The 143331-nt window shown below is 47.5% G+C and overlaps 8 protein-coding genes and 1 non-coding gene across 11 annotated transcripts in view; 6 read left to right on the forward strand and 3 right to left on the reverse strand.

The window, feature by feature from the left end:
- Nucleotides 1-8410, forward strand: part of LOC135823667 (uncharacterized) — a 22172-nt gene extending 13762 nt beyond the window's left edge. The window contains exon 2 of the mRNA XM_065336515.1: nt 8323-8410. Within this exon, the coding sequence (XP_065192587.1) occupies nt 8323-8410 (88 nt within the window). The remainder of the gene's footprint in view (nt 1-8322) is intronic.
- A 17475-nt stretch (nt 8411-25885) lies between these two features.
- On the reverse strand, nt 25886-35255 carry LOC135822517 (SH3 domain-binding protein 5-like). Its single transcript, XM_065335301.1, has 8 exons — nt 34837-35255; nt 32386-32448; nt 31871-31999; nt 30624-30812; nt 30281-30411; nt 29763-29805; nt 28360-28674; nt 25886-27233 (listed from the first exon to the last, which is right to left on the reverse strand). Exons 1-8 carry the CDS (start codon nt 34963-34965, stop codon nt 26793-26795), a joined length of 1440 nt encoding a protein of 479 aa, XP_065191373.1. The 5' UTR covers nt 34966-35255; the 3' UTR covers nt 25886-26792.
- Nucleotides 35256-36151: 896 nt separating this feature from the next.
- Nucleotides 36152-69760, forward strand: LOC135822518 (DNA mismatch repair protein Msh6-like). Its single transcript, XM_065335302.1, has 39 exons — nt 36152-36692; nt 37322-37523; nt 37967-38080; nt 38701-38791; nt 39012-39133; nt 39546-39672; nt 40054-40169; nt 40856-40956; nt 41190-41244; nt 42526-42618; nt 43207-43281; nt 44062-44138; nt 44544-44602; nt 45390-45526; nt 45906-45966; nt 50699-50781; nt 51266-51356; nt 52069-52214; nt 52919-52952; nt 53404-53473; nt 54215-54269; nt 58063-58288; nt 58565-58628; nt 59110-59208; nt 59309-59392; nt 59568-59666; nt 59989-60070; nt 60272-60326; nt 60941-61041; nt 62138-62245; nt 62443-62567; nt 62970-63041; nt 63986-64292; nt 64432-64519; nt 65009-65098; nt 65835-65989; nt 67452-67586; nt 68992-69059; nt 69401-69760. The coding sequence occupies exons 1-39, from the start codon at nt 36286-36288 to the stop codon at nt 69504-69506; spliced, it is 4380 nt and encodes a 1459-aa protein (XP_065191374.1). The 5' UTR covers nt 36152-36285; the 3' UTR covers nt 69507-69760.
- Trnar-ucg (transfer RNA arginine (anticodon UCG)) lies at nt 52366-52438 on the forward strand. Its single transcript has one exon. It is a non-coding gene; the product is annotated as a tRNA-Arg (tRNA).
- LOC135822521 (uncharacterized) lies at nt 54465-57912 on the forward strand. 2 transcript variants are annotated; one of them, XM_065335305.1, is made up of 3 exons: nt 54465-55955; nt 56151-57313; nt 57412-57912. In XM_065335305.1, exons 1-3 carry the CDS (start codon nt 55841-55843, stop codon nt 57412-57414), a joined length of 1281 nt encoding a protein of 426 aa, XP_065191377.1. In that variant the 5' UTR covers nt 54465-55840; the 3' UTR covers nt 57415-57912. The 2 variants fall into 2 exon arrangements, with proteins under 2 accessions (XP_065191377.1, XP_065191376.1); XM_065335304.1 differs by having other exon boundaries at nt 56151-57912.
- Nucleotides 69761-69927: 167 nt separating the features above from the next.
- On the reverse strand, nt 69928-93278 carry LOC135822520 (uncharacterized). The gene is made up of 23 exons (XM_065335303.1): nt 93017-93278; nt 85561-85608; nt 84348-84513; nt 83429-83522; nt 82645-82693; nt 81993-82076; nt 81149-81244; nt 80660-80812; nt 80210-80317; nt 79545-79606; nt 78787-78863; nt 78257-78334; nt 77713-77830; nt 76323-76386; nt 75857-75922; nt 75262-75320; nt 74415-74601; nt 73870-73977; nt 73327-73393; nt 72826-72942; nt 72179-72254; nt 71523-71598; nt 69928-70262 (listed from the first exon to the last, which is right to left on the reverse strand). The coding sequence occupies exons 1-23, from the start codon at nt 93045-93047 to the stop codon at nt 70186-70188; spliced, it is 2061 nt and encodes a 686-aa protein (XP_065191375.1). The 5' UTR covers nt 93048-93278; the 3' UTR covers nt 69928-70185.
- Nucleotides 93279-106474: 13196 nt separating this feature from the next.
- On the forward strand, nt 106475-110711 carry LOC135822522 (cGMP-dependent protein kinase 1-like). Its single transcript, XM_065335307.1, has 4 exons — nt 106475-108049; nt 108348-108537; nt 108822-108974; nt 109231-110711. Exons 1-4 carry the CDS (start codon nt 106801-106803, stop codon nt 109811-109813), a joined length of 2175 nt encoding a protein of 724 aa, XP_065191379.1. The 5' UTR covers nt 106475-106800; the 3' UTR covers nt 109814-110711.
- An 18893-nt stretch (nt 110712-129604) lies between these two features.
- LOC135822524 (cGMP-dependent protein kinase 1-like) lies at nt 129605-136424 on the forward strand. The gene is given in 5 exon segments (XM_065335308.1): nt 129605-132183; nt 133857-134043; nt 134647-134799; nt 135218-135533; nt 135536-136424. Coding segments are annotated over 5 exon segments (2328 nt in total). The 5' UTR covers nt 129605-130778; the 3' UTR covers nt 135803-136424.
- Nucleotides 136425-138362: 1938 nt separating this feature from the next.
- Nucleotides 138363-143331, reverse strand: part of LOC135822525 (phosphatidate phosphatase LPIN3-like) — a 19975-nt gene continuing 15006 nt past the window's right edge. For both annotated transcript variants that reach the window (XM_065335310.1, XM_065335309.1), the window contains exons 18-26: nt 143216-143257; nt 142963-143031; nt 142135-142667; nt 141213-141273; nt 140945-141016; nt 140586-140692; nt 140148-140268; nt 139717-139820; nt 138363-139413 (exon numbers count right to left, since the gene is read on the reverse strand). In XM_065335310.1, coding sequence (XP_065191382.1) covers nt 139272-139413; nt 139717-139820; nt 140148-140268; nt 140586-140692; nt 140945-141016; nt 141213-141273; nt 142135-142667; nt 142963-143031; nt 143216-143257 — 1251 coding nt within the window. In that variant the 3' untranslated portion in view covers nt 138363-139271. The remainder of the gene's footprint in view (nt 139414-139716; nt 139821-140147; nt 140269-140585; nt 140693-140944; nt 141017-141212; nt 141274-142134; nt 142668-142962; nt 143032-143215; nt 143258-143331) is intronic.

Consider the following 143331-nt stretch of genomic DNA (forward strand, 5'->3'; position numbering starts at 1 on the left):
TGTAACATGATACTATATACAGTCAGAAAGTGCAATAACTAGGCACAAAACTGACAGAGTACTGAGACATTCGACGTCCTGACACCTAACTTTAACACATCTCCGTAGCGCTAACCGACATACGTCCTTTTCTCTTTTACATTTATTTATGGCTCAACATCCGAGTTTCAAATAATAATAATAATAATAATAATAATAATATTAACTGGTTTTGAGGGAAAGAGACAAACGGGAAAAGTCCGAAGAAAAAATTGACTGTCACCACCAGGACTCGAACCAGGGACCCTCGCTTGTAGCCAGCGATGCTCTAACCACTGAGCTATGGTGTAGTCGTCATCCAAGCAGAGACCGTTCAACGTTTTCTTCAGACTTCGTAACTCACACTTCCTGTGAATCCACACAGGCGGGTGGGACGCAGCCCTCACTGTACCCACACACTTCACGTACAAACTAGCACGCGGGGAGCCCCAAGTCATAAAATATTAACTGGTTTTGAGGGAAAGAATAATAATAATAATAATAATAATAATAATAATAATTTTTTTTTTTTTTTTTTTTGAAGTGCAAGCCTCTTTTATAATAATAATAATAATAATAATAATAATAATAATAATAATAATAATAATAATAATAATAATAATAATAATAATAATAATAATCTCTTTCCCTCAAACCAGTTAAAATAATAATAATAATAATAATTTTCCCGTTTGTCTCTTTCCCTCAAACCAGTCAATATTTTATGACTTGGGGCTCCCCGCGTGCTAGTTTGTACGTGAAGTGTGTGGGTTACAGTGAGGGCTGCGTCCCACCCGCCTGTGTGGATTCACAGGAAGTGTGAGTTACGAAGTCTGAAGAAAAAAAAATGTTGAACGGCCTCTGCTGGGATGACGACTACACCATAGCTCAGTGGTTAGAGCATCGCTGGCTACAAGCGAAGGTCCCTGGTTCGAGTCCTGGTGGTGACAGTCAATTTTTTCTTCAGACTTTTCCCGTTTGTCTCTTTCCCTCAAACCAGTCAATATTTTATGACTTGGGGCTCCCCGCGTGCTAGTTTGTACGTGAAGTGTGTGGGTTACAGTGAGGGCTGCGTCCCACCCGCCTGTGTGGATTCACAGGAAGTGTGAGTTACGAAGTCTGAAGAAAATGTTGAACGGCCTCTGCTGGGATGACGACTACACCATAGCTCAGTGGTTAGAGCATCGCTGGCTACAAGCGAAGGTCCCTGGTTCGAGTCCTGGTGGTGACAGTCAATTTTTTCTTCAGACTTTTCCCGTTTGTCTCTTTCCCTCAAACCAGTCAATATTTTATGACTTGGGGCTCCCCGCGTGCTAGTTTGTACGTGAAGTGTGTGGGTTACAGTGAGGGCTGCGTCCCACCCGCCTGTGTGGATTCACAGGAAGTGTGAGTTACGAAGTCTGAAGAAAATGTTGAACGGCCTCTGCTGGGATGACGACTACACCATAGCTCAGTGGTTAGAGCATCGCTGGCTACAAGCGAAGGTCCCTGGTTCGAGTCCTGGTGGTGACAGTCAATTTTTTCTTCAGACTTTTCCCGTTTGTCTCTTTCCCTCAAACCAGTCAATATTTTATGACTTGGGGCTCACCGCGTGCTAGTTTGTACGTGAAGTGTGTGGGTTACAGTGAGGGCTGCGTCCCACCCGCCTGTGTGGATTCACAGGAAGTGTGAGTTACGAAGTCTGAAGAAAATGTTGAACGGCCTCTGCTGGGATGACGACTACACCATAGCTCAGTGGTTAGAGCATCGCTGGCTACAAGCGAAGGTCCCTGGTTCGAGTCCTGGTGGTGACAGTCAATTTTTTCTTCAGACTTTTCCCGTTTGTCTCTTTCCCTCAAACCAGTCAATATTTTATGACTTGGGGCTCCCCGCGTGCTAGTTTGTACGTGAAGTGTGTGGGTTACAGTGAGGGCTGCGTCCCACCCGCCTGTGTGGATTCACAGGAAGTGTGAGTTACGAAGTCTGAAGAAAATGTTGAACGGCCTCTGCTGGGATGACGACTACACCATAGCTCAGTGGTTAGAGCATCGCTGGCTACAAGCGAAGGTCCCTGGTTCGAGTCCTGGTGGTGACAGTCAATTTTTTCTTCAGACTTTTCCCGTTTGTCTCTTTCCCTCAAACCAGTCAATATTTTATGACTTGGGGCTCCCCGCGTGCTAGTTTGTACGTGAAGTGTGTGGGTTACAGTGAGGGCTGCGTCCCACCCGCCTGTGTGGATTCACAGGAAGTGTGAGTTACGAAGTCTGAAGAAAATGTTGAACGGCCTCTGCTGGGATGACGACTACACCATAGCTCAGTGGTTAGAGCATCGCTGGCTACAAGCGAAGGTCCCTGGTTCGAGTCCTGGTGGTGACAGTCAATTTTTTCTTCAGACTTTTCCCGTTTGTCTCTTTCCCTCAAACCAGTCAATAATAATAATAATAATAATAATAATAATTTTACAAGAAGTCGGAGGCGGATAATACTTTAATAACGAAGGTACGTGTTAGGTCGTAAGTATCCACGCAAACACACATCCAGTCAAAATAAGGCACTTGTCAAAGTATCCGAACGTTTTCGGTCCCTTCTCATCAAGGATTATACAGGGAATGGCTCAAGTTGAAAAGACTAAAACTTATATAGCGTAAAGATATGAGATAACAACACTCGTGACAAAGTGAAAAAAGTATCAAGTTCAGCACGACACAAAACTCGAAGGACATAATAATAGCGACAAGAACATAGTGAGCAAATTAAGTTACATTGTTAACACCTCGACGAGGAGTAACACCAAACAATTGTAGCGACAACACATTTTCTTTTTGTACGCAAAGTTCAGGATCTAACTTACGGATATACAAAGCTTCTAACACAGCCAGATGCAACGCACATCTACCACGTGACAATATTGAGAACACATTATCACTGTACAACTCACGACAATTGGTACGGGCTGACAGATGTTGCTTGATGGACGAAGTGCGATTCTTAGCTCCGTTGGGTGTAGTCTCCTCCAATGTCCCGTCATCTCGCCTCTTCGCGGCATCACCACTATCCGTCTCTTTGCTTTTCCGCGGCCTTCCACGTTTTCTGACACTAGCCGTTGTGTGCGCGATGCCCAGTGTCCTTTCAGCTACGTCTCCTCCATTGCGGATTTCTATTGATCTTCTTACTCCAACTTGTCCGGTGTTCGATATTGAGGTTCGTTTTCGCGGTCTACCACGTTTTCGAATATTGACTGTTGTTGTCACTTCCGTTGTCGTTGTACGTGCGTCCTCACCAGTCCGTATTTTTACTTGGCTTCGCGTAACCCTTCCCGACGCAGACAGATCCTTTGTCAATTTCGGTGGTTTACGTGTCGGTCTTTCACCATCTTTCACGCTGTTCTCAGCTGGACCCTGCGCTATACACGCGGAGGAGGACGGGCATGCAGTGATATCTTCACAGGAAGAGGAAGATCCACCGATGGACTGGACAGCACATTTTGGAGGACGACCACGGCGAGGACGACACTCACGCGCATCAAGCGGAACAAAACTTAACGGCACATGTTGACGAATGCGCGCGCCCAGGTGCTGAAGGGTTCTACCTACATACCGATCTTCACATTGTCGGCATTGAAAGAAATAGATAAGGTTACTTTTACTAAGGGTAGGTAGAACATCCTTCTTCACACTGAACGCACGCACTGTCCCAAATATGACGTACAGCTTGACGCACGGATAAGATGGACATACGATACCACGAACATCCTTCTCCACGCGCGCAGAACCGGCGCCAACCCAGGGTAAACGGAGCACCACTGGGCAAAGGTCAGGTCCAAATTGGATCGGCTTGTCTGTCGCCGGTTTTTCGTTGATAAGCTTGGCCAGAAATTCCTTTGGATAGCCGTTGTTCGTAAATATTGATGTCAGTCTGTCTAATTCGTCCTGCAATAGATGAGGGGAACATATTCTATGCGCACGATAAACTAGCGCTTTCACAAGATGTTTCTTCGATTTCGTTGGAGTATAGCTCCCCCACGGAATGTAGAGGCCGGTGAAAGTTGGCTTCCTATAGATAGTGGTGTCCAAACTCTTAGTGTTAATGTTGCGTGAAATTTGTACATCCAAGAAGGATAATCTGCCGTTTTGTTCCGCTTCCGACGTGAATCTCAACGCCGGATGGAGGCTATTCAGAGTTAGTAGAAAAGTCCCACAGACATCCTCATCCTCATCGTGACAGTACACATCGTCTACAAAACGACAGTACATAGAGGGCCACAATGATGGACTAATGGACGCTTCACAGAACCCTACAAATATATTAGCCAATACAGGACCAAGTGGCGAGCCCATGGCAACGCCATCTATTTGTTTATACATAACGTTGCCAAATGAAAACTCAACGCCAGATGTAACCATTAACATGAGTTTCACAAACTCCGTTTCGTTCAAGGACGGCGGAGTAATGGACTTATTGTGGTACAGTGTTGTTGCGCAGATGTCAATGGTCTCCCGTAGTGGCACGTTAGTAAATAAGCTGACCACGTCATACGAACACATGAATCCGCTCGATTCAAAGTTTGCGTCCCTTAGCTTTTCCACACGTAAACCACCGAAATTGACAAAGGATCTGTCTGCGTCGGGAAGGGTTACGCGAAGCCAAGTAAAAATACGGACTGGTGAGGACGCACGTACAACGACAACGGAAGTGACAACAACAGTCAATATTCGAAAACGTGGTAGACCGCGAAAACGAACCTCAATATCGAACACCGGACAAGTTGGAGTAAGAAGATCAATAGAAATCCGCAATGGAGGAGACGTAGCTGAAAGGACACTGGGCATCGCGCACACAACGGCTAGTGTCAGAAAACGTGGAAGGCCGCGGAAAAGCAAAGAGACGGATAGTGGTGATGCCGCGAAGAGGCGAGATGACGGGACATTGGAGGAGACTACACCCAACGGAGCTAAGAATCGCACTTCGTCCATCAAGCAACATCTGTCAGCCCGTACCAATTGTCGTGAGTTGTACAGTGATAATGTGTTCTCAATATTGTCACGTGGTAGATGTGCGTTGCATCTGGCTGTGTTAGAAGCTTTGTATATCCGTAAGTTAGATCCTGAACTTTGCGTACAAAAAGAAAATGTGTTGTCGCTACAATTGTTTGGTGTTACTCCTCGTCGAGGTGTTAACAATGTAACTTAATTTGCTCACTATGTTCTTGTCGCTATTATTATGTCCTTCGAGTTTTGTGTCGTGCTGAACTTGATACTTTTTTCACTTTGTCACGAGTGTTGTTATCTCATATCTTTACGCTATATAAGTTTTAGTCTTTTCAACTTGAGCCATTCCCTGTATAATCCTTGATGAGAAGGGACCGAAAACGTTCGGATACTTTGACAAGTGCCTTATTTTGACTGGATGTGTGTTTGCGTGGATACTTACGACCTAACACGTACCTTCGTTATTAAAATAATAATAATAATAATAATAATAATAATAATAATAATAATAATAATAATAATAATAATAATAATAATAATAATAATAATAATAATAATAATAATAATAATAATAATAATAATAATAATAATAATAATAATAATAATAATAATAATAATAATAATAATAATAATATTGACTGGTTTGAGGGAAAGAGACAAACGGGAAAAGTCTGAAGAAAAAAATGACTGTCACCACCAGGACTCGAACCAGGGACCCTCGCTTGTAGCCAGCGATGCTCTAACCACTGAGCTATGGTGTAGTCGTCATCCCAGCAGAGGCCGTTCAACATTTTCTTCAGACTTCGTAACTCACACTTCCTGTGAATCCACACAGGCGGGTGGGACGCAGCCCTCACTGTAACCCACACACTTCACGTACAAACTAGCACGCGGGGAGCCCCAAGTCATAAAATATTGACTGGTTTGAGGGAAAGAGACAAACGGGAAAAGTCTGAAATAATAATAATAATAATAATAATAATAATAATAATAATAATAATAATAATTGTTTATTTTTTACATAATTGTTTATTTTATTTTATTCGTGTTCGATATTGAATTTTAATTTTAATTTATTTATTTTTTACAAATATTGTTTTTATTCCATTTCACATTTTTCATTCGTGTTGGGTTTAACTACTCACTATAATAATAATAATAATAATTAGTTAGTATTTTATGACTTGGGGCTCCCCGCGTGCTAGTTTGTACGTGAAGTGTGTGGGTACAGTGAGGGCTGCGTCCCACCCGCCTGTGTGGATTCACAGGAAGTGTGAGTTACGAAGTCTGAAGAAAACATTGAACGGTCTCTGCTTGGATGACGACTACACCATAGCTCAGTGGTTAGAGCATCGCTGGCTACAAGCGAGGGTCCCTGGTTCGAGTCCTGGTGGTGACAGTCAATTGTTTCTTCAGACTTTTCCCGTTTGTCTCTTTCCCTCAAACCAGTTAATAATAATAATAATAATAATAATAATAATAATAATAAGCTCAAGACGCAACTCACTGCAGAATACAAAAAGAGATTGTATTTGCTTCTTAACAGTGGATTGAATGCGCGAAACATGATCAAGGCCATCAATACGTATGCTCTGCCGGTTATGACATATAGTTATGGAATCGTAAATTGGACCGAGGCTGAAATCAAGACCACAGATCGAGTGACAAGATCAGCCTTGACTGCGTCTGGATTTCACCACCCCAAAGCCTCAGTCAACAGGCTCTACATGAAGAGGGGAGATGGAGGCCGGGGCTTGGTCTCTTGTGAGGATATGCACGGCCGGAGCATGTGTGGCCTGGCCCGCTACATGAGTACCAGCCCAATAGACAGAATAAGCCTGCTTTATCAGTATCATCAACAAAAACCTACAACAAAAAGCCACTCAATAACTGCAAAGGCCGCTAAGTTCCTGTCGAGTTTGGATCTGCCAGCAGCTGGACCAGCTTTACCCAATAAGCATACCATTAAACAAGCGTGCGCTGAGCGAAAATCCAAAACACTTTCCACTATGCCGCTGCATGGGAGGTATTGGAGCCGATTGGAGGAGAATCGCCTAGATAAGGAGCTTACCTTCATGTGGTTGAAATCAAGGACACTGAAACCTTCAACTGAAGGCATGATTATGGCAGCACAAGACCAATCCCTCAAAACGAAAAATTACCAATACGCCATAATGAAGTCAATTCCTCGAACTGATGCCAATTGCAGGCTTTGCAAGGGCAGCTTAGAAACAATTGACCACATTGTCAGTGCCTGCCCAGTTCTGGCTCGGACCAGTTACATTGAACGACATAACCGGATAGTAAAGTATGTGCACTTCGAAATGTGTAAAGCACGAGATCTACCTACTGGTGCTTCACGATTCGACCACCAGCTCAAGGCATTGGTCAAGAGTAATCAGTATCGCCTCTATTGGGAGTATTCGGTCCCAACTGACCTGAAACTATCAGCAAACAGGCCCGATCTGCTCCTTGTTGATGACAAGGAGCGCATCGCCTACATTATAGACATCAGCGTTCCTGGTGAGAACAACATCAATAAGAAAATGGCTGAAAAGCGCTCGAAATATTATGATTTGAAGCGGGAGATTTCGAGGATTTGGTCCCTCAACCAGGTTGACGTGGTCCCTGTGGTTTTCGGTGCCCTGGGAGGCTTGGTGGGGGAGACTCCTCAATGCCTTCGGACTGTGCAGGGAGGAGACCTGGCTATTGTGCAACAGGAGGCTATACAAGGTTCGATTAAAATACTGAGAACTATCCTTAACATGTAGATGCACCTCTGCTGCGTTTGCATGTTCAATAGCTAAGAGACTTGACTAACGACTGATAAAGACTGATATTTCCTTTGTTACTACTCCCTTCATTGGTTGATGTATTTTGCCTGTCGCTGCAAATTCTTTATTATTGTTTTGATGTTGGAGTTCGGATTGAGTTTCTTTCCTTTCTTCCTCTTCCTTCAACTAGTTCTTGTCCCTTTGGTTTTTAGGTTTTATTTATTTATTTATTTTTGTTTTTGTTTTTTCACTTTCTTTTTGCTGTCCCACCCATGGAAATATTTCCCGGTGGGTCTGGCTTATCGCCTTCGAAAGAAGTGAATAAAGGAGAAATAATAAAGGGTTTGCTCCCCACACTGGAGCTAGCGCTATTCCGCCGACTTTACTTGACACTTGACTGACTCACGACTGCCATGCAGAGCACACGAGAAGTCCATCGAACCTTCGACTCGGCAAACCTGCAAGAAAGCACCACTCCCTGCTCAATACACAGTGTTTCGGGGAATAATAATAATAATAATAATAATACATAAGTACTCGTGCTGCGCCCCCACAACCGATAGAGGATGCCCAGGAGTGGTGCAGCGCAAGAAGAGCGTGGGCTGTAACCAGGTTCCGTCTGAAACCAAACTGATTCGCTGCAAGCAGTGAGTTGCCCTCGAGGTAGTTCGTAATTTGCATGTTGATAATGGTCTCCATTAACTTGGATATCACACCAAGGAGAGACACGGGGCGGTAGTTCTTGAGCTGTGAGCGAGATGAGCGTTTATACTTTGAAGTACACAAGAACAACATGGCGAGCGTCCAGGCCTGAGGTTGGTATCCATGCCGGAAGCACAATGAGAAAAGCTTGGTCTGGACCGGTGCGAGCACCGAAGCGCATTTTTCAGGACAGGGGGGGGGGGGGGGGATGCTGTCCGGCCCATTGGCTTTCGACTATGTAGTCGAGATGGCGCAGGAGGCGGTGAACATTCTGGATGAGGAAGTGGACGTGGGTGAGTGGTGGAAGTGGGTGAGCAAGCGCTGGGGTTCCAAGGGAGACCCTAGCCCGTATGTCCAGGCGTGCCTCTGGCTGACGATTAGCCCAGGCGGCAGAGATGACCTCAACGTGCAGTGGGAGCAAACGTGGCTCAATCTCCAAATCGGGCAGTACCTCCTGCAGTCCGCCGGCCAGGGGGTCCCGAAGCTCGTTATGGCGAGCCGACGGATAGCCGCCGGTCGGGCACTTGAGGGCGTGGTGGGTAGTCATGGACTTCCCACAGACCCAATGATCACATACACTATCCATTGGCAGACCATACTATGGCCTATGCATAGCACGTCTCTGAAATCCGACTTCTTCAGCACAGTGGGGTTTTTCCAGGACGGTTGGGTTGTGCTGTTAACCACGTTGACATGCCCTTCTCGTCTGCTACTGCGAGCAGCTGCCACTGGACCGGTGAAAGCTCCGCGGCAAGCTCTGTCTGCTGCTGCAGGCACCCACCGACTTTCTCCTAGCGCTTTTGTCGGGCGATGCCTCGTGCCTCGCTAACGGCTTCTAGAACAGGATTGGCCATACCCTCCACGATACTCAAGACGCTTTGCGAGTTTTTGGTCCGGACTGGTGGCTGGGGCGTCTTGGACGCTCTCGCTACGGTGGGCGTCGATCAAGTTCACGATTGGCGCCGTTATAGCAAGTGATGCCTGATGCTCTGCCTCTGCAGACTTTGCTGCCGTAGGGATTGGCAAGCCCCCGAATCGTGTCTGGAGGGACAGAAGCTGTCTCTGCAAACTTACTAGTAGTAGTACATTGATGCTCTGTTTCCAGTGCGACAAACACCTCGCGAACTCCAGACAGCAGCGTGACAAGTACATGATTTCGAAGTGAGATTATAAGAGCATGGTTGACGCAGCACAGAACCAATGAAGCGATGACGAAGCGCTGGGCGTAGGGATCATATCCACAAACAGCAACATGACTCTGTACTAACGGTTAAAACTCCGAGTGAGCATGAGGTGGGCATTATCTGCGTGGTCTACATGATTGATTGTACATCGCGCCTAGACAGCTAGTACAGAAGCAATGTGTGAAGCTGAGCGCACCCTTCATTTTTAGTTGGAATAAACGCACACTTCAACCAGTACTGGCAGTAGCAGTGAACGCGCACTTCAAGGAAGAAGGAGAAGACGTAGACTCTCCTTTGTAAGAGACATACCGGTAGATCCCCATATCGCCATGGCAGGCTGGGTACAGGTATATGCACCACGAACCATACGTGATGTACTCTCCGTTACGCCAATGCGCCAGCCTATTATCCTGTGTTTGCTAATTCTGCTATTGCTCGTCTTCGAAGCCAACGCAGCGACTCAAACTCAAAGCAAGGGCTCGCAATCCTCAGACTCTGGTACTTTGTCAATGTCTACTGATTGTATGCGAGCGTTCTTCCAACAGGCTGGAGTACGCAGTTCACATGTCACTCAGTACGTTTCTGCTTTCCGACAAAATGGCGTTGGACCAGAGGTTCTGTTCAGCTTGAGTTTTGTGGACTTGGTCAACCTTCTACGAGACACGTTCAACATATCTTACGCAGGGGACGCTTTTCGCATCCATACGTGCACCAATGGTCGAGGTCAGTGACAGTGTGTTGCCCAGCCCTTCTGCCATAACGAGGGTACATGCGTCTACAGTGACGTCACTAGACAACACCATTGCAAGTGCAAGCACAAGTATACCGGACCAAGATGTTCCAAGAAAGTCGAGAATCCCGTGGAGGAGCTGAGACGGAAGGTAAAACAAATGTCTGTTGTGCTAGCCAATGTTGGCGTGTCGTACACCCGCTGGGGAAGGAATTCCTGTAATTCCTCTTCAGGCGCAGAACTTGTTTATACTGGACAAATGGCAGGATCGTTTTACCAACACACTGGAGGTGGATCCAATTACATAATTATTCTGTTTACCACTGAATCCACAGTATGACAAATACAGGAGTGGGGTTCAAGCTCAGAGTTATCTTTATGGTACTGAGTTGGAAACCGGTGGTTTCTTTTCACCGAGTCTTCACAATCAGAACCCTTCCTGTGCTGTATGTCACGTGACGGGAAGATCATCCCATATCATGATTCCTGGTCACATGACCTGTCCGCCATCATGGAGTCGGGAATACCATGGTTACCTGATGAGCGCGAAGAACGGTCACAAGGGTCGTACAGAGTTTATCTGTGTTGCTGGTAATCCTGAGGTGTTGCGTGGCCAGAATACGGACACGAATGGAGCTCTCCTGTACTTTGTGGAGGTCAAGTGCGGCGTTGGATTGGACTGTCCACCGTTCGACAACAATAAGGAATTAACATGTGTGGTTTGTTCGCGATAAGTGCAGACACAGCTTCAAGTAATTAGTTAGTCGCATCACAATCAGGCGACTCTGATCTGCCTTTTTATTCTTGTACATGACATGTACACGCATCTTTTGAAGTACAGTCATGTACAATCATGTACATGTACATGTTCATGTGCATGACATGCTTGTACGTTCGTTCAGTACATTATTAGAGAGGTTCCGCACTACGTAAAGTTGAGCAACTTTACGCTAGTGGGCGGGAAAAACCCGTGAATTCGCGAGTTTACACTCCACTTACGGAAAGTTGTCTACGGAGAGTACGTAGATAGGGCTCTGATAACGTAGCTGGTCCGTAAGTGGATTGGGGTACAAATTTATGACTCTCTCCCCATGTCGATCTGGTCGTACACTGCCGCATTCGGAGTTGCCAAGGGCAGCTACGTGATTTGAAAACTCCGTATGGCGGAACGCAGATCCGCATGCAGTTTACGTAAGACTTTCCGTAGATCGACTACGTTTTTTACTAACGTAATTACGTTATGCGGAACCTCTCTTACCAGATGACTGCGGCGTAGGGAGAAAAAATAATTCTATGCAAAAGAGCAGACCAAAGGCAATCGTTACATTAGCATTATTATTATTATCATCATTCCATCGTCGTTAACTATGCTGTAACTTTGGCAAGTTTGGGGCCGGGGATAGCCCTTTCTCAAAGGTGCTCTTTTAATTCGCACTTAGTGCTTTTCGCGTCCCTCAAAATATGCTGAAAAAATGCCAAGGCCCATCAAGCACTCGGAAATTGAAACTGTGATTGCATATGAGCAAACAGATTTTAGCACTTTTTCAGCTAAAAAAGCTCAAAAAGGGCGATATTCACCAAAAAACGCAATAAAGGGCGAAAGAAATGGGCTTTTCCAAAAAAGGGCCAAAAAGGGCGAGCACCTTTAGGAAAGGGCTAGCCGGGGAGCGGGAAGCTGGGTTAAGAAGAGAAGTGTACGAGTACTCAGTAGTAGTAGTAGTAGTAGTAGATTTTATTATTTTACTAGGGGAGTCCCAACAGGCGTTGCCTTTTTACTGGGAACCCTAGGTGAATTTTTACCATGTTTACATACAGAGTAAGAGACGGGGCCTGACGGCAGTCAGTGGGAAGAGCATTCCATCTGTCTGCCGCCAGGAAAGAAATAGAACGCATGCCATATTGCGTAGAAACAGGCGGAAGAACTAATGCGCGCTGTGCCTGGCCGCGCGTGCGAGCCTGGTGTCCGGGCACAGCAGCCCTAAGCTGGAACAAGGATTGGAGAAGGGGACTAGCAAGATGTGGGGTCAAGCAGCGGTACACGAAAACATAGAGTTTAAGATTTGTGCGCTGTTCAAAAGAATAGAGATGATATTTGCGGAGAACAATTTCAGTAGACATCATACGGTCAAACCCAAAAACTTTCTTCATTGCTATGTGACTGACCGTCACGATTTTATTGAACAGGGTGGCGCTGAGACAGTGCAGATAAGCGTTACTGGCATAGTCGAGAGTCGATTGCACAATGGATAAATAGAACGTCCTCTTCGCTTCAGGTGTTAGGTTTTTTCGGCCATGTCTGAAGGCGGCAATCTTGCCGAACACCGCACCGCAGACCTTCTCGACTTGCGGCTGGAAGGTGAGATGCTCGTCGATGAGTAGTCCGAGATACTTCACGGTGGCTGCAGGGGTGAGGGGCTTGCCTTTACAAACTAGGGGGATTGGTAGATGCGGCACAGGTTGGCGTGGGCGCCGAAGGACCAGGAACTGCGTCTTGTCAGGGTTCATGAGAAGTCCTTTGTCATCAAGGTAGAGCTCCAGAGCGCTAAGGTCATCCTGAAGCTTTCGCAGCATGACAGAGAGGTCCGTTCCAATGACGAAAAAGGCGATGTCATCGGCATAGAGCTGAGAAATACTGTTCCGAACAATCTGTGGAACCTTGCGGATGTAGACGCAAAAGAGGAGGGGGCCAAGGACGGACCCTTGCGGAACTCCCCTGGTGCAGGGCACAGTCCCACCACGCTCCCCATTGACCACGACTTGTTGACTTCTGGAGGACAGATAGTCCGCGAACCACTTCAGCACTGAGCCGCCTAGCCCTACGTCAGCCAGCTCGTTGACCAGTTGTTGATGCTGTACACGGTCGAAAGCCTTGCTCATATCTGCGAACAGTATCGCGCATCGCTGGCCATTGTCCAGTGCTCTTGTCCACCTGTCTATGGAAACAGCGAGGGCATCTTCGCAACTGTGCTTTGGACGGTACGCAAACTGCTCCAGCGGCAAGGCGGACAGCTCTGGGTGGTCACGGAAGAATTCAGTAATCTGCCGGTGGACAACCTTCTCCAATATCTTGGAGGCAACGGGCAGCAGAGATATTGGCCGGTAGTTGGTGGCTGCAAGTTTGTCCCCGGACTTGAAGAGTGGGCACACGTGTGCATGCTTGTAAGAGGCTGGAAAAACGCCAGAAAGTAGGGACTGATTGATTATGGATGTTAGTGAGGCCGTGATATTTGCTTTGCATGACTTTAAGATGCAGGGAGGAATGCCATCCGAACCCGCGGCCTTGTGGGAGTTTAGAGTAGTCAGTAGAGCCTCAACTGTTTCAGTGTTGACCAAGGTGAAGTCAGTCAGGGTGCTAGGTGCTGTCGGATCCCTGTCGGCTGGTATCTGCAACACTCCTGGCCTGGCTGGGTCGTGGACAACTGCCGCAAATGTTGCAGTGAGTGCTGGAAGTGGCGCTGCAGGGGTGGATTTCGTGGTGGCTCGACCAGAGAGCTTATTTAAGAGACACCACTGGCCTCTGGGGTCACGCTTCATGTTTCTGAACTGTTGCATTAGGAACTCCGACTTCAGGCGCCTGTTCAGAAGTGTCCCTTCCCTTCTCACTGCCCGGTACCGTTGCATTAGTTGTTGATCAGAGGGACGTGACCGAACCTTTCTGTGCAAATGCTTACGCTGCTGTAAAAGATATCGCAGGTGAGGAGTCAGCCAGGGTTGAGGTTTGGGTTTGCTGAAGGATGGTACGCAGATGCGACGGACGGGGCAAAGTTTGTCGTAAGTTGACGTGAGGACGGCTGTTAGGCTGTTCGCCAAGATATTTACATCTGTTGCAAGGGGGAATGACGTCAGTTGTTCGTCCACGGTTCGGCATAGAGTGTCCCGGTCTATTTCTGTGGCGCTCGGCTTCCTGATATTGGTGTAGAGTGGACAGGTAGACATGGTTGGATATGTTAGGTGGGTTATAACTAGGTCGTGGTCGCTGATACCGTCCACAGGGTGCACTGCTGTCTGTGTAAGCTGGACTCCAGTGGAAACAAGTACCAAATCGATGCAGGTCTGCCCATGACGAGTGGGAGCAGTGACAACATTCCTGAGATCAAACTCGCAGCACATATTCCGGAGATGTTTGTAGTGTCCACTGCGAGGCTGCAGAACATCCGTGTTCAGGTCACCGAGGACAATAATGTTCGAAAACTGACGTAGAATGTTGTCGAGTTGAAGGCTGAAGAGTTCCCAGAACTCGACCTTTGCGTTGGGTGGACGGTACACGCTGCACACAACCAGCTCGTTGGATTTGGGTTTGGAAGACGGTATGCGAACACGTACAAATATGCACTCCACTCCCGGTATACATTGCGTTGGGGCAGGAGAGGAAACAAGAGACGCGTGCACATACATGCATACTCCTCCGCCATGTAGATCTCTGTCTTGTCGATACAATGTGTAGCCAGGAACGTGTAAAAGAGAATCGGGAATGCTGCTGTCCAGGTGTGTCTCGTTAATGGATAGAATGTGAATTTTATGATCGTGCAAGAGTTTGTGAATATCCTGAACCTTATTTCTGAGACTACAAATATTTATAAGAGCTAAAGTGACATTACGACAAGTATTAGTGTGAGCAATGATCCGGTGGCTTACCGACGAGGTGGTAGGATTTGAGGGACTCCCAGGACGATCCTATTGCGTGCCCGGATGTTCCAGTGCACCCCTGTCAGCAGAGCCTCGTTCCTGCAGGAGGTGTGTGATCTGCTGGGGGGTGTACGGTTTGTACGTTTCGTCGAGAATCTCGTCGTACGGCATTGAGCACTTCACGCCTCTACGTCGAAGCTCCTTGTAGCTCGTCACGTTGTTCTTCCTGGCTGTCTGTTGCTGTCGTGTCAGGTCATTTGCCATATATATTATAGCAATAAAAACTGCTTTATGGCAGTTTTCTAAAAAAAGTTATTGTGTTCTAGTCCATGGACCCCGTCTAAAAAGTAAGAAATTAACAAAATGTGATAGCTGAAAATTAAAATTTCACACAAAACCTCACAATAATCACAACACTTGAAATGCTGCTTTCAACACTAGACTTGTACTGCACCAACAATTGGCAACATGCATGTCATGCATGCAAAGGAAAGAGGATCACGAGGGGAAAAGGTCTTCTACATGTAGCTTTTCATTCTGTGTGTGATTATTGTGAGGTTTTGTGTGAAATTTTAATTTTCAGCTATCACATTTTGTTAATTTCTTACTTTTTAGACGGGGTCCATGGACTAGAACACAATAACTTTTTTTAGAAAACTGCCATAAAGCAGTTTTTATTGCTATAATTTCTTTTGTTTTTTCTGTCACCAATCAATGGAATGCCCTATATCAACATGTAAATGATGGCCTTCACATCATATCAATACTGTATTATACGCATTGATGTGCAAGCCTTTTCTTGCAGAAAATGGCACAAGCATGTTCTTCTGCGGGGAAACATGTGAGTTGTGGTGGACCGTGGTGATACTTCTTTTTATACGGAGGTCATTCTGTGCATGTTGCTGTAGCAGAATTTCATGACTCTGTCATAAAATTGTCTTGCCTTTCAGATATATTTGAGAAATGTAACCAGGTGCGTGTCGCAGATGTTTTTGTTGATTCTGTGTTTATAATGGTTTGTAATCATGGGTTATCGTGATAAGGTCATCCTGCATCGTATTGCACTGAAATCGTAACCCTGTTGATGTCGATACAACTTTTGGAAGTAGTTCAATGACTTCAAACTGTTAGTCCACGATTTTCTAAAACAACACAGCAAAGGAGGAACAATATACATGTATTAAAATGTAAATAAATACATTGTCGAGTCCGACATATCGTTCCAACAACTACACTGATCCTCAGGATAAAAGGGGCAAGGCTATGGTTGGAGGTACTGAGAAATAAACAAGGCACTCCATAATAATAAAATCTTACACATCTTTTGGTGAGTTTGAATGATATCCAGTCGAACCTCTGTAGGACGAACACCAAGGGACCGATGGTATTTATTCTGTGAGTTTGTCTTAACCTATTTTATAACCAGTGAATACAATTATTTCTCCAATAGACATACGAATAGATTTCTTCTACAGCGAAAGATTCTAAGCCACACCAACTCATTGACTCGTCTCGTATGAAACAAATGAGTCACTAGAGAGGTTCTGCAAAACGAAAATGCGTACAAACTTTCCCTCTACATCAGGAGGTGCGAAACTTCGCACGAACTTTCGCAGCTTTGGATGCGAAACTTGCAGGGAACGCGAAATGAACAGTCGTACACACTTTCGTGTGATCGGGTCATGGCGTACGTGCACTTGGCCAGCGCAAACTACGAAAATGTGCAGAACGCAAACTTCGTGCAAAAATTCGTACACACTTTCGCAAGGACTGTCGCGAAACTTCGTTCGAATTTTTGTTTTGCAGAACCTCTCTACTGAACGTTTCTTTAGCAACATGACGGCAACTGAAACAGCAACAGAGAAAGTACGATACATGTACAGCAGATTCTTGCAGGTACTACAAACAGTTTGCAGATCGTAATTCTTGCTTTGGCGGCACGAAACTTCATTTGGGGCAGTGCAATCTCGGCGTAACTCACAAATAATAAATCAAACAGCCCAGACTCGAGTAAACAAATCCAATCATACAAGTACGAGATCTTGACGAGACGAGACTGCACCCTTTGACTTGTTTCGTATGAAGCAAATAAGTTTACTGAAACTCTCCACAATGGAGATGTTCCCTGATATGCGAATTTATTTTGCAAACTCGGTCAATGGGTCCTTGAACCTTTCCCTCCAGATTGGGAACTGCCAACGATAGTATGCCACTGACCAGTGCCTTACTTGTAACGTACCAATGTACAATGAATATGAGCAAGAGTACATGAAAACATGTACTCTTGATATGAGTATTTCGACAACACATCTAACATAAGCCTTACCGTCAAGAAGGTGAACTCGCGTTCTTCGCACACTGTAGACAAGGGCAAAGAGATAAAAATGGATCTAAATCCGAATAAAATCAGCACACGTTTCCGTAAATGAAAGGGTGAGCATAAGCAAATGAATCGAAGGAAACCGGTCAACTCAGAGATCACCTGTCATCGAGTATTCCGTAAAAGGAGGCCTGGGCAGCGGAAAAGCTAAATTTAGAAAAGAGATCCTGTCAGCTGTTCCATTATTTATTGCATTCCGCCCAAAATGAGCACACTTTTCGTAAATGAAAGAGTCAACACAAGGAAATGAATAAAAGGGAACTAGTCAACTCACCTGTCATTGAGTAATATTCCGCGAAAGGAGGTCTCAGCAGCGCAGAAACGAAATAAGCCAGGCCAGGAGACGAAATATCCGAAACAGCTCATACAAGAAGCAGTTCCAAAGGAGGAAGTTCCTCGCGCATGCACATCCGAACACGGACTGCACTGCAACACAATGTCTGCCGTGCGCGTGCACAGCACGCGGCTACCACCCGTTGGTACACCTTACGTAGAGACTTACGTAGCCTAAGTGAAATACCGAGCACCTTACGTAGAAACTTACGTAGCATAGCGGTGTCGTTTTTCTTGCCATGTGAACACAATAATAGAAAAGCTGACAGGATCGCTTTTCTAAATGGGAGTTCCATCTTGTAGTTTGAGGTTGAATCGTGTACGGTATACGGCAGACTTGCTGGCTTGGCTTTTGAATTTGATCCGTACAGGACGGGGACCTCGAGACCGCTCAGTTCCAATCCGTTCTGCGTGCTCGACTTCATAGGAGTCTATCTTCAGGATCCGGATGCAGTCGTCAAATAGGCTGTCGTCCGCTTCCGGGATGCCGCGAACAATGGCGTTGTTGCAGCGCTGTTGACGGTCAACTTCTTCCTGCACCAAAGCAGCAAAGTTGACGACGTTGCACGTGCCAACAACCCCTTCCGGGGGCGGCATGTCCTTTTCACCGTTCGTACGGTACGCTGCCGTACCTGTACTCTCAAGACGAGTAAGGCGAGCCTCGAAGATGTCCAGCTTCTCCTTCAATGCCCGATTTTCGGCCATTACAGCATCGATCTTGGCCGAAAATTCCAATGACATGACATCGAAGCGCTCCGTAAGAGCACGTTGCTCCCGCAGGATGTCAGAGAGGAGACTCTGAACACTGTCCTCTCCCTTGGCATTGCTATCGGTCTCCAGGGACACTTGCGCGCGAATCACGTCAGGTGGTGTGCTGGCTTGCGTTTTTCGGCTTGTTGCTGACAGCTTGGATGGCGTGGACTCAAGGCTGGGACTGCGCCTCGCTGGAACCTTTGCGGCAGCCTTTGCGGCAGCACTTCTATAGGTTTGGGACATGACAGAACAGACGTGGAGTCAAAATCACGCCTGGTTCGCCAAAAATTCCGGAGCTTCAAAAAATGCAACCAGTCGGCATTAGGCTGGGAATGTGCAGCTGCAGCAAGTCCTGGACAGGAGAGCACCTGCCTATGCTTCTCGCTCCTTCCCGTGTTCTGTAGTGTCAGTATGGAACAGCTTGCCGAGCGAAATTGTAAGGGCTCCACTCAGCTTGAAGCGGCTCCACACGTTCAAAGAAGATGTCCATAAGTACCTCACGCACCAACACTGGCTGATGACTCACTAGGTCACATTCTGTCTGTCTGTTCAGTTGCGCATGTATTAATTTTCTGGTTCCAAGACAATGGAGCGCATTCCCAAGCCAGAGGGCAGAAGAGACTGAGACGGTAATGGGGTGGAAAGGGTCTGCATACCCTCCCAATAATTTCGGAAGCCTGTTACCATGTATTTTTGAAACATGTGCATGACTGTACAATTGTAGACAATTAATTATTTTAGTTTAGACTACCATCACACTACATCTACAGCACCATGATCTACCACTGCAGATCTGCAGTCAGTGCCAGTTGCTCAATGAAATCCGATCGCTGGAGTCATGTAATGCGCCCTGCCGCCCTTATGTACACACACAATAATAGAAAAGCTGACAGGATCGCTTTTCTAAAATTAATACAATCTTGCAGTCTCCGCTACTACTGCCATTGCACAGCCCAGCGTTCAAGCCTCGGGCTTCCCAGCGCCAGGCATGGCTCTCAGGATCGGATTAGCAGCATCGTAGACCTACGGACTACTACATTGTACTACAAGACTTAGTACACTACTCGTACTTCACCTGACATGTCGAAGTCCAACATACCGGTACATGTATGTAAGTCGCCTGTACTCTAGTATTCCTCTCCTGGTATGGAGGGGCATGGAGACCAGTGTTAGCGGACAGAATCTGCGGCAGGAGACTCCGGTATTACGGACATTGTCACATATCGCGAGTGGGTGTACATGTACATGTAGCCTGCAAAACGATCTGGTGTCGGGCATGGTGTCGGGGACAAGGAAGAGAGGACGACTACATTTTTTTGTAGCGGTCAAATGGACGGACAGAATAATAATATTCGCGGGATCCGCGTTAGCATCACTTGAATGTTCAGAAACACACAAGCTATAGCCTTCGCTTCCGCAGGCCACCACTATGCCTTTACACCTTAGTGGCGAATGCCGACCTCACAAGTGTTAGTGAGTCAGGGGAGAGGAGGTGAGTCTCTCAACCAATCGGGCGCGGGCGTGTAACGGCCCATAACCCTGTAAACTGCATCCTTGTTATCCTGGTTATCCTCACTGGAGCTGTGAGTACCCGACCATGTTGACCGTGGGTGTCGGCGCAGTTCAACACGCGTAAAAAGTCTTTTTACACGCTCCCTGCTGCCAGCGCGGGTCTCGAACTCGGGACCTCATGATTCGCAGGCAGGCCTGCAAACCAATCGGCCAGCATGAAGAAACAAATGGAGCAGAAACAGGACAGAGAGAAGGCCGGAATAGCGTGACCATGGTGACATTGTTGCCACAACAACCGAATACATGTGCATGTATGCAGTAACTTATTATTATTATTAGACACAATCTCATAGCATGTGACAAGCATAGCTAATGCAGGGACAGAATCCCCTGAGACAAGGGCGTTGAGCCAGCCACGGCAATAGTAAGCTAGGAAAACAAAGCAAATATGAATTAAAGCAGAAAATGAATGGAAAATTACAAAGAAAAACGATTAACGGAAGTGAGCACTATCAAAATTCGTGCATCACCCAGGTATTCGAGAATGTTCTTCGATGGTAATTATTGCGTCTAGTTCAGTTGTGATAGTAGATCTTTAAACTGACCAATAGAAGAACAAGTTTTCAGACCGTATGGTAATGATAACCAATGAGAGTAGCCGGAAAACAAAGGGGACTTTAGATACTGGGCTGACTTAACAAGAGGCAGGATGAGTGCGTTACGGGTTGAGCTTGTCGAAAACCAATTGTACTTCATCATGTGTGAAGGGGTTTTATGAAGAAATATTTTATGAACCAGTGTACAGAGATGGTGCTTATGACGAACGGAGAGAGGAGAAGTGTGTGCAAGTCGATAAAGGGCATCCGAAGGAAAACATCGATCCTTGTTGTAAAGAATTTTAAGTATAAATCTATGGTGGACTTCTAATTGGTTCAGAGTTGTGTCAGAAAGGCCACACTAAGCGGTATCGCAATAGTCGAATATAGGGAGAATATAGCACTGATAGTTTACACTGGATGGGCAAATGAGTGCAATGTGGTTGTAGTACCCCTAATAGTAATGCTGAACTGGTTCGCTTGCATACACAGTTGACATGTGCAGCCCAAGAGAGTTTGCAGTCAAACATCACACCTAGATGTTTGTGCTGAGTAACAACACGGATAGGCATAGTCGAGTCAGGGAAGTATAATGGTTGATCAGGAGGGGATGAAGAAATATACGATGGCTTCTGTCTTGTCTAAATTGGGCTGGAGTTTCCACGTTTGCATCCACATGACAGTGCTGTTGATGCGATGCTGCATGGTAAGGAGTAATTGTGCAGGGGAGGAATCAGAACAGATAAGGCCAGTGTCATCCGCATACAAACTAACATCGGGGACAACTGAAGGTAGGTCATTAACGTAAAGCAAGAATAACAAAGGACCCAAAATGGAACCTTGGGGCACTCCAGACGTTACAGGGAGGGGATCAGACAAGGCTACTGCCTGTACTGAGTAACGTTACACTTACCGGATTTCACCTGGCATGCACTACATGTACAGGGGCGGGTCCGGGTTGATACAGTCAGTGAGTGCGTTCGATTACACACTCGAATCGATTCATGAATCCATTCGCATGCATTCAAGTCGTTCGATTTCATGTCATGAGCCCTGGAATCGATTCGGAATCCATTCACTCTATTCACATGGGGTGATGTGAATAGCGCAAATCGATTCATGAATCGATTCGTGAATCGATTCGCGTGCATAATCGAACGCACTCAGTAGAACTACATGGTAGTAATGGTCATGGGTCAGCGCTGCAGTAAGTAGATCTACTAGGCATGATAATTATGCGATAATTATGAGAGGGTTGGTACATGGTTTTCTTGAAGCTCGCCAAACTTCATGTCGACTGGACAGTAGATCTACAGTACAGCCGTACAGGCCAGGCTAGGTCGGAGCGACTGGGTGCCTGCAAAAACCAATACCGCGCCGGCTGGTAACACGTAGACCTAGGACTAGTAGTAGTAGGACTAGTAGTAGGAGTAGTAGGACTAGTAGAAGTAGTACTACTACTAGTAGGTAAGGAGTAGGTCTACGACTCGATCGTGGAGACGAGAATGATGGCCCAACCTAGCCTAGCTCTTGGCCCTCGCCAGGTCGTGGGCGAAGCTGATTTCCAGAAATGTATGGTTTGTGGTACTGACAGTGGGCGATCAGCAAGACTGCTCAAGTGTTTACACAACGTTTGTGAAGAGTGCCTGGCAGATTCACTCAGTGCTCCCGATAACAGCGGGGATTCGAGCAGAAAGTCGATTCTCTGCTATTTATGTCAAGCAACATCGGAGGTAGCCACTGTGTTGGATGGGCCAGGTAGTCTGCTGGAAAATTATGTTCTGACTCGCCAATGGCTACGTAATCGCCTGCTGAGAAGCATAACAAGTGTACAGAGCGCTGCCTGCAGTACCGATGCAGAGAACCCTCAGCAACTGGTGTGTGACGAGTGTGATGTGTGTCCAGAAGATGCAGACGAAGTAGTGGCAGTATGCTATGATTGCTGCAGCATACTGTGCGCTGACCATTTGCGTATTCACAAGAAAACACGCAGCTCCGCCAAGCACACAGTGTGTGAACTGGCATCTGTTGGTGCTGCAGAAGATCCTCTGTCAAAGGCAGGGTCAGCAGAGGGCGTGCTGCGGGCATCACTATGTGAAGTACACCCTAAAGAAGTCTGCGTGTCCCTTTGCAGACAGTGTCGGAGTGGTTTCTGCTCCCTGTGTCAGGCAAACAAGGCACATGCAGAACACGGACACACTGTTCAACCTCTGGACGCTGAATCACTCACTGCCGTTGAAACAAAGCTTCGGGACGGCGTGTTGCCGTCGCTAAATGAGCACCTGGAGGATCTCGGTGACCGCCTTGATGCTCTGTGTAAAGATGAGGAGGCAATTGCACAGCAATGTCAGGATCTCTCTGCCGATATCACCGACCATGTGGAAAAGCTGAAAGCAGATGTGCTGGCCGAACTGGACAGACAGGAGCTGTCACTTCGGGACGAGCTTGACAAACACCACTGGAAGGGCAGCAAGAAAGTGGCTGAAAAGAAAGCTCCACTGCTAACATTGCAGGCCTTACTAGAGCGCACTAAATACCTGGCTGGAGAGCTTGACAGTATTCCAACGCAAGCGGAGAGATTTGCGCTGATGAGTCACTTAATTGATGCAAGCAGTGATATTGATAGCCGTACGCGGCTGGCCAATCCTGGAAGCTGCTTGGACAAAACACTTCACCTGTCCTGGACCTCTCTGGCAAGTTATCAACCCCTGTCGGGTGATTCAACCATAGGCCATGTGCAGTCTGGCCCTACAGCCTCAACAATAAAAGCACCACCACCACCAGCATCAGCAGCAACAGCAGCAACCCGGCATCCAGATTCATCACCAGTGTCGGACGCAGACTGGGATGTATCAGCGAAGTATGCAGTGCTGAGTGAAGAAGTCGTTCTGAAGGTCAACTTCTCATCTGAATCGAGCAAATTCGACAACATTGGTGAAGTTACTAAAGAGATCTACCGCCAAGCATCTTTGTCAGATGACTTCAGCCTGATTGACCTGCATGCTGTACCCATGACAAGCTCGACAAAAATGTTCTGCTCACAGAAACCTGTAGAATTTAGGGTACCTCCTGTGGCCGGAACATACCGACTGGAGGCAAAGGAGCTATTGATCTTACACCGTGTCATTCTACCACCCCTGCCATTCGATTTCAGCAAGGCAGTGTTTCGGAATGCAGAGTCGCGTGATAGTGGACGGACTGTTGTGGCGCTCGGTCAAAATGGTCTTGCTGGTTGTGTGACCTGCCAGCCTATATTGCGCTCAAGGTCGTCGGCATCATGGCACATCTTCTGCCGAAATAATGGATCTTGTTGGAATGGCTCCTTTGGCGTTGTGAAGCCATCCACAGATGAAACCAATACAGGTATCTCGTGGCGAAAGCGCAATACTGCCGCCATTTTCTGTGAATCAGGAGTTATCTTTCGTTCGTCACTTTCTGGCTCATCGAGGAAGGATGACTCTTTCGACTTTCCCCAGATCGGTAGCCCTTGCTGGGGGCCGGGTGATTTGTTCGCTATTTCAATTGCACGGGTTGGTGAGGATTTGCATTCGACCTCTTGTGTGCATCAGGTACGCCTAGTACACAAGCGGTTGGATGGGATGGTTCAGGTGACTGGCTGCTCAATGGACATGCGGCCGTATTTCTGGCTGCCTCCTCGGTCATCGTTCTCGTTGCTCCCGCCATACTGATACCACACTGCCAGTATCAACTCACTGTGATTCACAGTGCTTGGCAGTGGCAGTGCAAACATCCCTACACTACAGCGCTAGCAAAAACACACCATTGACATTGGACATAATAATTATTTTATTTTATACTCTCCTATAACTCAGAAGTAGCCACAAACTCGGCCACTATTTTCGAATGGCCGAGTTTGTCGCTACTTTTGAGTTAATGATATTTGCGCCGTTCAGCGACAGGATGAGCGAGCGGGATGTCCTTCTACTTCATCTGCGGAATGAAAGTTTTCAACGGCCAGCATTGGAGGTCGCGCAGCCCTGACGGAGTGAATGCCCGAGGGGCCTCTCTGGAGGTTAGCGGCTGATACGCACCACCACTGGCTACTTGTGCGCCTAAAACAACAACTTTGTCCTCAACGACAGGAGTGGCAGCGGAGGAACCTCACACGGCGGGCGGGCAGTGCAGTGAATGCCCCACGGGCCTCGGGGACTGTCGCGTCCCGTCGGCTGCCCTTCCGTTTCTCGCACCTCGTCATCACGTCACTATGGGACTGTTACTTCAATCTATCATTATGCATGTATGTGTGGCAACGTTAGTGCGAACTTCTGGTAGATTGTCTGCTTCACGCGCTTGTCTAAATTCTAGCGCCATCTGTATGCATGTCCCAGCAGCACTGTGCGTTTCGTTATCACCTTTATAGAACTTCCTTTTGTCACCTTTAACTTCTTTGGGTATTCCACTTTTCTATGTAAAAAGTGCGCAATTGCGCCACTTTACCCTATACAAATATACTCATTCCTTTATTTGCTATTCATTCGTTATTATGGAGTGGTGTTGTGAATGTGGGCCAAGAGTGCAGTGTGGACAGTTATGATGATACTCTCCTATACTTGAACATTCTCTATTGTAATGTTGGACTTGTGCAGTACTGTTAGGCGCCGAACTCGGAACGGACAGGCTAGAATTTCACCAAGCACAGCATACCAATGTATACACAGTGACTCAACTGTGCATAGACTGTAGTACATGAAAAATAAGAGCAGTCTACGAGCCTCATCACCCCCCCCCCCCCCCCCCTTCTTCGGCGACCAACAGTGTCCCTGAGAGCTTTGCATTGATTCTCAGATGCAAGCGGCCATGTTGAGTGCATGCCTTCGGGTAGTTGACAAACGGCACGTTCAGCTCTTTTACTTTGAAGTAGTTTTATTTGAGAGGCGCGCAAGAAGAATTGATACAAATGTACACGTATGTGCTGCAAGCTTTGCATGCTGCTTTTGCATACTAGGAGATGGCTACTAGAGATGCCGCAGTATTTTTTAAACTTCTATTGCTATGACAACTACGAACTATGCCGAGAGTACACAAACCCAACCCCATGGTTCAGGTGCATCACTGATTACTTCAAATTACAGTCATGTACTGTTACTGTCACTCATCAGGAATCGTCGTTGTACTAACTTAAAAGTTAGTACATGTAGAACGACGATTCCTGATGAGTGTTGTACGAAAACTTGTTTGAATCCTTATTTTTTTCTCTACACTATTTCTCCCTTTTTTCATTGTTTTCTTGCACATTGTCTCCACCGTTTTACATTGTATGAATAAAGTATACACAAATGTCGATTCAGCTTATTGATTGCGGTTATCAATAAATCATTGTTATACGTTAACAAATTATGCAGCTGAAATCTTGCCTTTTAGGATCAATGTTACTTACAAACACGCCATCGAAGAATTAGTCGATAATATTGTCTTTGACGGCAAAAATAAGATAAGATATGGGTCAACAACAAGACATTCTCCTCTGTTGGGGAAGCACTTGGTAGTAATAGGAAATTGGAACAGGATCCAGGCTCGGAATAGTGTTTGAAAATATAGGATGCGACACATCGGGGCTATATGCAGGGAGCTTTAGGCAACTTTGACCCTGGCTGCCCATGACCTAGTGTTTGCCTCTGATCGGAGACTGGGTAAAAGAACAAATGTGGAAATTGTGACGAAGACAAGATGGTATAATATTAATTTAAGTTTTCGGATATACTAGTAGCCCCTGACCAGCATGGACTACGATCACAAGTTCTAGGAGTATGCCATCACCAAGCCTAGCCAATGGTGCTGTGTATGTGTATGTGTGTGTGTGTGCGTGTGGTGTGTGTGGGGGGGGGGGCATGGCTACGTGAGTGGGTATGTGTGTGTGTGTGTGTGGGGGGGGGGGGGGGGAGGGGGGCATGTCTACGTGAGTGGATATGTGTGTGTGGTGCATGGTGTGTGTGTGTGCGTGCACGCATGTACGTTTGTAAGTTAGCTGTACATGTGTGCGTGTGTACGTGTGTGCATGTGCTTGTGTACATTTGCACACACACGCGCGCGCGCACACACACACACACACAGTGACACCCACGTGTGTGTGTGTATGTGTGTGTTAGATTGTCAGGTAGTGCATGTCCAGCACAAAGCTACCACTAGACCAATGCCATCTCTACTCACAGTGGCCAGCGCACTGCGGAAATACAGGCCAACATGACGACAACTTGTGCTACGCGTCTTCCGCCGACTCGTCACCGTCTGCTCCGCCAGCCATCCGAAGCTCATCGGCTAGACTTGGCGCTGATGCTTGCTCCAAGTCTGTTTGCTCCGTACCATGCAGCGAGTGATCGGTGTCCAGCATCGAGTCTGACGCCACCACTTCCACGTCCGCTGCACCCTCTGATCTATCCACTTCGTTAGTCCCCGCGCCATGCTCCTCAGTGCTCTGCTCTTCGCTAGAGCTAGTCTTTTCCTCAACTGATCTCTCACGTGTCAACGACACGGAGTCGTCATATCCGTCATGTACACCATTGACCGCAGCAGTGCCGTCGCTGCTCAGGCTTTCCACTTGATTGTCCGGGTCCTGGGAGGTTGACGTCGCGAGGCTGCTGGTCTCATCGATGTCAAGCTTGTCCAACCGATCAAGAACTGTTGGTGTACACATGCCATCCTATTAGAGACACACACACACACAGATACATGTGTACATGGCATGCTGCTGAACTGGACATATCAAGCTATCAACACACCCCAATAGTATACGGTGTACGCTTGCCATCCTGTTAGAGACACACAGATACACGTGTGCATGGCATGCTGCTGAACTGGACATATCAAGCTATCAACACCCCCCCCCCCCCCCCCCCCCCAATAGTATACGGTGTACGCTTGCCATCCTATTTGAGACACAGGGATACATGATTGTGTACATGAAGTGCTGCTGAACTGGACATGTCAAGATACCAACACACCGCAATAGTATACGCGTGCACATGTGCTGCCGACTCGGACGGCCATTTCCTTCCCCTTCCAGTCCCGTCTCAGACAAACACCACCCGTGCGCCGTGCTAAGGTTGGCAACAAGGTGGGTATGCTATACTATGCACTCTTTTCATAGAGTTAGTGATGACTTTGCACCAATGACTTTAGAATGCAGTATAGACTGGTGCCAAGCGACCACTGCCAAAAATACACCCCATAGCATCTCAGCGTGTGAAGACTGGTCATCTCAGATCCCAGACCGGGCAACAATGTCCTTCGAAGTGCATGTTTGACTATGCTGAAAGACCAGCCGTCGAAAAAGGCCAGTTTTCTGTGCACCGTGTGCCGTGTGGTGGCCGCTTAGCACAATTCGGCTGTAGGCCAGAAAGAGTTGGCACGGCGAGACAGGAGCGATGCAGTGTACTCAGCCAGCAACAGAGATGATGCAATCGATGCTCCGGCAGAGGAGTCAGCAGGCAGACTCACACTTGACTCAAATTTCGTCTGGATCTCGAAAAATGAAGACACTTGGACAACACCATGACCTCAAGCAAAAGAATGATGGCACGGCTGATGTGGGTTCGGAAGGGATGTCGGCACCCAAAGGGGGAACTTTTTAAATTTTATATAGGGTTCTTGTCTGCCGGTGCATTGATATAGAATGTTATGATTATAAACTAGAATATCAAGCCTGAAAGCTTGTTTTAAAACTAGGGTTCCCTGTCAGAAGGCGTCCCCGCCTGTTGGGAGTCTCCTAGTAAAATAAGATTCAGACACAAAACCAATAAAGCCGCCCCTATAATATTAACACTTACTGGTCGGTCATCATCTACATCGTCCAGACTACCCAGCGACTCTGTGTACTGGAAGGTGAGGTTAGTCATCTCCGCTAGCACAGCGTCCACGTTCACCTCTGCCCCGACGCCGTCCGTCCGCTCTCCCGGCGGTCCAGTGCTCGGCGTTGCCGAGGCGCCCTCGATGGCTTCCCGTGCGGCTTTCTGCGATACGTTGCGGTCGCGCGACTGGTGTATCTCGTTGCTGATCCTCTCCAGGCTGCTGAGCGCTGAGCTGTACTGTGCCTTGGCGTCCGCTATGGACTTGTCCAGCTTCTCTATACTCTTCTTCACACTCTGAGAGACGAACGAACACGAGCAATAGTGGATATGTACTACAGTAATGTAGATGGCCCATGCAGGTACGTAAAATTATGTGCCGACATGGCTATGCAGTACGAGACGGATACAACACTCACAAAATTGTGTACAGCAGACACGCTCAATAATGAAGCATAAGAGGAACCGATATTTTCTTCAGCGCACCGTATTCACTCGATTAGAAGCCGGGGGCTTCTATTTTTTCAATACCAATTTTGACGAAGATTATATTCAAGAGGGGCTTTTATTGTTTCATTCCGTACCAGTATTCCAATCGAATCTCTAAAATTATATATTCACAGCAACTCGGCGCCGAGTTAGTTTGCACACACTACATCGACCAGGACATGTACCAATATGTGCATGTACAAGAAGTTTTTGCGCACTTGACCTTAACATACATGGCACTACCTGGTCACCCTGTGCTTCGCGAATAGTAGTCCGGGCTTCTATTCGAGAGGGGCTTGTATTTTCTCAAACAGTCCTTGTAGGGGGGGCTATTATTCAAGAGGGGCTTCTAATCGAGTGAGTACGGTATTTGCATGATCTAAAAATATGTGTCCGGGCTCCGAATGGACCCCGCGTTTGTGCTTGATGTATCTAGCCTGTTTGAACAGTAGTTGCCAAAATACCTAGTTCCAACTCCACAAAAAAAACAGTTCTTGTATTATAGTAGGGAACCACCTGAGCGTGCCAACCCAACATAATTTGTTGTTTCCATATTTCACCACTTTTCATTATATATCGGAAATATTCAGTTCCAGGTTTCATGTCTCCTTCACGTCATACTCTAGTTTTCTGCCGAAGAAAGCAGTTCTGTATTCAGCAATGGCATACGCGAATAGAAAAAACAACAAAAACTCCAAAATATCGACTGGGTTCATGAATACTCGACGAAGTACGACTGGGGTCCAACGGACCCCAATATACTGGGAACGCAGGAAAAAAGTCAAGTGGTCGCTTAAAAAAATCAGAGGTTTCTTTAAATAAAAGCCAGGTTTTTCTGATACCTCTAGCTATAGATTCGAGTACTTTGTGTACATGATGCGTGTACATCAACTGACCTCCAGCTGGAGATAGTACTTGGCATGCTGCTCAAAGTATGGCCTGCGTAAGAACACGGGCAGACAGGAGAGCAGCACAAACCAGTACGGTCAGGTATAAAGTAGTGTGGAGACACAAACATGCATGCACACATACATGCATATACAATACACATGCATGCACACATACATAATACTAATTATAATATTCGCGGGATCCGCGTTAGCATCACTTGAATGTTCAGAAACACACAAGCTATAACCTTCGCTTACATGCATATACAATACACATACCACACTGATGTGCAAATACTGCCCCCCCCCCCCCCCCTCCCCACAGACACACATTATTGTATACCACACACACATGCATGTACACACATACATGCACGCGTGCACACACAACACAAAAACACACGCACACCACACACGCACATGTACTCATACACACACCAGAGATAGCCAGAAGCAGGCGGTAATTTGTCATGCTTCTCTAAAAACCGACAGCTGCACAAATTTTCACCAACATTCTCTCTCACATTGCGTTCTTGATGCTTCTCTTGTTGTCCTTGTAGAGAACATGTATGCGTTTTTCAAACTGGGAGTAGTGGTCCGACGCCGTCAGATGTTCCTCTTCGCAACGCCGCCTTTCTTTCTCGCTTTCCATCACCTGGAGTGCGTGAGGAGACCAACATGACAACGACCATAATGTTCATAGTCACGGAAAATGACGACGACGTCGAGGACGACAACACCCACTGCTTATCACTGCATCTCAGCAGAACATAGAGCACCTCATTGCAATCGTACTGCAATAGTGTGGAGGTCTGGAAGAGAGGAGTCCTAGAGCACACACCTCGTAGTGCTGCAGACAACACTGACCTTTAACGTCGCATGGTTGAGTACCTCCATCCACGCCATCGAGTCTTGACCAACAATACCGGTCGCAACTTGATCACTCTTGCCAGCCATGACGTTTGCCTCGGCCTTTGCCACCGTTTCACGCGCTGCTTTGTGCATGCTGGACATCTTCTCGTAACGCTGCGCCGAGCGCTGTGCATCGATGTGTGCCTGCGACAAAACACAAGAACAGCAAACTAATGGATGCAGCCGTGTTGTAACAGTCGATTAACCACATGATACTTGGGCGCCCTGTACAGCCCAGATGCCGTATCCAGTCCACAGCCTTGTATCCAGTCCACAGCCCCGTATCCGGTCCACAGCCCCGTATCCGGTCCACAGCCCCGTATCTGGTTCACAGCCCCATATCCAGTCCACAACCCCGTATCCGGTCCACGGCCCCATATCCGGTCCACGGCCCCGTATCCAGTCCACAGCCCCGTATCCGGTCCACAGCCCTGCATCCAATCCACAGCCCCGTATCTGTTCCACAGCCCCGTATTTGGTCCGCAGGCCCATATCCGATCCGAAGCCCCATATCCGGTCCACAACCCCATATCATATCCACTTCGCTGTATCCAGGCCTCGGTGCTCTATCCGGTCCGCAGTGCCCTATCTGGTACGTGACACTTTACATAGATCGCAGCGCCTTGTCCAGTCCACAACGCATTCCGTAGTTAACGACGCCGTGTACCGTCCAAACGCCTTACGAGGTCCAGGATTGAATCAAATCTTTTGGTGGCTGACATCCGATGAAAACGCTACGTTCTGTTCGCCACCTAATTTTAAACGGATTCGTTCCAGGTGGTAGCGGCCGTTGCTAGTTGTCCTTCGGGTACAGAGAGAATTTGCACTTGGTTGCATGTTGCAGGCAGCGGTGCTGGCATTGCACCTCATCATCGTGTTTCTCCACCAGCCTACGACTGCTGTATGATTATTAAAATATGTCAACATCATTAGCTCATACTTCCTGGTGATTTTCAGTCCTGCTGCGACAGAATTTTGGCGAGAGAGAGAGAGAGAGAGAGAGAGAGAGAGAGAGAGAGAGAGAGAGAGAGAGAGAGAGAGAGAGAGCGAGAGCGAGAGGAAGAGAGAGCCATTCGGCCATCTTCATGTGCGCCGGAAGAAGTGTCCGTTAGAAGTGATACTTATCACACTTGGCCTGCACACATTACCACCATATCAAAATAATCTAAAAATAGATGCACAACCTCGTCCTCGTCACTCACTCGTCTGGCTCGTTTCCGTAGTTCAAAGTACGGCCGAGCTTTGGCGATAGACTTTTCCCGTGACTTCTTGATTCCATTTAATATCCGGAATGCTTCGTCCGTTATCGCCTTAAACTTCTCCCTTGCATCCTGTGAGCAGATGCACAAACAATGTGCCATGTACATAACCCGGCATAGAAACAATCACGCACACACACATGCAAGCACACACATACGCACGCACACACAACACACACATACACATGCGCGCATGCGCGCGCGAGCACGCGCACACACACACACACTTTGCACATGAGCGGCATCGGAGCACACCAGTTGACTACCAGGCTGCCTACTGTCACAGCAGTCTGCACTGATAACACAATAACATGAAGAATACTCAATCTGCGGATCGAACTGTTTCGTCCTTTGTGGACTCATCAGCGCAGCACAGAGAAAATGAGGCCGAACCTGACGGCAATGAAATATATATTTTACCAAAGCCAAGAAGAATATTACGCACTCAATGTACTCACCCCAATTGCTTTCTCGTATTTGTTAATGTTCTCACTTGCAGTATTCAGTCGGTCTAGTTCATCCTGAAGTACACAGAACAACGATAAACAAACACCCGGCACATATAAGGCCATTGCTAGGTGAATGGGTAGCATGATGGATGAGGAATTCACCAAAGAATATCAGGGTCTCCTTGCCACTGGCGGAAGACTGCACACTGTGCCATTCATTTCGTTGCTACTGTTCAACAATTAGGTCACATGACGTATGCACTGCTTTGGTGTCAACCTCAAGCAGAGAAGTATACTCAGCTCCACTTCAAACAGTCAACGTAGAGAACGGCAAACGATGCTGCATACCTGTTCATGGAAGAGCAGGCTAAGGATAGCGTAGCCGTTTGGTGGTGCAGTTCTGGCCAGAGAAACTTGACCTCATGAATAAAGTAGCGCCACGTTCCAGTGTAAGGAATAGAGGTTTTGGGATTGATGTCATTGTGGTGACTCAGCGGAACCAGCGGCTTATGAGTGCTATGCATGCAGCGTGAATCAGCTGAACCGCTTATGAGTGCTATGCATGCAGCGTGAATCAGCTGAACCGCTTATGAGTGCGATGTACGCAGCGTGGATCAGCTGAACTGCTTATGGTCGCTATGCATGCAGCATGAGTCACTAGTGCATCACTCCACCACGACTTCACCAGAGCATCTGAATTGATGATGTAATCGTATAAACCTCTATAGTGGACGTGGTGCTAGGGCCGTCACGTGGTGCTAGGGCCGTCACGTGGTGCTAGGGCCGTCACGTGGTGCTAGGGCCGTCACGTGGTGCTAGGGCCGTCACGTGGTGCTAGGGCCGTCACGTGGTGCTAGGGCCGTCACGTGGTGCTAGGGCCGTCACGTGGTGCTAGGGCCGTCACGTGGTGCTAGGGCCGTCACGTGGTGCTAGGGCCGTCACGTGGTGCTAGGGCCGTCACGTGGTGCTAGGGCCGTCACGTGGTGCTAGGGCCGTCACGTGGTGCTAGGGCCGTCACGTGGTGCTAGGGCCGTCACGTGGTGCTAGGGCCGTCACGTGGTGCTAGGGCCGTCACGTGGTGCTAGGGCCGTCACGTGGTGCCTGGAGCTATGTATTCATGAGGTTGAATTTCTCTGGCCAGGATAGGAGTTCAAAATTTCACTTCCCAGAGGATTTAAGTCTATAGAGCTGCGAAAAGGGACCTTGATCTGTCTTGCAGCATGGCAACGCAACAGAAAGAGTGAGAAAATCCTCTGGTTTGCCGATTTTCGACTTGCCCTGAAAGGTAAATTATACCGTGCCTACCATGATCAGGCAAGCACAGTGAATTGGTCTAAACTCTAAAACCATGATTGAGGTACCTGGTCCAAGTCCTGCCTGAGATTGTTTTTTCCAGCCGTGCTGCTACCCATAGTCAACTGGAAACTTGTGACCAGGCACAATGGGGTACAATAATGCGGCTAATGAGGGTTTCGACAATTGTGTTGGCGGTTGCGAGACATATCCCCTCACCCATACCGTTAGGCGCCGCATCTGCCGCTGAATTTCGGGGTGTTAGCGACCGTCGGGAGTGGAGGCGAAACTTTACTTTTCTACCATGGACTTTGCACTAGAATGGGAGATACTGTCAAGGCTACGCGGACGTTCTCTCGCCGTAGTCTCAAGGGTTTCCATGGCTGGAAATCAAACCATACAAGGACGGTGAGATGCAAATACTCTCATGGCACATTTACAGCAGTACTATGCTCATAGCATTTTTTGAAGGACTCTATAATGCATGTAGTATAAAGGAATTTTCCAACATAAACGCCCCCCCCCCCCCCCCCCACACACACATAACACACTTCATTGATCAGTACTGTCTGCAAGGATCTGATTCATTTTCCAGGCAGCTGCCCTCTCGCCACTACTCCTAGTACTAGTAGTAGCATGTCTACATCACCTGATTTCAAGTACCTCCCCCTAGCCATGCAGGCACACATTCCGGACGCACCTTCAAGTGCGAAGCACATGGCCCACCACTCGCACGAGCAAACCACCTCATTTTAGGTTCATACCAGTTATCACAGGACGCAAAGGAATCCTGCATCCCACACTCTCCCACAAACATTTCAGAATCAGCAGGTTGGGCTGATCAGCCGCCGAGCCCACGAGCCACCCATCTTATTCTAAACAACTACTTTATACTTCATTCCCAACAGGCAACACGGCATTTCGTCAAACTAGCGCCGACCTACCGTACAAACTGCAAACAGTAAGTACAATCAGTCATTCCCGGTGCGTGACCTGGACGAAGTACGATCATATGGTGCACCTCGACACACAACATCCTACTAGTTCGCAAAAACGTTGTCTTCGGCAACGTTACATGTGTGACGAGGACTCTCAATAGCTCCAGTTTTCGAGTCACTAAAAAGCACTATTGTCACAGTGCACTTAGAGGGGTATGTGAGCACTTGCCTTGACTCTTGGGTCCAGCTCCTCGTCGTCCTCCTCCTGTCCATCAGGGCTAGGCATGGCCTCCCGAGGCTGATCCAGAACGTCATCTGGTTTGGGCACGCTTTCGGCCTCTTCCTGAGTGGTCGACATTACCAAGCAGGTTCCGCCGCAACATCCAAACAAATTTATTCCATACACTATGATACAGCTCTGAAATATTTCAAAGAAAATTGTTGCCTCAAAGTTCTGCCTTCCACGGTGAGTGGCCGACACCAATGCGTAGATCTACGCGGCGGATAGGGGAACAGGACAGAGACGGTGTCACAGATACCAAGCCGCAGTCGACGCTTCCACGACAGTCTTCACTACAGTCTGTACAGACAGGCTGCAAGCAGCAAGGCACACGACGCGGCCTATCACTATCAGTTTCTGCAATTATTTTTTTCACTACAGTCTGTACAGACAGGCTGCAAGCAGCAAGGCACACGATCGACGCGGCCTATCAGTCATCACTATCAGTTTCTGCAATTATTAATTTTTTTTGAAGGCGAAACCAGGCATGTCGAAATGTCCAACTCCATGGATCCAACGCCAGCATGCAGCAGTACAGCCTACAGCCTTACAGGGGCCGGGGAGCCATGCCATCGCCAGGGGCAGGGGTCAAGGACAGTATGTAGTATGTAACATACAGTCATGTGAGTACAGCAGTCGAAGAAACACTCACATCCAACCTTGACAAGGTTGCCTGGTTGGATGTGAGTGTTTCTTCGACTGCTGTACTCACATGACTGTATGTATGTATGTATGTATGTATATGTATGTATGCCCAATGCTGTAGACAGCAAGCTGTGTATGATTTTTATTTGAATTCGCAAGTACACACGGCATGATCGGCCCATAGACCATGATAGACTTTCTGCAGCCTTGGACTTGGAGTATATAGTATGGACTCTTGGTACTACCAAGAGTACATGGGGGGTTATGTACTCTTGGTACTACTCTATGCAGCCAGCAGCCAGTATGCACTATTTTAGTATGGTAACATTATGACCGTAAAGTCAGTGTGAGTGTGCATGTCTAGTCTACGTCTGTACAGACTCAGTGCACTACGACGAGTAGCTAAATACGGTAGCTGCTAGTGCTACAGCGCTGCAGCTATCTACTACCTGTAATCATTATTCTAGCGCTACATCTTCAGTAAAAAAACCTGCTAGCGCATGGCATGCAGATGGTACGCGCGGGAACAGAAACCGCGCGAAAACTCAAACTCGCCAAATGCAACACGTGTGCATGTACATGATTGTGAAGGCTTTATCTGGCTTGAAAATCAGGAACACTAAAATAATGAGAAGTCTTCTCATTTTGCTTTCATTGGTCTGCTGCATGAGTGCTGGAGGAAGTACTACCTCAGTTCTTCAGGCAAGAATATGCCTACTGAGCTCCAATATTGTTGAACCGTAACCTTTGAACATGTTTGGAACGCCTGGGAAAATGTCGTCGCAGCAGAAGACGCCGAAAGGCAAAGGTGGCAACACTCTGCTCAATTATTTTTCAAAGACGCAGGGCAGTTCGCAGAAAGCGAACAGCAGCAGTAGCTCACAGAGTGGCCCGACGAGTATTGGAAAGACAAATAGCAATGGCAAGCCGTCTCCTAACCCAACAGTGGTTCTAACACCGACACGACAACCAGCGGCTCCACGAGCTGACAAAGGAACGCCCAGCAGAACTCAGTTTACTGAGGGCCACCTGGTTATGGCACAGGTGCTGGGTCATCCCTTCTGGCCGGCTGTGGTAGTGGTTGCGGCCAGGAAGTCTTCCCGAAAGCAGCAGAAAGTCCTGTTTCTTGGCGAGCACTCACACGCGTGGGTACCCTCGGTGTAAGCTAATCAATCCAGGTCACAATTAATGCGGAGGATGTATCCTTTATTTATTCATTCATTTATTTATTTTTGTTGCCACCCACTTTGCGATCACTACGTGTAGTGGCACCAAGTTTTCATGTGTCGCTCTGACCTTTGGATCGGGATTCAGTGCCACCTCACTCCGCTGTTGAGATTGGCTCAAATTTTAAGGGATTATCTCGTGAATTGTAAAGTTCCATTGTTGCACGCACGCTGCTGTTTCCACGAGCTCCGAAAGGTGGCTGTTTGCCGTTCTGATTCATCGTGCACACCAGCAAATGCGCATACATGTACAGTTAGTTGCGGCGAATGAAATCTAACCTCATAACACGTACACACACATACATGCTTTTGACGATGAGCTGGTTGCTTGCACTCGGCTGCAAACGGTTGCCAACTACCCTAGGGCTAAATGGGATGGCATGCGCTGCCCTTTTTTTAAATTCATTCCACCGCCGTTGCGAGAGTTGACACAGCCAACGATGATCACTAAGTGGCGTTTTAGTGCGCTTTGTTCTCATCCTCCCATGTTTTCTATCATAAAATTCTCCGGTGCCTCGTAAACTTAATTGTTCTTCCCTGTTTGCCATGCTGTTTATGGGCAGGAAAATCCGTGCATTCAATTCGAATGGCGCCAGGGGTGGTCTGGCCACACCTGCTGCTCAGGATGAGGGCCTGGAAGAGGCGATGGAGGAAGCGGCAAGGCTTTCCAAGCTAAGCGTGGAGCAGCGCTTTGCCTCATTCCCCAAAGCTGTTCTTAGCCGTGCCCAGGTCGAGGAGGAAGAAGATGAAGAAGAACCTATGGATGTAAGTGTGTTGGCTGTCCCGTTTAGTGTTTGTCCGGTTGTATTCTTTCTGGGAGACCAGGCTATCCCTCAAAGTTGGTTTTGACCTGCAGGTTAGAACACTATTCTGCCGAGACTGGCTTTCCGTGCATACTGTCATCTTTCTAAGATTTCTCCTGAATTTCTCTCCCCTCTCCCCAAGTCCCCCCCCCCCCCCCCCCCCCCAGGGTTTGGGGATTTCAGGAGATGTCTGCCTTTGGGCAGTTCAATAGCCAATTGAGTCATCTTTCCAAGATTTCTCCTGAATTTCTCTCCCCTCTCCCAAGGGGAGACCCACGTGACCAGTTTATGGCAGTGAGCAAGTACAGTGAAGCACAGTGTGTGTGTGTGTGTGTGTGTGTTTGTTTCTGTCTGTCTGTCCATCTTCCCGTCTGTGTATGTATAATGACTGTTCTACTCCCACAGGTTACCGAGGTGTCAGATGATGACAAAGAAAATGCGCGAAACAGTACAAGTGCATCCGCGGTGCGCAGCAAGGGTATGGATGAGAGCAGTGACGAGGAAATGCCTGCTTTTCGGGTGAGTTGATTGGCTCTCCCTTTGTAGGGACAGCTGTTGCAGAGATTCCTTAGATCAACATCTGAATGTGGCGAGCACTCGATTTGATAGCACCTTCTGCTCAGGATTATGCCTCTCTCTCTCTCTCTCTCTCTCTCTCTCTCTCTCTCTCTCTCTCTCTCTCTCTCTCCCTCTCTCTCTCTCTCTCTCTCTCTCTCTCTCTCTCTCTCCCTCTCTCTCTCTCTTTCTCTCTCTCTCTTCTCTCTCTCTCTCTCTCTCTCTCTCTCTCTCTCTCTCTCTCTCTCTCTCTCTCTCTCTCTCTCTCTCTCTCTCTCTCTCTCTCTCTCTCTCTCTCTCTCTCTCTCTCTCTCTCTCTCTCTCTGAAATCTTGCATAGAACACTGTACATGCATGCTGTACACACCGTATTTCCCCGAATAGAAGTCGCACCTTTTTACACTAAAATTCAAGGGTAAAAGGGGGGGGGGGCGACTTTTAATCGAGCATGAATTTCTACTGAAGTCAATGTATCAAATTAATATTGCTCAAACCTGAAAATGGGGGTGCGACTTATAATCGTGGAAATACGGTACTCCTGCCTGACTGACTTGTGTGTTGTGCTCATGCCATGTATGCATTCAGCGGTCTTCATCACGTCCATCGCGTAGAGCATCCAGCCAGGGCGCTGCCAAGCGACGCAAGACGGTGATCGCGTCGGACTCAGACGACTCTGGTGAGTGGCTCGACGCTTGCTATTACTGAGCCGGACATGAGAATATCATGGCCGCTGTGACAGCTTGTCTGTTTCTTCTTCTCCGGGTTAAATCCGTGGCAGAAAATCTCCGTCTTGTTTGATCATTTTGTGTTGCCCATATGTGCGAGTCTCTTCAGTGATCTAACAGGTGTATCATTCTTGTTTCTGTCTTTCGTTTTGTTGACATTTCGTTGTTCAGATGGGTACGTCCCAGACAAAAAAGAAGACAGCGACGACGATGATGAAGAATTGAGTTGTGCTGAGGAGGATGACACCTTGGATGGTATTGATCCCGATGACCTCTTCGATGAAGATGATGAGGTACATTTGGTGATGCAATTTCTAACTCAGCTGTGCATGCGGACATGATGTGGCACAGCCATAGTACGCGTGCGCAGTGTAGTGTAATGAAAATTTATCTCAAACCAGTTGGTTTTTGAGAAATCATGGCCGCTATTGGTAGTTGTTTTGCAGGTTCAGAGTTGGCAATATAATCCCAAGAAGTTGCCATGCTCTAGGCATTCAATACGAGTCTCCTATCGACCACCGCATGCGAATAAGGATTTTTTTACTCTGTTTATTTGTGCAAGTTTTTTGCCGCAAGCTCTTACGAATACTATCTTGCTCCTTGTTTTTTGTTTAATACTCATTCTCGAACCTTGAACCGTTAAAAATACAGGTGGATTTCGTTGTACATGACGTTTCTTCTATCTTGTCCGTGTCCTTTTTACAGCCAACGCCCTCCCGGAAGCGCAAACATCCATCAACAGGTGCCGGGAGTCGTTCCAAGTCAACCAGCAAAGCGGCTACAGCAGGAAAGACGCCTGTGACACCGCGCAGAGCCTGTTCTCTTTCTCAGGGTATGCACGATTGCGTTTGCTTTGTGTGTCCTGGGGAGGGGGAGTGGTTGTTTGCGGGTTCCATTTCCCCAGGGTTTGAGACACAACTGCAGCCGCTTTGACAAAGCGAAAACAGTACTTCACAAGAGGTCAGTGCTAAACCTTTTACTGTCCTGTCACCTTGCCACTCACAAGCATTCAACACGATATCATACAGCCATGACCATAACCATAGCAATACCGTGCGCGGCCTTTATGCCCAGGCTTCATATGACAAATGGGTCAAATTAATAACAGGCGCTCCAAAACTAATTTATGTCTGGCCAGTGTCTACAGCGGCGATAGCCGAACAGTCGTGTCCTACCTCTATTGTGGCTTGTGTCTGCTTTTGGGATGTGTTAGGGTTGACAACTCCAAGCTCCTCCACGCAGTTGAAGAGCCCATCATCAAGCTCGTCAATGAATGCATTCTCTGCTATGGCGGCTGCATCCTCACTTTCAAAGTTCCAGAGTCCTGCCGTAAGTACAGTGCTCTCCTGTAACAGTTACACTTCAAGCAAGTTGTGGCGGAGAGAGGCAGAGACAGGCAGAAGCAGACAGAGGTAGAGGTAGAGGCAGAGGGAGGGAGACAGAGAAAGAGAGACAGCTAGACAGATCACTACACTGCGGTGCAGAGGCTTATACACATGGATTGAAAACTGTGCAGCTGTGACTCTTAATAATTTCATGCATAAGTGATCATCGGACAGCGCAGTTGATCTTTTTTTCCTCCGTATGCTTACTGTCAGGTAGTAAGTCCTGTCTCGTTCTGAACACTCTTTCTGAAAATACAAACCTGATGATGTGTGAGAAAGACGGATGACAGATGTTCGGCACACAGCATGCTATATTATGCATTGGCAACTTGTCATGCGTAGAACTATCTGATTTGAATACACGTCTTGCCCTCACATCGACTTGATTGGGCTTGATGCATGCATGCAGCAGCTACAGCAGCGACACGGCCGGCGTATTGATTGAGTCATTGGCCTCGTTCCACTACAAATGCTGCAGAGATTATCATACAATATGGTACCGCTTCAAGTGAGCTTGTCACGAGCTTTGCAAAGCTGGTTGGTTCTCGTTTGCATGGCAATTCCGTTTATTTCTTCTGATGTTACCCTCCCCTTCAGCATTATCGGCGTGCCTTATGTGTTTGTGTGTAGGTGGTGTCGTCTCCCGCGCCGACCTCTGCTGCTGATTCCACAGAGCTGGGTACTGTGTACATGCACGAGACACTGGACTGGATCAAGGACGAGAAAGTCAAGTAAGACCATCCGTTCCTGTTTCAGTGAACACACGGACACACACACACACATGCACATGCGCACACACACACACACACACACACACAGACACACACACACCTTGTTTATAATAAGAAGTTTTTTGATTCTAGTGTGGGCTTGCAGGCCGCTCGCCACCTGGGAGTGCCTGTTTAGCTCTGACACGCCTCAGGACTATTTGGCCCCCTCCCCTTTGTTCTTCTCCTCTTTGCAGAGATGCCAAAGGACACTTGAAGTCTCATCCGGATTACGACCCTCGCACTCTCTATGTGAGTTATATTGCTTATCCTGGCCTAGACTATGTTTTATTTTATTTATTTTATACAAAAAAACACACACACCATTTGACGGCACAAAGCAGCAAGGCAGCGATAAGACAAATAGAATGGCAGGAGTGGGAGCAAGGCCAGGGGCAGCTTTGCCGACCATACGGTCTCGGCTTCATTGTGACCCAAGCGCTCCAGGTGGCATGCACTGCAGCACTGCTACGCACTGCATGTTCGCTTCTTGTAGTGCTGATGCTGGCATCGCTCTGCATGCTCAGCTCTTGTCTGCAGCAGTATATAGCAAGCTGGGTATAGTGATTGTACTGCGGTATGGCATGATGATGATTATGCTATGACCCATTTACAGGTCAAACCTCGCTATAACGTAATCTCTGGGGTATGGGAGAAATTATGTTATAGCGAGGTTTATGTTATAGTGAGTTCGGCACACCAATATGCAATATGTATGTCAAAATGACGCTCTTCACTTACTGATTACAACTGTACTGTTTTACATACAAGTATGATGATGACTAGCAAAGATGTGCACATGTGTACCAGGTGTACAGGCTTGTCAGCAAAGGGGTGACAAGAGCCATGTAGTGCGTGTACAGTACTTGTACATGTGAGTCGTGATGTGACGATTAGAGCCTATAAAAAGTAATGGGAGTAGTAAAATACCGGTATTTTACTACTCCCTGCTTCCGAGGTGGACGGCTCACAGGGCATGCATGCCGTGTACATAGTCATTTTTATACATGTCGGTACGAGTTTTTACGTTATGCTGAGGTCTCCGTGCGCCCGGGACCCAGCAAACAGTGCGTTATAGCGAACATTACGCTATAGCGGATTATGTTATAGCGAGGAAATTTTGTGCAGAAGTGATGCGGTTTCGGCAGGGACATTCACATTTGTGCGTTATAGTGAGGTTTATGTTATAGCGGGGGTCGCTATAGCGAGGTCTGACCTGTACAGTCATCCGCTCTTGTGATGGCGTACTCGAGCAGCATCCTAGGGTACTTTTACGGTGACATTCTTTGAGGGTTTTTTCATGTGTGCCACCTTGCGTAATTGACCTTCTGGTCAAATTTTACATGCATAGCTGAGTACCTCAGCTAAAAAGTATTGCTTTTGTGGCACTTGGAAGTTGGAAGCATGTTGCCCCAAGCTTGCTCGCACCATCTGTCAACTTCCAAACACATGGGCACAGGCTAAGTACGTGTATGCACTGGTGCATGTTCGCCTGGTTGTCTCCGTTGTGCAATGCTGTGTTTGTGGTGTCAGGTCCCACGTGACTTCCTCAGCAAACAGTCGCCGGCAATGCAACAGTGGTGGAAGATGAAGATTGACAACTACGATGCGATTCTCTTCTTCAAGGTAACATTGGTGGTGTTGTTGTTGTTGGTGGTGGTGGTGGTGGTGTTGTTGTTGTTATGTTGGTACTGTGTTGTGTCTTGACGTGGCATTCTTGCCTTGTTGACCTGGCATGAGAAAATTGTCGTTATTCATGATGTTGAAAGTATACAGTCAAATGGTCAGTAGGTCTGAAGATTGTGTCGTTATTCGTGAGTTGCTGGTATACCTGAGGTTGGTATTCACGAGACTGACTGTAGTACTGTGTTCCATGATAGAGATTCCAGTGTGTCCTGGTGTCACCGTATTGCCAACTAGGTCAGTGATCTCTGTGCCCAATCGCACTGTCTGTGCTGAATGCAGAACAGACTAGAGCATAGCACTCTTGGTGCTGCAGCTTTTCATTCTGTGCTCCAGTTCTGCCCTGCATTCTCCACCGTGTGAACTAGTTTTCTGATTCGCAGCATCGCAACGGATCCATAGATCTCAATAGTTTCAGTGTCATCAAGATCTTGGGTCGTTGCTTTCTGTCTGCCTGGCTGGTGATGACTGTTGATAACGTTCCTAGTTCTTTGTTTCTTACCTACTTGCATCTCCATGTTCTCCCGGCAGGTTGGTAAGTTCTATGAGCTCTACCACATGGACGCCGCCGTAGGAATCAAGGAGCTCGGCCTCTTAGCCATGAAGGTATGTACGTGCATTTTCTACGAGAACTGGTACGGTCAAGATACCGCATTTCTCACCGTCCTTTTTACTCACCGCACGTGTTTTGACTGCAGGCTCATCGCACATTATGCATTTGTAGCTGTGTGCCAATGACAGGAGGCCAGTAAGAATTTGAACTTCACCCCCACAACCTTACGCTAGTGACCGGCTCTCATATGTCTTGCATACACCACCACGTCGATGATAACACGCTCGCCAGCGATACTTGCTTATTTGTTACCACCCTCGGGACAAACATTTCGCTCGTTTGTAGCTTGTCGGCGGAGTCTAGGATAGGTTCTGGTCTGTTCGTCCGAAACTAAATTAGCTCCCTAACGTTTTGATGTCTCACACCTAGTGATATAGTGATGTAGTGAAATCAATGGTACCTTGTGTGACCCGTGCAATTCTTTCTGGACACGTTCGAGGCTGAGAAAGTCCCGATATTGGGAGTTCAAAATTCGGTCAGGTTTTACCACAGCTGGATGGGTATACCATTGCATAATGTGCGGAGAATCCCAAAACTAGATTTTCGAATTTATAATGGGGTTTGAGCCTTCATTCGGAAAAAAAATCAGGCTTTCTAAGCCCAACAGGAATGAATAGAGTGTGTATGTAGTTGCTATACATATGCTGGGATATGCACATGGTCCCATTTGTCTCTCAATAGGTATTGTAACTAGTATTGTTGTATGCACACGTTGTCACATGCCCGGCGTCATGTCCGTGATTTTTGTGTGGATGCGTGCGTGCGCGTTTTAGGGCGCATACTGTCATTCTGGCTTTCCGGAAATTGGATTCGGCCGCTACTCAGACCAGCTAGTGCAGAAAGGTTACAGGTAAGTTGTTGTGTTGTGTTTCAGCACAGCACTATACGCCCATTGCGCATTGCCAAATATGGAAGGTATGAGTAATGCATGTGAGTACGCTGGGATCAGGAATGCACTGTTCAACACCCCAGACGACCATGCCCAGGTGGCTGTGTGGGGTGTTTATGGTACAGATTACGTCATTGCGCAATGGGCTTTTTGGGGGGCGTTCGGTGACACACAATTCCGTCCGTTCTAGAATTCCCTTATTTACATTACCCAGATTCCAGTGCCTTGCCTTAAAACTGTGTATTGGCTGGTATTGGCTGTTTTAACCGCCACATAGAATGCAATCAGAGTCTTGAACCTGCTCTTCAGTACAATACATGTACACATGTAACTAGTACTCTCTGGTACGATTGTGGATGTGCACAGGGTTGCGAGAGTGGAGCAAACGGAAACGCCGCAGATGCTGGAGGAGCGGAATAAGAAAAGTGAGTGAACAACAAAGAAAAGGACCAAGGAACTACAAATACGCTGCAATGTCCACTAACACCACCAGTTACCTACAAGTACTTCACAATCAGCTCATGCGATAGCATTGCACGACACTGACCGAGTTCTTTGGTCTTTTTCTTTACTATGAATGAATCCTTGGCTCTCCATCCTTGAACAACAGAGGGCCAGGGTTTAGCAAACACTTCCTTTCAGTGTTGACATTGCATTACTTCTTTTCCAGCCAACGACGGGGCAGTACCGTAGACAATTTTACGGATGTTCCGTTTTGAACTGTGAACTGACAAGTAATCGACGTATTGAAGTACACACGAGTGCAGTAGAGTGCAGCAGCGCCTATATTTGTTTTCAGCATGCTGCTGTGGCAAATGTCGGCATCACCAATGTTACCGGAAATCCTGTGTTATGTATGACACTTTCACACAATAGTAGTGTTGTATAGGTAGGCCTTGTTTGGTTGTTTAACGTGTTGATTGGTTGACGGCATGTTACAAGGTGGCTCTGCCAACCGATGATGGTGGTAGTCAGGGGCAGTGTTTTCAACACAGCGCGTCCTAACTCCTTGCTGTCAACCAATCACTAGTAGTGTTGTACCGTACAGATAGTGTCTGTAGTCGCGTACTTTCCAGGCATGTAATGATGGTGCGTACTCAGTATGCCAGGTAGACTCGTACCACTAGCGATCTCTTATCGAACACAATCAGTCCTCAATACGATCCTTTATTCCCCAGTTTCTTATGCTCTCGTCCTTTTCTTGTCTTTCAGCTATTGGCAAGGGCGACAAAACAGTTCGCCGTGAGATTTGTTCTATTGTCACGCGCGGCACCAAGACCTACAACTTCATGGATGCCGACACGTCGTCCGAGTCTGCCAACGCGTACCTGCTGGCCATTACGGAGAAGGTGAGAGCCTGCCGTCTGGCTGTTTGTATTCTTTTGTACACAGGACCGAAGGGTGCCCGTTTGAGCTTTCAAATTGTTTGTCAGCCATGTGTCCGTAGCTCGTTCACAATTACACTACATCGTAATTTCCCCCTGTGCATGTCTGGTGTATTCACTGATAGCTCTACTATAATCGGATTCATGAGACATTCTTGGTGTCCTCCGTTCCATCCGAAGGGAATGCTTTGCCCTTTTTCCCTTTTATGGCAATTGTAAACTGTCTCTCGTGTGGCAATCGTAGTGTATGTCCCCCCCCTCGCACACACTCATGCATACACGCGCACGCACACACACGCATACACTGATATTGATTTTTCGGCTGCGTGTGTTCTGTTTTCAGGCATCTAGTGAGTGTGCTGGTGTTCCGCAGTATGGCGTTTGCTTCATCGACACCACTATCGGTTAGTGACATTTCCACACTGAGTCAATATGCCGAGGCACCTTCGGAAGCGCGACACCGGATGCGGCATTGTTATTCTACTGGAGTTCTTTGCTGGTAGGAAAACTCCAGGTAGGGATATCAGCGAACGCACTGCGCAGATGATCACTTGCATATCTAGACGCGGCCAACAAGCCGTGACCATCCAAACCGAAAAAAACTCGTAAATAAATCGGGATGGAAAAGAAGGACGGAATGGCGAAGAAGTGTCTGAGGAAGAAGACCAGCTAGAGTCGAGTTACTTCATAGCTTGCCTCTACGACGCTGGGTGATGGCTACAGAGGTTACTACGAATACGTTCATCATTACACTGTTCTCGACTTCGCACACAGGTTTTGCGAGGCACTTTCTTCCAGCTCAAAAATGGACTATCGTCAGCTGGACATCGTACTATATCGGCTGGTACCTGGCAAGATCTAACCAGGGAAATCCTCTTTTGAAGACATTGATTTGGCCAGACCATGTGGACTACGCGTGCCAAGATAGGAGGAAATCTACGGAGGCGTTTTCACACGGAAATTGAAACAAAAACTTGGTCACCACACGTGGTGGTTCTCTACGGCAGTGAGCACTTAGTAATTTCGAGGACCTTTGCTAGTTGTTTCAAGGCTGGTCATAGCTGTCTAGACTAGGGGCCCAAGTCTTCGAAAGGACCTGCCTGGCATGGCTAAAGCAAAATCAGCAAGTTTCAGACGCACCCAAAGAAGGTCAACAGGTGGCCTGTTTGCAAGGAAGTGCTGCAATAAGTGGCATGCTATTTGGAAATCCTCAGATACCAGCACACTTAGCAAATGCCCTGATAAATTATCGGCAGTTATCAAGAAAATTAGGGCTGAAACGATCATTCAATAACTCCTGACGATCAACCAATATCATTAACGATCGACATATTGGTTTTATCGATTCTTGTCGGCTCTACTCGTGTACCTCGCACACCAGTGTATGAAGAAATTCCATGATACCTTTGGTACCTTAGAAATTTGTGGCACCGCACTGTTGACATCTGTGGAAATCTGGCTGGTTTTATCAACATGAACTAGAGAATTTAATGTTGTTTCTAGAGCAAAGAATCTTGTCATCACCCTCTGGCAACTGCTCTTATCTCCAACCTCTCACACAAATGAACCAAAAAGACAAAGTCTTCTCTCCCGACCTCTTTCAAAGCCACAAATCAATTTTACCGCGCTTGGAAGTACATGATTGTACTCGTATTCACTATTGGATGGAGTGCAAGGGCTAGAATACTGTCACTGATATGCATGCATAATAAATCGTTAGCACTCGTTTCGAATACTAACGATTATCGATTGCACTCTTAACGATCGATATGCGAGTTATCGGTATAATTGTTTCAGCCCTAAAGAAAATTCCAGGTAATATTTTCATAGAACTCATCCCGGGAATTAAAAATATTCTCAAAAGTTGCTAATGGAGTCTTCCTCTTCAATGAACACGCTTACACAGGTTCCGGTCAGGGAACTGAAATATGTGAAGATTGCCTGTACAAGGCGCCAGCGCGACAAGATTTGAAACAACTTGCGCCTGAAGGCTTTACATTTGAACAGGTGAAACTGTGATGAAGGCAGACACTGCGCATGCAGAACACACACTAACCCATCCACAACACGTCCTTCTGTCCATGCAGGCATGGTTCAAAAGCCGCGCATTGGGAAGACAAGCAGAACCAAGAACAGTTGAGCACCGTTCCAATGAAGATTTGCAAGAGTTACTGAAAAAATCCCATGACAGAAAACGCCATGTGGTGAAGCAGTTGGTACGTCTGAAGAAGAAAAAAATCAAGTAAAAAACAAATAGAGGAGCTGAACAATCGGTTATCAGGCCTGACGAAGCGGCTCGCGAATCCAGGATCAAGATAGTGTAGATGACAAAGCATCGCTCAGTCAGTCTACGAAACCAGGTTTTGCGGGCAAAGATGAGGAAGCTACACGCAGAGCTTGACCACGCAAAGCCGCAGATAACACTCCTCAGCTCCCAGTTGAAGCGACCGCAAGCACAGTCCGTACGTCAACAAATACGCACTTTGGAGGGTAAACCACCACGCTACAATGACAATGTCAGACTCTGCTGTATCCAGCTGCTAGCACACAACCTCGGTATCAACCATGTATCTCCCGTCATCAAAGCTGTGATCAACACATTAGCGCCGTTCAGCATTGACCGACTACCAAGCTTAGCCAAGATGTCAGCATTTCTGGCAGAATCCAAACACATTGTGCTAGCCCAAATCGGCGAAGTGTTAGCCCGTGAGGGAAGTTTGACACTTCACCGAGACGGCACTAGCAAGCAGGGGAAAAAGTCCTACGCCGCCCAAGTTGCATGTGGTAAAGACCAGAACGTCCTGAACATTGGCCTCTCCACCATGAAGTCCGGAACGGCCGAGCAAAGTTTCGAGGTACTGACGGATATGTTCAGTGGCATTCAAACTGCATGCGCCAACGCAGGCACAGCCTCACCAGTTGCCAACCAGATTATAAATAGGGCTGAAACGCTTACACCAATTACTCGGTAAGCGATCGATAATTCCTTATCAATAAAGTAATCGTTACGTTAAAGATTACTCTATAAAAAGTGAAAAAGGACCAAGGAACTACAAGTTACACTATAATGTCCACTAGCACCACCAGTTACTAAACAATCAGTTCCTTGGTTCCTTTTTACTTTTTATAAATTAATCCTTGGCTTTCCATCCGAGTTCATAAAGATTACTCGTTAGAGATTTTGTCCAAAAAGTACTGAAAACCCTCGTTTTTGTGAAGTTTGAATCAGTTTTACTGTGAGTATGCAGTTGCCAGGGGCATGGTGCATGTTCTGAGGTTAAATCGACTTTATAACTGCCATGTTTCTGAGCTACCCTGTCACAAATGCAGATTTTTGGTATTATGAAGGCCTAGCTTTTGGAAACAGAGTAATGTTTGTACAACATTCTGACACTATTTGCTAACGATTATAATCGAATAATCGATCGGTAAGCTAAAGAGTAATCGATAGGTGAAAATCCACGATCGTTTCAGCACTAATTTATAAAGAACATTAAAAACACAATCACTGACCGTTGTATAGTTGAGAAGAATGTCAACACTCAGTCTCTGCTAGAACAGTACAGGAGCAACATACCGCCGTCGGTCACTGCTGGTTGGTGCGACTTGTGTGACGAGGCAAAGGTGAGCCTGGGCCGAATGAACCATTTCTATTGCGGGCTCCACTATCTCGTCGGCCTTGCCGATCAGGCCCAGAAATGCCTTGCAGCCTAGAGAGAGAGAGAGAGGGAGAGGGAGGGAGAGAGAGAGACATACAGACACAGGAATTCTTCTTCATTAATACACTGGTAACAGCTACGGATAGTGATGGTGTGTGTGTATTTGAGTACCGTCTTTCTGTACCGGATCTAGCTCTTCAAAGCACGGATTTTCGCGGCAGAAGCAGGGAGGGTAGCCAGCTTCAGGGTGACCTCATCTTGGCTTGCCCAGAGACCCATCCTCCCTACCTCGTCAGTGAGCTGCTGTTTGAGCTGCAGATCCTGCTTTTCTTTCTCTTGCTTCTTCCGTTGCTTTTCTTGGATCTGCTGCTGGTGGTGTGCAGTGATGGCTTTGCAGCGCTGGTGATAGAGCTGTCGATGCTGCTCTGCTCCATGATGGCGCTGGCGAAGAGAGCCTTCTGCTTTTCCGGGGACTGCTGCTGGAGCCATTCGCTGGTGTTGTTCGCACTGAACAGTATGATGCCTTCGATGGCCACTAATGATGCGTTTGGCTTTTCCCGCATAAGCCTTTTGAGCTGGGCGAATGCACGCTCACTGCAGACGTTTGTTGTGGCCACGCTCGATGATGTTGCTGCTGCTTCAGCGCTCATGGCGTGGTACATGCCACGTGGTAGATGATCTTGCAGCAACCTGTTTGAGTAGGTGCTGAAAGCAACGCAAATGATCTGGAGAACAGCCAGCGTGGTGGTATCATTGGCTTGGGACTCAAGGAACAGCTCACTATGGACATCATCCACAGCCACTGACGATACACGGAACGGTCGAGCACAGCCACCCAGCAAGCCGCTCGCATCCTGCTGCCAGCTCTCCAGGCACTTGCACAACTGAGTGTACGTGCTGCTGATGTCTGACATCGTTGCTCTCGTCAGCTCTCTCCAAAGGGGCCCAGTGATCAGCTTGTCGATAATGCCGAGTGCGCGGCAGTCAACTAAGTAACAGTTCTGTCCCAGGTCGCTACGCACAGCAGCATGCAGGCGGTTCGGCGTGCCAAATGCCGTGTCATAGAACGCAAGCATGTGGTGTTTCAGATGGTACACTCCACCCGCATTGTGGAACAAGATATTAAACTGGTTGCCCACAAAGCGAGCCAGAGGTACACCGTCCACACCAGTGTGCTTGCAGGAAGGCCTTGAACGCGGTGTGGTTACCAGACTGCTCATGGCAATGCGCCTCCAGTGCTTTGCAGGCCGTGCGAATGAGCCGCACTGTGCCGGCTTCACTGTTTGCATCGCTGCTGTTGCTGGTCTGAACACGAAGCTTCGTGTGTGTGGGTGTGGGTGGGTGTTTGGCCATGTGTGTGTGTGTGTGTGTGTGTGTGTGTGTGTGTGTGTGTGTGTGTGTGTTTGGCCTTGTGGGTCTGCGTGCATATGCACTAGTTGACATGCTACGTCTGTTGCGCTATTCTGTGTGCTGCCAGGTTGTTTTCACATTGGGCAGTTCACGGACGATCGTCAGTGTTCACGCCTACGTACTCTGGTTGCTCACTACCCTCCAGTTCAGGTATGCTGTATTGTGTGCGGGCATTGTTTGTGTAGTGTTTATTTGTTTTATATTCAACTATTTGATTTCGCAAGTGCAAACGCGTTACAGGCGCAAATTACACACAGTGACTACGAGAAGTGGGATGTGGTGGTGTGTTAGGTAGTATTTGTGATGCTCTTTCTGTCAACTAATCGTGATTCTTTCTCCAGGCCAAGAGTGAGGAGTAGTTAGAGCACTCTGATGTTGATGCTTTGAAAGCATGTTTTTTTGTTCATTTAGACTTCATTGCGATAAGTTTGGCCAGTACCTCTCAGCTGCGTTGACTAGAGCTTAGCAAGATCGAATCAGCTAGCTGTCCAGAGATTAAGTAATGTAATTCTCTGCATTCCGATTTATACCATTCCATAGCGAGTTGCTACCACTGTACCCCCAGCAGTTGCCATCGTCCTCACCGTCACCACCACTGCTGTTATCTGTTGTGTGTGTGTGTGTTGCCACTCAGGTGTTGTATCCCCGGCACGCTCTCAGCCAGGCTACTCTGCACATCCTGAGCAGCTGCCTGGCCAACGCCATGACCGATTGCATTGCACCAGGTACGCCGGTACTCCGCATTGCCAGCCATGCGGCCACACAGCCCGTCAGCCAGCCGTGTGTCGCGGTGTGCACGCCCTTCGACTCTGGAAACAATCATTGCCTGCACATTTTCTTAGTTGAAAGAAAATCTGGGGCTAAATTTGATGTTTGCCTGCACACTTTCTTAAAAGAAAATCTTGGGGCTGATGTAAATTTTGCAGCAAAGGGTACTGCTACCTACCACGTGAAAAAAAAAATATCCCTGTCACCGAGCCATGCTTTTTCTGTATGGAAAATGTACCAACTGCTTGTCTCCTCTCTGTCTCCCCTGTGCACTCACACACGTACGAGTACGCACGCACAATGGGAAGGTACTGTAAAACATATAATTTTCAGTGTAACTTTAATTTCGGTGGAGAAAACATGCACCTAAATTTAAATTACACCTAAAAGGCACTAGGGTATGCACTGTATATGACGGTAACGCTGGTCACCTAATTCTAGATTACACCTGAAACTTGGCCGGTCCGTAACTCCGAAATTTAAATGCACCTATAATTACATGTTTTACAGTATTGTACTGTTACTGTTATCTGTAGAGTACACTGTCGTCCACTTAAGTCTATGCCGCTAGCTTGTCCGCAGTGCCGTCACATTCATTTCCAAATCATTCCTAGATACTGATTGATGACCGAGTGGATATTCTTTGGCTGATCTGAATTTTGCTTTCAGGAACGGAGTTTTGGTCGGCAACAAAGACTCTAAAAACCCTGTCAGAGAAGTCGTATTTCCGCTCGTCGGCGGATCAGTCGGCACCAGCCGCGGACGAAGAGGCTGGCGGAGAAGAGAGCAGTGGTCAGCAGAAGTCCTCATCCAAGGTACATTTACCATGCAAAAACAAGTGCTTGCATGTCTTTATCAGAATATGCATTGACATCGAATCCGCCTTATATGGGAGCTAGCTGAATGTGACGGGTATTGCACAAGAACAGGGTGATCTTGCAACCGTTTTCCATTCCAGACAGAGGTGACCGCGTGGCCTAACGGATAAGGCGTCTGACTTCGAATCAGAAGATTGTGGGTTCGAGTCCCATCGTGGTCGGCGTATCAATTTTTTTCTTTTGGTGCTGAAAGTATTTCTGAAGCTGCACAAAAAAAGAACAAGAGTTAGCAACTCTGCTGCAAGAGCGCGTCCACGGCAGAATTTTTGTTGACGTCACCTTTTTCAGGACGCATGTACACCGTATGAGCAAAGCATGCGCTGGGCGCCGACTTTTTTTATCTCATGAAAAACACGAAATCGGAAAATGAGTAGGGGCACTTTTTCACAGGGGGCCGCAAATAGAGGGGGGGGGGCTGCCCCCTTTTGGCTAGAACCCTGCATTACGTAATGAAGGCAACTTGCCGCGCAGGGCACCCATAGCTTGGAGATCAGTAGAGTTGCACACTCCTGGGGGTTATAGGGGCTACTAACATGTAGTAGCCCCTGCTATTCACGATCTCCTTGTCCTTAGCAAAGAGCTCTCACACATGTACAATGACTTTTGCCAGCATTGTCTTTCTGTCTCTGTTCCTGTTACAGTGGCCATCAGCATTGCAGAAGCTTGTGTCATCAAGTAAGTGCACTCTGACATCTGCTGTGGGTACTTCCAACTTGCACCATTGTACTTTGTCAAGGTTGTCTGACAGCTGCAGTGTGTGATCGTGCGCCTGAATTGGTCGTGTGCGGGCAAAGTCCTTCCGGGGAATCTTGGCCGTGTGGCATAAGGGTGACTCAGGTCTGAGGAGAGAGAGAGAGAGAGAGAGAGAGAGAGAGAGAGAGAGAGAGAGAGAGAGAGAGAGAGAGAGAGAGAGAGAGAGAGAGAGAGAGAGAGCATAATCCTGAGCAGATCAAACTCTACGAGGTGCTATCAAATTGAGTGCTCGCCACTTTCAGCAATTTCTTCTACAGGCACACCAGGCTCTGGGCTTGCACAATCAAGTTCTACTGTCTTATGAGGCTTCTTTCACTGAGCAATAACGTCTGTTATTTCTTGTCCTCTTCCTCTCCTTTTCTCTATGTGCTAGCCGATGCTCTGGGCTTGTCTGCCGACAGCAGCTCTGAGTTGGCTGTCAGCTCGCTTGGCGCACTCGTTTGGTAAGCTATCGTGATACGTTTTGGATGTCGCCCCAAATCTCTATTCGCCTTCTGCTTCTGCTGTTCTGTTTTTCAGTGCTGCACGTCTTTTTCTTCTTCTCTAACTCGCCACTTTTTGTGCCGGGTTGGAGTTCGGAGTGCAGTGAACATTTAGCTTCATGTGACACATACATCATGTACATGTGTACATGTGTATGTTGTAAAGCAACCTGCAACTGCTTATGTTTGCATAGCTGCACTGCACTGGCTAGGTATAACTGTTAGGAGTCCGGTGGGAGAATGTTTGTTTAGGTGACTGGTTTTGGCCACTTTACCAACTTGCCTTGCCAATGTTGGTGACTTTGAACCCAGTTATCTTTGGGCATGATCGATTGGGCGAATCCCGAGCAAGCGCACTCTGAGTGAGCGTGATCGTTTGGCCAAATCCGGAGTAGGTGTACTTGGAGTGGGGATCCGACCACACTGCCCCCACACTGCCCCCACATCGGGAGTGGCTGGAGTGGAAATGGACTTTGACGTTTTTTTCACAGCGGTCACAGAATTTTTGTGCGATATGCCTACCATTGGCGTACTGCACCCTTGCTTTGTTCTATTGGGCCAGCATTGCTCGGACCACACCACCTGCTCACACTCAATCCAGATTCTTTAATCAATTACACCCTTTGTGTGAGTATGAATGTGTTGGCTGTTTGTGAGTCTGGTGTTGCTGCTTTCTGCTTTCTGCTTGCTCTGTGTGTGTAGGTACCTCACCAAGTGCGGTATTGCAGGTGACATGCTGTCCATGCAGCAGATGCAGGTAATTGACTGCCACCTGAAATGTGTGTGTACAGTACAGTGTGTGTGTGCCCACAACAATACGTTTTGTTTCCTTCTCTATACATGTGTAAAGCTCTGCGCCTGGGTGCATTGCGCTCTCTCTCTCTCTCTCTCTCTCTCTCTCTCTCTCTCTCTCTCTCTCTCTCTCTCTCTCTCTCTCTCTCTCTCTCGCTCAGTTGAAGATCCATCTCACTCAACATTTCCCAACCTCATACCTCAAAAACACTAACATCGAAGAGACTCTGGACAAACTAGAGAACTTCATTCACTGGTTTTTCGACCAGAAACCACCTCCACCTCCACCAAAACACAAGAATGCAAATAAAAACCGTGCAGTGGAAAAACTCCGGGCTCACAGGCGTGATTTAAAGCGCCAATTTCGTAAGATCAAAAACCCGGACGAAGTACCTGCAGCGCTCAGAAATGAGTATTTTTCAATTGGAAAACAAATCAAGCGTCTTTTGAAACAACAAAAGATGTACGACGATCGATCCCGGAACAAGAGGGACCAGGATGCCTTTCTCAAGGACCCATATGCCTTCGGAAAGAAATTGTTTCAACCAACCAACCATGTCAAACCCACTTTCTCTGACACTACCTGCTTTGAGTACTTCCAACACACATATGCAGACCAGGATCGTGCCACTTCGTACGAATCCTGCCCCAGTGCAGGGAAGCCCCGGGATTGCACCCACCCAGTCGATGAGGGGACCCCTACATGGACTGAATTTCAGAATGTTTTGAAGAAGTGTCGCAACACCTCTGCACCGGGTCCTGACAAGATACCTTACATAGTTTGGAAGCTTTGTCCCTCCCTTCAATCCATTCTTTTCACCATCTTTGGGCGGGTTTGGGAGAGCAAGATCATTCCAAGGCAGTGGCAGGTAGCGTGTATCACACTCCTGGCCAAGGGGGAGGTGTCTGATGATCCTTCGAAATTCCGACCGATTGCTCTAGCGAACACGTCCGGGAAGATCTTTTTCACCTTAGTTGCAAAGCGCCTCTTGAAACATATGCTAGGCAATAAGTTCTTCGATGGTGACAACCAGAAAGGATTTATGCCTGCAAAGGCTGGGTGCTTAGAGCATACATCACTTTGTTATGAGGCGATGCGTGATGCAAAGACGGCAAAACGCCAAATTTGCATTGCGTGGATAGATTTGAAGAATGCATTTGGTTCAGTGCGCCACAATCTGATACAGTATGCTCTAACCCACTACAGCCTTCCTTTGCAATTCAGGAAATTAATTTTTTCCTACTACGACAGTCTTTGCGCTTTCGTCGTACAACCACACACACCCACCTTTAATTACAACATTGGTGTTTTCCAGGGGTGCCCCTTGTCCCCGGTCCTTTTCAATATTTGTTTCCAGCTTCTGCTGGACTCACTTGCAGCCCCTGAATTAAGTTGCCTCCTATGATTTTAAATCTGCCCCTTTGCAAGTGTCCCAAACAGCTTTTGCTGATGACTTAGGCCTCTATAGCAAATCTAGTGCAGGTTGTCAAAAACTCATTGCGGTCACGGAGGACTTTCTCTCGTGGACCCAATGTATGCAGGCGGCGCCGCACAAATGCAAAAGCAGTGCAGCAAAGCTTGTAGATGGCCGGTACAAACCTTACGATCCCTGCCTGACAATGTCAGGGAGGAAGATCGCTTTCATTGACACTGCAGAGTTCAAGTTCCTGGGGCGAAGGCTGCATGCTGATTGCTCTGAGCAGACCCAGCGGGAAGACATCCGTCAACTCACTGTATCTCTCATGCAAAAAGTAGATGGCTCTTGGCTTCAAGACCACCACAAGCTATGGCTTTACCACCATCTTGTAGTGCCCAAGCTTTCTTGGTCTTTCCAGGTTCTTGAACTCACACAAGGTTTTGTACGTGAACTGCACTTTATGTGTTTACCATTTCTGAAGAAATGGTCAGGCCTACCTCGATGCGCAAACTCTGCCATTCTTTTTATTGGCAGTCGCAAACGCTTTGGCTTACGCCTCCACTACCTTCCTACGGTGTGGAAAAAGTGCCAGTCCATCAAATGGCACATTCTTCGATCGAGTGGGGACGCGCGCATGAGGGCGCTGTACACTCTGCGTCGGAGTAAGGATGCGAAGCTGACAAAGCGATATGCGGCGACAATAGAGCTGGAGTGTGCAGAGGCATCAGTAGGTTCAGGGACTCTCCGTCCACCGTCATCTTCAAGTCATCGTGCAGGGTTGGGTGCTCCTGCTCCGAAGCAGCGTTCCAAACCCCCGAGGAAGGATCTCCTTCAAACATTTGAGGAGATCAACGCGCAGGAGCAGATTTTGAGGCTGAAGACTCTTCAGGTGCAAGGCAAGTGGTTGGAGTGGACATCGGTGATGTGGCAGGACCTCTCGTGGAAATCCCTTTTGTACGGTGGTACTGGTAAGGATTTGAAATTTCTTCTCGCATCAACCCTCGACGTGCTACCTTCTCCGACGAACCTACGCCGCTGGGGAAACACCGTAGTGGATCCGTACTGTAGTTTGTGCCGTACCTGGGCCTGTACTACGCGCCACGTGCTTGGCGCTTGTCGCGTAGCGCTGGACCAGGGACGTTACACCTGGAGGCACGACAACGTACTCGGGGTCATCGTCAGGAACATGCGTGAGGAGATTCGAATCCGCACTGCTGCAAACACCGTACAAACCGAAAATTCAAATGAGCTTGACTTCATCTCGTTTTGCAAGGCGGGAGAGAAGCCAGTTCGCGTTCAGCCCAGACGAAAGTTGGTTACGACTGATCTCCTGTCAGCGGCCTCAGACTGGAAACTTCTTGTCGACTCAGTTAGTGCAAAGATTTCTTTCCCTAGCTGTGTTGCACTTACCACCCTAAGACCAGATATAGTTCTGTACTCTACGAGTCGTAGGATTGTATTCTGGATGGAGTTGACAGTTTGTGCTGAGGACAGATTCAGTGTCAGTAACTCGCGGAAGGACAGGCGGTATGCGGATCTGGCCGATCAATGCCGAGCAAACGGGTGGCAGGTCGTTTCTTTTTCGGTTGAGGTAGGTGTGCGTGGTTTCATCCCAGACTCTCTTCGGAGGGCTCTGAAAGCGCTTGGATTTTCTAATCGAAGAATAAAATTTATTTGTAATTTGTGCAGTAAGACGTCTCTGCGAAGCAGCTACATCATCTGGTTGCGGCGTCAACAAAAACACTGGTCGGAAGATCCACTTTTCTGAGGTACTGTATGTGGGGCTCCGTTTATTGAGGTGCGTTGAAATTTATTCTCTTTATCTTATTATTTCTTTTCTATAATTTCCCCATATGAGTTCCTATCAGTTGCTGTGAACACCTTGAGTGGAGAGCGCTTGCTCGAGCGTTGAACCGGGTTCTTAATCCACCATACCCAGTTCGCAAGGCTGGGCGGGGTTGTGAGCAGGCTTTCATTTCATCTTTTCTTATTATTTCTTATTATTTCTGCTTTTCATCTCATTACAAAAATTCTGCGCTTTTTCTCCATCTGCGCATAAAATCTAGACTGACAACCTGCTTGTTAAATCATGCACCTGCTTTCAGGCGTAAAAACCCTGTTGTAGAGGTCTCAGTCCTCATTTGTTAGACTTACCTGTCTTTATAAATGTAACTTACTCTCTCTCTCTCTCCCTCTCTCGAGCTGCCGCAACTCTCCTTGAGCGAGGCTGCGTATTATCATGTATTGTAGTCCGGTATTGGTTCCCCATGTGCACGCTATGGATTAGTCTCTTGTCAACACTGTTCCACTGGCTTTGTGGTGTTGCTCGTTGTGCTACAGGAGTATATACCCGAGGACTGCATAGCGAAGGAGCGTCTGAATGAGACCATTGGCAGCACTAGCGGTAGTCAGTCCGGCAGCAGCCAGCCGTCATTCCTGACCACCCAACGGCACATGGTCCTCGACGGTGTCACGCTGCTCAATCTGGAGGTGCTGCAGAACGCTACGGACGGTTCCGTGCAGGGCTCGCTGTACCAGCGATTGGACCATTGCGCAACACCATTTGGTAAGAGCACTGCAGTAGACTGTGCTCTCTGTTGATAGTATCTCTGCAGGGTATTGTCTGCGTTCACTTACGCCGTGGTTTCTCACAGGGTTCACTCTCCGAACTGTGCTGTTCCTTTTGGGAATGGTGACTCTTGACTCTCGCGGAATCTCTGGTGTTGGAAGCTAGCAGTAAGGATGGCGTAGGGATTGTTGTCAAGAACAGACGTCTGTTTGATTGTTTCCCTCGATTCGCACTTTTAATAGTATTTGCGTGTTTGTGTTGCTGGAATGGCAGGTCGCCGGTTGCTGAAGCAATGGCTATGCTCCCCTCTCTGCCACCCAGATGCCATCAATTCCAGGTATGCTCTCTCTCTCTGTCTCTATCTCCTTCTCTATCTATGTACATGTATCCATCTGTCTCTCTCTCTCTCTCCCTATCTTGCTCTCTCTCTATCTATCTCTCTCTATCTCTCTCTTGCTCTCTCTTGCTCTCTCTTGCTCTCTCTCTCTCGCTCCTACCACTACCTCTCTCCATCGATCTATCTTCCTTACACCCACTCACTCATTCACACCACTTTCCAATGTATGACGGTGCAACTGTTGTAAGATATCATGGCTCAGCCCAGATTGGCGGATAGGTCAAACCCTCATATTACGTGTCCACAAAGATAATAAAGGAAAGGACATCGTGCAGTACCATATGCATAAATAGGCCTTGTTCTCGGTGGGTAATCTCTCCTCCTGTCTGGGATGTGTGAAGGGGGAGCGGTGATGCTGATGACATTTCACGTGTATGTATATTATACTACATGTATGTGTGGATTTGCTATTGCGTGGCAGGTTGGATGCCGTGGAAGCCTTGATGGACCTCCCAGCGGCTGTCACAGATGCAAGGGACATCTTGAGGCAGCTGCCCGACTTGCAGCGACTTCTCGGAAAGTAAGGTGTTTCGGACGGGTCTATCTCTCTGTCTGTCTGTCTGTTAGAGTACAGGCTAAATTTGACTGATTCGTGTCTATGTCTTCTCTTGTGTGAATAGAATTCACCTCCTTGGATCAGTGCATAGGACGAGTGATGACCATCCCGACAGTCGAGCTATCTTCTACGAGGAGACAACATACGGGTGTGTGTACAGGGTGTAGGAGTGTGCGTGCGGGTTCATGTTGGTTTTATAGCACTTTCAAAAATTGTTTTTTTATTCGTGTTTCGTTTGTTGACTTCTTGCTTATGAATCCTTATGAAAAATACTGATCATCCATCAAAGTGTTCTTTTGGGGTGGTTGGTTCTGGTGCTGCAGCAAGCGCAAGATCCAGGACTTCCTGACTACGCTATCTGGCTTTGTACAGGCGGACCAAGCGGTGTGTAGTTTGGCCAAGCACCTTGATGCTGACTGCAAGTAAGTAGTGTGCGGTATTTCTTCTAACGTCTGCTTTCTCTCTCTCTCTCTCTCTCTCTCTCTCTCTCTCTCTCTCCAACCAACCAACCAACCAACCTTCACCAAAAAATCAATGTCCTACCTCCTAAGTCAGTTCCTTTATCTTTGCTACAGCCTCTAGATTCTGACTTGCAGATTTTTTTGATTTGTTGATATCATTCAATGTAATTGATTCCTAAGCTGTGGCTGCATTTGCTCCATCGAAGCACGCAGTGCAACTGTCGTGAAAATCAGTTCTAATCCAGAGCTGCTGTGATTGGGTGCTTTGTGCCCATGCCTCCAGATCTGCTCTTCTCCGAAACACGGTCTGCCAAGGTGACATTGGCAAGTATCCTGCTTTGGACGAACTCATCAACTTCTTTCAGGTGTGTTTCTTCTCTGCAATTTACGTTTGGTTACTCGTACATTCATCAATGCAGGCTCAGCTCTGGATAGTCGCTGGTGCAGGATTCAGGTTACCCCCAAATAGGATATGTATCGACTCTACTATCGAGTGTTGTGCGAGTGTAATTTTTTTCTGATCCATTTGAAAACGTTTTATCTTTGTATACTTCTTCTTCTTTCAGAACGCATTTGACCATGAGAAAGCAAAGCGCGACGGAGTCATTCTTCCCAGGCCTGGTATGTGGAGTGGATCTATATTTTCTAGAACAAATTGGAAGCGTCTCGAATTCTTCACTGTAGTACATGTATCTGCGCAATCCACACCAGACCGAAAGAACACTAGGAAATTTTAGTACCGGACGTTCTCGTTCCCTTCTCTTCATGGTCTCTTACAGGGAATACATGTAAAACAAAAATGACTAAGACAGCAATTATATAGGGCAAAGAATTGAGATAGGAGGGCCTTTCCGTTCCATAGTGGGAGGAAATCCTGCCTGAGAGAGATAATTATAGCGCTACAAGTGTGAAAAGTCAGCAAGTCAAAAACAGCATGAACATCAAATAATAATAATAATACTAACACATTGAACGTTTGGACTGGTGTGGATTGTGCAGATGCATAAGCTACATTGAAGGATCTATTTTTGCCTGGCATATTTTCTTCCCTTTGATTTGGTGGTCCTTCTCTCAAACACAGATGCACACACATCTGCTAGACACACGGGCATTGACACAACTCGGTTATCTACATGTGCCTATCGTGAATCCTTGGCTTCGGCTGCTTTGCAGTCTCTCAGTCTCTTTATCAGTTCTTTTCTGCTGTCGAATACATGAACCTTTATGTTTTTCAGGTGTAAACAAGGCCTACGATGCTGCTTTGCGTGATGTGAAGGCTGTTGAGGATGCGCTGCAGACTTACCTTGAGCAGCAGCGCAAACGTCTCGGCTCCAGGGTATGTCCTATCTACTCCAGACCCGTACTGTGGAACATTGTATAGCACACTGTATGCCAATCGGACCAGGGCTCCAGGCAAGGGGGGTGGGTAGGTAGGAGGGTGCACCACACTTCAGCCATGCACCCTCCTCGGAATGGGGGGGGGGGGGGGTACTCTCATACTGTGGAGTGTGCTGCAGTGAAACTTCATTATTAACTTTAACCTTGATATGGTACACACTCATACCTTGTTTATCCAGGCAGTCCGGGACCAGGCACTGCCCGTAGGTTCGCAGTATGTAGCTCCGAATGACATACATTGGTAGGGTCAGAAGTGTGGGATATCGTTTCGTCATCATCATTTTGACAATGATGTGATACCAAGCTGTTTTATAGTACATGTGTCTACTGAAACTCATCTGAAGCAGTGAGGGGTAGACTGAAGTGGTCGTAACTTTGGCGTGCGGAGATGATCTCTACGGCCCGCTTTCACTGTTCACAGAGGTGATCTCTATAGCCCGCTTTCACTGTACACAGAGGTGATCTCTATAGCCAGCTTTCACTGTACATCCTGTTCTCTTTATTTTGACTCTGTGATACATAGCACGTTGGAGTACACGTAGATCATGTTTGATTTGTCAAATTCCGTTAAAGACTTGTGAGATTGCTTGGATTTGTGCGTGTCAAATCAGAGCAATCCACCTCCTGATCCAGGATATGTCAGATAGCTCGGATTGTTTTTCGCTGTCGATCACTTCATTATGGACAGGAGCAGATATGTTCGTGACACGTGGAATGTTTTGCAGTGTTGTGTTCCTCCACGCTTTGAGCGATTATCCACTAAGAGCCATGAACACAGTGTCTGTTGTAGCTACCTCCGTCATGCCAAGCAAGGAATACCCGCCAGCCGTATCTGGCGATGTGTATACTTTATGTGCTGCTCACCAAAACCTTACTTCAACACTGTAGCCTTGTGAGGAGGTAGTGCCATAAAGTGCCATGAAAGCGCCCCACCACCTCGAACCCATTCGTGGTAGTGTTTTAGAGGTTGGGCGGATGAGGTTGTGATTACCGTTGCTGTTGTGATGTTTGCTATTCCTTTGTTTGCGTGGCAGAATGTCAATTACTGGGGCACGGGTAAGAATCGCTTCCAGCTGGAAGTACCTGATGCAGTGCTGTCTCGCTATACACCCGACGATTACAACCTAGCATCTCAGAAGAAGGTGAGCAATGGTGTGCCCTACAGTAACCCCAATGTATACCAGTTACACAGAGGAGCAATGTAGTGACTGTTGGTTACTGATGGCATTGCGGCACTATTGTATCGATGTGACTATGTGTGTGAGAGGGTGTGCACTTGTGCTCAGCAATGTACGTTTTCGTGTATGCGTGTGTGTGCATGCATGTCTGCTGCTGACAGGGATTCCACCGCTATCGCACTGAAAAAATCGAAGCATGGCTGGAGGATCTCGTGAGAGCAGAGGAGCTGCGAGATGAAGCACTGCGAGACACAATGCGCAGTGTGTTTGCCAGCTTTGATGAGCAGTAAGGCTGTTGTTTTCTCTCATCGCGGTTTCTTCTGAGGACATTTGTCGAATATTGTCTCATCGTTGGTCTTCTCTCATCTTTTTTGCACATTTCTCTCTCTCTCTTTCTCTCTCTCTCTCTCTCTTTCTCTCTCTTTCTCTCTCTCTCTCTCTCTCTCTCTCTCTCTCTCTCTCTCTCTCTCTCTCTCTCTCTCTCTCTCTCTCTCTCTCTCTCTCTCTCTCTCTCTCTCTCTCTCTCTTGTACCTCACCTGTGCTGCCATCAGAAATACTATGGAGAAGTGTTCAGTGTCTAATTCTCTCTGTGTTCTGTACTTTTGTTCCTTTGCGTGTGTGTGTGTGTGTGTGTGTGTATATGTGTGTGTCTGTGTCTGTGTGTGTCTGTGTGTGTGTGTGTGTCAGTTTCTCAGTGTGGGACCGGGCTGTACAGTGCGTGGCTGTGTTGGACGTGCTGATGAGTCTAGCACACTTCAGGTAAGCAACACACATCTAGCAGTGTGCTTTAGTGATCATCGTCAATGTTTTATTGGGACCCGTAAGAGGCCACAATGATGTCGCGGAGCTCTGATCTTCTACCCTGAGTGCACTATGCAGTTGGACAGTGCGAGCTGTGCAAAACTGCACTTGAGGTGACAACTGTAGAGTTACTGGTGTAATGTTTGTGTTGAGTGTTAACCTGAAGTGAAGTCCACACACTGACACCATGGCCTGCTGATATGTACATGACCGTGCTCGTCGTGTCCATGTACATGTACCCTTTATGGGCCGGGGTCATGACATTCTGGCATTGAATTTGACCATGGGTTAAGAGTTTGGCTTACACCTGGGAAGCCAATGTGCAATGTTTACACTGACTGTGTCAGCTGTCAAGCTATAACTGGTGACTGGCAAATGTTGTTCGGACAGACTCTCCTGTTTGGTGTTGATTGTTTCTCATCTGCTTGTGTGCAAGCATGGAGCTATTTCACACTGAACTTCACACTGATGGCAAGCGCCATCCTTTCACACACCATGTGTGTACTGTTCTCCCTTCTGTTTGCACAGCGTGTTAAAATATCCTGTTCTTCTTCTCATAGTGTCATTTGTCCCCATTGCCATTCATTCCAAGCTCTCTGATGGGAATGCTTTGAAAGCCAAGCTGATCACTCCTTTAGAGCTCCCAGAGTGGCTCAGTTGTGGCTTTTTTTCACTGTACTCTTCTGTTGATATGTTCCTTTACTGGAGAGAGTCACGGTGATACATTTGAATAAAACTTATGTATCATCGAAATGTAGCCGTCGCTGTATTCTTGCGCTGTGTATGGACTCTCTTGCCTGGCTTGACCACTGCTCTCCAAACTGGGCGAATGGATGTGACTATCAATGATGATCACGTACGCGTATACTGTACTTTGCCCGTGTGTTATTTGCTGCTTGTAGTCTTCACGGTGATGGGCCTATGTGCCGGCCTCGCGTGCAATTCTCGTCGGATGGCCACCCGTTCCTGAACGTCCGCGACGCCCGTCATCCATGCATCGCGCAGACTTTCAGCGGCGACGAGTTCATCTCGAACGACACCGTGATTGGTGTTGTCGACGACGACGGCGAGGACGATAGCAGTAACGGCTCATGTGCAGTCTCTGCTAGCAAGCAGCACAGCTCGTGTCTGCTCGTTACCGGCCCGAATATGGGCGGCAAATCGACGCTGATGCGACAGACGGGAATCATCGTCATCCTTGCACAGTTGGTGAGTCTTCCTCCTTTCTTGTGTGGAATTTTATGTCTGGCTGTGAAGGACAATCCAGCACTGCACCACCTTCCGTTGTATCTGTGCATGTATGTTCAGATCTTGTTGTTTGTGTGTTGTGTATTGTGTTCATACCCAGGGTTGCTATGTGCCTGCTGAGACTTGCCATCTGTCCCCCGTCGATCGCTTATTCACACGTCTAGGTGCCAGCGATCACATCATGGCCGGTATGTATGCTGTTCAGGTCTTTGGTGTTCTGTCTTCTGCTGCTGCTGCTGCCTCCACCGCTGCTGCTGCCTCTGCCTCTGCCGGTGACTGGTCGTGCTTGTCACATTTCTAACTTTTCACTGGTTCTGATTTTCTAAACAAATACAAATCTTGCTGAATGAATGAGTTTCAGCTTTCAAGGCAGTCTCTCTTTATTGCAATCGCTGTACCTGTATAGTCTACATGTCTCTCTCTCTCTCTCTCTCTCTCTCTCTCTCTCTCTCTCTCTCTCTCTCACACACTCTCTCTCACTCTCTTTCTCTCTCTCTCTCTCTCTTTCTTTCTCTCTCTCTCTCCCTCTCTCTCTCTCTCTCTCTCTCTCTCTCTCTCTCTCTCTCTCTCTCTCCCTCTCTCTCTCCCTCTCTCTCTCTCTCTCTCTCTCTCTCTCTCTCTCTCTCTCTCTCTCCCTCTCCCTCCCTCTCTTTCCTTCCTTCCTTGCTGTGCTGAAGGTGAGAGTACGTTCTTTGTGGAGCTGAGCGAGACATCCACTATACTCCAACACTCCACCAAGCATTCTCTAGTGCTGCTGGATGAATTAGGTAAGTGGCAAGAAAGCGGAACACCAAGCTGAAATGGAGACTGAGAAGAGAAAGAGGGCTTGTTCCTTGAATGACATGATTGGAGTGGACATTTCTAACGTGCCCTTTCCCCTCTGGTCAGAGCCAACTTTGCGTCACCTTGACCTTTACACAACCCAGGCTGTCCATCTTTCAAGATTGGCATGCACACCATCATACTCGTGCAAGTTGTATTGATGTGGACAGTAGGGAGGTTTAGTCCCACGTAATCCGTGGGTACTTTACGTGTGTGTACCACGTGATACTCAGTGACCCACGTACAGACGTTTTCAGGTTCACGACATACCGTGTATGGAGGCTCACTCACGTTCCGCCAGAACGTGGGTGAAAATCAGAATGGAGCGCGTTGTGCGAGCTGTGAGGGTGCTCAGCTGAAGAAGTTTCCGAAGCACGAAATCAAAATATTGGAGGAGCTTCTTAGGCCCGGGTAGCTTCGTCTTTGACCAGGTTTGGGCCTTTCGGTTCATGCTTTTGTTTGTTCCGTGTGACTAAACACAACATTGCAACGTGGGTGTCCTTCATCAACTTTACGTGGATCACCCACGTACGCGTTTCCGTTACGTGGGAACTAAACCTCACTAGTATATGGGTCAAAGGCTTGCACCTGTAAGCGCAATGTCAGAAGCACAGGCGATATTTCTATTTGTTCTAGCATATCTGTCTAATGCGTATGTGTTTATCTGCGCATTGCGTTTAGGCCGCGGCACAGCCACATTTGATGGAACTGCGATAGCCTCGGCTGTGGTTCATGAGCTGACCAAGAATATTGGCTGTCGCACGCTGTTCTCCACACATTATCACTCACTTGTGGACGAACTGGCTTCCAACCCTGCTGTCCGACTTGGTCACATGGTAAGTCTAACAGTTTTGGAATTTCGGAACCCTGGCACAACACACTTTCTAATTCTTCAAAAACAGTTCTAAGTTTTGAAATTCATTTTATCTAACCGGTTTCTGCTCTGTAGAGCTTCATCAGAGATATGAATGTGAATAAAATTAGAACTGTGGTTTTATACCAGTAACAAAGCAAAAATGAAACTATGCAATGCAGTTGATACAATGTAAACTTTGTACAAGTGCAGCTGAGTACGGCGTAATATTGCAAAAAAAAGGGGGGTCGATTTTTGCAAGGGGGTACTGTGGTGCAGCGATATTGCATGCGGGTACGTACAGCAGTGCAGCACTATTGCAGGTGTGTACAGAAGTGCAATAATGTTGCAAGTGGAAACAGCAGTACGTTGGTACTATATTCTATAGGTCAGTAATATAGTGTGTTGCACTATGAAGGTCATTATTGCAAGCGGGAAACAAGAGATTTTTGGTGGGAAATGAAATTTCATTTCCCACCAAAATGCAGAGCATATTGAGCTCTGCCAAGAGAACAAACAAGTTAGTAGAAAAGCTGTTTTGTCTTTCTAAAGACAATCTTTCCATCTTTGAAAAAACATTGTTTGATTAAATTTCTATATTGCTTGCTATTATGTACAAAGTGAGGGTGAAATGCTGTAGAGAAAACAATGCTATCATCACAACTAGGAGAAGTTTTTGGTTTGATAGTTTTGCACACAGCAGGCTGAACGTCACAGAAAACACTCATCAGGAAGTTGGGTGGGTATCCTCTTCGGCAGAGGCGTGTCCAGAACAGACTTCTTATGGCTAGTACATCAGCCATGTTGGTGTTTGTGCGATTATAGCGTAGAAGTTCAGCTTTGATAAATGCTCTGAGGTTTGCTTTCGGGTGGTCCGAAGCAAACGGTATGTAAAGATAAGCGTTCCGTGGTTTCTGGAAAGTTCGAAACTTAAACATACAGAGCTTATCATCAGTAGTAAGTTCCTTGAAAATGTCAAGGTCTAGAAAAATACAAAAGGAGGCAGGAGGTGTCCAATTTAGCTTAATCGTAGGGAGCTCGCTATAAAAGGACTGTTGAAGCTGCTTAAAGCCTACTGATGCATCAATTACAAGTATTAAAATTAATCATCAATGAATCGACTGAAGAAATGAATGGATGTACTGAACATAGCAATGGTTTTTCTTTCATGAACAAAAAGGAAAACGTTCAAGTCTCCGAAGTTGGTGTCGTTTAGCTATGACATGTGTATTTTGGTGTTGTGAACAGTGATACAGTCCCTGTTTACTGATTCACTGGTTGGTCATCCCTGCTCTGCACCTGTATTCCGTGCTTTGTGACTTTCATCTTTCCTGGAGATTCACTTGTACCGGTATCACGTGTTGTTATGCAAGTTCTACATTCACACCGTGATGCACTCTCCACTATGGTGTTTTGGTGCTGGTGCTACTGCTGCTAATTTTCAGGCATGTATGGTGGAGAATGAAGATGAAGAAGACACCAGTAAGGAAACAATCACATTCCTCTACAAGTTCATCGCCGGCGCCTGCCCGAAAAGCTACGGTTTCAACGCAGCTCGCCTGGCTGGACTGTCTGACGAGGTAAGAAAATGCTGCTGTGTGCTGTGTTGTGTGGAAAGGAATGTTATTCATGTAGTTATGCTGAATCTAACAACTGTCGTGGTACTGTAGCAGGGTACGTGTTTGTGTAATATGTACATACGGAATTTCTCCGAAAAACCTGGGGTGCGAATTTCAAAAACGGAAAGAACAGACTAATTAAAAGTGTGGAGGCTTCCTGCAGTTTCATAAACAGTTAAGAGTAGAGCCCACACGCTCTCTTCCATTAACACTGCAATAATTCAGCTCATTTCACGATATTACTTCCTCCGCGTCATCGAAATTGTCGCAGTTTGACTTTTGATGTAAAACGCGGTATTTACTCACCAGCACTCGTACCAGAGGCAAGGAATCGGACATAGGCGATAGTCATCAGTATAGGGTGACGGCAAAGTTCTATTTTCTGTTATTGGAAGCTGGAATTTTTGAACTAGACGCAATTTCTTCGCTGATGTCGCTGCGCTGGTAATTTCGACTCGCTGAGATCAGTCAGGCGTTGCAGCCTGCACATTTCTCGTGCGTATGGCCATTCACTCAAGCCCCATCACTGTTTTACCTTAGCTGGGGTGAGAATGACTTCGTGGAACAAGTGGCAGCGCTTGGAGAAACATCATGGGGTCGGCAAACTAAATGCCTGCAACAGCGATAAAATTTGTCGCTCTGGCTGAGACACTCAATACTAGTACATGATTGTACCTGCAAGAGCCGTGTAGACTCTACACGTAGTGCTAGTGATGCACGCGCAGCTGCCGTACCATGGTATACCAGTGATGCTGAAAAAGAGGGCGCGCTGGACGTGATACTACACTTACCTGCATGAGCTGTGGGCATGCCGCGGCTAAAAAAAGTTCATTTCAAGATCGAGGTGATTCCGCCGACGGTAATCAACCGACCTCGCAACAATCGTGTATTCTTACTAGGCTTCGTTGGTGGTGAAGTAGAAATCATCCAGAGCTAGCAGACGACAAGCATAGCAGCTCTTGTCCTGTGGAGAAATTCAAAGCGTTTGAAATGAGGCGCGACCAACTTTCAACCTTCCTTGAAATATTTCGGAACGATATTTTTGCGTCCATTGACATCAGCGACGACGAGGACTTCATCTCTGCATGACAACTCTCAGTCCACTTGTCCTGGAACGTTACTCTAGTCTTCAGACTATCATACTGTGTAACAAGTTTTGAATGGCTTAGTTTATGGAGTTGTCAGTGACAAGTCACTAGTCAAACTGCGACAATTCCGATGACGCGGAGGAAGTACGTTTCGGCAAATTGCCTTCATCAGGTTCACAATGATGTGCAAGAAAGAACAGGATACAAGAAACCCACTGAAAACCAGCAATGAGCACATTCATGAAAAGCTGCTCTCTATTGCTATGTGTCCACTATAGATAATAGATATTGGACACCAGAAGGCGAAGGACTTTGCACGCGCTGCTGAGCGTGGTCGCTTATTCCGGTAAGACTGTGTTGTCTGCACTGTGCTGAACACGCATGGCAGGTTATACAGAGTACATGTACTGCAGTGTGCCAGGGTTTTGACGTCATGACTGTTCTGTACGTGCATGGGAGATTATACAGTGCTGCAGTGTGCCATGGTTTTGCCGACACCATTGGGACATGACTTGACCGCTTTCTAACTCGTGATCGCCTGTGCTTGCACCGGTCATTTGGGACATGCTTTTTCCATTCTCCTATGCACTACTGAACGGCTTGTCCTGTTTGACTCTCACACGTGTCACCTCACGTCTTGCCACGGTGGCATGATATCTTTGTTTATGTGTGTACTTTGGTGTTCAGGTCCCTAATGCAATCGCCAATGGATAACGTCCACTCGAGCATCTCCGGCTATCGCAAAGACCTGCAGCACTTCAACCAGCAGGCAAGTGTGAGTGTCAACTCGTAGGACACACTGTAGTATCGTCTGCAACATTAGCGCATCCCAACCGGATCACTTCCATCCGTCAGGATAGTTTCTCGAAGTCCATCTCCGTGTGCTCTTTTTTACTCTTTTGAACTCTTTTTCAAAAACTGAATTGTGTGTGCATGGTGTAGGTAATGTAATTAGACCTTTCCCACACATTTAGTACTCATTCCAGTTTTACTTTCTTGCTAATGTTCTGCACATAGTATGCGTCACTGGTGGTGACAAGCAACCGACAGACACTTCCATCAATGCTCCACATAACTACTTAGTACTTACTGCTCTAAACAAATTGTATATAGCCAGACTATTGTTCTGTGCTGTTCGGATAGGTGCCACGTAGGAGGATAGGATGAAATGAGAATGTAGGGCTAAATTTTAAAAATTTCTAATCTTTGGATATGACGGCCTAACTTAGTGCTAAAAATAATAGTGATAATGATGGAAATATAATTGATGTGGCCAAATGCTGGCCATATTGCTACAGGATAAAAATTAAAAATGTTTTGAAAAAATATTAGCAAAGGAAGAAAGAAAAGAATTCCAGATAAAATATTTCCTAAATTTGAATGGAGAGACTTTTAAATATCCGCCTCGCCCTTTCGCTAACAGTAATAGTACATTGACTGCATCTGGAGGCTCTCTGCAAAGAGAGGAGAGACTACAGCTTTGCTCGGCCAGCAAAGGTACTGTTCTTCAGCGTCTGTTCGTACGACCAGAACTCGTCGTTGCTGTCACCTACGCAAGCAACACAGCAGACGAGGAATGACAGTGAAGAGACGCACAGACATATTTCATTTCATGCCAGTTAACTTGCTACATATTCATAGGGGAGTCAGCTTGTGGCATGCTAGTACAGGTGAATACTGACTGGCTTGATGCTCCTGTCCGGAATCCTTTTGTAATGGCAGCTTGGACACAGCAATGTCTTTGCTCTTTTTAAGTGTAATAGAAGGCGTTTGAGCTAGCAAAGTCATTGCCCTCAAATATTAAATGAAACGGCAAGAAGTGCCTCACTCGCCATTTCTTTAGCACTGGAAACCCCTCACCCGGTAACAAAGCATTAATTAACACCTGTAGACGAGTCACACTTCTATTTCAATTACATCATGCACGTCATCTGAGGGCCGCAGGGGCCGTCGTATGAAACCTTTCACCTCAAGGTATACGGTAGGGTAGAGTGCGCATATGTCCATGTTTCATGCTACACAGGCATGCCTCTCTACCAACACGCAAACTCACACGTCACACATGCTGAATTTTAGATCCTCATGCAGAAACAACAACCATCAGCAAGCCAAGAGGATAAACACTTGCTGAACTCTGATTGGCCGAGGCCGGTTGACCAATCATTTCAGGTGTGAAGTTCACAGCCAGCATAGGCTATAAAAGTAATCATTCCAGGAGGGGATGGTGGTCGGGGTTTGGGATGGCCAGAATTTTAGATTTTCTTCTCCGTACCCTACACAGGCAGGGCCGACCTAATAACTTGCTATGAAAGAGGAGGCAGAAATTGTTCCTGATATATCTACAGTTGCGCTCACTGAAATCCGACCCAACGTGCAAAACTGGCGCCCTAGACCAGTTAGGATTACATCACTGTGGATGTTTTCGATTTCGACAGCATGTCACAAGGCGAGGACGCATAGTGCTCCTGACTACAACTATAACCCGGTTGGCAGAGTCCCGGTCTTGCAACATGCTGTCGAAATCGAACAACTTTCAAGCAAGGCTTCTATATACCATCACCGTACACGTACTTGTGCATGTGTACGTCCGTCCGCATTCGTACCACTTCCAGGGTGTCCTGGATCGTGCAAATTGAGGGTGCACACTTTGGGCCGGATTTCACCAAGCACAACTGTACAATCATGTATGCAGTGACTAGTGACTGCTGGGTCACACGGCACAGGAATTGCTATGTGCCTGGCTGATGTATTGTGGAAATGGTCTAGATATTTAGCGTATGCAATAGTGACATGCATGCCGCGCACTTACGGACTAGCGCAATGGGTCCTAGGAAGCTGTCCGGCACGCACAGGCCATCCACTAAGCATCGGCAGTGTACACGCACCTATAAGCACAGGCATGGAGAATATAAGACTTACTTAGTAGTGATGACATCCATCCTACCTACACCAGCATCATACAGATAACCATGCTGTTCGGCCAAAATATGCAGCCAGGAATGAAGATGGTGGTGGTGGTGGTGGGTGGTGGGTGGTTGGGTGGTTATGGTGTGTTTGAGGGATGATTACTACAGTAGTAGTACATAAGCCAGGCGCTGTATTATACCGGACAAGAGGGTACATGTACATTGTTTGCTATAGTCAATTCATCCAAAGTATTCCCGCTGGCTTATAAAAGTCCGGTTTTGACTGAATTGAGACTAAAAATCCTCTTTAAATTCAAAAGATCTGGGTTTGGGATGTGCAACTCCACACCTGTCCTTATTTTGTAAAACCGGGCTGATTTTTAATTCCCTATCTTTGGACTTTTTCCGGCCTCGAATGTGGCTTGTCTTAACAATATCTACATTTAAACGTGGAGGACACCAACAAGTCAGAGTGCTAGTTTAGGATGAATGGAGTGTACAATTGTAGTGAGCATGTGTCAGACAGCATGTTGATGTGTCCTGAACTGTGTCAACATACCTCGGCCAGCAGGGCATCGAACTCCTGCCGCATCTCGTCCTGTATGCCAACACTGAGCGAAGACGTTCCACAAAACCTGTGGAGGACCACAACGATCACCAGAATTTTGTTAATGCAAAACCTCTGCATCCTTGCCTTCTAGAACAGTAGATGCACGATTCGCGAAAGGGTGTGACCGAAGGTACCAAACTACATTGCATTTCAAAAATATAGACGCATGATTTCCAAAAGCCACATAAAATCTGTGATCGTTTTGTGCATACAATTTTTCGAAATTGGGCGTTTGTTATCTGGTCGCTTATGAGAGTAATTGGGAGAAGGACCTGAGCAATATTCGGGGAAAAATTCTCAGAAAGCTCCAGCCAAAATATTTCAAAACTGCCAGGCGTCTATATTTTTGAAATGCACTGTAATTAGTAAGTACCGCATCCTGGTGGGCATGGTTCTGTGACTGGAGATTCCGGGATGTTGGGCGAGTACGCTGTATGTCCTCTGTCACACTCGTGACGCATTCGTTTCACCCTTGCGGAACAAATGGATCGGATCGATATCATTCGGTTTTGTTCAAATGTTGGGCCTGTATTGCGGACATACTAACTTAGTATGACCCGTTACAGTAATGCCGCTGTTTGGGCAAGCTGACTCACCTGGCATCGGCAAGCACCAACCACAATCCGTACAGACTGGCAAGTTTGCTGAGCAGAGTATGGGCTGTCTTGCTCTTCACCGTGCCAATGTCTTCGATAAACCATTGCAGAATCTGTCTGTATTGGCAGTAACGGAATGCAAAAACAGTGACAACAAGAACAGCAGCAGCAGCAACAACAACGAAATACCCACTAGTCAGTCTCAGCAGTCACACCACATGGTCTCCTTGCCGCAAACATCTCTCTATCGTCACCAATCTGTTGGGTATGCATGGCCCATCCTCAGGGTGAAACAATAAAACTATGGACAAACAAGCAAGAAAATATGTTTTCATCAACCACCACACCATAACTGCCCGTTAACGAAGAAAATAGAGTAGACAAACCGTGCTGTGCAGCAGCACAGTGAGAAGAAAATTATGAACAATGATGCATTATGTGAGAAGTAAGAGCTCACAGTGCTTCAGCTAATGCTGACACACAATTCTCTTTTTAACTTACCTCTCAAAGAAAGCTTTGCCGCAGTCCACCGCGAGAGAGCCACACGCGTTCCATATCCTGTCATCGACTGAAATAGATGACCAACACAGCGTGCAAGACATACAACGTATGTTAGTCTGTCGTGAACGAACACATCTGGTTGTACGAGCAGTGAGCACAAAACGCCGGCCATGGTGACTGATCAATGTGCTTCCCGCAAACTGGGGCTGAAATTACAAATTAATTTCCAATCAATTTTAAAATCGCTATGGATTGCCAATATCTAGACAAACTTTGCCCAGGTTAGCTAGGGAAACGAGGTCAAAGGATGCGGACTGACTGTGATAGTAGTCTGTACACAGGACAACGGTTAGAAGAAATACGAAACTAAAAGGCACACCAATTAAAAAATAATAAATACTACTACTACTACTACTACTACTACTACTACTACTACTACTACTACCAATTGCAAAACAACCAGAGGCTACGCGCTTGGATAGCCTACCCAGGACGGTGCTAGACCATCAGCTAACAATCACAAGGTAAGTTACATTCACTAACCTTCACTGGCAGGCACATGCTTCACCTTGTCCTGCTCCACTTGTAACTGTTTGGACAGCAGGTCCATGTAGAGTTTCTCCCGCACTTCCAGACAGTTGAGTAGAAACACTGAGAGTGTGCCACAGACAGAACAGAGGTAGTAGCTAAGAACGACAAAGAAAACACCAACACCTACAGGTGCCCGAAAAGTGTAGAGTGATCCCGAAACCTGTCAAAGCCGACCGATCACGGAACCCCCGAATACGGCCCTTGTAGTAGTACAGGTGGTTCCCTCGTCTAGGGTCACGTGAGTGGAAATCACACTTCAGTCCTGCTTGTACTGGTCTGCTGGGACAGGTGGTCGCCGCTTGGCAGGTTCTATTTAAATGTAGATCTCAACCATAATATTATTGTATTGCCAGAGTACCTTTCTTGTTTTCCACCATGTCACACTACATTAGTGAAGAGCCATACCGAGTACATGTGGGTACAATGGAAGTACTTGATAATTGGCAGCAGCAACAGCAGCAACAGCAACAACAGCAACAACAGCAGCATCAGCTTACCAGGATGCCGTCGAAGAGGTACATCAAAGAGATTGCCCGCATTCACCACCCTGCCAGCGTCGGTGTCACCATCGCTTGCTTGCCACATGACCGGATATCTGAGAGACTGCAAGTCGAGCTGGTCCTGCAGCATGCTATTCTGGTGTGACATCATGCTGTCGGCGGGGAATCCCCTCTTTGCCACGCCCTATGCAGCAAGATAGGGAGAACAAACGCAAGAGAATGTGTGCTTGTTAGACACCTACATTAGGCATAGTACGTTGCTACCTTGCTATACGACCTCTCGACGGACGAAAGTAGCGGCATCTCGCGTTACTTTAGTGATTGAAGATACAATAGATTCATTCCCATGGACGTGACCCGGTACGCTAGACACATCCATGCTTCTACATCACCGCCACATACCATGCAGCCGTAGCATCAAGGCAGACAACACACTGCAACAGGCAACTAACCACAGCGGATCATCCCATACCTAGAGCTAGTACAATCCGCGCACCAGCATACAGCCCTTCAACCTGAGAACGGCCTGGCCTGTGCCTGATGTAATTTGGTCACCATCCAAGAGTTGTACAGCAGCGAAGAGACCATTGAGTATGATTGTTTGACTCGTAACTGGCGGCGGCGGAGTTTGAAGAAGCTCTTGGAATTAAGGCGTGTTGTATGGATAATGGTGCACAGCTGGTGTGTGCGTGTGGGGGCCGGGGGGGGGGGGGGGGTAAGGTGTGTGTTTGGGGGGGGGGGTATGATGTTCGGTGGCTCATGTACGAGTACCAAGTAATACTGATACAAGTGTTAACATTCCTGTACATTGTGATAAAGTGAGATGAACGGCATGTATGCATACCTTGCGGTACATCTTCATTAGCTGGCGAGTCGTCAGTGCTAGGAGAACGCAATTATCACCTGTGGGAGCGGAAACAAGATGGAACAGAGCGTAGTGTTGAAGAGCTGGACACATGTACTGTAGGACATTTGAATGTAACATGGCTTGGCATTTACAATAGGAACTGATCATCACAGGAGAATCTTAGTAACCACGGAGGCCACACTAGATGATAATGCCCGAAAGTAGGTGAATCTTGACCCCAGGTTAGGAAGTTGTACATGATCCATGGTCTCTACAACAAGCGATCGGGGTGGCGACCTACTGCTGTAAAACACATTCCAATCCAGCAATAGCATACAGCATGTGCACGCATCAACCCTGACTCCCCGCACGTCAAAGCTCGGGCTGCAATCTCTTATAGAATGAAGCGAAGCCCAACGATGTACGGAAACCTTCACAAGTCTGCCCGGCACTGGCTGCCAATATCTCTCTTCATCTCTCCACTTCCTAATTCGTGTACACCCGATGACAGTACATTGTACACAGTGCTACTATACATAGTATCGCAAGAGTGCACAAATGAATACGGTACACTTGTACAAGAATGGCTCACCTTCATACGTCAAAGAAGCATCAAAGTCGGCTTTGAGTCGACCTATGTGATTCCAGGATGCATAACCTACGAGCAGCCAGACACACATACATATACTATAGTCAAGAATCAAAATATTACAACTCCGGTACACTCACAGGGTTGCACGGCATGTGATGTGAATATTGCCACGGCAACCATTCAAAACGATCTCGAGTAGTGCATCAGTCTCCATGGAAGTATCGATGCAGCACCAGCTACCCAGTACACTGGAGGGACTAATTGCAACTGGGCAAACAGTCTGATGCACAGTATAGAGCTAACACATCAACTGACCAGAGACAGTGCGCAATCATACAGGTACTTCGATGTACAATGAGTTGATTAACATTCAAGCGGGGCTGGGTAAAGGCAGAAATTCCTGGATGTATGGTATTCTGCATACGCTGGAGATGTTGTCACCAGTACGCTATTTAAAACACCATACCTAGGCCGCCACAGGCCTCTCTGGACGATTGAATGGCGTCACGAGCAAACCAGCCACCCACCGCCTACAGAAGAGAGACAGAAAACACAAGCACACATGCAAACACGCACCTCTGTATCATCTGGTGCTGGAGGCGGAGATATTTGAAATACATGTACAATTTACTTGTCAGCACACGAAGCACAGAAGCCATAATAATAGTTTCGACTAGGCCTTTCGTACCATTACTTTTCAAGTCGAATACAATGGTGATTAACAAGGTAGCAAGCACTTCCTTATAACCGCTCTTTGGCGGCAAGAGCATTGACAAAATAGCACTTTAAAAGATAGCGCTAGTGGCGCCAACTACATATTTGGCGGTCAGAGCATTGACCAAATAGCACTTTGAAAGGTAGCGCTAGTGGCGCCAACTACATATTTGGCGGTCAGAGCATTGACCAAATAGCACTTTGAAAGATAGCGCTAGTGGCGCCAACTACATATTTGGCGGTCAGAGCATTGGCCAAATTATTATTATTATTATTATTTTGCTTGTTCGCGTTGGCATCAACCTGCATAAAGCAGGTATATAGCCTTCGCTTAAGCTGCCATAAAAAAGAAAGCTCATCCTAAGCGAGAGGGCTAGAGGGAAATAATAACGATAACGAGATACAGAATACAAAGAAATCCAATGAGTTCAACGTACAATTCAAAACAAGAAAGAAAGGAAAGAAAAACAGAGCCGAATCTACCGATTGATCCATCAATCGACAAAGGGGACTAATCCGTTAATGTTGCAAAGTAGAAGCTGATTATAGTTGCAGATCTCCAGGCCAGGGCCAGCATATTGCCGATTCTGGATAGGTCTCCGCAGCATTTGATGTGGTAATTATCATAATGTTTGATAAAATTGTTAGACCAAATAGCACTTTGAAAGGTAGCGCTAGTGGGGCCAACTACATATTTGGCGGTCAGAGCATTGACCAAATAGCACTTTGAAAGGTAGCGCTAGTGGCGCCAACTACATATTTGGCGGTCAGAGCATTGGCCAAATAGCACTTTGAAAGGTAGCGCTACAGCAGTGGCGTCCACTACATAGTGAAACAATGAATATTACTGGTATCAAACAACAGTGGGGACCACGGTTCTACAATGTCAAAACAGTGACAACTTTCGCACATACATTTACTTCTTTTGCACACAGTTCAGTTAATCACAAAGTTCAGTTAATCACACAGTTCAGTTAATCACCATTGTATTCGACTTGAAAAGTAATGGTATGAAAGGCCTAGTCGAAACGATATGGCTTCTGTGCTTCGTGTGCTGATTTCCTTTCCTCCAACCAAGAATCTATACAATTACTTGTCCAAGCAGTACCGTAAGCAGAAATTCGGGATACAAGGCACAGTACCTTGTATCCCGACGTCAGGATGTGAATGGTCTTCATCTGCTGCATGCGCTCCGTGATGTCCTCGCTGCGCTCATTCCACTGCACCTGCACGCGGTGCGAGGCACACTGCAGTGCGTACCTGCACAGTGAACACAACACCAGCCAGGCAGAAGACATAGCCAGACACAGACACAATCATAAGGGCACACAAACAAGCAAACACACAAGCGCACGCGCGTGCACACACACACACACACACAAACACACACATGTTCCTATGTCACTGTAAGAGTCACCGTAAAACAAACACACGCACAGATATCCAAGAGAGAACCAGAAAACTGATAACAGCACCGACACATACACAATCACTTGAACTTGGCGTGCAGTGATAACACACACAGCATAGTCATGCGCGTATGAACCATGCAACTGCAGTGCAAGATGGTGCGCTTAGCTCAATAGCCCGGGATGCGCTTGGCTTGCTTTGCATACGCTAGTGGAGAAAACAACCAGTGTTTCAATAGGATTTTCACGGGCTATTCCGGTTAGTGTTGTTACTCACGCCATGGCCAGGTAGGGGAGAAGACGTCGCTGGTGCATGGGGTAGTCCATCAGTAGTATCTCCTCACCATTACCGACTCTGCACAGCACAGAGGGTGACATGTACAGAGCATGCAGCACACAAAGACAACATCAAGTTCCCAATGCAAAGCCATGTTGTGATCTACCGGTCTTCTCGCAAAAGGGAAAACCATACAGCAAATCGACAGAGAGGAAGGGAAGCAAGGGATGGGCAAAGAGAACTGAATATCTTTGTTTGTAGACCCAAGCGTACTGCACATGAGAATGACGAACATTCGGACAAGAACGTAGGATTGCCACGTTCAAGACCAAGTAATTGACTACAGCACACATCTTGAATACACATCCACACATGGGATGGTTCTCACCTTCACCCATCAACTTATGCATGTATTTCACACCCCTCTCTCTTGCAGACAGTATTCACAAGGGTGAATCTACTAATGCAATATAATATTACACACTATACATATCTCTTCCCAGGCAACAGTTTCCGCATACACTGCGTACCTGAACTGCCGTCGTGACAAGCCGTATCGAATAGCAGTACCAACAGTCACTTTGCTAATACTTACAGCCGCACAGATCTGTGTGGAAAGCAAGAAGAAGACCGCTTTACTTTGCAGTACAGCGACATTTCAACCTGCTGGCTAGCAGTGTTTCTGATGACATTTCCTGATATTTTTATGTCACACACATGATTGTAAGCGTGCATGCCCCACCCCGCATCTAGATAAAACCAGAAAGGGATAGTTCCATGAATGCGCCCAGACCCAAAGTTTCCAACAGCCGTGACGGCCTGTACGTTACACATCACGCAACACAAACCACTGGCCTATTGTAGATGCCACACACATCACTGACCTAATCCCTATCCACACCATCACATGCACGGCCAAAACGCTATCGTGGCAAACCCAGACCAGTTCGTCCAGGCACGGGACTAAAACACTCCGTCCAGCAAGCAACAAACAGCACCACGCTACCCTACCAATCACAAAGTACAATAACGGTGGCGAGCGCTATCCGGATCGGCGTACACATGCAGTGCCAAGTACTCATTTCAATTACGGTGTGTATGGGTGCAGGACCACGTTCACTTCAGCTCCGTATGCGCACGTCCGACATTCGCAGTGCCGACTCTCGACTGCAGAGTACCCATTTCAACTACAGTGTGTACGGGCGCTTGGCCTCCAGCACCGTAAGCGAACGTCCGCCCGGACTTCACTTGCCCCAGCTGCGTACCAGTATGCGTATGTACTACTTACAATTGCAATGCGCCCTCGCAGTAACTCAGCCAGACACATGGCAAAACGCAGGTTTCTGTCCTCTGTATTGGCACAGAGGAAATACAACGCACACAGGACACACATCCATGACTACAGTAGAGAAAACACGCTCTGAGGTGATATGGCTTGGCTCTTCGTAGGGACAGAAAGAAAGCATGGGGCTATTCTAAAAAAGTAGGTCACTAGCCTTCAACTTGCTCCCACAATTTTCAAAATCCTGTTGTCAAAGTTACCCTGCAAAACCAGATTGGTTCTCTTTGCCTTCGATTGCCTTAGTTAAATAAGTCGATGTTCAACCGCATGGAAGTAGTTCTGTTGTCAAGAATTGCTGATGAATGACTGAGCGATCTAAAAGTCATGCACACCCAAGCCACATCCAGGCCATATCCAGTAGCAAGAAACTTTTCGTGTGACATGTGTTCGAAGAGGATAACCTGGCACATTACCATCGCGCAATAGGCCCATTGCGCATTGCCAAATACGGAAGGTATGAGTAAATCATGTGAGTACGCTGGGATAAGTAGATCACTGTTCAACACCCCAGACGACCATGCCCATGTGGCTGTGTGGGGTGTTTATGGTACAAATTACATCATTGCACAATGGACTGATTGGCCTGGTGATGATAGCGGACACGGTCTTACCTATGAAGGATGAGTATGCACCGTCAGCATCAACACCGCCATAGCGACTCAGTAGAGAACCAAGCGGCACACGCACCTTGTCGAACCAAAAGCGGGCGTTGGAAACACCTAACACACACACACAAACACGCATACGCATGGACGCATGCACACACGCGTGCGCACACACACACACACACACACACACACACACATACAATAGAACAGAATGCAAGCAGACAACAGTGGTGCATTACTCTCTGCTCAGGCCTCAGCCAGATTAGGGTTGACAAATAGAATGAACATATCAAAGTCAAAATTGGTATTACCAGTATGTTGCTAGTAGTTAACACAGTAAACCATGATGCTCACAAACTGTAAGCTGTTCATTCGAAGTTGCTTCGGCTTTTGCAACATTCATAGCACATCATTTTTAACACAGGTATTAAAATGAAACAGCTCCCATCGTACCATTCAAGCCGATCTTGTGGCCTACGTCGGCCACCCTGACACCCGGTCTCAGCTGGCCGGTGTCGTCGCGCAGCCGTACTGTAAAGCCGTGCACTCCGCAAGACTGTCCCTGCGTGTAGAGCTGTGCCATCACCACTGCTATGTGTGCATCAACTGGAGTTGTTAAAAACCAGAACAAAAACGGCATGCGCGGTGAGATCTCGCCTCGCTTCGCCGCACAAGTTCCCATGGATACCTAGAGTACTCGGTAAGAAAATAAATTGCCTGCGAGACTAGCTGCTAGCGAAACATGAACAAATCGCAATGCCCATGTCCTAGACAAGGGGAGCTGGATATACTGGGAAACAGTGGAAATGGAGACATGTATTGTATTGTATGTGACGTGCTCACTGAACGACGGGCCCGCGTGCCAAGCAGTTTCTGAATTGCACGTATTCACAGTTGGCGCCAGAGTCAGCCAGACTGACATTTGGCGCCTTGCAACCTTACCGCCACCGCCGATCCAGAATTTCTGTGCCGAGTTGCTAGGGGTGTGGATGACAAACTCCTTCGTGCTTGGATCAAACGTTGCCATGGTCTCCAGATCTGGACGTGGTGGCGTGCGGGGATAAAAAAAGATAGTTAAAAAAAGAACGGTAATGAGATGGTGCTTACAAAAGATGTGAGATGGGCTTGCAGTCCGAATCAGCAGCCCAGGTTACTGATCTGCCTAAAAGTGTCACTGCTCATTCGCAATCTCCGGTACATAATTGAGCTCCTTGTGTCGGCCAAGGTGTTCTTCTTCACTTGATAAGACGAAAGCACATGTGCTGCATAAAGTGGCTGATCTTGCAAAGGTAAATGATGCCTAACGTCATCGAGGGAAGTTTGTAAATAGAAAAGGACCTATAAGTTACTAGTTATTGTATGGCTAACAGTCCACCAAGGTCCACTTCTATAGGTCCTTTTCTCTTTACAATCATATTACTATTGGCTCAACATCCGAGGGAAGTTTGATCAAGAATATACCAAGAGAAAAGAAAAGAGCGGTGGCATGTGGAAGAGTTACAATGTACAGTTGTGCTTGGTGAAATCTGACCCAAGGAAAGGTGGTGCCCTGGACCAGTTCACATGACATCACTGCATGTATACATGTGTACGCCCCCGCAGCAACACCCATCCCACGTCTCGGCCGTCACAGGCTGTGCAAGCTAACGTTAGTTAGGGGCGTCAAATACGCAATCTGGGTCGGATTTCAGCTAGCACAACTGAACATGTCTGACTGTACATGTATTGTAACGGCCATGAGCCTCTCTACACGCACCCTCCAATACACAGCACTCGTTACACTGACCTCGTACATTCGAGCCATGGCCAAGCTCCGTCATAGCAAAGCATCCGCGATGCTTGCATGAAACGAGACCAGGTATCAGCTCCTCTGCAAATACAACAGCATGCATGCACAGTGCATGTACAGTGCATGTATAGTACACGTGGAACACATAAGAAGACAAAAATCCCCTGGCATAGGAAAATCCCCTCGGCTAGGGAGATCACGTGGGATAGGGAAATCCCCTGGAATAGGGAAATCTCCTCGGCTTAGGATATAATATCACCCAGGATAGGGAAATCCCCAGGGATAAGCTTGCTATTCTGAATGTCATCCCCGTGGTAGTCTTCAGGCATTGCATTTAATATGTGTGACGGTGAGCTTCAGCTCCTCAGAGTTGCATTCATGAACCTAGCTAAGCCTTGGCAGTGCACAGTAGCAGGCATGGAGATGCACAAAGCAAACATGACCCCGGCAACGCACAGCCCACCAATAGAACTTCAAGCAGTAAGGCGGGTGAGGATCACACACATGACTCGGACTCTTCAATACGGCCACACACACAGCATATGCACGTGCCCATGAAACAAATCTATGCAAGCATCACACCATGAAAACTGAACACGCATCCTATGCTAATGCATAGAAAGAGCAGAAAGAAAGCCGCAACACTCACCCCGCTGCTCGTCCGTTCCCATGGTAATGATGGCTCCAACACACAGGCCCTGTGCAAAGACAAAGGCAAAGAGCAGGAAACACACACATGGGTTCGGGCCGGGCTGGGCTGTTGGTTCCAGCTGAGTTGGTTGTGAGTGGGCTGTTGGGTCCAGTTGGGTTGGTTGTGGGTGGGTTGTCGGTTCTGCTTGCTCAGTGAGGCGTAGGTCATTTCTAGGTGGCTCGGGTTACTCGATTTTTTTCTGACAATTGGCTATGTGGCCAGGTGTGGCTCTGCGGCTCGTGGTTGCAGCTTTACTGGAAACTTGTGGAAAACCCACGTCTTCATCCACAAACTGCTGCCACACTCTGGCATTTTCTGTCTCTGCAGATGTGGTGAAGGTGGGGCCTTCAGTCGAAGAACTACGTGTACATGTATGCCAACCAGCTGTGTTTGTGTGTTTGAAGGTAGACCAGCTGAAAGCCTGAAACGTATCCCATCAGGCTAGCATACCTACTGTACGCGTGGCAGCCATACCAATTAAATGCAGTAGCGAAGAGATGAGCTCATTGGGATCTCCTGGAGATATGGCTGCCAGGTGGCCTGAGGCAGTGAGGCAGGAGTTAGCAAGTCTGGACGAAGCCACTACAAATGTGGTTTGGGTTGTGGCGTGAGCTCCGCTTCTATAAAAAGAGTACTGGTAAGGGGCCATCCAGCATTTATGGATAATTTTCACGGAACGAAAATTTTAGTTATGACACTAATAGTACAAGCTGCATGACACAATGTATGCGGCGACTCTTACCAGCTGTGCACCAAGCATAGTGGCTAGTGACATGTCGTGCATGCTCAGCGACTCTAGCCAGGCCCACAGGTTCATGTTCTGCTCTTTGCTGGGCCTGCACAAGAGACAAGAGGCCATAGCACAGACACTGTTAAATACAGTCAACTGTTACTTCGCTAATAACGACTACTGCGGATATAACGACAATTCGCGAAAAACGACAGAATTTCCATGCCCAGAGCAAAGTCCCATCCAACTGTAATACATATAATGAGACTTCGGGTATAACGGCACTTCGCGAATAAGGACACTTTTCTGATGCCCCGCCGAGTGTCGTTATAAGCAAAGTTGACTGTATATTCATAAACAACCAATGAACTACAGTAGTGTCGGGTGCCGAAGAACTGGGCGATCAGCCTCCTAGCCTAGGCTGCTCTTATTTTCGTGCACAGCAGTCTATGCGCAGTGGAGAACCTGTGAAGATAACGGTATACTGTGCTTGGTGAAATGCTAGCTAGTTCGTTCTTTGGCAGCTGGCAGTCCCTGTAGAGCACTGGAGTGTAGTGAGGATGCATGGTTACCATGAACTAGAGCCCATGTCAAATGATCAAAACGCTTCCATTGCTGGCACACGTTTACAAAACATTTCCGTGCACTTTCATCATCAGTGATAGGAAGCTGCCTGTACTACTTATGAAGACAAGGCAGGCTATGACCATGGCAGTTTGTGTATTGATCCAACGCAAATGAATGTCAAAGGGCGATGCATCTGAAAGCACATACATACGTACATGCGGGTAGACACACACACACACACACACACACACACACACACACACACACACACAGTCACACACACACACACACACACACACGCACACACACGCACACACGCGCGTGCACACACACACACACCTACACACATACACGCACTACGTACCACGGAACGCGCATTAGATCCATCATGCCCAGCTCAGCCACACGCTCCATGCGTCGCCACGCATTGTCACGCTGGACATGCATGTGAAGATCAGGCTGTAGGGGACTGAACGGTGGCTGCAGCAGAAGCTTGAACACACGCTGGCGCTCATCCTGATTATGACGTTCTGCAGCCAGCCAGCCAGCCACAGCCAAGAACACAACGAGAAAAAGGGAAATACGACGCGCGCACAACGCACATGATAGTGGTATGAAGAAGCACAGCATGCCAAGAAGAAAGTTCCGCAATAATTCGTTACACAGCATCCTGTTCCGATGCAAACAAGTCCTTCAGTATACTTTGAGATGATGTCCTAATTGGGACATAATGGTAAATGCATAACCATGTGCACTGAAGACAGCAAAAGCACGGGAGGTCGACGAAGGCATTGTACTTTTAGAATAGGGTGCTCTCCAACTGGTGTGTGTGTACGCATGTACGCACGTGCACGCACACACATGCACATATGCACGCACGCACATAGAGAATCTGATGATTGTTTCGTACACGAAACTTGAAATCATAGCCAAACAGGTGCCCGTCTTGTGAGCGCAAGTGTGTGTGTGTGTGTGTGTGTGTGTGTGTGTGTGTGTGTGTGTGTGTGTTTGTGTGCGTATGTGTGTGCGCGTACGTGCGTGTGTGCGCGCGAGCGTGTGTGTGTGTGTGTGTGTGAAGGTGTCTATGGCATATACATTACTCTGCACTCTAGTGAAATTAGCACTCCATTCGAGCTGCCTCGACCGTGTGAATACCGAGAGAGTAGGCATATTGGACTTTGGGTTCCGATCCGCAGCTTATATCGACCATTGTTAGCAAACACAGAAAGCATCAAGCATACCCACTGACAAACCGCTATCTTCAGATAATCCTACTCCTCTGTTTGTTCCACCAGGTTCCACTACTGTAAAGTGAGAAACTTTCGCTAGAGATTAAATTTCGCTATTTTCGCGACCATCACACATTCGCGAATATAAATCTTCGTAAACCTCTCCGTACACTGATTGTAGACAGCACAAGATCCGATTGAAAAGATACCGTAGAATCGCAAACGTTTCTCATCGTGAACCAGCCCGATTTATGAAAACGCTAAATTTGCACGCCGCGAAAGTTTGTCGCTTTACAGTATTCAGGGGAGAGCACAACCGTGGACCAACTGGTCAGTCAAGTCACTTACCAATAAACTGCTGCAGCTCGGCGACTACTCCTGGCATACCACCACCCACTTGAGATGTAAACAAAACGGAAAGAAAAACAAACCACAGCATAAGGCATTCGGTTACCAGTACATCTACCATCACAATCGCATTGAATCTACAGCATGTATACCCAAAGAGCACGACAAGAAGCATACGGAAGGAAGGATGGCAGTCAGCTAGTGTTGTAGAGCAAGGTTGCAAATTTTGCGTGTGTCTCCCCGTGTAGTGTCCAGGCTATCCCCACCCAGACAAGCCTCTGTCGCTGCGAGATGGCAAATACGACAAGCATCTCTCCATTGGCTGACGCCCAGATGATCAAACTGCTTTGTACGCTTCCGGGCATTGAACGGAATGTCTTGGACATTGTCAAATGTGCTCGCGAACCTGTCAAGTGCAGCCCAATTTTTCTTTCTTTTCTGTAGTCTTTCGTTCCTGCGGAGCACTGAAGCCGAGAACCTATTGTCGGCAAAGCTGCCCCTGCCTCTACCCCACTCCTGCCATTCCATTTGCCCCATCTCTGCCTTGCTGCTTTCGCCGTCCAAAGGTGTGCGAGGTTATCTGTAAAAAAAGTCCCGCCGTGTAAAGTCCAGTCCTGGAATCCAAGCAGACATTCATGCATGCCAAAACTCGGCCAGGGAAAGAGGCGGAGAGTTTTCGCCCTCAAAAACCTCTGTTTTAATTAATGATAGCTTGCATACCGTCCTACCGGTAGGACCCAAGAAATCGAGCTGCAAAAGTGCTTTTGGTTGAGAATTTTTTTAAACAATTGTTGAGATGAGGTCTTTGTCAGGCAAAGTAATGGCGCAAAATGCAAGGCTATGTCCAGTGCATTGCGTATGCGCAATTTTACCGATTGTCAAAATGGCCGCACATAATCCTGTCGGTGCGCTAGCAACTCTGTCCAAAGTGAATTTTGACCATGGCACATCAATTGTGGTGAGGTTCTAATGTTTTTATTAGCTTGCCAAGGCCGTGGAATGCATAATTCCATACTCCGTTTCCATGGTTACCATGGGTTGTTACCATGGAATTTCGTAGTATGCCTTGTGCGATCACGTCTAAAATTTGTGGACTTCTTCATTAGCCCCTTAGCAACAGTTTAGGGTCAAGTTTTAGGTCAATGTTAGAACAGAGGCCATGCAGCATGTCTGTGTATGATGGTCCTACCGGTAGGTCCTACCGGTAGGACCGAGGTCTATGCAAGCTATCATTAAGCTTCCGTTATAAGCCAGCGGCAGCATCGTCACCAGCGCCAACATCTGCCACCTACACTATGAAGGGTCTACCTCTTCCTAATATTGACATCCTCAAACATCTGGGAGTTCGCTTCAGTGCAGACCTAAACTTCCGTCAACACTACCTAGACATCAGCCGCAAATTCAAGCAAAGAGTAAGCCTACTTTGTCACATGGCACATCGTCTTACACCGCAGGCCATGATGCTCCTCTACAAGTGCTATGTTAGACCTGTGATTGAGTATAGTGTCGTAGTGTGGTCCTTTCGTCTTCGTTCAAGTGACTTGACTGAGCTGGATAGAGTCCAGGCCAGGTTTGCAAGATCCTACCTTAGGAAACGCAAAATCCGAATCGACACACCCAAGCAGGATCTTAATAAAAAAGCTAACATTGAATCCCTTCTTTACCGCAGGCAGTTTATAAGCTTAGTTACCATGCACAAATTTATTTTCAGGTATAGACGTTTGTGAGAGCATGCATGGTATTCGTTGCTCTAACTTCTGTCTTACATTCCTTGTTGCACCCGCCGGCTACCATGGCTCATTGATGGTCTCCCGACATGTAATACATTCCCTTTGACTGTGTGTCACCGCCAGATCCTTTTACTTCTGGTGTCCGTTTCATGTTCATCTATTGCTTCGATCCCAGTGCCATTTCTTGGGCATGGGACAGCGCTGCCAAGCGTTTGTGTCCGGATGCAGCAGCTGTCAAGCCGCCAACCCACGCCGCGGAGAGGCGACCGAGCCCACTCGTCCGGTATCAGCCAACGGTCCCTGGACTCGTCCTGTATCAGCCAACGGCCCCTGGGATGTGGTGCACATCGATACCCTCGAGCTCGGCGTTAACCGGTCCGGGCGTTACCACTGCGTGTTGGTATGCGTGGATGCATTCACCAAGTGGGTCGAGGTGGTTCCCCTCAAGCGTCATGACGGCATCTGTGTGGCTAGAGCTTTCGTCGACGTGTGCTCTCGGTGGGGTCCTCCTCGCGTGGTTCGATCCGACAACGGCACAGAGTTCAAGAACGCTGCCATGTCTTCCGTCTACGAGGCGTTCGGCGTTCATGTCTGCTACGGCGCAGCACGTCATCCCCAGTCGCAAGGCGTGGCCGAGAGGTTCAACCAAACCCTGTTGACCCTCGTGCGGAAGGTTCTGGATGAGGCGCACGACTGGGAACAGGAGCTGGCGATGCTCCTGTACTACTATCAGATCCGGCCACACAGCGCCACCAACGTCTCCCCGATAGAGGCCATGGTTGGTTGGCATTCCCGTGGCTTGGTCGTGGATCGGCCTCAGCACTCGTATTCGGCTGGCTCATGGGTAGACGACCTCCAGCAGCGGAGATGCGAGACTACATCGAGTCTGCGCTCGGCCGCTTCGACTTCATCGACGAGCCGACTCCGAGCCGCTTGACTGTTGGCGATGCGGTCATGCTTCGCCGGCCTCAGCGCTGCCAGAAGCGCCTAACCCCGTACGAGCCTGGTTGGCAAGTTATGTCGATCGTGGGCCCCTCGACGGTGGTGGTTCATCGGGTCGACGGCACCGGCCGTGACAAGATCGTGAATGTCGACTTGTTAAGGCGTGCCGCCGAGGACGATCTGCCGCCGCCCGTCGCTCCGGGTGCCAGCGATGAAGCCGAGTCGGGCCCTGTTCCGTCTCTGGTATTGAGCGTTGACCCGGTCACGCCGCCGCCGCCTGCTGCAGGCCCATCATTGCGCGCCCGGTCTACGCTCGTGCGACCTGCTCGATATTCATGATTATGTTGTAGCTATTCGGTGGTGACATGAGTCACTAAGGGGTGATGTGAGAGCATGCATGGTATTCGTTGCTCTAACTTCTGTCTTACATTCCTTGTTGCACCCGCCGGCTACCATGGCTCATTGATGGTCTCCCGACATGTAATACATTCCCTTTGACTGTGTGTCACCGCCAGATCCTTTTACTTCTGGTGTCCGTTTCATGTTCATCTATTGTTCGCTTGCGCGCTGGCATGCAACTGGCGTGCTCTCATGCGTACAGTGCGTACAACGAAGAACTACGTCAGTTCCAGTTAGTTTTTTAGAGTTGGCCGTGGAACAAACTTGTGTTTTTCGCTCTCCCACATTCTCTGCTTCTTCTCCAATAATTATATGATCACTGTTCGCCAAAGTTTTCGTTGTGGACGTTGTTGCGAGTGCGTGTCCGGGAGTGAGTTGGGGCGGTCGTGATTATCTAACACGTTGCCTAGCTTCATTCCATTTCAATATCACGCAGAGTGCGAGACGCCCAAACAAAATTATTCTCCCTAAAGCAAAGACCACATCAAAATCGTTGTTTCTCTTCCAAACCTCCCTCTTATGGAACTGCCTCCCACCAAGACTAACCGCAGAACCATCCATTATTGTTTTCAAGAATAAGCTTCGCAAACTCACTTGCAAACATAGTACTTCGCTCTCCGGTATGCCCACACCATGTACATACCCCCCCCCCTTTTGGTCGGTGTACGAGATGCACGAACAGTTTTCGTAGGGTGAGTACTTTTTCATGTAGTACTGAATGCGGCAAGTAGGACTCGCCCATCCGCCCCTCCCCACCTGAAGCATCGAGGAGGTAGGGGTGCTCTGGCGGGATTTTACGGTATTATTAAAGCGGCCCTATGCCAAAGGGGCTGTCCGTAACAATTACACTTTTTAAAATAAAATATTGTAATGGCGGTGTGGTGGGGGGGGGGGGGGGGGGGGGTTTGAAGTGTTGCTTGCTTCATCACCGCTGATGTGGGATTCACACAAGGGTTTGCGATGCGACAGCCGAAAAACCGGGAAAACCCCAGATCTCCCCTCTCTTATACTCAACCACCGCAATTGCAGAAGTTAAAGGGGAAGTCCGGTGAAAAATTTAAATTTCACAGTCCGTAGAGTTCGGGGCGCTGAGTCGAATGGTCTTTGTCCGAGGAGGCTGCGGCTTATGGTTCGTCAGATACGCCCAATCGAACATGTGCGAATTTGAGCGCGCATCACCCAGATCCAGGTGATGACGTCACAGCGTGCAGCCAGGTAGCCACACCATCTAGTTGTGTACAAAAATGGCCATATTCGGAGCGCGTTCGATTGGGGAACCGTTTATCGCAGCTTCTTTGGACCAAGACCATTCAATTCAGTGTTACAAACACTACGTACCCTGTGATTTTCAGCTCGGTAAACCTGGAGGTTATACCGTATTTTAGCCGTTTCCGAGTTGGACTTTTCCGTTAGCCCGTCTACATGGTCTATGGCTACGCGCTCTGCGCTGCGTGCATGCAGTGCGTGCAGTGTGTTATCTAGCTGTAGTACAGTCAACAAACTCATGTCACAACTGACACAAGACTCAGAAAACTAGTCAACACACGGACTTGTCATGTACTACACTCGTGTCAGCCGTATTGTACAGTCATGTAGTCAGAGAACGTGCGTTTCTCCTTGCCGGTGCCGGTGGTTGTGCTTTGAGAAAGAAAATTTTAGTTTTCCGCACCCTCGGCGCCTCATTATTTTATGCTACAGCGATGAGTGCACAACCGTGACAAGTGACAAAACAGCGAACAGCTCTCGGACCTAGAACTTTCAGATTCCATAGCGTTGCGAGCGAAGAGTCGTGCCCGTGGTTCAAAGAGCCTGCACTGTTCTCCAATTGAGTAGTCCGAAATATTCCAAGTTCGCACCAAAACATCACCATGTGGCAGCAAGAGTTCATAACCCCCAAGAGTGTGCAACGGGCATAGACTCAGCGCTCGGCGAAATTCCTACATTACGTCATGCGCAGCTTGTCATCCGAGGTAAATTTGGGTTCTTTGCGATTTCTGGAAACTATACCCTGAACCGCTCCTAACTCAAGGCTGTAAGCCTCGACTTTTCGAAGCTTTTTTTGAAGACATTTCGGACGTACAAGTCGTACTTTCTCAAAAACAAACTCTTTCTCCAAGAATCTATGGACATCGCGACAGGAAGAAGTGAGGACGCTGTTAAAAAATATTGCATTGCCGTCGAGGACAATCATTCTGATAGCTGTGCAACTCAGCCGAAAAATGCTCCTTCGACTTATTCTCAAGTTCCTTTTCAAATGATTAAAATCATTTGAAATCATCTTCGAGGAAAGCACCGGAAATATGCGAATGGCCTTGGGAAGAAATTGTTCTTGAAGAGACTGACTGCACTGGTGAAAAAAGAACTAGAAGGCGATGAAGAGTCACCATTGCATCGAAAAAATAAATAGTTTTGTCTTTAGGATCGTGTGCTTTTTTTTCTTCTTGAGGCTCAGACTAGAATCGCAGTTTAGGCAGTTTACCCTGGGGAAGCATCCTGGTTTGACTGTAAATTTTAGAAGAATTCATCGGCGTGACTCATCGCACTGCACCAAAAATGACGCAATGAAGGAATTCCGCCGAGCGGGCTTCCATACAGGGACTGATCAGGAGTTGCACACTCTTGGGTTATGAACTCTTGGTGGCAGGCTACTGAAGTCTAAGCGAATCTAATCGGTATGGAACAACATTTAGAGCACTCGCATCACTCTTCTCCATTTTGGCGACCCTGCTCTCCAGCGATCTGATAATTACATCAGCCTCGTCTGCAATAACTGCTGCTTCTTCATCAGTCGGAAACTCAGTAGCGCTCACTCTTCACCGGCCCGCGCGGCCATTTCTTCAGCTGACTACCGAGGTTCTCAGCCCCAGACCGAACTCATGAAGGTCAGCCATGGCTGCATTCTCACTCTCACAAGGAGTTACATGTCTTCGGGGTCGCTTGCACCACCTAATATCAGTCGCCAAATCATTTGAAATAGCACTGACACTATTGCTTTCACGCACTCCTTTTGACCTAGCTGCACGCTATGACGTTGCAGAGGGTGTGGCGCGGCCGCATGACGTCATGGCGCAGCCCCCGAAACTCAGTTTTTCAAACGGAAATATCTCGAGAACGCTTTGTCGGAGACACGTGGGACCAACACCATTCGACTCAGCGGCCGAAGCTCTACCGACCCTGAAATTTAAATTTTTCACCGGACTTCCCCTTTAATCTTGGCCGTCTACTTTCATGATGCAACTCAATGCGATGTAAGCTTTGGACTGTCTTTCAAGCGATCCCGGTACACTAGATTCAAGAGCTGCTGGTACTTTAATTGAAGTAGCTAGGTGAATGCCAGCGAGTCAGCCGAGCGCACACGCCTATAATGCCATACAGGTCAACCCTCCCCCTCCCGGTGTTCCCGGAGAAATCCCTGGAAAACAACAATACTCCCGGGATTCCGGGGATTTCAAGCAAATTCCCAGAAAGTCACATTTTTTGTCTGATCCAGGTTTTTCCTGAAAACTCCAGTGACTCGCGCCTCCAATGTGCGGTTTTTTTTCAAAAAATATGTACGCTGTGCACTCGCACTTCGAACTCTGCAAGGCACTTTCAAGACCTGATCAGCCTAGCCTACATGATCTGCACCGACAGGCACGCTAGGCGCCCGCCGAGGCGCCGACTGATCGAACAGCAATGCAAGGTCGAGCCGTGCTGTTTAGAGTCCAGAATCCTGTGCCGTCGAATGTTTTTTTGGTGGGTAAAGCTCTTTTTCATGTGCTTTGTGCCATCCAGGGATTTTGAGAGAATTCCAGTGATTCCGCATGTCTTGTCAAGGGATTTATATTGTTTTGTGGCTGGTCAGTATGCAATGCGCTTTGAGAAAAAAATCAACACGGCAACGGTCACTCTGCTGAGTCTTTTTGTGAATGGTGACTTCACAACGTCAACATGATCATTTGCGGGCATTATTATTATTATTATAAGCACGTCCGCGTTGCTGGGGCCCCCATTGGATGGAGGTTGCCCAGGTTCGCATGTGCCAAACTGATTATGCCAACGCCTCATGACGAAAACATACATACTTGCAGGCATTACACACCGTAAAACAACCTTCTGTGAAACACACATTTTAGCTTTGGTTGGGTGGGGGGGGGGGGGGGGGGAGGTGTACTGAGCTGTATGTACAAAATTTCATTTTGAAAAAATAATCGGTATTTTTACGAACAATCCCTGTTTTTCAAACTAACTAAAATAATACTTAGGCAATAGTACGCATGCATTGGCGGACCTCAACTACCAAGTAAAGTGTAATGCATTAATGGTACAGTACTCGTACTGGAGTTCAGCTTTTACATCGTGGGAGATCAGATATTGCAAGTGGATAACAGCTACAGCACGCTTACGATCCATGGATGCCACAGGTTTTTCGTCCATGGTGATCGTCTCCACAGCCAGGACCGCTCCGCGATACACACGCCCAACAACAAAAACCCTTTGACGTGTTTTGACTTCACCCTCGCCTCGCACAGGAAACTAATAGCTTCAACAAAATGCGAATGCGTACTAATAACAAACAGTGAAACTGATCACAGAGTTTGTTGAAGTAACTGTTGCTACATTAGCCACTACATCAGTACAGTCATACTTTGTGACAGGACTGGCGTGCAGGAGATATTAATAGCAATAAAAACTGCTTTATGGCAGTTTTCTAAAAAAGTTATTGTGTTCTAGTCCATGGACCCCGTCTAAAAATGTGATAGCCGAAAATTAAAATTTCACACAAAACCTCACAATAATCACAACACTTGAAATGCTGCTTTCAACACTAAACTCGTACTGCACATGCGTGCATAGGAAAGAGGATCACGAGGGGAAAAGGTCATGTAGCTTTTCATTCTGTGTGTGATTATTGTGAGGTTTTGTGTGAAATTTTAATTTTCGGCTATCACATTTCGTTAATTTCTTACTTTTTAGACGGGGTCCATGGCCTAGAACACAGTAACTTTTTGAAAACTGCCATAAAGCAGTTTTTATTGCAGTATAATAAATTATAATTTCTTTTGTTTTTTTCTGTCACCAATCAATGGAATGCCCTACATCAAGAGTCCATAACCCCCCAGAGTGTGCAACTCGTGATCCTTCTCAGCACAAATCAGTGCCGCAACGAAATCCAAACTTCATACGTCATGACGTCATAGCTACTCACTACATTGTAGTGAGTAGCTATGACGAAATGGGAAGTTTGGCCCGGACCTACTTCGCCCGTTTGCCCAATTTGGGGTCTTTCTTTACGAATCCACGGCCACGTAACACGCCTGAAAGGCTCAATACAAGTACACAAAGAATTATTTTAGAGTTGTCGAACAGTTTTCTCTTTTGAGTGTCTCTCCGATAAGAGAAGAACAATGGCCACTGTTGAACCTAAAGCAAAGCGCTCCCCATTGTCGCCGGAGTGCAGTGTCTCTGTGGACGATATTCGTCAGTTTTTGCTCGATCTGGGCTCCTCATTTTCTTCTCTCGATTGTCGAGTGTTGGAAATGGGTAGGACTAAAGGGACAAGCCCAACTATTTTTGCAGTTTTCTGTCATAAAAAAATAAACGTCACAGGCTGCTCTTCGCAGGTGTCCGCGTCGGAGCGGTCCGGGCGAGCGACCGCATCTCAGTGGGACACTTGTCCGTGGCCGTTGTACTGGAAATCTGTGGCAGAACCTTGCCATGCCAGAGGCTACACACACCCGGGTACCTATACCGGGATAGACAAATCCTTGGTGTTGCTTCTTTCATTTTTATTTGTTCTTGCTGAGAAAGAAACGTTGCTGCTTGGAAAGCTTTCTGTTCACTCCAGCGACTTTCCTCTAGTAACGTTGCTCACTGATAATGATCATAGCTCGTGATACCAATGGTGAAGAGAAGCTGGGTTTCTTGCCATTTGCAACTTCCTGGCTCTGAAAATATAGCTTGAACAAATAAGAGCTCCAAGTATTTTAGTTTTAGATTTCGATGTGCCAGACCTATCGTTACGAGATGCAGAGATGAGGAGCAAGGGAGGCGTTGGACTAATGCCAATAATGGTTTTATGGCCCAGACAACGCCAGCGATTTTCACTTGTCAAGAGGACAGTCAAGTTGGAGCAGGCAGATGACAGATTATTTGAGCATTTATAGCGGAGTGGGTGGTTTGCTAAAGAGAATCGTCTCAGTACCTCATGGTTACTAGTATCTGACAAATGCCTCTTATTGCTAGTCTGCATTATTGAGCATAGCAGAATTGATCATGTCACAAGTAGTGTCAAGACTTGATGTCCTACGATTATACTCAGATCATGTTGTAACTTCACGGGAATATCCGTCCTGCCACTTTACGCTCTCCCAAAATTGCCTGCAGGAGTCACGTGCCTGTGCAAGGGACAATGCGTTTGCATTGCTTACGGATGCAAGCGGATGGAGTGTAGACCAGATGAGAAAAAGTGATCCGGATATTCAACTAGCTTGGACCGCCATTATAAATTTGCCTGATGCCTGGACTATCTGAACATTGCTCCAAACCAATCCACAGAAGCAATACCCACACAGGAAGCCAAATGATAAACCCATTCATCAGCTATCGAACCTTTCATCAAAACATAATGCAGTGCATGCCTACTACTACTCAAACGAGATCAACGGATGCCACATGCCACACAGATACAACGTGGAGGCTCAGTATTTTCAAGACCCCGTGCAGTCTAGACAACTAGAACAACGAGGTTTGCACCTAATGTCCCTCGATTTGCTTGCCGTATTTAGTTCCTTGCAATTGAAGCAAGCCGTATCCGAGAACCGGTCACTGAGTTTGCAGTGTCGTCGTCGCGTGTATGTTGCCGTGGTGCTCTCTACCCTCCTGTACGGCGCCTCAACCTGGACAACGAAGGCTCCGGACCTACGACACCTCAACCTTTTCCACCATCAATGTGTCAGATCTATCGTTGGAGTGTCGCGACGGCAGCAATGGGAGACCCACGCAACGTCCTCAGCCCTTGCAAAGGCCCTTGGAGTGCCTGAGGACATTGGTCACATCATACGGGAATGACGTTTGCGCTGGCTTGGACACGTGGCACGGAGGGAAGATCACCGGTTGCCGAAGTGTGTTCTCTTCGGTGAACTGCCTGCCCCGCGCCCCGCGCGTGATCCACGCAAGAGGTGGAGGGACGTTGTTATGCATGACTTTGAGCCGGTTGAGTCACCGGTACCAACATGTGGATGGTACGATGCAGCCCAGAACCATCCGGAGTGGCGTGCCATTGCCCATCGACCACACAAGGCACCCTCTGCTGCTGGCTACGGTTGCGCCTGCGGCCGCATGTTCCGTCGAAGCGGCGACCTGAAACGCCATCAGTCATTCTGTCGTGGACTGGAGAAATAACAATGCGGTATCATTGCTACGCAATGGGCAAGGTCAAGGTGTGTTTATGGTGGTACAGGTAATGCTATGTACGCCTCTTTGGTCGCTCACACATTATCCATTGCCGGCATTGGTTACACGTTATTATCAATTTGTTATGACCTTCGCTGGTCTGCACACCCACCCACTCTACTCTCTACTCTACTCTCTGAAGTTGAGACTTTCGTTTGCCATTTCATCCGGTAGTTTGACTCTCTGAGAATGTCCCTGCTACATGTACATGTATAATATAATTTATACTTTACAATTATCCTTGTACGTGTCTATCTTCTTGACACCATGACTTTCTTTGAAGGTCTTGTAGCTATGAAATGTTATTTGCTGCAGGCCATGTGTGTGGTGTGGTGTGTGTGTGTGTGTGTGTGCATCCGTGAATGTCCCACGCTTGGCCCGTGGGTAAATATACAGTCATGTATATGTTATATGCCACACCAATTTCGCTATCTGTATAATATTATGCAGCACAGTGGCAGGCATAGAGAGAGAGAGCGAGAGGGAGAGAGACGTTTTAATGTCTCTGATGTGAATTCTTCACTACTACATAATCTACATTGTACTTGTATGATCGAGCGTATGAGTGTGTGTGTGTGTGTACTTGTATGATCGAGCGTACAAGTGTGTGTGTGTGGGTGTGCATTTGCAGATTTGGTGCTTCTCTTGCGACGGGCGTATACATGGTGTGTGTGGGTGCATCCGTGAATGCCCCATGTGTGCGTAAATATACAGTCATGTACGTGTTCTGTGCCATTCAATTTCACTAACTGTATATGCAGCACAGTGGCAGGCATAGAGAGAGAGAGAGAGAGAGAGAGAGAGAGAGAGAGAGAGAGAGAGAGAGAGAGAGAGAGAGAGAGAGAGAGAGAGAGAGAGAGAAAGAGAGAGAGAGAGAAAGAGAGATACGTTTTAATAATGTGTCTGAGGTGAATTCTTCACTGCTACATGTACTTGTATGATCGAGCGTACGGATGTGTGTGTGTGCGTGTGAATGTCCCACGCATAGCCACATGCGCGGTGCCACACAATTTCATTATGTGTAGAACAGCGGCTGGTAGAGAGATAGAGACAGACAGACAGACACAGAAAGACAGAAACGGAGGGATGCTGCGCATAAAGAGCGACAGACAGAGACACAGACTCAGAGAGAAAGAGACAAAGCACAGACTGAGGAGAAGACAGACAGATACAGACAATCAGACACAGAAAGACCGAGACAGAAACAGAGGGACGCACATAATGAATGACAAAAGGAGAGACAGACACAAAGACTCAGGGAGCCAGAGACAGAGGGTCCTTAGGGAGAGACAGTGAGAAAAAAACTAAGAAAGGGAGAGGCAGATCGAGAAGGAAGAAGACACAGAGACTGAGAGAGAGACAGAAGAGAAGCAAACGGAGAAACAGCGACATAAGTACAGGGCCAAGAAGACAGACAAACATAGAGAGACAAGCAGAGAGAGACAAGCAGAGACAGACCAAGACAGGGAGACAGCTGGAGAGTTACACAGACAAACACAGATAGGCAGACAGAAAGGCCGTGACGAAGATTCAGAGAAACACAGAGAGAGAGAGAGAGAGAGAGAGAGAGAGGGGGGGGGGGGGAGAGAGAGAAGAAGAGAAGAGAGAGAGAGACACGCGCACACGCACACACACACACAGAAACAGAGAGAGAAAACTGAGAAAGAAAGAGACAGAGAACAGTGACCGAGTGAGGGACAAAGAGAGACACACAGAGAAAGACTGAAGAAGAGAAGCAGACAGAAAAACAGAGACAGACAGATGGAGACAGAGAAACAGAAAGGAAGACAGACAGACAGACAGATGGACAGACAGACAGATAGGGACAGGCACACGGACAGAACGAGATAGGCAGACAGCTAGAGAATGACAAAGACAGGCATACAGAAAAACCAAGACACAGACAGAGACACATAGACACAGAGAGAGAGAGAGAGGCAGACAGATAGATATATTAATAGAATAGAGAGACAGACAGACAGAGAAACATGTGGAGACACACAGATACGAGAGATTTCGTTCGTTGGATTTCTAATACTGAAGTAGTATAATACAAGTAGGTAGCAGCATAATGCACACAGATCTAGAGTGCTGAGAGTTGTCGAATGCGGCGAAAGCAGAGTGTAGTAGACACTACTGTACAGGAGTGAAGCAAAGCTGATTTGTTGTAATGCTGCCTGACTGCTTGCCTGTGTGCAATAATGAGGTGAACTCATAAAACAGTGAGCCGAAAAAAAATATGATTAAAAAGCCGATTCACAAACCAGGTAAAGACAGGAAGAGAAGGAAAGATATGTGCGCATATACCCTGCACCCGTGCACGCACACACACACACAAACACAGAAGGGAGTTGATAGGTGGAGAATTGCGAAAACAGGGGACCCAGTGTGCCCTCAAGGAGATAAAGAGATAGAGATAGATAGAGAGATATTTTTGGCACAGTATATTCGGCCCTGGTTTAAATATGGCTTTGGAATTTATTTTTCATTGCAATCAGGTTCGGCCTCATTTCTCTGTGCTGTGCTAATGAGTCCACAAAGGACGAAACAGTTCTGTCCCCAGATTGGATAGATAGATAGATATAGATGAAGATAGAGAGAGAGAGAGAGAGAGAGAGAGAGAGAGAGAGAGAGAGAGAGAGAGAGAGAGAGAGAGAGAGAGAGAGAGAGAGAGAGAGAGAGAGAGAGAGAGAGGGAGGGAAAGAGAAAGACATAGGCAGCTGTCTTGGTCATTATCATCCGATGTATTCCGTGTGGCGTAGACCAGGTGTGCATTGAGAATCCTTTCACAAGGCATCGCAATAATTATAATTACGGAATTGGGCAGTAATGCTGTGCTAGTCTTGATATGTTTCACTCAGGTCATGTCTGATATCGTTGGCATAAGAGAAAATCAGTGGGTGTACATCCACTGCACTTGCAAACTTGCGTGTCTCTCTTGCGACGAATGCACATGGTACTTGGTGTCTGTGTCAATTGGCTCATTCTGTGGGCGAGTGGTCACTGCCTGAGTTCAATGTCGGAAAAGGTAAGTAGCTCTAGAGTGCAGTATAGAGAAAATTATGCCAAATACGCAGTCATTAGGAGAGACTATACCAGCAACTTCGACTCATATACTTCAATATCTAATTGGATCTGTATAGAAGACGCTGCTCAGTGGTATTGGAGTTGTGGTTGATCAACAGCGTATCTTTTAGGTACATGTGGCATCCATTGGTCTTGTGTGAGTGACACTAGGCATGAAACCGGACAACGTTGGTGAAAGGTTTACCAAAGAACTTGATTGGTTTGCCATTTAGCTTCCTGTGTGGCGTCACATCGTTTCCGTGGACTGGTTTAGATTCTTGCCCACGTTTCCAGGAGTCCAGCCAATTAATAGCAGCCGAAGCTATTTGAATAGCCAGATTATGTCTTCTTATCTGCTCTGCACTCCATCCGCTTGCATCAGTAAGCAATGCAAACACGTGGTCCCCTGCACAGGCACGTGACTTCTGCAGGGAATTCCGGGAGAGCGTAAAGTGGCAGGACGAATTACCGTGAAGTTGCCACATGATCTGAGTACAATCGTAGCACATCAAGTCTTGACACTACTAGTACTTGTGACATGACCAATTCTGCTATGCTCTAATGCAGACTAGCAATAAGAGGCATTTGTCAGATACTAGTAACCATGAGGTACTGAGATGATTCTCTTCGGCAAGCCACCCACTCTGCAAAAAAATGCGCCAAAATTGCGCCAAAATTAATAATCCGTCATCTGCCTGCTCCAACTTGACTGTCCTCCTGACAAGTGAAAACCGCTGGCGTTGTCCGGCCATAAACACCATTATTGGCATCAATCCAACGCATTAATCCAACGCCTTCGTTGCTCCTCATCTCTGCAGCTCATACCAATAGGTCTGGCATGTCGAAAAACTAACATACTCGGAGCTACAAGCTACATTTTCAGAGACAGGGAGTTGCAAATGGCAAGAAACCCAGATTCCCTTCACCTTTGGCATCACGAGCAATGACCATTTATCAGCCAGCAATGTTTTACTAGAGCAAAGGCGCTGGCGGGAACAGAAACAGCAACGTTTCTTTCTCAGCAAAAACAAATAAAAAGGAAAGGAACAAAAAAGGATCAACACCATGTACCAGGGATTCGTCCATACCTGGTACCCAGGCCAGGTGTGTACTACCCCTGGAAAGGCTCTCCCACAGATTGCAGTACAAAAGCCACGGCCAAGTGTCCCACTGAGGTGCGGTCGCTTGCCCGGACCGCTGGGACGCGGACACCTACGAAGAGCAGCCTGTGACGTTTATTTTTTATGACAGAAAATCCGCAAAAATAGTTGGGCTTGTCCCTTTAGCCTTTCGCGTTGGAAATTGTACCAAAATGGGACTGAGGAGCAGGTTGAAGCACATCTACTTCGAAATCGATCGGGTCTTCATGCCGTGTGCCAAGAGCTATTTCCATCAAATCTTGTAAATCTATATCCATACCTATTCTTGCTATCCCGGAGTCACGAACTCTCCCAATACAAGCTTTTCAGACAACGAGCAGAGAAACTCTCTTCAAATAAAAAAATTCTGTGACTGTGAAATCAAAGCCGTTCTGCTGACACTGCATAGCCCGTGGAGCAAACGTTTTACGTGACACTTCCGTGGCTTGCTTCAACTTGGAACCCCCGCCGGATGTACCAGATATGCACATGGCCCCATCCGCCCATACTTGCCCGGGGACCGGATGACGCAATGTTTGGATTTCGTTGCGCCAGACCCCAACCTGGAGTTGCACACTCTGGGGGTTATGGACTCTTTCTGCACAACGAAAATTCGAACGAAGTTTCGCGACAGGCCTTGCGAAAATGTGTACGAATTTTCGCACGAACTTTGTGTTCTGCACATTTTCGTAGTTTGCATGCGCCAAGTGCACGTACGCCATGATCCGATCTCACGAAACTTCCTACGAAAGTTCATTTCGCGTTCCCTGCAAGTTTCGCGTCCAAAGTAACTTGCGAAAGTTCGTGCGAAGTTTCTCACTTTGTGACGTAGAGCGAAAGTTCGTACACATTTTCGTTTTGCAGAACCTCTCTAATACTAGATGTAAATGATGGCCTTCACATCATATCAATACCGTATTATACGCATTGATGTGCAAGCCTTTTCTTGCAGAAAATGGCACTAGCATAATGCATGTTCTTCTGCGGGGAAACATGTGAGTAGTGGTCTGGTGGTGGTGATACTTTTTTTATACGGAGGTCATTCTGTGCATGTTGCAGCTTGCTGTTGCAGAATTTCATGACTCTGTCATAAAAATTGTCTTGCCTTTCAGATATTTCAGATTTCCCCACCCTCGATCAGATTTATTTGAGAAATGTAGCCAGGTGCGTGTCGCAGATGATTTTGTTGATTCTGTGTTTATAATGGTTTATAATCATGGGTTATTGTGATAAGGTCATCCTGCATCATATTTCACTGAAATGGTAATCCTGTTGATGTCGATACAACTTTTGGAAGTAGTTCAATGACAGGCGCTTTTCTAAATACAAGCGTCGTACTTCAAGTAAAAATAATAACGTTTCTCTATAATTGCTCTGACTTGAGACTCAAATTCAAAACTACTAGTAATACTATGCAGTGATGCCGCTGACGCGCTGTTGTACATGTACATGTACATGTACATGTAGGTTCAACAGGCCACAGGTAAAGACTTTTGCTGTAGTTTTGGTAGTCACTGCCACCATGGCCACTGCAGTGGTCAACAAAACGAGGATGCACGACGATCCGGAGGGCGGAGGATCATGCTATAGCTGCCAATGCCAGGATACCGGTAGGCGGTACTGAGTTGTATACACATGTAGTTGACCGTGACATTCGGTAACCATGGTTATGGATTAATGTACGCGCAGGATCTGCTGTAGCCTAGGATGTGGTGGTGACAGACTTTTCCCGTTTGCATCTTTCCCTGCAGTCTTTCATTTTGGACACATGTACAGTCATCATGGTCATGGTATTATTATAACCTGACACTGGTTCATAAAATATGGTGGTAAAGACACACCTGGCAATATGGCGGTAAACACACGCCTGCCCACACACGCTCTCTAAGCTGCAAAGTTCTGGCACAGAGCTCTCCTTCTCACCACCACCACCATCAGTTCGCGCCTGGCGCCTCGTCGATGCATGGTTGGCGGTATCCGACATAGCAGGCTGGTACATCAAGTAGCGCATGGCACATAGAAGATGACACAGCAACGACATAGCTCGATTGCGACGTACGTTTCGTCCCCGCTGGACTCATCAGGCAATCTTCTTCTTGGATGTCTTCATACGGAGCTTGACTCGGGAGGATGAAATTGAAGACACCACTGCAGCTGTACTTATGGTTGATAAATATGGTGGTAAAGACACACCTGGCAATATAGCGGTAAACACACGCCTGCCCACACACGCTCTCTAGGCTGCAAAGTTCTGGCACAGAGCTCTCCTTCTCACCACCACCACCACCATCAGTTCGCGCCTGGCGCCTGGTCGATGTATGGTTGGCGGTATCCGGCATAGCAGGCTGGTACATCAAGTAGCGCATGGCACATAGATGATGAAGTGTAATCTCCTCGCGAAACGTGACCAACAGGAACTCCAAATTCACCATACACCTAGCTTTACATTGCCCCAGTCTCTCAACCTTGCCGGCATGGCTGTATTCTTGGGGTTGACTTTCACTTAGTGTAGGTCATCAACTGCATGTTTGCAAAGTGCCCGCCCAAAGTTAGAGATCGATATTTTTTTCAAAAGGACGAGACGAACAGGGACCAAACCCCCTCCCTCACAAACGAACGAATATCTTCCGTCTAAAAAAACTCGATATTTGTGGACGGCCCCTAAGTAACTGTATTAGTTAGTTACATACATGTACACAAATAGGAGATCCTCCAGCTAGGCGTTAGCCTTTGGGTAATCCCGAAATAAAGATTATTATTATTATTATTACACATGTATCTTGGCAACTTCGCGCATCTATGATTCCCTACCTACAGCATGTGTAGTAGAGACCGGCGGATTCTGCTCGAAAAGCCGTGAAATTGGCAGAACTATACAAACCTTATGGCGGGCAATTCCTCGAAATCTGCTCAATTTTTTTATCCACATACCAAACATGCATGAAACTTACCAGAAAAAGTACCGAATTCTGCCAATTTTTCTGCCGGCAGAATCCGCCGGACCCTAATGTGTAGGGAGCAACACACACTTCTACAGCATGTAGTACTAGTAAATTGTAGTACTACTAGTACTTCTAATTCTATTCATCGCACGACCACCAACACACATCATCCTTCTCTGTACCTCTCTCCGGTGAGAGGGCAGTATTGCCTGTGTCCTGAGCGAATTGAATACAACAACCTAACACTTCTGGCACGGTGTGTTTTTTAAATACACCCAGTACAAAATTGTGTGAACCTGATGAAGGCAATTTGCCGAAACGTTGAAATACATGTAATTATTGTGAAATGAGTTGAACTATTGCAGTGTTAATGGAAGAGAGCGTGTGGGCTCTACTCTTAACTGTTTATGAAACTGCAGGAAGCCTCCACACTTTTACTTCAGTACAAAATGTACCTAATAATACGTTCTGTTGAGGCCGTAAGGTGTCACATGTGTTATGTGGGATATCGGCCTGAAGACTGCCGGCAACATCTAAATACATGTACATGTATGTCGCTTGATAGCTGCTATGGTGCACTGCTCAGCCCGTGCCAAGCACACTCCTTCGGAACTTGTGCAGCCGGGTTTATCAAGCCATGATGGCAGCGAATACCCTCTTTTTCCATGGACAAACAGAAAGAAGATGCGAAATCCCACGGTTTCTGGATCTGGCCAAAGGATCACCAAATCTCAAAGACGTCACAATTTCAAACTGATATATCCCAAGTCAAGAACGGCGCTTGGTCGGATCGAAGTCACGGGGACTTTCACCATTCGACTCAGCGCCCGAAACTCTACGGACCAAGAAGTTTTGATTTTTGGGTGAAGTTCCCCTTCAATGTATCTTCTCGTTATATCAAAAAATCAGGGGTGAAACGAAGGTGTCAAAGGTTCGAAGAACCTTCGTTTTCAAAAGAAGGTTAACACAAGATTTCTGAACACACATGCACTGATCTTCCTTGTATACAGGAGGTACTGTACTGTAGTTTGTACAGTACACTAGTTTTGTGTCCACTTGGCTCCCGTAGGTGCCATTGCAAGTGCATAATAGGCCACGGACTGCCATTGAGCGTGGCCATTCACGGCCACGGTGTGCATAAGTAGTCGTGGGCAGTTTGAGCTGCAAACTGCGCAGTGCAAAAGCTATGGGCGTGCCAATTGTAATAACAAGAGTACATAACTACACATGTGTAACGGTTATGTACTCTTGATAATAATAATAACTTTATTAGGATGACCCAAAGGCTGACCGCCATCTGTGGTGACTGCATAGCAAGTACATGTATGTGCAAAGTCATGTACAGTAGGTATCGGTTATAGCGTGGGTGTTTGAAAAACGACATTTGATTCTTATTGCCGATATTTCTTACACGCGATAAATCACGTGTGACATACCATATGCGCGCACGTTTGGCATGTGGACACGTACACATGATACACACGGATCAATCAGACTCGCGGTCGTACTAGGCGACTGCGGAGCAGCGGATGCGAGAGAAGTCGGAGGAAAGAGTCCGACTGGACAGAAAAAGTGATTCTCCAATACGGCCTTGGACATAACTCTCTTTTGTGTTGAATATTATTGTATTGAGTATGCACAGAGCACAGATGTTATTACTACAGGCGATACACTTTGCACTAATCTGGCATATTTTGCTACACAAAATCCATTCTTAGGGCCGATATATTCTACTATGCGATAATACTGCTTGTAAGAATAAACATACACATAAAATATGTGTTATGATTATGAAAAAATGAGTGTTCATTCTTGTAAGCAGTATATTCTTGTATACGACCACACTATAACCGATACGCACTGTAGTTTGTAGGGCACATGCACAGAGTGTGCTTCAAGAGGAACTGTGAACTGGTAAGAGAATCCCAGTTCGACACCTTCGTTCGTTTTGATGAAGAAGGTTCGTTTGGCAAATTGAGACCTTCGTTTTGATGGGGCAATCCCCACAGGCCTACAGTCCATTCATTGGAAACTGGCACCCTAACTTTTTGGTGTCTCTCTCACATAGTTGTAGATATCGTGAAAACAAGAGTACATCCTGCATTGTGTGACCCATGCAATTACTCCTTGCCACATTCGAGGCCAGAAAAGTCCAAGAACAGGGAAATAGAAATTCAGCCAGGTTTTATAAAATTAGGACAGGTATGCCATGGCAAAATGTATGGAGAAGCAGATCCAAAACCCAGATTTTTGAGATATAAAAGTGGGTTTTTGATCCTCAATTCGGCCCAAATCTGACTTTCAAAAGCCAGCGGGCCAGTTTCCGATGAATGGACTAAGGCCTTCTTTCTTACAGGTACCCCAGAAATGAAAGTACTGAATTCCGGAATAGGTGCAGGTGCGTTAACCTATAGATTTTGAACTATCGTTAAATTTGCAACTCGTTATAATAACATGTCTTACACCGGGAGGTTGAGCCTTCATACCAGTACACAGTACCTAACACTTCTGAAAACTAGGGAGTCTACCACGGTCTTTTCCCCCTGGTTTTGGTTTACTTGGTGTCCATGTGCAGGTAAACATGGTGATACTGCCTGGTGAACAAACACCTAGTACCTGAGTCCTGCGTTGGTCCTTATACTATTAAAAGCCTTTCCATGATCCACCATAACCATAACCTACCGACCGCTGGTTTCATGTGACTCTTGGTGGAAAAAGTACTAGTACTTTTAAAAAGTAGACCAAAGGAGTCTCCAGGCTCTCCTTGCCTGGAGGTGTTGTAGTTGTACAACTCCGGCAGCCTAGGCGAAAACAACACTGCGGCTGCCGGTGTGTGTGTGTGTGACCATCAGCCTTCAGGAGTTCAGGACGCACCGCGGTCGCACCTTCCCCATTCCTGCCCCGGCCCCGTACCCACTAGTGCACTGTCTGTGTTGTTCGGAATCCGAGCATCAAGAAGCCTGAAAAGAAGATCAAGAAACGCATAGTCATGCATAGTCATCCAGGGTGGAACTGTTTCAGGAAGGAAACGCACTGGCTTGGGTCCTTTGGGACCTCGTACAGTTTGCCCGATGCTCGAAACATCACAGTCAACACATGTCAGATTCTTTGTACACGTTTTTTGGGACGCTATTTCTCCATTAGCACTGTAATCTGTACAACTTCAAGCCGTACTTTCAATGCAGAACACCACGTGCTGGGGGACGCCATGCATGGTTGTTTGTACAACGAAGTAAAGTTGTCAAAAACCTGATGTCACACTTTGAAGCCCTGTTGGGAATGTAGGCTGTTGTTGAACACAGGGGATCGTTTTGATAGCCCTGGTTGGACGAAGTGTTCAGTGGAGGCACACAAATGGCACGACAACGAGCTTTGCTTTCCCTATTGGCTGACTCAGTCTCATTAGCCGACTTTCACCCTTTTCCGTCGACTGTTGCCATTCTTGACGAGTGAGGGTGAAACTTGGTTTGGGTGGTTCAGGGCTGAAGGACTTCCTCCCAATTGCAACGTTTCCGCATAGTAATTGAATGAAATACTTACCTCCGGTCCTGAAACTGCGGGGAGGAATCCACAGTGTGTACAGCGGAAATGGAATCTGAACTTGCCGCCAGGGCTGCAAGAATTGAGGTTCTCGAAAATGAACTCAAAGGTGAACGATTGAAGACTACTCTCTTACAGAGAGAAAATGCAGCCCTCCGCGAAGAGTTGGAGGAGTTGAAAGAAAGCATGGAGCCGCCCAGCTTCCTCAAATCCGCATCAAATACACCGGCCAAACCGGGAGACAAGCCTCCACGGGTGAGGAGGACGAGCGGAGCCATCGGCAGGTCTCTGGACGACAAGAGTGCCAAAGCGGGTATTTCGGGAGAATTGTTTGACCCGGAAACCGTACTGAACTTCAAGATCACCTACGTCACAAAGGACCAGGAGACGAAAACGAACCTGGAGAATGCTATTCGCAGAAACCCAATGCTAGGCAGCTTGGATGTGCATCAGATTCGCGATATAGTAGATAGCATGGAAGTGGGCCGTTACAAAGTTGGTGACACTATCATCCAAGAAGGAAGTCAAGGCGATAAATTGTACATCAGCGCTGATAATGGAACCTTCGAAGTGGTAGCGGGTACAAGTACGATAGCAACATTCGGCAGTTGGGTAGTGTTTGGAGAGCTTGCTCTTCTGTATGGATGCCAGCGCACAGCCACCATCAACCTTATAGAATCGGACGATGACGGTACAGACAAAGAGGACGTCCAGGTCTGGTCAATCAAGCGGCGCACGTTCCAGATGATCACGCTAAAGACGGGCATGGTGCGACAGCGCAAGACCTTGTCCTTTGTGCGAAACATTTCCTTCTTCTCGCACCTGAAAGATAAAGAGGTGGAGCTGCTTCGGCTGGTCGACGCCCTGACCGAGGAACGGTACATGCCCGGAGAGTACGTGTTCCAGCAAGGTGCAATTGGCGAGACGTTCTACATCATACAAGAGGGCGAGGTTGTCGTGGAGAACAAGTCCGGCGCGGCAGGCAAAGACCCGGTTTTCGTGGCCACTCTGCGCCAAGGCGACACGTTTGGTGAAACGGCTCTGTTGCATGATGACATACGCACGGCGGACGTCAAGGCTGTTACCGATATTGTCCTGCTTGCTCTCGGGCGAAAAATGTTCGAGCGGACCTTGAGCCTGGTGGAGAAGAAGTACGAGTCCGCACTGCCAGTCTCCACGATCTATGATGCGGATGGGATGGGTTTAATGCCAACAACATCCTCATCTCATTCTGTGGATCCCACATACGAAGATCTTCTCATGCAAGACTTTGTTATCCTTGGACGACTGGGAGTAGGTAAGAGAGTAAAGCTACATGTACCTGATCGTGTGTGTGTGTGGTGTGTGGGTGTGTTGGGGGAGGGGGGAGGGGGGGGGGGGTGCATGTGCGCAGCATGTCTTCAGTTTGCACATACTGGTATTCCTCTTGTTGTTATAAATTATTCTCGCCATGTGGCCAGTAGCCAATTAGAGAGGTTTTTGCTGTTGTTGCTGCTGCTGCCGTTGCTGCTGCTGTTTGCTGCTGCAGTTTTCTGTTGCTTGCTGCATGTAAAGTAAAGGTTTGACATGAGGTCTTGACTGTTCCTGTCCTGCAGGTGGGTTTGGCCGGGTCGAGTTGGTTCACATGATCGGCAACGACACCAAAACATACGCACTCAAGTGCCTGGCCAAGAAACAACTCGTCGAGCGCAAGCAGCAGGCCCAGGTATTCCGCGAGAGGGACCTGCAGAGATCCATAAAGCACCCATTCATTGCTCGACTGTACGGCACCTTCAAAGATCCATGGTAAGTTCCTCACTCAGTTGGCTCACTTTGGGGAAAAGTACAAGAGACACTCCCAAAGTAGCCAAAATCCCAGTTCATGCCTAAACCTTTTTCTGAGAAGGCGTGCAGTGTGTACAGGCAGTATAACCAACCCAACTACACTGGTGTGAGATATGATGGCAGTTGCTCGTGCTGGTTTTGGACTCCGTGTCGTTGTCTCTTTCTCTCCCTCTGTCTCACTGCCTGTGCGTGTTGTTGTTGTTGTTGCTGGTGGTGGTGGTCTTGTTCATTTATGCTTTCTCCAGCTTTCTGTACATGCTGATGGAGCCCTGCCTCGGTGGGGAGATGTGGTGTGTCCTAAGAGATTGCGGCCGCCTGACAGACGCAGAAGCTCAGTTCATCACCGGCTGTGTCATCGAAGCACTGTCGTATCTACACCGTCGTCACATCGTTTATAGGTGAGTGTGCGCGCATGCACACACACACACACACGGACACCTGGAACGTCCATTGCCGTAGCGGTGGCTTCCCCATGCCGAGGCTCCAGACTCGCCATCTGCAATATGGCTCGTGTCACTTGAGGTCGCGCGGACAATTTTTTGCAATTTTGACAGATAGCCAGCCCTTCACTGGCCGCATCCAAGAATCCCAAATGCTGAATTAATTTCATCCCCTATTGTGTCTGCCTCTCTTGCTGTTACTTTGTATCCGTAGGGATCTGAAGCCGGAGAATCTGATGTTGGACAGTCGTGGCTACTGCAAACTGGTGGACTTTGGCTTTGCGAAGAGACTGGACGGCCCGGCGTTCAAGACCTGGACGTTCTGTGGTACGCCGGAGTACCTTGCACCGGAGGTGATTCTCAACAAGGGACACTCCTTCACCGCTGACATCTGGGCAGTCGGCATCCTGATCTTCGAGCTCCTAAGCGGCTGGCCTCCGTTCGTGTCCAACAAGCAAGTCGAAGTGTACAGCAATGTCCTGCGCGGCTTTGACAACCTTACCCGCTTCCCGGCCGACAGCTTCCCGGCCGTTCCCAAGTCTCTTGTGCTGAGCCTGTGCCGCCTGAAGCCGGCCAAGCGGCTCGGCGCAGGCCTCGGCGGCAGTGGCATTGGTGCCATCCAGAGTCACAAGTGGTTCTCGAACTTCAACTGGCTGAGCCTCCGCAGCCAGACCATGGAGCCCCTCATCGTGCCCAACATCAGCAGCGAAACCGACCTCAGCAACTTCGATCAGAAGGACAAGAACAAGGTGAAGCCAACCTCGCCCGACCACAGCGGCTGGGACGAGGGCTTCTAGTTACGATGCAACTGTCGCTCGCTGACCACCTGTGGTACTGTGCACGTGGAATTTGCCGGCATCGGATGAGTCCAACGCTGGTTGAGTCTCTGATCTGTGGATCACAATGGGCTCAGTGACCCTGGCATTTTCCAACTCACTGCAAAAAACTGACTTGAAACAGATTTGACCATATTTGGAATGAGAACTTAGCACAGACGTGCACTAGAGTTTCATCCACATGACGGACGGACCTATTGCGACAATACGGAATCTTTCTCACTGAACTAACTTGTACCAAAAGTTTATGACACAACGAATGTGACCTAACCGTTCTGCTATATCCAATGAAACAGGTGCACAGCGTGTCTGCAGTGCTCGTTTCAAGGCGTGGGTTCCAATAGATGAAACACCACGATGCAACGTACCACCGATAGGATTTTTATTCTTGTTCTCTCCCCTGGCAAATCGGACGAAGTAACCAGATGCTCCGATCAGCTGACTGCTCATCAGTGTACATGCTAACACAAACACACGCAAACCTCGCATCTCTAACCCTTTCTTGTCTCTCAAATACAATGGATATACAATGTTTACTCTCACTTTCTTTCCTCGTCCTATCAGCTTCTTCGCGTCACATTCATGCTGGTTTTATATCGAATCACTTTTCAAACAACAGAGCAGTGACATATTTACTCGGATCATCTTTTCCGTATAGTTTCTAACTTTCTACGGTTTCTAACACGCACGCTTCCTAACTTTCTATGGGTTTTATGGTTTCAATGGCTTGACATTACATGCCTGTTTTCTACTTCGAAGAAGTCTATCTGTAACTGTATCCGTTTTCAGAGCATTCTCTGCTCGGCTTCTATTTGGATATCAGTATTTCTTTCCACCTGATTCTATTGTATGACTGATACTATTGTGTTCCTGGAATGGACTGATTTGCGCTCCGCCACAATCAATAGGCCTTATGCACGTTGCACAGATGCACGAAATCCCGTAGAATCTTGTAGAATCCCGTAGACCCGGTTCAGGGGGTTGGATGTTGAATGTGCAGGACCCTAGTATTGTGTTTACTGCTATTCCACTATGAAATGGGCCCTGAAGGCATTTCATACGAACACTTTTTCCGGCAGAGATCTAGCTAGTCGTTAGTTCAATCCCAAAGTGAAGAAGCTGGAAAAGTGATTGTTTGCCATGATTTATGAGGCTAAATGGGTCAAATGTGCATGTACATGACCACTCATTGAACACCCAACCGAGTATGTACATACCTACGGCCCTAGTACAGAACTTACTTCGTACATCTGTACAACGTGCATAAGGACCATTTACCCAGTGCAAGAACTATCTACCCCACTATCAGTACATGTAACAGGGGAACTTGAAACTTGGTTTCAGCAACCACCCACGGGGGGGGGGGGGGGGAAGGGGGCCAAACGATGATCTTAGAACTGAGGAGGTCTCTAGAAACAGGGTGACCCATGCACGTTCAACACATTCGGTATGCCGTAGGACCGGGTAGCACAGGGCAGGGTGTCCAATGTGCAGGTCTCAGTTACTGTGGAAGGTTCACTCATTGTCATGTACATGGATGCGGGATTGTCGCAAAATTCTTCGTCGTCCCTGAAACGAACACCGTTCATTGGGGAGGGTGCAGGGTGTTCAAGCCAAGATTGTATGTCGACCGACACTGTACATGTGGATGCATGCGAGTTGCGTTGTCCAGCATAGCAACCTGCGTTGTCCAGCATAGCAACCTGCGTTCATTTTTGGATAGGGTCAAAGTACGAAATGGATGATCATGGTTGCTTCAGGGACGACAAACTGATAACCTTTTGCAACGACCCCTGAAAAAGAGGAGCAGAATTGACCGACTTGTCCGCCAGAAATATAGTTTGCACGGTTCTGCCGAACTTTATAACCTTTCCAAACAGATCATGTCATTCTCTCAGCATTACCAGCTCTCCGCTAGGTAGTTGCGTGACTTTGCATTCGCAGATGCCATGTGCCCAAGCCTTGTGGAAATATGAAGAGTACATGTGCACCCAATGGTCACCATCAAGCCAGGGCCTTACAGGACAGGGGAGGGGCTATGTTCTGTATGTAGTACCGTTGATCCGCCCCCACGCCATGTCGCTTCCCAGCCGGTTTTTCGGCAGGGGGCGGGAATTCGATCAAGGCTGTCAAGTGCAGTACGATGTACAACAACTATTACTTGGAGGATCGGACTCGATGTGCTAAATTGTGCACATTTTCATCGTGGATTGGCACATATTGTGTACAGCAGTGCAAGCGTCGGTTCAACATCTTATTTAGTTGTATACGCCGAAATTGCTTCACAGGTAGAAAATCGACAGGGGGCGGGAATTAGAGAGGGGGCGGGATCAAAGGTACTTTATGGTGCTATACTTATACCGGTAAGTATGTTTCCAAGTAGCGGGTACCGTAGCGGGTTGGCCTAAGAGGTAAAGACCATGATTGAAAAACGAGACGGGTACCACGTTCATATCCTACTTGGAAGCGGAAGGATTTTCCAAACTGTGTTGTGACCCAAGGTGATCGGGAACTAACCGACAAAGATAACATGGATGTGACAAATGGAATGTCAAGCTTTGGCCACGATTTGGTGTCACGGTCTGTGATAATAATAATAATGAGCTCTCAGATGCATAATGTATGATGTTTTGTGGGAAGCATGGTCCGGTTATTTCCCCCATTAAACTTTGGATCTGGTTTATCCATAACATTCTCCTTGCCAGGTAGCACCTGAAGCAATCGTTAAAACTCGACTTGGCCAAACATGTTATAAGGCACATAATATCATGTATTATTCAAAATTTAAATAATAATAATAGTTACAGTTCGCATGTCACTCATGGAAGGATCCATGGGCTTAACGCATCTGTCAACGAAATCCAGGCAGAAGAGCCGACAAAAGGCATCTCATTATTGTTAGAACGTATCGCAGTAAGAACAACTACGCAAGCGCAGCACATTTTCCACAAGCATCAGCCATTCTTTCTTGTCTAGAGCCAGTTCAAAACAGTCAGAAATATCAATATTGGCGTGCTTTAGATCACTTTTAATATTGTCAATCCATCTGAGATGGGGTCGGCCACGTGGGCGCTTGATGTCCCGGGTATTAATTGCCATCTCCAGTGCTTGGTAGGACGCTGAGTTACGTCCTTCGCGAACAACATGGCCCAGCCAGAGCAGCCGACGTCTGCGACAGGTAGTGCTGACTGGGCCTTGTCGCGTTGAGGCGTACACCTTGGCATTCGACATGTGGTGAGGGTACACCACACCAAGCAGGTACCGCAATTTTCTGCGGTGCCATGCGTCCAGCCGATTACTGAGTTGCTGTGTCAGGGCCCACAGTCCGCAGTTATACAACAGGATAGGCAAAATGAGGGCAGAGAACATACAAAGTCTGGAGCTCAGTTTATGACGCTTCCACGAAATGGAGCCGAACGCTCTATTCGCAGCACCTATTCTTGCCTGAATATCCTCTGCGGACCCCAACAAAGAGCCAAGCAGCTTGACAGATCGCCAAGAGGAGTCGGCTTTAGTTACTGTAATATATTGTGTTTTCTGAATATTTAACATTAGGTTATCTTCTTTGAATTTTTCACTTGATTTCTCCACAATCTCCTCGAGTGAAAATTCAAAGAAGATAACCTAATGTTAAATATTCAGAAAATTTAAATAATAATAATTAAATGTTATATCCTCCTTATAGCTGCGTCTGGTGCCTGGGCATGGGCTGTATTGTTGCCAGCGGAAGCGGAAACTGGTAGTTCTGCAGTAGGCCATGCTGTGAGGTGCCCCGTACCTTCACAGACCCTGTGCACAATTATACAGCACACCTCAGGAAATTGATTTTGCACCTTGTGTTGAGTCTAATTAAGAATGTTATGTCAGTAACGTCACGTAACACCTAGCACCTGTGGATGGTGATGCCCATGCGTAGTATACATGTCAGTGCATATTTTACAAAGTGCAAGTGAATCAATCTGGAGATCATGTGATGCTAGTGAGAAGGAGCCATTTGCATGGTGGTTCACACCGGAAACCACTGTGCATCTGATTAGGCTTGAACTACACACGTACACGCATCCCAATTAGGCCAACTCAACATATCGTATGGCGTGACTTCAGTCTGCTTCAAGGAAATATTAATTGAAGGAAGCAATCTGAGAGGCTGCCACGTGCAAGTGTTGCTGAACCTCTTGCGTGTGGCACAAATCAAATGCTGGAAGAGAATCCTCATTGGACAAGAATGATGGAGCAGAGCACCATCTCTTACATGTGGTATAGTATGGCGCGGCTCCCTGGCCAAAAAGACACACTGATCATGGTGGCTGCCATGACGCAGGACCCGGCGCCGGATGCAGTTTTTTATTGGTCCGGCCAAACCATAGCCTTTCATACTTTGAGTAGGATGTAGCGAGTATACATGACCTCCTCAGCAGTAAACATGCCGCGATTTGGTGGCAAAGAAGTTGGTCTGGTGGTGACCTGCCACGGGACCGGACCGGAGGGCGGGCTGTGGCATGCTGTCATCAGTGTGGCGCCATGACCTTCAGAGAGTAGTGAAACTACGCGGGTATTTTCATGGCTTCTCGTGACTACAATCAGGGCAGACTCTGATTGCCATCCGGCATACCCAACAATAGAGCCTAGAGGTTATGCGAATGATTTCATGGGGTGAATCAGCGGAACCGCTTATGGGTGCTAAGTATGCAGCGCGAGTCGCTAGCGCATCGCAGTGCCACGACGTTGCCAAAGCACCTCAACCAAGAGTCCATAACCCAAGAGTATGCAACTGTGATCTCTTATGGGCCAACCGCGCAGCGCGCTGCCTTCATTACATCATTCAGCTGCAGTCCGCGCACTGCGGAAAATCAAACACCACACTTTCCCTCTAGTTTGAAATGAACTTTCGTACGGAACTGGAGTTCACGCGCCAGAATTCAGAGATTGTGTAGGTACTGGAACGAATCGAGCAAAAACGGATGGGCTCGTGCGAGAAATTGAGAGTTTGAATGCATGCTTTCAGAGCGTGATGAAGGCAAGTTACGTAATGAAGGCAGCGCGCCACGCATGCACCCATTATCACAGTTGCATACTCTTGGGTTATGGACTCTTGCCTCAACTGATGGTGCGATCGCATAAGCTCTATCTTATAATTATGGGATGATAGTGATTCTCCACTCCCTAGCATTTTTTTTCACGGTTCATGTGAGACTCGGCTAGAGGCGGAGTTTTCCGTATCCGTAGAAACGCCACCACCCTCTATGGATCAAGGCACAGATGCAGCTCCTAAAGCGGTGGGAGGTGGGTAGATCAGCTCACCAGCAAGTGGTCAAAGACCGAAAATCCCATTCACTGCATCCATGTTTTCCTCGCGCCAGGCCACGAGTTCCCAATTAACTGTGGGTCGCAGCACGGCTGTAAGAAATCCTTCCGCTTCTAAGCAGGACTTGAACCTGGTACCCTCTGTTTCTCAATCATATGTGTTGTGATATGCTGTCACCCTACCAAGCAAGGCTTGTATGCAACACTCCATGTGAAGTTAATACTGTAGTAATGGATAAAATTTCTCTTCCCCTGGACTGGCTACATGTATGTACATACCGGTAAGCAGGGCCGAACGTGGGTCGAATAGGGCTGAACCTCCCTTGGGCCTGTGCCAAGGCAGAAGGTGACATACATACAAGAAGTCCGACATGCATGTCCTGGCAGCCTATCGCTATCAGTAATCAGCAGTGTTCGCTGTGTCCAGCTACCACATCCATTAGAACCGTGATTTTATCAGCTTTGAATGCGCTCCTTGTACTGGTTTTGCATGGATATTTCACCTTATCGGCATCTTTCTATGATGATATTATTTCTTCATTTTGTTGTTGCTGCGAACCCTTGTTCGTTTGGCAAATCGGTACAATATAACTTGTGACTCTTGGTTGTTAAGTTAAAAATCCCTATCAGTATCACAGCTTGTACTGCAGAAAAGGTGAAGCCACTACAGCTACACAACATTGTATTTGCATGTTTGATTGGTGATCTTTTGGTCCACTGTTACCAAGGTATTGTGTAGTGCAGACGAGACAGGGACTAGGTCCGACCTTAGCCATGCTGTCATCACCCAGCCGACTGCCAGATCTACCTTACCTAATAATATGTACATGTATAGTGTACTACTATTGTATACCCTTCTGGGTCAAATCAACAGGGCATAGCTATAGGGAGAAGAGTCAAGACACCTCTCTCTCTTTCTCAATTAGCAGTGAATGGAATGCTCTCGGCAGTGTTACCTATCGACAACAAGTGGCCACTTTTCACACATCAGTGCATGATGACTATGCAGCAATTTTATATCCGCCAACAGGGAATCTCAGTTGCTGGCTTGCCAAGTAAGTTGGTGTACTTCAAAGTATGCTCATGTACACCACAGCAGAGCACACAACAACCCAGGACGGCATGAGGAAACGGGACTGGAGACAAAACGGACACAACTGTGACTGTTTTTGTCACGTGATTGATTATGTATACAACTGGCTTTGTCCTTCATGTGAAGACTCCAATGTGGCATCATTATGACTTTGTCCTTTTGTCCTTGTGCTGGAACTGAGTGTCAATGAATAGTCTGTCGCCTTTCTTTTGTGTTTTTGATGGATGGATACCGTTTTCCTTTTCCAGTACCGGTATTGTTGGTTTATTACGCAACTCGGAAATACTACTGAAGTAGCTTTTACCTACTAAATTAATTACACGTAATAGTAAATACTTACAATCATGGTCCTTGATTTGAGGCAAGTGGCGGCTGTCAACTGGAGGCAGTGCACTTCCTGGTCGCCACATGTCCGGGTGATGCATAGTAGCACAAACAGTCATGTTGTATCACAGAATTAGCATACAGTAGTACACTGTAGTGACCTCGTGCTTAGTTAGTGCATGGTGCCAGGCATCATGATATCAGCTGCATGCACCTGGACAGGCTGCAGATTCATTCAGAAGCAAGTACATGCACATGAGGATATCATATACTGCACTTTTATACAATGTAACAATAATAAGAAAATGACATCATTATGACATGGACAATACATGTACTAGAATTAATATTGGGTATTACATAGATACATGTATGCATGCACCTCAGCCTGTAGGAGTAGTAAGGCAAAGTACAAAGTACATGTAAGTACTGGCTATGCAGGTGCATGTACATGACAGTTAGTTCAACCTCAGGACTAGAGCAGCGGCCCATTTACTAATGATTTAGCGCACAGAATGTTGCTCTTGGTGCAAGAACTGTGAAATGCCCAGTGATGTCCTCGGCTCTACGAGGCCAAACTCTACCCTCCAGCACTTGGTTTGGTAATTACACAAAAATACATACGTCACCACTGGCACACTTGAAGCAAAAAGGAATGGGGGGGGGGGGCAGTCTGGGCGGAGCCATTGGTGGTAAGGCTGACTCAGTGACTGTACATGCCCATGTACGATTGCAATTGTACAATGGTATGCAGCCGTAGAGCCTCAATTACATTTGAATCACACACCACATGACACCGTACAATTACACTGTAACATGCACTGTACTGTGCAGGCTGCTGACATAACCCTTGTCCGTAATACTGTATTGGGAAACCAAATCAATGAGGTATGTATATCATATAATATGTGTACATGTACTAGTCTATGTCATGTATGATGTACTATAGTACAAGAACTGAAGAAGGGGTGCCTTTGATCAGGATGTTTGTTTCCTGCACACACACACACACACACACACACACACACACACACACACACACACACACACACACACACACACACACACACACACACACACACACACACACACACACACACACACACACACACCTAACTACATCAGTAAATGCCAGTAGAGCACAATCTTGTCTGCACCGGGAGTAGATCGACAGGAATTTCATAACAATTTCATTACTGCATTGTACTCTAGAGTGATGTCACTTGCTGGGGACAATTCACAGACCCTAGCTATGACCATGGACTGTCACTCATGCCTACGACTACCAGATACTAGTAAACATGCACTCATATAGATATCATGGCAACCTTTTCTGGCACTGTGTACAATGTATGTGTGTGTGTGTGGGGGGGGGGGGGGGTGGAATGGATGCATGGTCCATATTACCATTTGTGAAAAGGCACTGTGACAAAACTCCCAAATGGAAAATTCGAAACACACTCACAGCTACAATGTCAATGTACATGTTTCACTTGTTGTTGCCAGCAGCAAGCCGCCAGGGTACGTTACAAGATACAACGCCACACAATGGCCAAGCAGTGTGTTTAGTATTCACGTATAAAACACGTCTTCGCCTCTGCCACCGGCACGTCAGGGTCACACATTTGGGCAGTACTAGAAGCACAAGTATCTTTTTAAAGAGCCTCGACGGTGAAATGGTTTCTAGAATGCTCCCTGTCAGAGGACATGCTGTCACGTGGCTATGCTGTGAGATGTGCCAAACAGGAAGGGTGCCAAACTACGTTCACTGCACTGCCCTGATCTGCCGCACTTGACTTGAAGAACTAACTTCAGGGCTCACAGTCCAATACAAAAGCGTCGAGTCGCGCACGGCTTTGCGCGGATGTCACGTGATGACAACTGACCAATCACAGGCCTCTATTCTCCTCTATTCTCAAATCTTTGATCTAGTCCACTACATCGGCCCTGATGTCCACGAAGCTGGGATTCGCTATGCTGATTCAAAACCCCCAAACTCAGTGATCTACCGCAGCGTTTCACCATTTTCCCTCCAGTTTTCCGGCACGGATTAGCCAAAGTCTGGTCGTTTTGGCTTCGATTTCGGCACAGCAATCGGAAAAGTGATCGGTAAATGTCTGGAGAATTCCACGCTGAAAAAAATAAGCCATAGATGATCAAAATCCGCCAAGAATGAGATGTAGTGGACATTTTTGAGTGAGTGCCACTCAGCGCGCAGAACGCCAAAAGTGCAAAAGCAGCACCAGATCAAACAACAAGAAAAACGCATGCATGCAGCGGAACAGCAACGCGCGCGCCGTCCAACAGAAAATCATTGCGCACAGATTTTTCAGTGTTCTCTCCTCAGTTCGCCCGCGGAGTTGGTTGCTGTGCTTTCGTTCTCGCTGGAGTTCTTGTGGCAGCGCATTTCGCCATCATGGAGGAACTGGTACCTCTGGAAACCTGGCCTTCAGTGGCCCTCAACTAACGCCTGGCGGATTTGCTGGTCCCGTTCGCCTCCATCCGATCAGCAGCTCTGTGTGGTATGTTCTCGGCGTTACCTGCCTGGCGAGCTCTGACTCGTTTGTTTGTCTTCTTACCTGTGGAACATCGCGATCGCTCATTGTAGCATCAGCATTTGGTCGAACAGCGGCTACATGACATGAATTTCCTGGGACTAGCACAGGTTGCCTGTCGCCTTCTCCTTCGGTGGACCAATTCTACAAGGCACAGTGAAAGGCAAGTCGTTGCCGAGGGCTGGCAGTAACTGTTCAGTGTTGCAGTGCAATTCCCAGTGCAAATAATAAAGCAAACTATTTCCACTGGAGTATGCACGATCGTAAAAGCACAAGATCGAGACGAACGGAAACGAGAATGGTTTGACACTGCATGCCAAGAGAAGGCGAGGAAAGGACAGGTCCGACCAAAATATCGCGAACATCGGCTCTGCAAGACAAGAACAGGCTACTCAAGCCAAGGTTCTTTCTCTTCTTTGTTCTGTTGGGATGCGTAGGATGTACACGATCGTGCTCTCGTGGGGTCACGCGACTCACGTGCACCAAACCCGCCCTCGCACGACGCTTTTGTCGATCCTGCATACCGACTGTGAGCCCTGAACTTGTTACTTGCACGAGGAGGGACAAGAAAAGGAAGGATGCACCCAATGCAGCTATCGCCTGTACTGATGCACATTTTGTTCCTGGGACTGTCCCAGATTCCTCGTGATTGCTCAGCATGAATTAGCAAAGCGAAACTGACAGTGTGTATCGGCGCATACAGCATTGCCAAGCCAGGGGCCCAGTTTTCCCTGTGATAGAATCTGAATCTGATGATTTTACTTCGAAGTATGCACCAACTGTCGCGAGGAGGCACCGCCTAAGTGCATGTCTACTGAACAGGAACCCCTTCCAAGCCTAGGCCTCTAGCATACAGATTACAGCCAGTGCACAGAAGCTCACTAGTACTACTCCGTATACAGCTGAAAGGCGACGAAATGCCCTACTCCAACTGCACAATGCCCTGCCCTTTTAGTTCATTGGTCAATAGTGGATACCATAGTAACCATACCATACCATACTCCCAGACCCAGCCACACATGTAGAGGGGACGGTTTCAAATAGGACATAGGTTGCAAACCGGAACGGACTCAATATTCACTTTCTCTCTTGGTATTTTGATTAGAAAACATATGTCACAGTGAGACTACGATGTGTTCTACTCCGAGCCAAAATTTCATGGCTCTGCGATGACCAGAAGCGCCATATCAAGCAGGTGAGTTTTTGACGTGTTGCTTCGCACTGCGACTTGAGTTTTACGACTTTCGAAAAATCAACTTCTTGTCGCACGTAAACAGCGGCTCGCCTCTCGCCAATAAAGCACCGCATACCAATCAAAACTAATGGAAGCACACACAAGGCTTATTGTTACTCTGTACTGGCCGCCGTGGAGCGATAGCAATTACCTAATTTCAGACCCAGAGTGAATTTGACGTGCACTCTAAAACGTGTCCGGTTTGGAGCCACCTCTGATTTGAACTTTTTTGAAGCGAAAAATTGGGCAACTTGGAGGCAATGGGTCAACGCAAAGGAGTGGCTCAGTTCGATTGACTCTGGCCCCAGAGCAAACTTCAACATGCCAGTTTCCTTCCACAAACATATTTCGAGTGAAAAATCAACGCTGATGATCGGTTTGGGTCTATACAAATTTGGCTGTCAAAACGTCCCGGTATCGAGCCGTCTCCTCTACATTGTATGCGTACATGCACAGGTTTCACACAAGCAATATCTACTAGACATGCATGTGCACTGCACACGTAACAAAAGACCATCCCGTACATATACATATACCCGCAGGAGTCATCTCCCTCTCAGATCATTCCCCCCGGATGATGCAGAGATACTCTGGAGCCTCACCCCTGGGCAAGGCTGATGAACTTTCATTAAAGACACTAGGCCACCAGCATGCCCTCCTGTTTTCTATACAGTTCATCACTTATCTGACTATTTCTGGCCAGAGATCACAGACTCTCGCAATTCATGTATCCCGGATAAGAAAGGGTTGTCCCGCACTCCTTTGTGTACATCATTCAGGACCACCACACGCCGCCACGCTGTAGGGCACTATGCACATGGCATGTGATAGACTGATAAGCTACATAAATAAAACAATGCGTCATTAAATTTTCACAGTGTCAAGTGTGCCACATGTACTCGCGAAACTGATTCAGGAGAATTCACTGGCAGGGGATGATTGGTGCAGTGGTGTGCTAGTACTAGTACTAGTACTAGTACTAGTACTAGTATGCATAGCACAGAACTGGAGCTGTACACTGTACATCTACATAGTCTCAAGCTTTGCTAGAACTCATAACCATGATAACTGTGCACTTGTACTGATGATAAACAGTCATCTCGTGACTGTCCCCAGCTTCTGAAGTACACTGAATTGCAATGTCAGCAGGAACACTAGTTCATGCATGGTATGCCGCAGCACATGTACATGCACATGCAGAAGCTCAACAGGATGGGAGGCAGCCGCCATTGCGGAACAAACAGCGGACATTCCAATGGTGTGGCACTGACCAACACTATAGCAGTTTAAGTGGTAGTCTTCACTCTTCTGCTCAACGACAGTGTTTGCCGGTACATAATCACTTTGTACCTGTACTACCCTGCCCCCAGGCCCTAAAGGTGATGCACTTTGGGGTGTATAAGACTTGGTTTTGTGAACACGGCTACACTGAGTGCAATTGCCAATTATTGCGTAATTGCTGACATAGCTATACTGCAACACTTCCACACAGTCATCACTGCAATGATCTCTATCCCCCTGGTTTAGGTGGCTATCAGCACAAAGTCATACTAGCAACGATGCCTTCCTACAGGCAGGCGTGAGTTGCACCAGTTGCTCCACAAATGCACGTTGTATGGATGCCTTTCTAAGTTTATATTTGTGACCTGAGAGCTTCACATCGGGCAGCAGCCTCTGGCAATTGCGCATCCTGCTGCACATTCCACACTGTTCACAAGCCGCAGTTGCTGTGGCTTCCGCTCGTTTCGATATGATGACACCTAGTTTTGCCTTTGTAGAAAACAAACATTACCCTTTTGGGATGGCTTTCCGTAATGGTGGAGGTGAGGGCAGTTACATTGCATCTCCACCAGTGGGGGCCACAGTCATTTTGGTCCATCCTTGTATCACTCGGTGGCACCTGTGACCAGTCACGCGTACATTATAGCGGAGTACATGATTGTACATGGCTGTATACAATCATGTACTTGTAATAATTATTATGTGTGGGGGTACCTGGGGTGGGGGTACCTGGGGTGGAGGTACCTGGGGTGGGGGTGGGCATGGGTGGGGGTGGGCATGGATGGGGGTGGGCATGGATGGGCCCCGGGAACGGGTGGACATCTCCGAAGCCCTGGCACAGGGTGTCTGTTTATGTGCAGTGTGGATTGTACATGCACGTATTGTCACGACAAAGGTGAAGGGCACGAACGACAAGCATTTGAGTTCTCTTCATCCACGTTCACTTACCGGTACTGTTTTGCCGTCCCCTGGGAGTGGGCAGTGGGAGATGCCACCGAATACCAAGTCCTGGGTGCGCCGGCCGTGTGCTCCTGCTAGCGACTCGGAATCTGGACATCCGCGTACCGCGACACAACTACACTGTGTTTGAACTTCAATAGGTTCACGGCCAGTCCATCCAAGTCTTTCGACGGCAGGACGGCCACACATCTGCTGCCGCTGCCGCAAAGCTGAGCAGGTGTTTGGCATTGTGGTGATGGGCCGGCAAAGCAAACACAACAATATTATCATTATTTTGTAGGCAGCACGCACGCGCCCGCTAACCCAGCAGATAACCAACACTCAGTCTCAGTGTTGTGCAGTCATGTAGATCTACTAGAGTACAGACACGATGTAGCTCTGAAAGTAACAAGGTGACTTAGCCCCGGTGCGCTAGCGAGATTTTTTCGCATTCCGAGACGAATGCCATAGATCTACCAGATGAACGTCACTCAGGGAAGCCGACGAATGAAGAGATATCAACTAACTAATACTTTATAGTTTCTTGGAAAACCAGGCCTTAGACTTAGAGCTGCGAACACATCGTCCACACATTGTACACTATAGAACTAGAAGTGCGAACGTAAGAACTAGAAGGCTCTGGCGGATGCTTTCAAGGCTTGCATTTGTGCGCGTAAACTTTTATCAGTCTAGCCTAGGCTCTAGGCCTATGAAAGGATTGGCGGTGTTACTTCGTCTCTGTCAGCGTCACAGTTTGTGCTAGCTACATTGTACATTGTAACTTTTGTAAGTATTAGTTAGCTGTAAACTGAGCTATAATGGATGCACGTGGGGACACATAACTTGCCGCAAATCTCACTCCTCTGTCGCTGTGTCAGGTGATGTCGCTCACTTTGAAAGTAATTTTGGACGTTCTAATTATTTTGGAAGTGAAACGTGAAAATGTCACGTTTCTTACGGTTTCAAGTCTCACTAACATAAAAAAAGTATTTCATACATCATACATCATACTCATAGCAAGTGAGGCTTCTCACGGGCATGATACTGTTGCCACCGGATACTGCTGACAAACACAAGGACATGACTCTCGTCCCCTAAGAGTAAGACTGAGATTAGTAAGAGTTTTAAAGATCAAGAGTACACGAGCCTGCACTCTTGGTAAGATCAAGACTAACAAGACGAAGACAGAGCGACTGGCCGAAATTAAAAAAAAACAAACAAAAAACAGAGCAGCTACCGCAGTACTGTACTGACATACCCCCAAAACACCCCCTGCAACGCCCCACAAGCTATGCCACCAACTGTTACCATGGTTACTGCCACGCGCTCGATATATGAGTGTGACTGTCGATTCGTCGATTCGTCAAGTACATGATGTAGTCGTTTACGGTCGGCAGTCAAGTCGACCGGTACTCGCGTAGCGTCAGGCAGATAGCAAGGGGCCGGGCCGCCGGGCCGCCGGGGTCTACATTATTGTAGTACTGGTATTACCAGATTACTGGTAGGGACTCGAGCAAAGTGCAGGGAGTCTTTCACCGGGTCCCTGACCAAGATCAGTAGGCTGGTATGGAGAGAGAGAGTCTAGCCTGGGCGACACCCAACCCAACATCCCGCCACAGAACCTCTGATACTAGCGGTAACAGTAAAGCGGGATTCACAGAAGCTTTTTTGCGATGCGACACGCGATGCGACGCGATCTGCGACGGACGCGTGCGATGCGAACTCGCGAAATACCATTCACAGAAGAAGTCAACGATGCGACAAAGTTTTGCTGATTTGGGTACGCCACCATGATATTCGCGCGGTTTGACACAACTTGAAAAAATTTATAGGCAACTCTTGCACCTTTGTACAACTTTGCTGTAGAAAAGGTCAAAATCGTACACCAAATCGCTTGTCGCATCGCATCGCATCGCAAAAGTTGAGCCAAGCTCAACTTCTGCGATGGCCTGCGATGGCCCAGTTGCGGCAGTTGCGTGGGGTGCGACATGGCTGCGATTTGGGGTTTTCCCGGTTTCGCGTCTGTCGCATCGCGTGTCGCATCGCAAAAAAGCTTCTGTGAATCCCGCTTAAGGTGGGACACCACCATTCGCGGCCCATATCAGACCGCATACAATTGAAATAGGCATATCATGAAAACGGATTGGCAGATTGCCTTCAAATTTTCTATGTTCAATCACTATATACTGCTCCACAATGTAGGCACCAAAGAGAGAATTTACAGGTCATCCAAGTAATGATTGATGGGCTACACAATTTCTTTACGGGTGCGCGCAAACAGCAATTTTTTTGGACAACTTTGCAGCAAGATGTACCAACACAGACAGTTCCAAAATGCAGCAAAACCCAGTCCATATGCCTATGCAGGGAATGAACTACAATGAGCTCTATCTGACAGGTATTACTACCCCAAATGCAGAGACAAAACAGGACGAGCGCAAAACGCGTAAAATAGAAGGCACTGTGGGAGCTCAAAATCCAATGTAAAAGGTCCTATGATCACCATTGTAGTTCAATCCCTGCGCAACAAGTCACTGATTCCAAAAATGTATGGGTTGATAGGTCTAAAATAAACACACTAGCCGCAATCATGTCCAAGAAGGCAGAAAAAGGCCAAAAAGCACAAACATTTAGGTGTCTTTTTCATAGATTCTAAGACTATTGTTCCAACTAAAACCCACCAGCCTCGTATGTGACACCCTCAGCTTCCACAATCTGCTCCTCAATTCCCTTCCTGCACCTCCTCCTTTGTTTCCTTCGCTGTTTTTCCTCCTGCTTCATCTTCTTCTCAGCCTTGGCCACTCTAATACTATCCTCCAACATGAGCTGGCGTTCTGCAAAAAAGCCAGGTGCGGTTGCAGAGAGGGATATGGCCCGACTTCCACTTCTCATACTCGTCAGCTGTGACTTAACTATGCGCCTGGCGAGCTTACCACAAGCTGAAGCCATGGCAGTACTTGGAAGCTAGATGCACGTCAAGGACCTTCCCGACTTGCCAGTCAATTGCCGTAAACGCACCGTGTAGGGAGGAAAACCCGCGCTTCATTCACGTACCATCATAGGTGACAGCAGTTATATGCTTAGGCTTGTCCATTGTCTTGTTCATCTGCTGCTTCGTTCATGCTGATTTGCGCAACTGACCTTGCTGCCTTGCACAATGCTCGCTGGTGCCGCTGGAATGCAGATAGCTGAACAGGTGGGGCAAATTCATGAGGCCGCAAAAATTTGCCAGCCAACATGGCCAATTCCCAGAGTGCGCGATGCCAGAACACTGCGGCGATTGCACTCATAAAACCGTCCTGACTTCTCCACCACTGGCAGGCTGGTGCCTGCTGAACACTGGCTCTTCATTGCAGCATGTGATTCTGACAGTGGATGCAAGGCCAGAACGTGCAGTTTCAGCAATGGTCAGCTCACCTCCACAGTATTTATACGAGCAAGCAGAGAAAATCAAATTTCGTAAACAATTCAAGTCCAGTGGCGTCTGAATCACAACTTTCAGCGATTGGGCCATGAAAGTCCTCAGAGAACGAGGAATCACTCGAGGGAGCAACTGTCTGAGTTCGAGGCCAGCGCACATCCATCAAAGCTCTCCTCCGAATCCGACTCACTATCGCTCAGTTGAATCCATTAATTTTTATTATGATCACTGTATTCTTATTTTTGGAACGCCATCGTACAACTTGCGCTTCGAGGCGGACTCTGGCACTGCTTCAGCTTCATAAACTCCCTCAGCAGCTTCCTGGACAGGTGCAGTGAGAATCTTCTCTTTGCAGGACGCTTGCACGACCTGCTCTTCTTGTTCCCCATTGTGCACATGCATGGTGCATCGCGCTCGAAACTGCAAGAGCAAAGAAGTCCTTTGGGAAAGAATTTTTGCACTTTTTTTGCACGTGGCACGGGTCACTGCTGCCATGGCAACAAAATTTGGAAGTAAAAGCGCTTCAAAACTCCCAAACTCCACGGCCACAATCTTGACAGCTCTTTTTGTGCACGATCGAGCATCGCGATGTGTACAAAAATTTTCAACTTTTTAGTGTACGAACATCGATGTGTACAAATTTTTCAAATATTTTCAAATTTCAAACGGTCATAAGACTGCAACGGTTGGTCCGAATCGCTTCAAATTTGGAATACTGACACTTCAGGGCATATGCTTTGATTTCCAATAGCAAAAAGGTGACAAATCGAAAGTTGATTTTTTGACCCCTGGAAGGTGGTGTCCCACCTTAAGAGTTATCAGCGAGGTACTAACGTTACCGTCTCTCCACGATGTGAAAATTCCTTCTAGAGTCTCGTGTGGTGAGAGCCTACAATGCATGCAAAGACTGTACAGGGTGTCACGTGATTTACTGCATTAGTTTGGAAGTACTACTACTAGTACCAAGAGTAGTTTATCTACTCTTGCTAGTACATGTACACGTGACGTACACAGTCATGTAACGCTTCATAACACCACAGGAATGATTGTGATCATTTTTAGTTTTCGGCACGGTCAGAGAAACTGCTGCCACGCTGCAGCTCGTATGACTCCCCTCCGTGTTTTATATTAATACGGTAGCTAGCTGTTTGTTTCGCACACGTGGGTGTGCATTCCGATGTGTGTTCCATTGTTGTCAAGTCTTTGCTTGACTCTTGAGTCTTGTCCGATGTGAGTTCCATGTTGTCAAGTCTTTGCTGGACGCTTGAGTCTTGTCCGATGTGAGTTCCATGTTGTCAAGTCTTTGCTGGACTCTTGAGTCTTGTCCGATGTGAGTTCCATGTTGTCAAGTCTTTGCTGGACTCTTGAGTCTTGTCCGATGTGTGTTCCATTGTCCCCAAGTCTTGTCACGGTTTTTGGGTTGTGTGTTTAAAACCTGGTATGTGGTAGAGCTGCATAGGTAAAATAGGTAAAATAGGTAAACGTTTTAAAAACATGGACGTCACCTGCTAGTAATACAGGCGAAACAGGGGTAACAAAATACTAACAATGGACATGTCTAGGTGGTACGTGTGTACACAAGTCATTGCAACGTTACATGACATGTACATGTATCACAAAACAAACACAAAATAGTAGAAAATAATACATGTACACGAGTTCAGGATTTACATGACATGTATTAACCAAAATGATCACCTGCGTGTATCTATTTTTCCCAAACCGTTGTAGAATGTCATGTTCCCAAGTCAGTACAGTACATGTATACAGTCATGTAGTCACAGTGACAAAACTATTCCGTCACCTTGACTAAGTAATTACATGTACATGTAGTTAGTTAGCCTCCGTCTGGTGTGTAGTCTGTGACTCTGTGGCCGTCTTGTACCAAGCCATGCGAGCATATTGACTGATTGTTGGACGCTCTGTCGGGCGGTTACCTGACAGAGAAACACGAACAGTCGAACATTCATGTTTCTACATCATCAGTAATCTCTATCGAGGTGAGTTGACGGCGTGATCATCGCCGTCTTGAGTAGTATTAGTATAAATACAAAAGTGAGCTTCGGGTGTACGTGTAGGGCAGAGTAGGACTCTTTCCATCTCACAGGAGAGTGGTGACACTCGAGCCCAAGCACTACGTGTTACAGTCGTTGCAAGGCCATTCACCACACCGAATGTGTTTTAAAAAAAGAACACAAAATGCTATTTTAAAACTGACAAAGCCTGCCGATCTTGCAGTCTTGAATCGATGGTTTGCTGTACTAGCTGTAGTACAGAAAACCTACTTCTCCCCGATTTGCCCCGTGGTGATTCCGCTTCCCGCGAGGATTTGTACAAGTCAACGCGTTTATTGACAACTACTAGTAGTGCCTTGTACCTTCCACACTGTTCACAGCTCTCTTCCTTCTTCCTTGTCGCGTTTTGTAAGGAGACAGGCTGCCTGTTCTTGTGCTAAGGATTGAAGTTCGGCTTCAATATGTGTATTTGTCAACAATCACAACCCGCTGCTTCTCTGGCGGCAGTTGAACAAACGCACCGACGCTGAACATCGAGACGAATTAATCGTTACTGCTTCCACGCAGAGCCGAAGGGGACCTCTCCGATCGAAATACCTTCATCCGAGTCACCGTTCCAGCGACTGCTTCAGGTCCCGCGCGGTACTGGATTGGCGAAAGGGGACACTAACCGTGACTTGGGATCAAGGTGGACCCTAAAACCCATGCTGGAATCTACTCGTTCAGCCGCTGAACGACCAGCCAACAGAACTGTGAACAGCGAGCCAGCAGCACTTCCGGCTGCAAGTGTTTTAGATTTTTTCCTTCAATGCTTGACCGACCACGTCGTGGTGAGCCCTGCACCTGACGATAACTGGATAACGCAGCCATTACAGGACGATAAGACGGTTGTGCTTGGCCTGTGACTACAGATGATGCAGACTGTGCGAGTGAGGCTGAGACCTATGTTTGATCATACTACATAATTAATCATTGTATGTAGGTCGACTGTCATGTCATGACTTGAAGCCAGGTGTCTAAGTCACACTCAGTCACTCACCGACTAAGAGTCACACTTCTAGTCATGTACATGTAACACATACACTCCCTACTGTCTGAGTTCCACAAATACCTGCATTCTACTACCACTACTAGCACCGAAGCCTGTCCGTCTTTCGTTGATCTGCTAGGAACACATAACAACCACACCGGTTACGCGTATGGACAGTAAAATTGAGTGCTAGTAAAGCACAGACAGTCCACACTGGACCACAGCCACTGCTACTGCAACAAGCCACAGATAAGAGAACTGAGAAGAGCGAAGGCTGGAGTGTGGTCGGAGAACTAGCTTGTCTTTCTCGCCCCCTGGCAAGGCGTTCAACACATCCTTGTGAATGTGACACCTTCTGTCTCGTCGTTCCACAGTTTGGAGTAGGTGTTCTTCGGAACTCTACAGCCTGGAGCTAACGTTAGCAGGTCGCAGGCGCGCGTACTCACATACTGTGACATAGGTATCCGCCGCTGGGACATCTACCTTCGTTGAGACTCTGAAACCAGCTGGGAAAGGAAGGCACGAGTTTCGGCTGAGGCAAGTTGTGGCTCAGTGCTGGATGGTGGTGTCGCGCAGCTACACTACCAGAAAGGCCAACCCAGCGCCTTCACCGCTGATTGGTTGCTGGACACACTGGAAAGCCATGAACAAAATCGTTGCTCCCTCAGTTCCTGCGTGATGTAACATTGTTGCTTGTCTTGGCTTGATTGCATTTTATTGATTTGTTTGCTGACGAACCGTACACTATCTACTTTGTGGATCAACCCTTACTTCCCGGACTTCGTGCAAAATCCGGATCGCTAGCTTTCTGCCACTTCAGACGATCAAGAATCTGAAGAGGACCCACTCGACACTCGTGCGATCCGTGGCTTTATTTCCTGTGAGAGGCGACCATCAGACACCCTGAACTGTCTCAAGTCACCACGACAGTTACGATGACCTCTTCCTCCGTGCTGTTGAAGCCGCTGTCAGTACAAAAACCATCCGACACTCGACTTCAACTTTCGGTCGCGCAGTTTTTGACAAACACTGAGCGAACGCTGCCCAGACTTCCCTTGCTCTGCAAATAAAACCTTGGCTTGACTGAGTGCGGTTGCTGCGCGAGCTGTCTCCCGTTGGCATAGGCTGCATTCTACGCAACACTACGCTGAGTGAGTGCATGACCACCTGGCAGTGACAGTGGAGAGCACTTGTCAATCGCAGCGTGGTGCAAAGCCAGCTCGCCGCATGTCGGAATACTTTCGATGTTGCGACAGCTCGGCCGTTCCTTTCTCCGCCACCCGGAAGCCCTTGTCCTAACCTTGGCCTGGCTCACGCAGCACTAGTGGGCTACACAAGGCTTACTGGACAACCAGGTCGTTCAGCTCGGCGAGGGCTTGAAGAAAACCTCTCCAGCGTGTGGCAAAGAGCACCAGTCGCAGCTACATGTAGCAGTGAACGACAGCAGATCTCGCAGCTGAAAGCACTGAACGCGATCGGAGGTAACAGGAACTCGGCAACTGTTCTTCCCTGCTGTCTGTATCCCCTGTCCATAGATCTACACAGTATTTAGCTGTCCAGAACTAAGAAATCAGCTGGGCAACACGGTGGAGTGTCAGAGCTGTAGCGCATAACGTCTTCTCTGACCCTGCTACTGGGGAAGAGGATCTAAGTCCCCCGAGCTAGTCCGCGACTCGCCGGCTTTTGTGGAGAAGGTTGCGAAGGTGTGTTCGTCGGCTGCATAGTGTGCCATGGACGATGTGATTAGCTTGAAGTCTAAGAATAAGCTGGGCGTTGAGAACAACATGGCCGACTCGTGGAAGGACGTGCGCATCGGCCAGCTCGAAGATGAGCTGCGCGAGGAGCGCTCTAGTCGCGTGAAGCTGTTCGAGGAGATCAGTCAGCTGCGCGAGGAAGTGGCTAAGCTACGTACTGGCTCCACTCTTTCTCCGCCTGCGCCGTCACCGTCGCCGAACGGACTTCGTGTTGTGGTCACGGAAAACGGACACGGAGCTGCAGCCGGAGAAGAATGCAGCACACGTACGGAGCGAATGAACGAACGCAACACGGACGCACTCCAGAATGGCTCGGCGGCACGAGACATCAAGGCATGGACGAAGGGCAAGTCGCAGAAAACTGCCATCTCGGCGGAGGCGGTGGACCCCGAAGCATTGATGACATTCAAAGTGGAGTACGTACCGAAGGATCCAGACACGAAGAAGAACCTGGAGAATGCCATTCGCAAGAACCCAATGCTTGGAAGACTGGACATCCGGCAAATCAGAGACATTGTCAACAGCATGAAACTACGACATGTCAAAGCTGGAGAGAAGATCATTGACGAGGGCAAGGAAGGCAATGAGCTTTACATTAGTTCTGAGGGCAAATTTGAAGTGTCCACCAACGGCCAGCATCTGACCAGCTTCGGTAGCTGGGTGGTGTTTGGCGAACTGGCATTGCTGTACGGATGTCAGCGCACGGCCAGCGTGACCAACATCGAAGGCGACGGCAAAGCAAACGAGGCAGCGCTCTGGTGCACCGACCGGCGCACGTTCCAGATGATCATGATGAAAACGGGCATGCTGCGGCAACAGCAGAACCTGCGCTTCGTCCGCAGCATCTCCTTCTTCTCGCACCTGCAGGACAAGGAAGAGGAGCTGCTGCGGCTTGTGGACGCGCTGAGCGAGGAGCGCTACCTGCCGGGCGAGTACGTCTTCAAGCAGGGCGCCATCGGCGAGACGTTCTACATTGTGCAGGAGGGCGAGCTGAACGTGCTCAAGGATGAATCCACTGTCACTACCACCGGCAATGGCAGCAAGACGGGCAGCAGCAGTGCAGGCACCGTTCTCCTGCGGACGCTGAAGGAAGGCGACACGTTTGGCGAGAAGGCCCTGCAGAACGACGACGTTCGCACGGCCAGCATCGTGGCCGTCACCGAGGTGGTGTTGTTGGCCATCGGTCGACGCATGTTCCAACGCACGATCGGTCTGGCCGGACAGCATGACACGGGCAGTGTACCCTCCGTGCCACCAGCTAGAATCTACGATGAAGACAACGGAACATTCACCGAGGTGGATGCCGAGCCGACCGAGTCCGATACCAGCTACGAGAATCTCCTCGCCGAAGACTTCAATGTCCTGGGACGGCTTGGCTCCGGTATGTATGGAAGGGAAGGCAGTGCTTATTGTGTGTGTGTGTGTACGTGTCACGGTGTGTGTGTGTGTGTGTGTGTGCGCGCGCGCGTGCGTGCGTGCGCGCGTATGTGTGTTCGTGCACATATACGCATATAGGACCTGGGCCAGGAAAAACCCCGAACCCTGAAGTTGTTTGGTGCAGACCAGGCGAACTACGTCATGGCAGTCAAATCTTCAGGCTTGCAATCTGTTGAGTGGTGCAATACCAGCACAAGTTGTTATGATTTCGGCCAGCAATAGCTATCACTGCCTCTGGTAATAGCCGCGTCCAAAGTAAGATGTTAGAATACACGTATACAAGTGAGTGCATGTGTCTGGAAGTGTGACAACTTACTAGCACACTAACGTAACCCTGATCTCAATCAGTAGAGGTCTGCAGCTATTAGGAGAGCCTTGTGCACCTTTGAGCAACATTATTCCAGGGTGTTGACACATTCAAAATCTACCCCCCTCCCCCATGCACCCATCCACACATCCAAACACTAGATCGCTGCACATAACATCCAAACACTAGATTGCTTGTTTGATTTCCAGTTTGTGGAAAGAAAACTCCACCCCCAGAACTGAGACACATCCATGGGATGGGTTGGGTACATAGCTTCAGTTTGGAGGATGGGGGGTGCGGGGGGGGGGGGGACGCGGGGGGGGGGGGGGGGGGGCAAAGACAACAAGGGAGAGGAGATGAGCATTGCTTTCACAGCGTCGACTTGATTGGAGAAAGACGCCTCTAACACCTCAGCCCAGGGCCCTGTCCCCAACTGTCAGAATCACATGCACCTATAGCTGATTATTACACGTTACATTTCCACAACCATCCAGGACACGTATGGCATCCAGGACACGTATGGCATCCCGGATAACTATTCCACTGTCTGTGTTTCCCCGCATTTCCCCCACCAAAGTTATACTACCTGTTACTGCCATGTGTTGCCTCGTGACCACCATTTTAAAGTTGATTGCTATAACTAAAGCTAAAAAACTCAACCTATCCCTTGCACAAAACTTGCACATGACACTTGGGGTCATTCCGAAACTATTATTGTCTAATTGAGTGTGCAAACAATGGCATATTAAACCTGTTGGTATTGATTGCGGAAAAAGAAAAGTGACGTGGTCCGGGAACAGCCTAAACGTCCCCAGCACCCAGTCCATACAGTGCATGATGCCATACCAAACTGTCACAGATCATCCTTGTGTTGTGAACACTTGCTGGCAGTCAGCAATCATCTCCATAGGCGCGTATCAGTACCTCAACACTCGGCTGAAACAGTGCAATGGTCCAAATCAATCCTCAGCGTACAGACCAGTATAGTCACTAGCTATAAAGACCCAGTTTTGATGGCAATAGTGACATGAGTCCCCACCCTGAATGTACGTTGTCGCACTCCTGCTGCTACAGCAACACGCAGCAACCCAGTGAGGGATATCAGTGGGGTGGTCACAATCAGTACATGTGCATGCATTTCTTAGCTTCTTATGTCTGCATGAGCTGATAGGGACAGCTTCACCCAATGAACCATTTGAGTGGTCACAACACGTCCTCACAAGCCAGGCAAACCCCTTGTACCGTATTGGTTCAATGTGTTTTTCGTGTGTTTGTGTGTATGTGTGTGTTCGCGAAATGTCGACTCTCAGGTGGATTTGGACGCGTTGATCTGGTGCAGCGGGACGGTGACTTCAACACATACGCGCTGAAGTGCCTCTCCAAGAAACACATTGTGCAGCGAAAGCAGCAGGCGCACGTCTTCGGCGAGCGCGACATCCAGAAGACAGTTCGACACCCGTTCATCACGCGCCTGTATGCCACGTTCCGCGACCCTTGGTAAGTCATACAGAAGGTTTTGATTCAAGCCGACCTGCTACATAGTTTTATCTAAAATTGCTACGGCCGAAATTGTGTGACATGATCTGGGTAGTATGTTTAAGGCTTCAACTCTTCCTTTAGCCATGTAGACAGACCGTCACATTACTGTATGCAGGAAGGCAGTAGTCACTGAAACAGCTGATAGTAAAGGTCAGAACCTGTACACAACCGTCAGTAAATCAAGAAAAGATTGCTGGACATTGTCAGCAATAGGCGCCCGAGCTTGATGAGCTGTTCAGCGATGTCCGCGCTGGGTCAAGTTCTTCAGCGGTCACAGTGAACTGCTCCACTGTCACAGTTAGTAGGTATCTTGTAAACATGAATACCATGTATGCTTTCTGGTTTAGTTCCTGAGGGGATACCTGGTGGTTGTTGCCGGGGGCACAGGAAGCATGTTGTGAATTGCTCAGTTAATTGCACTTTCTGACAGTCCGCCGCCGATAATTGTGAGCTGTCACAGGTCGTTTCACTTACGTAAGTCGATAATTATTACTGAATGCAGTGTGTTGTTTTGAGTGCAATTTCTTGTATTTTTTTTGCTGATTTCCAACTTTCCTGCAGTTACCTGTACATGTTGCTGGAACCGTGCCTTGGTGGTGAGATGTGGTGCGTGCTCAGACAGTGTGGACGGCTGACTGAGAAGGAGTCCAGGTTCATCGTTGGCTGTGCTGTGGAAGCGATGGCGTATCTGCATCGCCGACACATTGTTTACAGGTGAGTAATGTTCATAAGTCGCTTACATGGTGCAAACCATCAATGACATTATAAAAATAAATTGCTGTTTGATGATAATATGACAAGCATGAAATTCAAAGAGAGAGAGAGAGAGAGAGAGAGAGAGAGAGAGAGAGAGAGAGAGAGAGAGAGAGAGAGAGAGAGAGAGAGAGAGAGAGAGAGAGAGAGAGAGACAGACAGACAGAGAGAGACACAGAGAGAGAGTACGTGAGTAAGTGAGAGACACAGAGAGAGTAATGGCCGGTAAGCGAACGGATACTGTTGTGCCAGCTGGAGGCAAATTGCTCGCGACTGGTGATGATGTGGCTATCTGCAGGCCCACAGCATCGGCATAAACATGGAGCAATACTTCATGTGTGCCTTTGCTGCTTCTGTTCTGTTTGCTCTACCCTGACAGGGACTTAAAGCCGGAGAATCTGATGCTGGACGCGCGCGGGTATTGCAAACTGATCGACTTCGGTTTCGCCAAGAGACTCTCACCGCCTGCTCACAAGACCTGGACGTTCTGTGGCACGCCGGAATACATGGCCCCGGAGGTCATTCTCAACAAAGGACACTCGTTCAGCGTTGACCTGTGGGCACTGGGGATCCTGCTGTTCGAGCTGCTCAGCGGCTGGCCTCCATTCGCGTCCAATGACCACATGGTCACGTATAACAAGGTCCTCGGCGGCTTTGACAAGCTGTCGCGTTTCCCCGCGACGAGTTCCCGCCAATTGCCAAGGCCCTTGTGTTACGCCTGTGCCAGCTGAGGCCAGCCGACCGGCTTGGCGCTGGTCGTGGACAGAGCGGCGTGGCGGCCATCCGCAGTCACAAGTGGTTCTCAAACTTCAACTGGGTCGGACTGCGCGAGAAGTCGCTGGAGCCGCCCATCGTGCCGCAGCTCAAGGGGCCCACCGACCTGACCAACTTTGACCAGACGGAGGCGAAGAAGGACCCGCACAAGACGCAGACCGACCTGAGCGGCTGGGACGAGGGATTCTGAGCTCACCATCTCCCGACTTGGACTGCATCCACACTGGCCGAATGCCTACTCTTACTTTGCTATCTGCTCTTCAAAGACACAGCCTACGGTAACGGTACCTTGACCCATAGCTCGAGATCGACTACTCGGACTACAGGCTTGAGATGATGAACTAATCAAATAATTAGCTTCCAATTGATAGTAGTAATTAGCTGTGCCTATTTAGCATTTACGCAATCTCTGCTTAGATGATTTTTTTAATGCTTGTCCCAGTGTATTCAATTTGTTACCACTATATGGCCTATGCAATTGTGAAGTGTATCGCTTGAGATCATCGTAATTCTACGCTGTCCCCCTCCGTGCATGGCTCATCATTGAAAGTGTCATGTAGATCTACAATGCAGCTGAAGTATTTCTCGCAGGCGCCTTCAAACCTTCAAATCATTCTATAATCTCATTTGACCTGGCCAGAGCCTCGCGCCTCTTTCAATGAACATTTACGTTTGCTGTAAGGAACCGCTCAATATTATTACACAAGAGACCTAGTAAACATGTGCATACATGCACTTCAGTGCATGATATTGCTGCACACAAACGTTAATACTGTATTGTATTTCCCGCAATAAAGATACTTCAAACTACATGCCTCAAGTAGTCGTAGTCGTACATGCATAGCAGTCATGTTGAATGTTGCTAAACAAATTTAAATCTAAAAAGACACCTCGCTAATAGATGCACATTCTAGATCGGGGTTGCAGCCATTACTGGGCTACAGGTACTTAGGTCTACTCTCTTTCTTTTCTCTCTACCCGTTTTAGGGGCTATCCGTAAAATATAGATATTTTATTTAGAAACAAAAACTAGCCGTTTAGGGGGAGGGGGTCGAGCCCCCTGTTCGTTTCTCAAAATATATCGATGCACAGTGTGTATGTGTGGGCATGTCCAGAAAAAATTAAAAACAAAATATCGATACTATGAACCGTTTGCATGTGTTCATTTCTCAGGGAGGGGTTGAAGAGAAAATTGAGAAATGACTAGCTTCGTTTCTAAATAAATATCGGTATTTACGGATGGCCCCTTATTTTATCATCTTTGTGTCTTTCTATGCTACTACTGTAGGACAGTCATATCCTGGTTGAGTATCATCAAGAGTACATAAGGCCATCCTTTCTTTTTTCGTTGTTTAACGTCCGCGCCCGCGTACCTTTTTGCCTCCGACCGGAAAAAAAACAAGAAAGTAGTAGTACCAATAATATGCGAAGTTGTAAATACATGATTGTGTAGTTTCACAGTGTGCCGATCATGACCTTAAACTTAAAATCTTGCCTCCCGGGCATGCCTTTGTCTTGTGTTCTTTTTCTTTTTTTGTTGGCTTTTAAATATCGTACGGTGTGTGTCCTAGTAAAAATCCAGATGTAATGAATTCATGACATGCTAACTCCATGCTATGTACCTGTTTTGTTGGATTCATCAGGCATGTGCTCCAATGTACCATCAAAGAGTGTTGTTCTATGCCTGCAAGTACCGTTAGACCCAGAAATATTGTAGATATCACATGCTTTACTGGTCAAAATGTTTGATTGGGGTTTCCAGTTTTTGGAATGGGCTTTTGTTTTTTTTTCGCCCTCCCGCGTACCTTTTCGCGAAAAAAAGGACGTTAAACAATGAATTAACAAAGGGTGGCCTAACCCCCCAGAGTGTGCAACTCGACTATGGGTGCTGTCCCGACAGAATTTCAAGTTGACGTCATTTTGATGATGCAATGCGCACTGTACACGGATTATCAGACGAATCCGGAACCTGTGGTTGACCGAAGCTGATCGATCCTGTACAAATTATTGCAAAGAAAAACGTGTGATGCGTTGACACCCGTACACATGTTGTAAATCACTGGTGCAAGGAGCATTGCGTCATAAATAACGACGTCAACTTGAAATTCTGTCGGGACAGCAGGGTATGTGGGAGTTGCACACTCTGGGGGGGGGGGGGGGGGGGAGTTATGTACTCTTGGTATCATCACAGAAACTACATGTCATGTAGAAAACAGGAGTGACCCCCATTTGAGCTTGAAGAAACCAATAGAACCGTACATGATCGCACATATGATTGTATTGGGGATAGTGAATACTGTTGTAGTATGCCGGGCAAAGCACTTGCTGCCTGCAGTTCATGATAATTACAAGTGCACAATCCACATGCACGGTAACAGTCATAATCCAGTCATGTACATGTCCTACAAATTTCATCCTTGTTGTCAACACCCATGCCTGCATATAAAGCTACACATAAGCAACTCTCTATATAGCCACTTTTCTTTCAACTCAACTCAGCTCGCTGAACACTTACAATTGCAATGTTACTGTAGTGATAAACCCACTTACTGGAAATGGAAATGCTGGTTGCTGTGTAGACCCGGCCAACGTAGTCCCATAGCTACGCATGCAGTCACATACATATCCTATGCATACTGCCACACAGCCTGGCCGCAGGACCTGTGGCGTTGGTTGCCTGGATAATCACGATGTTGCCCCCTGCATGCCACACAGGCGGCGGAGCATTCGCACGACATCGCACAGAGGTCTAGAGAGAGCACACGTATAAATAATTATTCAAACACGAAACTACATGATGAAAGTCCTCCAATCAGGAAGTCTGACGCCACCGTGAGCTTGATCTACATGTAGCGACGTGGCTACATGCACATCCACATGGGCTGAATCACAGTAAGGCAAGGTCGGTACAAGGCATCAACAATCAATAATTAAAAAACCGAAAGTACGAACTTAGAAAGTATTTGATAGAAATAGTGCTAGCTTGAAATTCCTAGTTGAATTAGGGGAAGAATAGAAATAATATCAAAGAGCAGCAGCAGCAGATATTCCAGGAAGCACCACCCAGTAGAAAGCGACTTCCAGGGTAGATAAACGTTGGCGTCAGTTACTGCATACATGTACGTACAAGAAGAGCAAGGACGACTGCAGCAAAGAGTGAAATAATTCTTAATTCTTACAGCACGTCACACACACACACACACGCGCGCACGCACACACACACACTGGACAAAAACCAAGCTGTGCGTGGCATGCAGCCAAGAAGACCGGTATTGTGCTAGCCTGCAGCGCATCGTCTTTCCAATATTTGCAAACACACACACACACACACACACACACACACGAACGACTCCCCCAAAAGGCAGTCATAAAAATACAAATCTAAGCCGCAGAGCAGCTCGACAGCATGCAAAGCAAGCGATTACAAACTGTCACTAACCTAGAAAAAGAATGAACACCAGTGAGTTCTGAGGTATTAATTGTAATGTGCTGCTTTCTCAAGATTTGTCAAAAGAAATCACTGTATCACTAGGGCGCATTTTCACGCACATCTCTGAAGCAAGAATATTATAAATTTCCCCCAAAATAATGATTTCGAATACAAAACTACTCATCTCGGCACTTCTCCAGTCCCAGAGCGGACGTGCCAATATCAGATTCTATTTCTGGACCTTGTCAAGGTCTAGCACGGGCATGGGCGTGCGCCAGTAGTTAAACTGGTTGTATGCTACAGGTGAGGACGCATCCACTTCATCACGCGGCGGAAAGAATTGATCGAGCAGATCCGTAAGATCTGCATATCTGCAGAGATGAGATAGGGACACGAGCGGAAACAAACAAAGACAACACAAGACGAAACTCAAGTCGGATGACAGCAAAGTGCCAAGACCATAGTACCAAAATACGCATACAGGCATAGGCGAGAAATCACAGGCCCTGGTCCTAGTGGTTTTGTAGAACCATTAGCAGTGTAAAGCACAGACATGCAAACACAGTGACACACACCGCCTCAGCAGCAGCCGCAACCTTGCCAGTCCACACACGCACAAACAGCAAGAAAATCAGCAAGAGCACGAAAAAAACCAAAAAAACAGCAGGACTTACGTTGACTTGAAAGTGCGGATGAACTCGTGACGCAGCTCACCATTCGGGTTGATGGTGAAAATGCGTGCCTTGGGCACACCAACCTCGAGGTATGTGATCACATCCTGACAAGGCCAGAGTAGAGACAAACCATAATTCAACATCACCCACCCACTACAACAAGATAGGATATGGAGATCACGGACAGGAAAACGTATATCAGTAAAAGGGTCAGAGAGCATTCAGATGCTGGTCTCTTCACGACCTGAGACTTGTCGTCGGTGAGCTGTGCTGTTCACGCACATCCATCATTAGTCTCTGCACCAGACCCCCACCCCACCCCCACACACCCACCCACCCATGGACACACCCACCCACACACCCATGCACACCCACGTCTTCTCCAGCACACCAGAAACCGGTCACCTTTGACACAGAGCACCAGGACTTACCGACATGCGATTGCCAAAGCCGGCATAGTACGGCCCATCCGTGAGCTTGCGGCAGAACAGGAAGCCGATATCCTTCAGCGCGGCGATCTTAAACTCTTGCGGGTTCTTCATAATCACCTCACTAAGAGAAGAGAAAACACAAACACAAACACACACACACACAGAGCAGTGGAAAACTAAGTAAAGTTACGACCATACATGTACATATCTTTACATCTGGAAAGGGCAAGCTAAGCTACAGACTACAGTCCTGTCGGGCGCCGGAGAACGGAGCGCCGCAGAACGAACAGGCTAGAATTCCACCAAGCACAGCATACCAATGTATACACGGTGCATAGACTGTAGTACATGAAAATAAGAGCGGTCTAGGGTAAGAGGCCGACCCCCCAGTTCTTCGGCGATCGACAGTACTGTACTTAAACACACGTCGGGACATACCGGTGGAAGGCGCGAACTAGCGAGGAGGGGTTCAACAGTAGAGGCCCGTCAGGAAGCGACAGCTGGCCCTGCCGGATGTTACGCAAGTAGTCACGAGTTAGCTTGGACTGCAGCACAGCGCAGCCAAACACAACACACACACACACACACACACACACACAGAGAGGTTAGGTTGAATCATTAAAGAAAGCAGAAAATACTAAATACCACAGTTTGAGTGCAAGAATGCCGAAAACTGGGAGAGACAGCCACAGAGTCACAAAGCCACACACACACACACACACACACACACACACACCAGAGAGGGCGGGCCACAGTGCAACTAAACAAATTGTCCACCACAATCCAGCAGTACATACCTGGCCAATGGCACGTGCTGACAAGTAGATGAAGCGATATCCATTATTCTCGATACCAGAGAACAATTGAGCCTGGAAGAAGCAGAGCGGAGGCACAGGCAAGCACACGTTCAGATCACACTCTAAAGGCCAAAGCAGGGCACTGCAAGGCACCAGAACACTGCATTACAATGTATACTGTCGGGAGATCTGAGAGTACAAGAAGACAGAGCACCAGCCTTGCTTGATCCAAAACATACACACAACTAAGTAGCACCCCGCAACTCACCACACCAAAGTGCGACCAGTCCTGACCAAACAACGGCAGAACTTGACCGTACACATCTGACCTGGAATACACAACACACAGCAGAGAAACCAACGAAAGGCGGTGGTCAGAAAACACGAACAAGGTCCAACACACGCACCGGAAAAGCATACGTCCAAGCAATATAGCTGGGCACAGTTGAGAATGGGCTATATTTAACCTTGAGAAGTACTGTGATGGCCAAAGAAATCCAACCTCATGAATAAAATAGCGTTGCCGGGCACTACGCAGCCCTAGCACTACACACACTGGTCTGTGCACTCTAACGCGGCGCTACTTTATTCATGAGGCTGGATTTCTTTGGCCAGAACTGTGCAAGTTAGCACACTCCATTTGACTCAGTTACACCATCATATTATAATTTTGCACCACATCACTAAAAGAGTTATTAGAAAATTGAAGTACCAGCCCAAAGTACATGTGCAGTGGTGGTGGCAAATGAAGTGCGACCTCTCATGAATATGACAGCCTCGGGACGGTGCGACGCAAGCAATATGAACACTGGGTTGTGCTGTGAACATGGCTGTGCTTTATTCACGAGGGTCCGGCTTCACCTGCCATCACCCGTATACATGTACATGTACACGTAGTAACCTCTTACAAGGCATCACAGCAACAGGCATTGTAAAGCGACAAACGTTCTCGGCGTGCAAATTCAGCGTTTTCATAGATTGGGCCGGTTCACGATGAGAAACTTTTGCGATTCTAAATCTCTTCAGTCGGATCTTGTATTGTCTACAATGAATGTAAGGAGAGGTTTGCGGCGATCATTTATATTCGCGAATGTGAGGTGGTCGCGAAGATAGCGAAAATTTCTTACTTTACACAGTAATGGAAGCACCCCATTGCTGCTGGCAGTGGGAGAGTGGTATTTACGAATTACCTGGTGATAGTACCGTCTACATCCGACACGACCACTTGATCCGTATGATGCCAGAGATAGACGGTGGCCTCACACGACACCGTGCCCTGGTACTTTGTCGTCACGGAGAAGGTGAACGTGTTGGCGCCGTCCTTCAGCCGCAAGCCCTTCAGCTTCTCAGAGGGCAGGCGCAGGTAGGAGCCAGAATCACCCTTGATCGTTGCGCGCCACGGATCCGACGGGCTCTTAACGTCTAGCGGTGAAGGAGAGGTGCTTTCGACAGGTAAAGACATGGAATGCTGGAGCACATGAGCAGAGTCGTTCTCGTCACGAGCGTCCAGTAGAGAGGTCTCCCTAGCTAACGCGCTGCCCCGTGCCATTGGCGACTGGACCGCCGTGGATGGTGTGGTGGTTTCATAGTCGCTGGCCTGATGAACCTCATCGGTGGCACCGATGTCTTCGTCGTCGCTGCTAAAGCCGTGGTGGTACGCCTTGCGCTCACTCGGCACAGCAATGGCTGCTGAAGCGGGGTTGCTTGTGTGCAGGATATTAGTCTGGACACACGAGCACACACACACACGCACACAAATGCAGCCAGACAGACACACATACACACACACCGCTGATATAGGTTCTACGATAATGGCATAAACCTTGCACGGCTATTATTCCCAGTCACTCATTGTACACCATGCATTGTGGTAACAAGGGAAGTCAAGAGTGGGGCACAGAGAGAGAGAGAGAGAGAGAGAGAGAGAGAGAGAGAGAGAGAGAGAGAGAGAGAGAGAGAGAGAAAGAGAGAGAGAGAGAAAGAAAGAGAGAGATCCATCTGGCCTTCGAGGCACCTACCTCTGATTGACTTCTGGCACCGCTGGTTAGCGGAGCGTCCTCACCTCGCCAGAACCACATGAAACGACGCTGCACACAACATGCATAGAGCCACAGCATGGTACAGTGAGTGCATGATATTAGACACAGCGTTACAGAGACATGGCCAAGGAAGAAAGGCAGGCTCTCTGTGCTGCACCGTTTGGGCTAGCACACACCATACAGTGACCACAGGAAATTCAGACTGGATTCAGACTGGATTCACACCGCTTACCTTTCGGGGCATATGCTGTTTCATAAGGTGGTGGTGAGCTCTCTGTCAGCAGTCAAACAAGCGTGCACCAACACAAACAAACAAACATCCACACACACACACACACGCACACGCAA

Source organism: Sycon ciliatum, chromosome 8 (genome assembly GCF_964019385.1).
Source record: "Sycon ciliatum chromosome 8, ocSycCili1.1, whole genome shotgun sequence".
In the NCBI taxonomy this organism is placed as follows: Eukaryota; Metazoa; Porifera; class Calcarea; order Leucosolenida; family Sycettidae; genus Sycon; species Sycon ciliatum.

Excerpts from the sequence above, each read along its gene's own strand:
- LOC135822517 (XM_065335301.1), bottom strand. The coding sequence starts at position 34,965 with ATGTCGACCACTCAGGAAGAGGCCGAAAGCGTGCCCAAACCAGATGAC. Across the intron at positions 30,813-31,870 it reads TACGGAAACGAGCCAGACGA|GCACACATCGATGCACAGCG; the intron begins GTGAGTGACGAG and ends GTTTTGTCGCAG. Across the intron at positions 29,806-30,280 it reads AGAAGCATCAAGAACGCAAT|GCCATACTTTGAGCAGCATG; the intron begins GTGAGAGAGAAT and ends GTTCTTACGCAG.
- LOC135822518 (XM_065335302.1), top strand. The coding sequence starts at position 36,286 with ATGTTTGGAACGCCTGGGAAAATGTCGTCGCAGCAGAAGACGCCGAAA. Across the intron at positions 37,524-37,966 it reads ATGAAGAAGAACCTATGGAT|GTTACCGAGGTGTCAGATGA; the intron begins GTAAGTGTGTTG and ends CTACTCCCACAG. Across the intron at positions 53,474-54,214 it reads TCGCTTGGCGCACTCGTTTG|GTACCTCACCAAGTGCGGTA; the intron begins GTAAGCTATCGT and ends CTGTGTGTGTAG.
- LOC135822521 (XM_065335304.1), top strand. The coding sequence starts at position 55,841 with ATGCAGGCGGCGCCGCACAAATGCAAAAGCAGTGCAGCAAAGCTTGTA. Across the intron at positions 55,956-56,150 it reads GAAGATCGCTTTCATTGACA|TCACACAAGGTTTTGTACGT; the intron begins CTGCAGAGTTCA and ends AGGTTCTTGAAC.
- LOC135822520 (XM_065335303.1), bottom strand. The coding sequence starts at position 93,047 with ATGGACGAAAAACCTGTGGCATCCATGGATC. Across the intron at positions 76,387-77,712 it reads TCCTGACGTCGGGATACAAG|GCGGTGGGTGGCTGGTTTGC; the intron begins GTACTGTGCCTT and ends TCTCTTCTGTAG. Across the intron at positions 73,978-74,414 it reads ACCTCTTCGACGGCATCCTG|TGTTTCTACTCAACTGTCTG; the intron begins GTAAGCTGATGC and ends GCACACTCTCAG.
- LOC135822522 (XM_065335307.1), top strand. The coding sequence starts at position 106,801 with ATGGAATCTGAACTTGCCGCCAGGGCTGCAAGAATTGAGGTTCTCGAA. Across the intron at positions 108,050-108,347 it reads CCTTGGACGACTGGGAGTAG|GTGGGTTTGGCCGGGTCGAG; the intron begins GTAAGAGAGTAA and ends CCTGTCCTGCAG. Across the intron at positions 108,975-109,230 it reads CGTCGTCACATCGTTTATAG|GGATCTGAAGCCGGAGAATC; the intron begins GTGAGTGTGCGC and ends TTGTATCCGTAG.